We start from the raw sequence: 133,058 nt of genomic DNA on the forward strand, positions 1-133,058 counted from the left end.
TTACCATCCATACAATTGACCACTTTCACCCATTTTGCCCACCCCCAACTGTCTTCTCCTCTAGTAACCACCAATCTTTTCTCTGTATCTATGAGTTTAGTTTCGTTTTGTCTGTTCATTTGTTTTCTTCTTTAGATTCCACATGTAAGTGAAATCATATGGTATTTGTCTTTTTCTGACTTATATCACTTATCATGATACCCTCAAGTTCCATCCATGTTGTCACAAATGGCAAGATTTCCTTGTTTTTTTATGGCTAAGTAGTATTCCACTGTATATACATACACCACATCTTCTTTATCCATTCACCTATCAAGGGACACTTAGGTTGCTTCCATATCTTGGCTATTTTGTAAATAATGTTGCAATTCAAATGCATACATCTTTTCAAATTAGTGTTTTTGTGTTCAGCAAATACCAACAAGTGGAAGAGCTGGACCATATAGTAGTTCTATTTTTAATTTTTTGAGGAACCTCCATAATGTTTTCCATAGTGGCTGCACAAATTTACACTCCCCCCAACAATGTACAAGTGTTCTCTTTTCTCCACATCCTTTCCAACACTTGTTAAATTTTGTCTTTTTGATAGTAGTCATCCTGATGGGTGTGAGTGCCTATCTCATTGCAGTTTTGATTTGCATTTCCATGATAATTAGTGATGCTGAACACCTTTTCATGTGCCTGTTGGCCATCTGTATGTCTTCCCTAGAAAAATATCTATTTAGATCCTCAGCTCATTTTAAAATCAGATTGTTTGATTTTTTTACTATTTAGTTGTTTGAATTCTTTATACATTTTGGGTATTAACCCCTTAACAGATATGTGATTTGTATTCCCATTCAGTAAGTTGTCTTTTAATTTTGTTGATGGTTTCCTTTGCTATGCAGAAGCTTTTAAGTTTGACATATTCCCACTTATTTTTGCTTTGGTTACCTTTGCTTTCGGAGTCAGTCCAAAATTTCAATGCCAAGACCTATGTCAAGGATCTTACTGCCTATGTTTTCTTCTAGGAGTTTTATGGTTTCAGGTCTTACACTCAAGTCTTTAATCCATTTTGAGTTAATTTTTGCCTATGGTACAAGATAGTAGTCTAGTTTCATTCTTTTGATGTAGGTATCCAGTTTCCCACTGTATATTCTTGGCTCCCTTGTTGTTAGTTAATTGACCATATATTTGTGGGTCTATTTCTGGGCTCTCTATTCTGTTCCACTTATCTGTGTGCCTATTTTTATGACAATATCATACTGTTTTGATACTATAGCTTTGCAGTATAGTTTGAAATCATGGACTGTGATACCTCCAGTTTTGTTCTTCTTTCTCAGGATTGCTTTGGCCATTTGTGGTCTTTTGTGGTTTCATACAAATTTTAGTATTGTTTGTTCTAGTCCTCGAAAAATGGCATTGTAATTTTTTTTTTTTTTTTTTTTTTTTTTTATGCGTTACGCGGGCCTCTCACTGTTGTGGCCTCTCCCGTTGCGGAGGACAGGCTCCGGACGCGCAGGCTCAGCGGCCATGGCTCACGGGCCCAGCCGCTCCGCGGCATGTGGGATCTTCCCAGACCGGGGCACGAACCCGTGTCCCCTGCATCGGCAGGCGGACTCTCAACCACTGCGCCACCAGGGAAGCCCGGCATTGTAATTTTTGATAGGGATTTCATTGAATCTGTAGAATGCTTTGGGTAATATGGACATTTCAACAATATTAATTCTTCCAATCCAGGAGCATGGAATATTTTTCAGTATTTTGTGTTTTATTTCTTTCACCAATGTCTTATAGTTTTCAGTATACAAGTCTTTCACCTTGTATTAATTTATTCCTAGGTATTTTATTCTTTTGGATACAATTATAAATGGGATTATTTTCTTAATTTCTCCTTCTGATAGTTGGTTATTAGTTTAAAGAAAGCAACAGGTTTCTATACATTGATTTTGTATCCTGCAACTATAGTGAATTCATTTATTAGTTCTAACTATTTTTCCATGGAGTCTTTCTTTATACAGTATTATGTCATCTGTAAATAGTGACAGTTTTACTTCTTTCCTTCCAATTTGGATGCCTTTATATTTAAAGTTAAAAATATCATCCTGATATCTTCATTTGGGAATTTGCCACTCCTGATGAATCCAGTGGTATAATCTTTTTACTGGAATGGTTAGTGCTGATTTTAGTATTTGATATGGCACTTATTGTTATTTCTACTTTTGATGCGTGGTATGGAGTGATTTGTGTTACCTCTTGCATATGTGTGTTTCAACTTCCCTAATTTTTTTCTGATGGTCTGAGCTTATAAATTAGGCCTCATTTTAGCATGTTTATGAATATATACAATTGGGTCGATTCTTCAAGATGTATAATCAAGCTTAACTGGTCCAATTAGTCGAACACAATTTCCTATGATAGGAGGTCCTGAACTACTGCCAACATTGTAGGTCTTATCTTTAGGTTTGCAGATGTTTAATAACCACACTGAGATGATCTAAGAGTGCAGGGCAATTTCTTTCAAGCAGTGGCTTTGGATTTCGAAATTTTTTGTTTTTTTTTCCCCCAAAGATCTACGTTAACATCTGTCACCCAGTACACGTGTGTATGACTGAATAAACAGTGTTACTGCAGAATACTTACTCGACTATCCAAGATGTTCCTGAAATTTTTCACTCTGTTTCAGATATAAGAAAAACTGTACCCTTTCCAGGTGGAAACCAGTTAAGCTGATTTCACAAACTACTAGTGGGTTGTTAAAGGAAGACTGAAATCGCGCCTCTAGCAGTCTCCGCTGCTTCTCCTTCTGTCCCAGCCTTTTGGAAATGCATTGCAGAAGTTACCGAGCCGCAGCTGCGGTTCATTCCCAGAGGGTGGGCAGGTTTTCTTCCTAGGAAGCAGCAAGGCGCCAAACTACAGCCCCAGACTCGGTGGATGATGCGGGGCTCGACCCGTTTCCCTGCCTACCGGCTTCCTCGAAGTCCGTCCCGCCTCCTTTATCTGCTCTCCGCGAATTTAGTGCCTCCCAGGAGAAGTGGGCCGAGCGCCGAGCGATCGATGCCTCCTCCCCGCCCTGGGAGCCGCCATTTTGGGGGGAGGAGAAACACTCGTATGGGCGGCTGCGGGTCAATGGGATGTTGACTGGCTTCTGCTTTTCTTGCCTACGCTGTGGAGCCGGGGCAGAAGCCTGCACCGGGGTCGCTCCTCCGGCTGCCTCTCCGGAATGAGGCCTCAGTTCCCGCGCAGGACGGCTCCCTTTTTCTTCCGAGAGTAAGTGGCGGCGCGGCGCGCCGCCGCGCGCCCTCCGCTGTCAGTTACCCCGCGCGCCCCCGTCCCTCCCCCGCCCCGCTGGGCGCTCGGCTCAGACTCGCTTGTTTATTTCTGCAGGAGCCCAAGGAGAGGCCGAAGCCGAGACGATGCCTGGGAAGCTGAAGGTGAAAATCGTGGCCGGGCGCCATTTGCCGGTGATGGACCGAGCTAGTGACCTGACTGATGCCTTCGTGGAGGTTGGTGCAAGGTCCTGCCCCTCCAAACACAGGGAGCGCCGAGCCCTGTGAAGGATCTTAGTCACCTCGCCCGCAGCCTCTCAGCCTATTCCCCTGTCGACCGCCCTGCTGGGTGCAGTGTTTGTACAGCCGTCCCTGGAGGGCTGACTGCCGAGACTGCAGCCCATGTGATAGGAGCACTGCTCGCGCGGGGAGGCTGTTACTGCTCTGCCTGCAGGGTGACCCTGATGTCAGGACTCCTAACAGGCCACCTGCCAGTCAGGACATCCCAAGGTGTGACCACGCGGCCACTGAAACACACACATACACACACACACACACACCCTTCGTTGGCGGGGGGAGGGTAGCTAGCTTTTAATGCTAGAGTGATGGAGGTGATGTTTAAAAAAAAAAATGTCATGATGAGCCAGAGCATTAGAACGATAATCATTTGGGCTATTAATGTTTGGAGTTGATAGATGCATGATAATATACAGCCTGATTCCATATCAATGTAAAATATTGTTGATATTCCCTAAAGATTCTCTGACCTAATCAGACATTGCCATGGCAATACTTAAGCTCAACTTCATTTTTATGTGAGAAACAGTTACTGGGTGTGTTATTGGGCCAGATGATAGGTGATGGGGATACACAGATTGCCAAAGCCTAGTCTTTGCTTTCCGGTATCTCAGAGACTGACCCACACAGTTTAGGTTAATAAATAATAGCTAATATATATTGAATCTCATTATTGCCAGGTCTGTGCTAAGTTTTTTTCAATTCTTAGTCCTTATAACAGTCCTGCTCTTGTATTATTTTCCCATATTGTAATTGAAGTACCTGAAAGACACAAGTTTTTTGTTTGTTTGTTTTAATATCACATGGACTTTTGTTTCCAAGCAATATATACATGTAATCAATTAAAACATATCTGAAAGGAACTATGAAACCTGAGAACTGCTATGGGGACTTGCTGGTACATAGGAGCCTAGCAAATTCAGGAAACAAGCGAAAATGTTCTGAGATAACATTTGCGTCGTCAACCTCTATTGACTGTTTTTACAATTAAAAATATAACTTAAAAAACCCTAGGAACAGTAAATAATTTGCCCAAGGTGCCTTAACCTTGTAAATCTCCAAAGCCTAGTGGTTTGTTAATACAAGGTGCAAATACTGCCTCTCCAGACAAGATGATGAGTGTTTCTGTAGATTGTGGAAACTTAATTCTGTCTCTGAAGGTTTAGGGAGGCTTCCTAAAAAAAGTGACATTTGAACTGGGCCTTGTAGGGTACCCAGGATTTTACCAGGCAGAGGGAACATCAGAGGCACAGAGTGGCATACATGGTGTGTTAGGAAACGATCTCAGTTTGGGATGTGTCTGGAGTCAAAGTGGATGTGTGCGTAGTGGAGGTTGTGAGGGATAAGGCTGGGAATGTAGGTTGGCACCAGCGCCCTTTTCTGTGTTTTTTGTAAATAGAGGGTAAACGGGGGAAGTTCTTCAAGCAGAAATGAAGTAAGATCATGTATGGATTAGGTTGTTTCTTTGTAGGATGACTTGAATGGTGATGTTATCGATGGACTGGATAGATGAGAGATGAGGCAACATCAGCTAAGAAGGTGGTAAAATTACCCAGACAATATGTGCACGTTTAGAATGGCAATGGGAATGGATTAAAGGAGAAAGATTTGAGGGACATTTCTTAGGTAAAATTCTCAGGCCTTGGTAACAAATGGCTTTTGCTGGTGAGGGAGGGGTTGGATTAAAGGGTGACTCATTAATTCCTTCTTTCAACAAACAGTTACTGAGTGTCTGCTCTTTGCCAAGCCCCATGCTAGTCACCGGTCTAGCTGATGCATATGTGACGGTGAACAAAATAGACTTGGTTCCTGTTTTTATGAAATGTGTATTTTGGTGGGAGAGCCAGACATTAAAAAGTAAAGAAAGAGTACATTTATTTATTTATTTATTTATTTTTTATTTATTGACTGTGTTGTGGCGAGTCGGGGCTACTCTTCATCGTGGCGCGTGGGCTCCTCATTGCAGTGGCTTCTCTTGTTGCGGAGCATGGGCTCTAGGGAGCGCGGGCTTCACTATCAGTAGTTATGGCTCATGGGCTCTATAGAGTGCAGGCTCAGCAGTTGTGGCGCATGGGCTTAGTTGCTCCACAGCACCTGGGATCTTCCTGGACCAGGGATCGAACCTGTTTCCCCTGCATTGGCAGGCGGATTCTTAATCACTGCGCCACCAGGGAAGTCCCAAGAGTACATTTATAATTACAGGTTGTGATGAGTGCCATGAAAGAAAACGATAGAGAATCTGAGGAACTTTAGGTTGAATTATCAGGGGAGGCCTCCGAGGAAGTGCCAGTTAGGCAGAGACCTGTGGATGAGAAGGAGCTAGCTGCTAAAGGTGTGTTTGTGTGTGTGTGTGTGTGTGTGTGTGTGTGTGTGTGTGTGTGTCTGTCTGTGTAGGGGAGGGGCCGGGCAAAAGAGGCTGGAGGATAGGAGAGTCTCAGCAGAGGGAAGATCCTGAGGGTTTGCTTTGTTTTTTTTTATTTTTTTTATTTTTATTTTTTTTTTGGTTTGCTTTGTTTTAAGAAGTGAAGGAAGATGTGTGTGCTGGCATGTAGTAAGTGAAGGGGAGAGTGCTGTAAGGTAACGTTGGAGAGTTAATCAGGGAGCCAGTTGTGCAGGATGAAGGTTGGATTTTATTCTCAGTTCAGAGGGAAGCACTTATTGAAATGAGCACTGTTGTTGCTGTTTGCAGAATGAACTGCAGAGGGGAAAGAGCTGAAGCAGGCACCTAGTTAGGAGATTCCATTATAGTTCAAAAAAGAGGCAGTGAGGGTCAAGGTGATGGTTTTGCTAGTAGAATGGATGGATTCCAGATATGCTTTGAAGATAGACAGTAGGGGATTTGTTGGTAGACTGGAGTAGGGCTCAGGGAAAGGGAGACTGAAAGGTGATTCCTAGCTTTCTGGAGTCACTGGGGCAATTTTCTGACTCTCCATAGGGTTGAGAGAGATTGAATGGGTTGAGACTCAACTTCCATTTGGGCATGTTAAATTTGAGATGTCTTTGGTTCCTTTAATTGGAGTTGTCAAGGAGAAAGTTGGATTTGTGAGTGTGGTGTTTCGAAGAGAGGTGTGAGTTAAAAATAAGCTCACACAGGCCAGTGCTTCTCAACTTTGTGAGGCCCGGTCCTGCCTTTATACGGCAGGTGTTTTGAAATCTTCCCTTTACTATCTTGGCATGATATCTATAGCTAATATAACCTATCTATGTCCACAGTTTAAAAATATCAATATAATGCTCTAACTGTAATATGATAGAGAAATAAAAGTATTTTTTAATGTGTTTCAATATGGAAGTGCTTGTTAATGACCACAGAAGACATGAAGTAATCAGGTTGCACCCATGATATTTACTGAGCCTTTGTCTATATCAGATACTATACTGGCTGTTGTGCAGCATGCTGGGGATAGAGCAGTGAGCAAAATGAAAGTTTCTGTAGTCACCGAACTTAGGTTCTAGTGGAGGAAGGAGTTAATCAAAAAAATAGTTAAGTAAGAGATAAAGTATGCTAGATGGTGAGAAGCTCCCCATGTGGAGAAAATAAAGCAGAATTCAGGATAGGAAGTACCTCACCTCCCTGTAAAATCACGTGAACATGAGTGCTCCTCTCACAGAGTGAGACAGTTGTGTAGTTTTGGCATCTCGGATGGGCCTTCACTGCCATTGGTTATCTGATTTCCCAAAATACACTATAGTCAGCTCATGGGAAAAAAAGAGAGTTGTCCATTAATTTTCACAGTGGTTGCATTTCTTGACAGTTAATGTGTATTAAAACCCATCATAATATTCTATCTATAAACCTGAGTTAGGGTCTAGGTAGGTTTTTCACCCATGTGGCTATCTGGTGTGGATATTTGAAAGTCATGACATGAGACAAGTCTTCATTGTTGGGGACTGTCTCTTGAATTGCAGGACACCTAGCATCTCTGGTCTTCCTTACTAAATACTATTATTATTTGTCCCAAAAACGAAATTTTTGAAATTTAGAAATTATTCGTCCCTAAATTTGTAAAGTTTCTTTAGAAGTTGGTTCTGTCCCTTTTGCGAACCATTGACTTAGGGGAGAGAAGAGGGAGCGAGAAGACGGATGGATCCTTGAATGAACATGACATTAAGAATTTATTAGAGGTAGAGGACTAGGGGAAGGAAACTGAGATTGTTAGCCAGTGGGTGGGAGAAAAATCCAGAAAGTAATGTCTCAGAAGGCAAGAGAGGAAGTTTCTAGAAAGAGGAAATCCTCAACTGTCAAATGGCACTGAGAGGTCAGGTAAGGGGACAGAGAAATCACTGGATTGGACAACATAAGGATGTTAAGGGTCCTGGCTTGAGGAGTGTCAAGGACGGAAGCCCATACTGTAGTGATTTAGAGGGTTAAAGTACATGGGAGTAAGGAAGTAGGAGAGGCGTGAATAGGCAATTGTTTCAGGAAATATGGATGTGAAGGGAGAGAAGAAATAGTGTGTTATTCGGGGGGAGTATGCAGTTTTTAGTACTTAAAAAAAAATAAGGTGGAAGATATTAGAACATATTTGTGTGCTAATAGGAATAATCCAGCAGAAAGGGAAAGATTAATGCATGAAAAAGGGGATAATGAAGGATTACAATATAATAAAGGGATACATTTTGTGATATGGGATAAAGGGATAAATATGTGATAAATAAAGGGATAAAATAAAAAATAAAGGGATAAAAAATAAAGGGATAAATTATGTGATATGAAAGATTTCTATCTTTGTGCTGGGCTTGAAAGATGGTGCCATTTCCACAGGCAGAGAGGAAAAGGGGGCATTTTTTGGATGAAGAGGATAAATGATAAAAGCAAAAGGAGGGAATATAGCACATGTAATTGAAGGGAGGGTTCTTGTTAAATAGAAGTGGGAAATAAAATTTGGCTGGGTAGAGAGGATGCGGATTACTAAGTGGTCTGAAAACGATGGAGAGAAGTCTGTACAGCAGATGCTCTCTTAACCAGTTTCTATTAACTGCCTCATTACAGTGCCCAGTGCTCTGCATTTCTGCCATAAACACATTCTTGAATACCCCATACCGTTAGCTTATACTCCAGTGTGTCTGCTTCTCCCATCAGTTGGCTGATAGGCTTTACCAAGAGGCAGTTGCGTTTATTCCCTAACCTATTTATGCCAACAGTATTTGTTATTGTTACTTATTTAAATCTTATACAAATCAGTGAAATAAGTGGGATAATGAAGTTGATAATGCTGTGTAAAGCATTATGGATACAGTTGCTAAAAATTGCTCTTGAATTAGATGAAGATTGTAAAAAATCTAGGATTCTCTATCCATAGTTATTTTACCAGTGATTTTAAGTTTTACCACATTTTAAAGAAACCCAGACTGGCAAACACAGATGATATGTTATGAGAGACTGGCAAACACAGATGATATGTTTTGGTTTATGCAAAAAAGATGACACAGAACTGTCAACGGTGGACCCTTACTCAAAGAAGAAGCTTCAGTCTTACGATAAAAGATAGAGGAGTGAATATTTATTTATATGTTTTATTTGAAAATGTTTACTGTTTGTATCATTTTTAATGATTATCTGATCTAACCAGATTATTTGATTGACTAATCAGATATTGGTCCTGATTGCGTTGGGGTTGAGGGAATTTCTACTATATATGATGTGAGGAGTTTAGGAAGCCAGTGAAGACCAAGTAGTACTTAAGGATGATTATTGTGGGAATCTCCAGGATGAACAGGATGGGATTCTGTACCAGGGGAGTATTAATCAAAATATATCCCAATATTAATGTGCATGTTACAAACTGTTCCGCTAAACTACATTATCGTTTTGTGTTTATCCAGGAGCCTTTGAGGGAACAGGGAGAGGAAAGGAAATTAATATTTAATGAGCATTTTCTACCAGACATTTTGCCAAGTCTCTACATACATTATCCTGCTTAATGCTCACAGCAACTCCCCTTTTCAGAGGAGGAAGCAGCTTTAAATAACAGGTTAAATAACTTTCTCAAGGTAATTTAGCTAATGAGTGGGGAAAGAGAAAGCGTTTACCTTACTAGGGAATCTTGTTAAAATCCCTGATGTTCTTTAACTAAATTGTAAGGCATTCATTTAATTGCTGAGTAATAAAATCTCCTTCGAATTAAATAAGGCCAAATGAACTCTGATTCTTCTTTAGTAGAAGGGGAATCACCACAATGTTGGCAAAACATACACTCTAGCCTTTTTCTTCTTCTAAAATCTTGTCTGTTGCTTGTTTGTTTAGTATAGTGTGGGGACTATCAGATTTTTACTATATCTAGAATGGACAGTTGACCAAAAAAAAAAAAAATCACAGTATAGCACTACATTATAATGGGAAAAAACTGAAGAGGGCTCTGAAATCATAGCTTAAGAAATGATATGCTGTTTTTGGCAGTTGAGCCAAACTCCTTAAGTACATTTGGCTTTTGAATGGTTTTGAATGCTTTTATGAATCCTAATGACATTTTACTTCAAATAAAGCAGTTTTTAGGTAAATTAAACAATAAGTATTTCTTTGATATTTTGAATATTGAAATGTAATGAAAACTAGATAAGTAAGATTTCTTAAGTATGAGCAGATTTCTTCCCAGGTTTCTTTTTCCTTGTTTCATTTCTTTAACATTTGTGATTTAAAAGTAAAAAAAAAAAAATTATGCAAGTAATACATTTGGCCCTTCGTATCCCTGGGTTCCACTTCCTCGGATTCAACCAACCGCAGGTAGGAAATATTTGGAAAAAAATTCCAGAAAGTTCCAAAAAGCAAAACTGGAATTTGTTGTGTGTGATCGCTGTTTACATAGTATTCACATGGTATTTACAACTATTTACATAGCATTTACATTGTGTTAGGTACTAAAGAGATGATTTAAAGTGTATGGGAGGTTGTGTATAGGTTATGTGCAGGTACTGTGCCATTTTATATGAGGGACTTGAGCATCCACAGATTTGGGTATCTGTGGGGTGGGGGGATGGGTGGGAGGAGTCCTGGAACCAATACCCGTGGGTACTGAGGGATGACCGTACATGAATAGCTCCTGTTCGAAAAGATTCAAATACTCAAGTAAAACTTAAAAGCCCCTTATTTCTTACTTACAACACTATACTGTGTTGTCTACACCCTTATCAGTCCCCTCAGAGATAATTGCTGTCACTTCTTTGGCATGTATTCATCTACTCCTTCTCCTTGGCTTTAAAAACAAAAACTTTTACATATCATATTTTTAAAAACAAATGTAATCATACTTTTATATTCTACTACTTGGTTTTTTCAGTTATTATGCCATTGACATAATCCCCTGACAGTACATGTAATCAACTCCATTCTTTAGTAGGGAGCATGTGATTTATTTAGTCATTTTCTTGTTGTCACTAGGTTTTTGTATATCTTTTGGGAAGGGGCCATATGTGAAAGTACTTCAGGAGAAATTCCTGGCAGTGAATCCATAATTTTATAGCTGAATCAAAACAGTTTTTGCCATTTGAATTTTATTTTAATTTTTGATGTTTTTGAATTTTAAATAATCCATTTAAAAAATAGGTAATATATGTGCATGGCTCAAAATTCAAAATGTACAGAATGAGTCAGCCTCTCATGGCCTTTCCTTTAACCGATCTGTCTTGTTTCGTTTAGTGGCCGCTGTTAACATTTGTTGTATATCCTGCCAGAAACAATCTGTGCATATATAGGCATATATCATATGCCTTATAACATTTTGTCATTTTTTTTCCTCCACAAAGAATGCCGTACACACTGCTCTGCAGTAGAGGGATGTATCTTGGACATTGTTCCATACTAGTGCACGGAGAACTGCTTCTGTCTTCTGTATAGCACTGCATTGTGTGGCTTTCCCATACTTAATTTAGCCAGCTCCTGATTGATGGACTTCTAGGTTATTTCCAATCTTTTGCTACTATATGCTGCTTATATATGTCATTGTGCACCTGTGTATGAATTTAAAGGGTAAAGGCATTTACAATTTCGGTAAGTGTTGTCAGACTGCACTTTGTGAAGATTGTTCTAATTTGCATTCACAGCAACAGAGTATGAGAGTGCCTCATTCACACTGTGGTTTCAAACTTTTTGATCTTTGCCAACCTGAGTAGTAAAAATGTCGGTTTAGTTTGATTTCTCTTAGTATGAATGAGGTTTTCAGCTCTTGATATACTTAAAAGACATCTATATTTCCATTTCTTTGAATTTCCTTTTTTTGGTTGGTTTGTTGATCTTTTTCTTATTGCTTTGTAGGAACTTGTTAGAAATTGAAGAAATTAGCTGTTTGTGACATATTTGGCAAATCCTTTTTCTCACTTTCTTGTTTATCTTTGACTTTATCATATTCCTTACCATGCAGGAACTCATTATTTTTATGTAATTTCTTAAACCTTTTCAACCCTCTGACCAAACTGCCTAGGTACCAAATGGTTGGTATCATTCCTTGATAATTCAAATTGCATGATAAAATAACTAGAAAAATGTACAGAAGATAATAACTATAGGTTTGGGTATTTTGCTTTTAGAACATTTTCTGGACTGATTAAACATTAATATCTACAAGTATTATAATACCCATAGTAGGGTTGTAGGTCAAGAAGGAAAGGAGATTTCATAGATTATCTGATTAAACCAGCATTTCCTAAGTATCTACAACATGCAAAACTCTTGACTGGGTATTGGGATAAACCTTTAATGAATTTTGAGGTTAGAAAAGATACTTAATGGTGATAACTGATAGAATTAGGGAAGAGCTTAGAGAGATCAAGTTTAGGAAAAGTGAAACAATCTAGGGAGTAGTTTCTTAACTGTTTTGCTCTTAAGCTTCCTGACCGCTTCTCAAGTCCAGCCTGAGGTTTCACAATCTCCATTCTTTCTTAGAAGAAAGTCCCAGGGATTTAGCCTCCTTTCTGCCGCCTTCCTTTTTTTCTTATTTACTTTTGCATTTTGATTTAGTATCTGCCAAGACTGGCTGTGAAACAGGGTAGTCTCCCCATTCCAACCCCTTTTATTGTCCCTGAAGATAGAAACATAAAACCCTTAATGACCATAGTTTATTGCTGATCACTGTGTATGCACAGGTAAGGATTTAAAAAGTAACAAATACTGAGGAAGTGAGAAAATACGAGGATATGTTACTAAGTTCTTATAATAATGGGCTGTAGTTCTGGATTCCCTTGATGAGATGGTAAGAGTCAGTTGTCCTTTCTACCTTCTGATTGTATTTTGCTGGTCCTCCACCCTTAAGACTTTCCCCTTTTGTCTGAGCTCCTGTTTAGTGAAGGCCATGTGAGTACTTTCTCCACACTGACATAATGGTCTGATTTTAATTTCCCTGTAGAGCTAGTCAGGCAGAACAGTGGGTGATTCCTTGTTCCAGGTGTAGTTTATAAACTTGCCTGGACCCATCTATACTTTCTTGCCTTTTGTCTCAGGGCATAGTTGTCTTTTATCCCCTTCATGGTTAATCCTCCTATTGTTTAGCTGATGTTAAATTTTAATTTTATTCACATTTTTAATATTTTTATTTGAACTGTTCTTACTTGTTTTTAGGTAAAATTTGGTAATACCACCTTTAAAACAGATGTGTATCTCAAGTCCCTCAACCCTCAGTGGAACTCAGAATGGTTTAAATTTGAGGTAAGTTTTTAAATGTCAGCATTTTTGCGTGTGCATTTTTGAGGTGACCCTTTTTTCGCAGGAATGATTGGACTACGTTTTATTTCAGGTATAGTAGTTTTCCTACACCATAAAAATATTTCCTAAGAATATTGAGTTTTCAAAAAATTATGTTACAGTTCAGAAAATATCATATATGAATAGGAGAACCCAGATTAAAAAGGTATTATATTATTATATAGTAATTTTCTCTGGATTTTAGCATATACCAAAAATCACTTAAGAATAATGTACAGATTAAACATCTTTTTGAATTGTGATAAAAATACGTATCATAAATATTGTCATTTTAGCCATTTTTAAGTGTACAATACAGTAGCATTAATTGCATTCACATACATACAATGTTGTGCAACCATCACCACTATTTCCAAAATTTTTTCATCACTCCAAAGAGAAAATACTCATTCAGCAATGACTCCCCATGCCCTCCTCTCTCCAGCCCCTCGTAACCTCTAATCTACTTTCTGACTCTGAATTTGCCTATATAAGCATTTCATATAAGTAGAATCATAAGTATTTGTCCTCTTGTGTATGGCGTCTTTCACTTAGCATAATGTTTTCAAGGTTCATCCATGTTGTGTAGCATGTATCAGAATTTCATTCCTTTTTATGGCTGAATGATAGTCCATTGTATGAGTATACCATATTTTGTTAATCCTCTATCTGTTGATGCACACTTGGGTTTGTTTCTGCCTTTTGGCTATGGTGAATAATGCTGCAGTGAACTTTGGTGTACCAGTATCTGTTCGACTCCCTGTTTTCAGTTCTTTTGGGTCTATACCTAGAAGTGGAATGGCTGAGTCACACGGTAATTTCTGTGTTAAGCTTTTTAAGGAACTGCCAAACTTTTCCACAGTGGTTGCATCATCTTACATTCCTACCAGCATGTGTGAGAGTTTTGGTTTTTCCATATCCTTGTCAATACTTGTTATTTTATTTTATTTTATTTTTAAAATGTAAGCCATCCTAGTAGGTCTGAAGTGGTATTCACAGTATAATTTTAATGTGTATTTTTATTATGAATGAGGTGAGTTTGATTTCCTATGGCTAAGGACCATCTGCATTCTTTTACTTTGAACTGTCTCATATTTAAACCACCTGAAGAAGGTATTTAGGTTTCAGAGGTTGACTTCACCAGACTTGATGACCAGTTTAATACAAAGAATGTAGATGTGAGGTGTTATCTAATTGGTTTTGATTTGCATTTCCCTAATGACTTATCTCTCTACCTACCTTTGCTTAGAGATAAATCTATAAGATTTCTTTTCCTGGAAATAAGTAATCTTTTACATTTGGTATATGTATACATTTATGGTAATGAAGATTTTTAAATTATAAGATTTAATTTTTAAGATATACTTCTTTAGGTGGATGATGAAGATTTACAAGATGAACCTCTCCAGATCACAGTTCTTGACCATGATACATATAGTGCAAATGATGCCATTGGTAAAGTGTACATTGACATTGATCCTTTACTCTACAGTGAGGCTGCAACAGTCATCTCAGGATGGTTTCCAATTTATGATACCATTCATGGTAAGCAATACATTTTAAGAAAATAAGTCACAGTCTTTTAATTTATCCTTAAAGACTTTTGTGTTGTGCCTGGTATTTTTAAAATACATATCTTCAAAAGATGTCTTCTCTTTTAATAGACGTGGTAGTCTGTATTGTTGGTAGAATTGTAACTTTTCTGACCATAATTTGAAATAATACCTGCTAAATTTGTACAATATAGTAAGCAAATGTATCATTTGAAAATCATCTAATATTGCTACTCTGTTTCTAAAACACATTTTAAAATGAATAATCTTGAAACTTTTCTACTTAAAAATTCTTGAAAGGAAAAAAAATTCTTCAAAAGCTTTTTGTTGCCTAAAGCAAAGTTCTCAAAGTATGGTCTGGTCTGGGGACATCTGTGGGTCCATGAGATACTTTCACAGGCTCTGTGAAGTGAGATGAGAACTGTTTTCAGGATAATACTTATATGACATTTGCCATTTTTAGTCTCACTTTCTTACAAGTTGTACAGTGGAGTTTTCAGAGGTTTCATGATGTATGATGTTACCACACACTGAATGTAGAGCAGAAATTAGAATCTAACTATTTCATTAAGCTACACACTATAGAGATTGGCAAAAATGTAATGTAATGCCACCCTTATCACTAAAATTTCTTTTGTTTTTCAAAATAGTTATTTTTATAAAAGTGTTTATTTTGACATAAATCGATTTACTGCTACTTTAAATGAAGTAATAAGTAAATATTTGTCTAAATTCTCAATTTAAATTTATAGTATGGTAAATATTGAAGGTTTTGACCCGCATAGACAAAGATTCTTTGAGATCTTCAGTAATTTTTGAGATTGTAGAAGGGTCCTGCAATCAAAAAGTCTGAGAGCCACTAGCCTAAAAATATGTCATCTCTTTAAAATGGCAGAGGGACCATTATGGGCATAAGGAACTGGCAGATGCTCCTGCCTACAGCCTTGCATTTTTCTGTCTATTTTACATTTTTGACCTGGCAATTCCATTGGTAGTAGTTTATTATAAGAAGATAAGATGTTTGATGAGATTTATGTGTATTGTAACATTCATATTCTATATTATTCATTGATGTTTAAAATGGTAAAATAAATTGGAGAACAGGATTTACTTAAATAAATTAGAGCATCTATAGAATGAAAATAATTAGGAAACAAAGTTAGCATTGCTGTTATGATTGATACATTATTTTTAAATCATTATTTGCCTGATTATTTAATTATACTTTATTTTCTTAAGGTAGAAACTTGTTTTTCCTTTTGAAATTATAGGTATCCGTGGGGAAATCAATGTAGTTGTCAAAGTAGACCTCTTCAATGATTTAAATCGATTTAGGCAGTCGTCATGTGGAGTCAAATTCTTTTGCAGTAAGTAAATATATTTTATTACTCATTTGACAGGAAATTTAATAATTGTTAAATATGAGAAATCAAATTAATGTTTCAGAAGTCTAATGGAAAACGTATTATACCTTGGTCTTAATGCCAGAGAGAAAATTGTGAATTTTTCAGAAGTAATTACTGTAGCTCTAGGAACTGTTTATCTGATTTTAAAGTAAATGATATCTAATTTTTCACAAGTTCATAGAAAGTTTTTTTTAGAAAAATCTAGTGGGGCATGTTTGTGCATGCGGTCATCATGACAGTGACACTGTGGCCCACAGGGAGGCTGCCTCTGGCTGTTCCCCACATCCCCCCTTCTCTAGTCTCTGTGCCAGCCTCTGCCCACAAGCGTGTGATTAGAAGGAATCACATTAATCATTGCTGGTTACAGTCACTTAACTCCAGTAGAAAGGGTAACAGGTGAAGATTTTTGGATCTTTTTCAGAATTTTTAAAGAAGAATCCATATATTAATGAGACAATATTTACATAAACCTTTAGTGATATTGAGTCTGAGGTGGAGAATTAATTGTTAAAGCACTACATAAGATTACAGCTCTGAAATACTTAAGAAGGACTGGAAACAAGATTGAAAATAAAGGTGGAATGTTTTTTCCTGCAATGCAACAATTTAATTCATCCTTAGAGAAATTAGATATGGGAATGCAAAGTGTGCATTTGTAGGTGAACTGTGCATTTGCTACAGTCCTAACTCAAAACCCAACAATTAAGGGAATAAACCCAAACGGACCTATACAGAAAGAGTCCACAATTCATTTAGGCCACATGTTGAAAGAAAATCACTGCATTGTTAAACTAGGTATGTGTCTGCATAATATAAAACATTGTGATATGAAACAGATGATACACTGTATCTGAACAGTAGCCTTTGCTACTTTGATGTCAGCGGGTTGTCAGAGGTTAGCGACAACATAGGGGGAGAGGACTTGTCACACTTTCTCAGCCAATGAAAACAAATCCCATTAATGCCTACATTTGGGAAACAAATTTGATGAGGCTACACGTGTGGCATATTCAGACTTAATTCAAATGGGCTCTTCGAAATCGGGCCATACAGACGTGGAGCCATTTGTGGTGAATGGACGTGTATATCTTGCAGAAGCCTCAAATGGCTTTAAAAAGCAGAATTATTTAAAAAGCATAATTACTGGACACTAATTTATAGAGAAGATTGCAAGCTAATCATCTAACGTAGAATTTACTCTTGTACCAGTAAGTCAACAAAGGTTAAAATAATTTTCACGTATTTGTCTTACTTTATAAAGGTTAATATTTTATTGCCCATTACATTTCTTTCAAAAGTTAGAACAAATTACTTTTGTCAAATGTGTAAAAGATCTGACTATAATTAAGCTTTGAATAACTGTCAAAAAAAGAAAAAGCCGGTGGCTTTTTATGCTGGTATAGTATGCTGAAAGATAGGAGTGGAGCACTAGAGGTGGCACTGTGGTACTATCCATAGTGACATAAGCATCTACAGGTACGGAGCCCTGCGGATGCCATGAAATATGGGTCACAATTAAACAGATCTGGGCAATTCATAGCCAGCCTGGACTAATAGGGTTGAAAACTCCTATGTAGTGGAGTTAGTTTCAAGGCATGCATATAGTTTGGTATAGATGTTCTCACATTCTCCCCTTTTTAATAAATCCAGTGACGTTTGTTGTTCTATGTATTGAATGAGTCTATTAAGTAGTATAGTGACTACTGAACCAATTGGCCTTATAACCATGGATTATTAGAAACTACAGGCCTGTATGACTTCTCAGATTATGTCAGAAAGTTAATGGCTTGGTTTTTAAGGCTGCAGTATGTGGTGTGCAGAACTTTTTCAAAGGACTTCCGATGATTAGAGTGTTTTGGTATTCATTATCTGCTTTCTGATTTTTTATATAATATCAGCTCACTTTAATTTTGACTTTTTTACACTTCGTATTGAACGCTATTTAAGATGGTCTGTAGCTGTTTTCTGAATTATAAAAATACAGTTTATATCTTACTATGCTTACTTGAGAAAGGCAAGAGGCCTCATGAAGGAAAATGATTATTTCTAAGAATAAAATGGAACTTAGAAGACTGTTTGATTGAAAGTATTATTATGATTGCATTGAGGTTATCACAGTAAAAGATGTTCTTGTACTATGTATCCAAAAGGTAAGAACTTAGTTGTACATTTTTAAAAAGTTAAATTTAGCCTTGTGATAAAGAGAAGCATAATAGATAATTTTTTTTAACAGCGACATCTATTCCAAAGTGCTATAGAGCTGTAATAATTCATGGATTTGTAGAAGAACTTGTGGTCAACGAAGACCCAGAATATCAATGGATTGATCGAATTCGCACACCAAGGGCATCAAACGAGGCCAGACAGAGACTCATTTCTTTAATGTCAGGTATTTTAAAAAAAAAACAAAAAACTTCATGGCTGATTGACTTAATCCTCCAAAATTCTTCACTTCCTTTTGACATGCTACTAAAACTTTACAATGAAGACTATGAATTGTTAACTGACTGATTCCCTATCCCTGGCCCCATCCTCCTGAACACATGTGCATTGCCATCTTATAATAAGACGAAATCTGAATCAGAAGCTTATAGTTACTTCTTAACTAGGTAGTAAAAGGAAATTGGGCTTATGAAGTGGCATGGTAGAAAATGCCCTGAGCAAGGAGGTAGGAAACTGCGTTCTAGTTTTCCTCCTTGGAGTGTTTATTTGTTGTCAGAGCTTAGGTAATCTCTCTAAGGTGTTTTGTTTAAATGTTGCCTTTTCATAGTCCTTCTCTGACAACTTGTACCTCCTTTTACCCCTACTCCCCCGCCACTCTTACCCCATTACTTTTCTTTATTTTCCTTTGAAGAACTTATTTCCATCTAAAGTTTGTATTTATTATGTACATATGCGTGAGTGTATATATACACTCGCGCATGCATACATACACACACACACTCTCACACAGATATATCAGATAATAAATATGTTATATTTAATAAGTACAAATGTTATGTTTATAATAAAATTATGTATTTAAATAGAAAATAGAAATATACTTATATTAACATGTTAATTATATTTAATATTTATAAATACATACAAATGTTATATTTAACATAATGTTACACTTAATATATTAAATAATCTATGATTTTCTGGACTCTTTCCTATTACCACCATGTCCAGCTTTGTATTATGCAACATGCAGATAAGAGGCCGACTGTGTTTTCTTTCTTTTTTCGTAGGTGAACTGCAGAGGAAGATTGGCTTGAAAGTACTTGAAATGAGAGGAAATGCAGTTGTCGGGTACTTACAGTGCTTTGATCTGGAAGGCGAATCTGGGTTAGTGGTACGAGCCATAGGAACAGCGTGTACACTGGATAAATTAAGTAGCCCAGCAGCATTCCTTCCTGCATGTAATTCCCCGTCCAAAGAAATGAAGGAGTAAGTATGAATCGATGATTTGTTCTTATGGAGCTTTTTATCTTTTGTACATATTTTCATTTGATTTGAAAAATTTTTTTTTTTTTTGCGGTACGTGGGCCTCTCCCGCTGTGGAGCACAGGCTCCAGACGCGCAGGCTCAGTGGCCATGGCTCATGGGCCCAGCCGCTCCGCGGCATGTGGGATCTTCCCAGACCAGGGCACGAACCCGTGTCCCCTGCATCTGCAGGCGGACTCTCAACCACTGCGCCACCAGGGAAGCCCTGATTTGAAACATTTTAGTAGAGTTGTTCAACATACATTTTTTCCTGCAGCAGTTTTCTTATCAGAGATGACTATCAAAATTTGAAGCTTAAAACTATTTAGATATTCCTAATATTTTATTTATACTGTCATGAAATTCAAATTAAGTAATGTAAAATTAAACTTGTTCCACATCTTTAGACACTGTATATCTAAAGCTTATGCATTCTGAAGAATTTTACTTGTTGTCTGGGGAATGCTTAATACCCTATATCTAATAATCCAATTATGCCTATTATTAGCAACATAGTATAGAAAGCAGGAAAGATTGACCTGTGCAGGGGTCTCAAACTCCAGTGTCTACAGAGGCCAAGCAGTTTATATAAATAAAATAATTGGGTATAATGGAGAATACTGGGTACTGCATAAAGCAGATGTTGGCAGACTTTTTCTGTAAAAGGCCAGATAGTTAATATTTCAAGCACTGGCCATATAGTTTTTATGTTTGTTTACCAAAAAAAAAAAAAAAGGAGTTTGACAATCTTGATCTAAAGGAATTTAAACTCTTACATTTTTTTAAAAAAGTATTTGTGATCCAACAGAACATTTCTGTTGGCTCCATTTGGCTAATGTGTCATCGTTTGTGCCTAAGGCAGAGATTCTGAACATGGTGTTGGTGGTGCTATCAACAAAGAATGCTTGAAATGAAAATTTTCTGTCGTAATGCTTGGGGTGAGCAGGATGATTCTATTGGGGACCAGAAATGCTGACTGTCCCGCACAGCTAGGGACAACTCTGTACAACAAAGACTTGTTCCATACTAAATGCCAATGGTACTTCCATTGAGAACCATTGCTCTAGAGATTCTTCTAGATCAAGGGTCAACAAACTTCTTTGGTAAATTACCGGAATGGAAATAGCAAGGACTCAGCTCTGCAGATGTTGCATGAAAGCAGCCGTCAATAGTATGCAAATAAATGAGTGTGTCTTTGTTCCAATAAAACTTAATTATTTTCGAAACAGATGGCAGTATGGATTTTGGCCTGTACTATATGGTGTGCTGACCTCTGTCTTTTATCATCAGGAGGTCAGAGTTCTGTAGTCAGAAAACCCAAAATGTTTCCCAGTTCAGCAGTAGTCAAGAGAGGTTGCCTAGAAAGCAATCACAATTTTTTTTTTCAAACAGTCTATGTAAAAGTGAGATTCTTTATCAACTTTTTCTTTTTGTTTACTTGTTCCATTCTGCTGGCCTTTAGTTATTTGGGTTAAATTTTAGTCACAAGAGGGAGCACAGTATTACATATATTGCCTAATTTTATTTGGAAATATATTGATAAGTGAAATGTTTTAAATGATTTATTGAGTGAATTTGCTTTATCTTCCATTTAAAATCTGTCTTAAAAAAGATATGAACTGCCTTCTGCTACAGGTAAAGTCAGATTGCAGGTATAACTTTTTGAGGGATTTAGGTTTTTTTTCTCTTTCCATAGCAAATTTAAGTAAAGAGCTGGGTCCCTCTTCCTTCTGCCACCCTCCAGCTTTATCTGTACGGCCTGAAGGGGCCTGGCCTTTGCAATTGTGATGTCTGAAGTTTTCCTCTTTTCACTGAATTACTTAGTGGAAAGAAAGCTGCAGTACCTGTTGGTGCCTTAAAGTGACATATGGATGGTAGGGGAATACATTTCGCCTTCATTCAGGAAGAGCTCCATTAATGTAAATCTGAGCTTGTCTAAGTTTTCTTTTTCTAATTTTGTTGTAGCCATTTGCCTTAAATTGTCAGCTATTCACACCATGAAGAATTTAAGTGGCTTCATTAAGATTTCCTAATGGCATATTACTGCATAAGTCATGTTATTTAAAAAAACAAAACCAAAACCTCAGGCTGCTTTATTTCAACCAGCTTCTTTGTATTTTTGTTAATGAATCAATTTGGGCACTAGTTTAAAATTGTTTTATGAGTCACCTGATTCTAATTATTTTGGTTTTGAATTTTAACATTGTTGATTCTAGACAGGGATTTGATAAGGTAGTTTGGATTATGTTCCTGCCTGAATAGATTTAATGTTAGAAATACCACTAGGGTATTCTTGTAAGGCAACCTTTCATGCAAGGAGATTGGTAAGAATTAGGACTCAAAGAATACATTATGGTGATGCTCTCTCCATTGTACTTGGATTTTAATTTGATGTCATAATTTGAACACTTAATGATGTTCGTTTTATTTTACTTTTATTAATGGTGTGTTCTGCTCCATCAGTTTGTGTTTTCCTTTTAGATATTTAGTGTATTATGGAGTATAAAGCTCTTTGGTGTTTCCAAGCTGAACTATCTTGATGGTAGAAAGTGCATTTAAATATGGTTTATTGATTCTCTAATTTAAAAAAAATGTACTTTCTAGGAGACATTAGTCATAGTTTCTCCTCTGTACGGCGCCGATTCTTAGACTTTTTAACTCCATTAGCCACTTACTTCAACAGAGAAAGAAAAAACAAAAATAAAACCTCACCCAGTTGCTTGTGTAGAAATTAGTCACCTGTGAGATATTTGATTTTTACCAGTTAAACACTTTAAAAAATTAAATTAGCAACAAAAGCAGAAACATTTGTCCTATAGTAAAAGCAGTGATATTTTCAGAAAGTAGATGGTCTTTAAAAGACCATTATTGCCAGTTAACGAAAACTCATGTTTGGATCTCGATAAATTGTGATTATTGGAAATGTTCACTGGGCAGCGGAAAAGGAAATAAGGCCAGGAAAAGTTGGGCTCTCGATTACTTTTAATTTGAATTCTAAAAAATGGGAGTATGGTAGTTTTTCAGAGTGTAGTGACTTAATTCATTTCCCTTCATTGTGCATAAGGGAAGGCATTGCACAATGAAATAGTTGCTAATATGAAGTCTAGGATTCTTAATTATATAATATACCTTTTTTTCCCCATCCACTATAACTATGCTCTTTCAGCTAAATTTCTTTGTGAAAATTTAAGTGCCGTAGATGTATGTTTCTGGTCTAAGTGTATCTGGTCTGAGTATCCTTTACATGTGCATAGATGTGATCTATTGCAGGATGTTAGTTGATATCTTACACAATTTCAATTTAGAATGTAGTTTAAATTCTGTTTAAGTTTAATAATCTATTCTGTTTGAAAGCTACACAAAAGTCATTATATTGCTTAATGTTTTTTTTTTTTAAAGTGGTGTCCCTTTGCTTTGTTTTGTTCCCAGTGTAACCTGGTTTTAAGCTATATACTTGGGGTGCTGAAATATGGAATAATTGGATCTACTTATATTAATTCAATTCACTCCTTTCTCTTTATGCTGTCATTTTCATATTCTTATATAGCTCTGTCTTGATATGCTAGACAGAAACAGTTCTGTTAGTTAAACTTCCTTTGTAGAAAAACATATCAGCAGTTATTCATATCTCAGTTTCAAAGTAGTATAAGAACATCGTATTTGGCTTTTCATTTTTATGTGTGTTTTCTTCCTGAAATATTGTTTAGTAAGCTCTGTGGTGATCAAAATAATAGCAAACATTTTAAAGTAACTGAAAATCCAAATTTTAATCTTTTTCTTATTTAATTCCACTGGCAGTTCTGCTTGCTATTTTTCTTATTCACAATTCTAATTTATTAACCTGATTCTTTGTAACTATTTCTTAACAAATTAATATTTAGCTCTTCTTTTTTTATCTCAACTTGTTTTGTGCATGCTAGGGATTAAAAAATAATTCCTGTCCCCTAACTACAAGCTCCTTTGAAATTATTTTAACATAACTTTGCTATCTCTTGTATGTATTGTTTTCTTTTCTTCCACTTTGACCACAAATTCCCTCAGGTCTCCGCTGGTTCATCCTCCAAGCCATGGATGCCGCTCGACTCACAACAGCCCAATTCACACTGCTACTGGCTCACGACTTACTCAGAACTTCTCTGTGTCTGTTCCCACTCTCATCTATACTGGTACGAGACTGCTCAGACTCCAGAGCTGGGGAAGCAGGCCACGGGCAGAGTGGCTGCAGAGGGCAGGCAGGCAGGTAGCGTAGGCAGGTACCACAAGTCTTTGCTTCCTCCTTTTCTCACTCGTAGTCCAGTGGCACTGAAGAAATCCTGTATTTAGCCGCCGCAGAGGCTCTAACTACATGGAAGTGAAAGTGTTCTTCCAGCTTCCAAAGTCTCTTCCATAGATCCTCTAAGAACCCTATCTTGTATATGTATACTGTGAGTTTTTAGGAGAATCCTCCAGTATGTATTTTTGCCATTATTTCTGCATTTGGTTAGAAATAAAATTGATGATTGGACTCTAAGTGAAATAGCTGCCAAAGCTTCTGATTTGCTTATTTTCTTTATATACAAAACTTGTAACAGTAGGGTCTGTTTCATTCTGTGGAAGAGAGCTGTTGGAAAACAGGTAAGCGACTCTTCTGCATAAAATGCAATGTTTCTGTGTAGCCTATATTCATTTTCCACTCTGCTGTGTTTTTAGCTGTGGCACTCTTGATGCTATAGGATAAGGAAACATGTTTTTCTTTTCAAGATATCTGTGTGTGCAAATATAAAAAATATTGTGAATATTTACACACACCATTTGCAGTCATCATTTTTTCTTTTGTAACTTAAAAAAGCATTGTTTGTTTGAAAATATTTTTATTCATGTATTTATTCTTTTTGTTTATTTCTTCTTTTAATGTTTTTTTACCCCCTTAGTCTGCCATTTCATGCTGTTTTGCTTTTTTACTTGGCTTATTAACTGTTTCAAGGCAGATAATTACTTATCTGGAGAATGATGAATGGTTAAACAGCAATTGGATGTCTTTGGCCTCATACCCAGCTCCACACTTAAGAAATGACTGCTGGCCCTGCCCCAATACTTTCCTGGTGTTTAGATCATGCTGCCTCCGTCAAGTCCTTTGGCACATGATTACTTAATATTTCTCCACCTTCTTCTGGCAGGATTCCCTTCAATGAAGATCCCAATCCCAATACTCACTCATCAGGACCCTCAACCCCTCTGAAAAACCAAACTTATTCCTTTTCACCTTCCAAGTCCTACAGTCGACAGTCCTCTTCTTCTGATACAGATTTGAGTTTGACACCCAAAACTGGTAAGGCACTTCCGCTCACTTTTTCTCTTTTTTTTCCAAATTTGTTTATGTTCCTTATTAGCTTTCCATCCAAGCCTTTCTTCCTGTTTTTGGCATTTAAGTTAAAAGATAATGTGAATACTGATCATTTTCAGTTACTACAATTAAAATGTGAAAATTTTGTGTAGTTCAGAAGTTACCTTGTTCAGAGAGTGACATTCTGTTGATTTAATCATAGCGTAGATAAGAAGGCCAGAATTTATTTTTGCATGTAGTCATTTTCCATTTCATGCTCAAATTAAGAGGAATAACATCGTAAAGCATTTGGATAGAAAGTAACGCTAGTAGCTTGCAATCCAGTTCCTCATGCAGTATGAGCATTTTTGAATTCATTGTTTCTATTTTGGAATTTAATTCTAAGATTTTTATTAAGAAAAAAATCTTACAACTGATTTGGTTATTTTGGAGTACATATATCTGTTTATTAGCTTATTATTTAAAATATTTGGTTTTGCTAGTCTTACTCTCTAGGTTAGAAAATAGCATTTTTGCTTTACTTATTCTTGCATATTTGCCAGGGTATGAAATTTATAATTTTTCCCTCTCCTATTTGTATTTTGTTAATCTCTGAGTTTTTGTGAATATGTTTTATGATAAAAACTGATTAAAAAAATCAAATTAGTTTCTTACTCCTTAAAATAGAATTAGCTTATTTAAGTCATTGAATTATTATTCTTAAGAAAAATAAAAAATAAATAAAACATTTAAAAGTTAATCGTTTGCAATTTTTGCAAATAGCATTTTTGTCTGGGAGTTTCCTTGCCAGATTGATGAAAACATTTTGCCTAGTTTATTTGCATTATTTTTAATTTATCATCTTTAATAACTTTATTTTTGTGTTAGACAAGAGATTTAGAAAATGACCCCAGATTTTACGAAAACAATGAAAAGAACCAGCACTACTTCCAAAGTAAAGAAAGGGCATTTTAAAAAATCCTATAGACATAATATCTATTTTTATAAATGTAGTCACAAAATGTAAAGAAGATAATTATTAACACCTAATTCTTTGAAAATAATTGCTTTATTTTTACATGTATAGTTATAAATAACAACTTAAAATAATGTGATATTTGATAGTAATGGATGCTTTGGAATATGGCATCTTCACCATATTTGTGTCATAAAAACTGAACCATTGAAATTGTAGTGAAGTGGGTTTTTTGTTTTGTTTTGTTTTTAAGTAAAGGCTGAGGTTCTGGCCTTGAAATTCATAACAATGAAAACAATAAAGACCTAGGATAGCATTTGAAGAGTAAGTTTTCTTAAACATATTTTTGAGGCTTTGTCCACTGGTTGTTTATTTGTGTATTCCAGGTCACTTTTCAGTATTTCTTACCTTCCTTTTTTTTGCCATACTACAGACACATTTTTGAAAGTGTTTCCTTGGTCTTTCTGTTTCTTTTTTTTCATTCACCAGAAAAGCCAAGTCTAAAGAAGATTGTCAAGTAATAAATTAACTGAAAGAGACTTCTCTTCCCTTAGCTTTCTAGTAGGCAATCAATTGTACTATCAATGAAAACTTTTTTGCATTTTATTTTCTAGCTCCAAATTTTTAGTTTTTAAAAATTAACTTACAAAAGAGCTATTACTCTCATGTATTTCTACATTTATAAGCTGTCACTAAATTAATCATTTTGTTTTACTATAACTATTCAATACCTCAACCGCATATTTATAGGATATTAACAATTTTTAGTTGTTTGGCCTTATCATGGGTCCCAAAAATATCTTTGAATACTCCTGAGGAGCATTGCTATTTCTCATGGAGATTTAAAGTGGCAAAATTATGAATGTTCTAAAGTTCCTAGAGCTGTAGTTCAGCATGTATTTCATGATAGATTAGTTGTTTATGATTGATTTATTATAGGTAAATTGGAGAGCCAAAAAAATAGAATAAAGTTAATAAAACTTAGACTGAGAAAGTTGTTTTTCTGTTTGTAGTTAAAGCTATCACCCACCTTCAGATGGATCTTCAGATGGGTTTTTAAAAAATTTCATATTGATTTAAATATTTTTATAGAGTCTAATTTTTGACATTTTACAAGGTTTTATTTTCATTTTTTTTGCAAGTATTCAACTAGTAGGAGTGGAATTTTAGAATTCTAGTGTTAGGATATTGATGTGACACCTGACTAAGCCAGTTTTTACTTTTTTTGGTCAGGCTTTTTGCCATGTATGTTTTTTGTGATCCAGAGGGTGTTTCTTTGGCTCTTAGGTACTCAAATCTTTGTAAATATAAACAGTACTGTGATAGGATTTGCGTATTTAAAATTTTAGAGGAAAAAGAAAATCATTAATGTACATCTCAAAGATGGACAGAAAGAAGTTAATATTTTATTTATTTAAACTTAATGGCGACTATCTGCCTAATGTGGTAGCAAGTGTTGATTTTTTCTGAATGGTATTCAATTAAAATACTCATAAGTGGTATGTTTTAGTTAATAACATTTGAAGAACTATACTTTTACCACTTTGAATAAGTTTTTATATTTGAGACAACAAATTTCTGGCTTTAAAAAATGTGGTACATTTTAGCTTTACACAGCCTTAAGCAAAAAATGGCAGGAAAGTCAGCTAAAAGTAATTAGAATGGCATAAAATCCTATGTTAGTGATTTAAAAATTTTTAATGAGTGCAGAGTTTGTAAAGGTTTTGTTGAATTTTAGACTCTGCCTTTTATTTATATTATGTCGAATAGATGATCTTGCTGAATGACTTCATATGCTTACTTGATTGGTGTATGCATTTTACAGTTCATTTCTACTGTTATGTTTTGCTTCATCATTGCTTTCCTTATCCTGCATTTTCTGGTCATCTTCTGAATCTGCAACTTTTCTCTGCTACTTTCCTCCACAGCACCTTACCCACAGGGGGCTAGGATTTACCTGTGTCCCAGCTCCCCCTCTCTCTCTTGTGGTTCCCTTCATCTTAAAAAGTCCTGTCTTCTCCTCTCGGAATCTAGCCTTCCCCCTCATCCTTCTAGCCTTGTCAGCCCAGTTCTGAGGAAAAGTGTTTCTTTCAGTGAAGAGCTGTTCCTGGCTGCTTCTGGTAGGATCATATTATGTCAGCTTTTTAATCCCTTTATTTTAAATCATCTTTGAAAAAAATTAATTATTTCATACCATATAGAAGTATTGGGTATTTTACACAGGATGTACTCTTATTTTTCTTATTGGCAGACAGAGTTTAATGGTTAGAATTATTATGAGGACATGATTGAGGATTACTTGATGGATAATTATGAATATTCTGCTAAAAGAATTTTATGTATTAAAAATTATATGTCTAAGGACACGTAGATCTACATACTTCCAATAATTTTTAGATTCTCATTACCAGAGTTTCTGTTCTGGATGCTTTACTTTCTTTCCCTTCACACCAACTCCATTCATGTTGGACCTATACCATCATGTTGCTAAACCATATGGTTACATTAGTAAATTATTCTGTTTGAATCAGTTTAAGTCTCATTTTGGTGATATTCTTTCATTATCCATTTTTTTTCTGTCCATTGCATTAAGTTTCAAGTTATTCTGCTCTATTTTCTGATATTTCATTTATCTCTACAAAATTACGTTTTATTTTATGGCTTTCAATATGCTTCATATAAAAATCTTAGTTTCATTTCTGTGTTTAGTATTGTATAGTCTCTAAAAATTACATTTAGGTTACTACAAGAAAAATACATTTCATTTTATTTTTAAAGAACAGAATGGGACTATACACATGCTAACTTTTGTTTCCTTATCCAAGAACAGCTAAAAATGTAAAAGTAAATTAGTTCCTTTTTTAAGTCATCGTACGTAGTAAATCTGCCTGCATGTATCTTCAGTTTTAAAAGGTGGGACTAAACTATAAACTCTAGTTTGTAGAGTACTGGCTTCTCACCTGTCCCCTGCTTTCTATAATTCTTTGACCATAATTGGTCTATTAGTATTATCAAAAGAATAAACTAAGATAGGGAAAGAAATTTAAAATTAAGCCTTTAAAAAAATACATCTAAGAGCTTGGGAAATGTAATTCTTTCATCCATGACTGTGTACATTTGTGAAGTGTCTATTATATGCCTCTGGTTTTTTAAAAAAACTCTTTATGTTAATTTTTGCAAACGACTGTTGAAAACTATGATATGACTATTAATACTGTTTTGTCATGAATGTTATGTTTAGGAATGGGAAATTATCAGAAAATAGATGTGACTATATTTCAGAATTGCCTGAAATTATTCATGCTCTTTAGAGAATTTTAGAATATTTTAGATAAGCCCAATTAGTGCTTTTTCTCTCTATATATTTACTTTTAAGTAAACATTTAATTTTCTCATTTCTTTTAGCACTCTTAAATTGTTAGCATGGTATAAATAATTGGTATTATATTGATTATTTTTTATTAGAAGATTTTAAAATTGAATATTATATAAAAATTTATCACCTTAATATAATTTTATAAATGATTTTTAGAACAAATTAAGTCCAAAGCTTGCTGTGATCAGTAGGACTTTGGCATCTTGCTTCTAAAGAAAACGTTGTGAATAAAAACAGTAAAATATGTGCTTAGTTGCCATCACAAATACTTTAAATGTTTGGATTGTTTTTAACAGATTTTGACTCATGATATTTATGAAGATGAATGCAATTAAACTGTCTGTTTCTCTAGTTGTTTTTTGGTTGTTATTTATGTACTGATGTTCTGTAGGAATGGGAAGTGGTAGTGCTGGAAAAGAAGGGGGGCCCTTTAAAGCTCTATTAAGACAGCAGACTCAGTCAGCATTGGAACAGAGGGTAAGAGTCACTCAACATTCCTTATTCTTACACTGTTAATATGATTTCATTATCATGCTTCCATGTACTTATAACTTATTTTTATAATTTTATAATAAGTTTATTTTATAAACTTATTTTTATAAACTAGTTTTGGTCATGTATCTATAATACTGTAATTTCAATCCAAAATATATTTAAGGTATCAGAGTAATTCATTTATGAATAATTACTTTTAATTTGGAATAATTCTATAAATATTTTTGTTTTGTCTTCCAATATTATATTAGAAATAATCTATTTGGAAATATCCACTGAATGATGAAATCATTTCTGATTTTACATTAAAGTTATAGTATGTAAAAGAAAATTTTCTAGAAAAAATTTTATTGATGTTATATTAAAAATAATTCTTTAGTATATTAATATATTTATTTTCTGAGATGATTTTTATCACTGGCCAATGTCCTTGGGTTTAAGAAATGCAGATTCCATATTTCTACAGATTAACATAGATAATGTGGTTGTTCAGTATGTGAATACATCACTTTTAATTACTATAAATTTGTTTTATTAAATATGTTGTATGGAACAATGAATAGTTAAACTTTTGGGATGATTTTCTCTTTTTATTTTTTTGTATAAACTTCATTGCTAAGGGAGGAACACCTCATAGGTTCTGTAGGAGGCGGGTATGTTTCTGAACCTGTGTGAGAACCTATTTCATGTATTGGTAGCTTTTGTAGTTTGAATCTTGATCATTTAAATTTTATTTAAGCTGTTAACAAATGTTGCCAGCTTTTTTTCTTTTCATAATGCAAAGTTTCTTTTTTTAATTTAATAGCACTATGAGGCTCATTTTTTTTCTACTTAACTAATACAGTGCATGATTTTATATGTCATGTCAGTTATTTTAAGGCACAGTTCCATAGCTTTCATTATGTCCGATTTGGAAGTTATGAGCGTTTACAGAATTTTCTTTTACATGTTCCATTTTATACTAGCATTAAATTAAAAAAAAAAGGAAACATAGTGAATGGCTGTAAAAGGATGTATTTTATAAACCAAAGGTATTTCTTTTCTAGAGGTTGACTTTTGAGAAGAGTGTTTTTCAGATCCTGTTATTATAAACAGTACAATAAGTAATTTTTTTAGACTTTCTTTCCTAGTGCTGAAAGTATCTGTGTACGCACTGTTTGCCTTTTAGACAAGGCTCCAGAGAACAGAGCTGAACAAACAGACCGATGGGACTTTAGCAATACCTAGTTCTTTGCCTTATGCTCTGTCAGGCAGCAGTTGCCTTTCAGCTACTCTCACATCTCTCAGGCATACCAACCAGGCCATCAAGTAGCCCACCTAAACATTCAGACTGTACATTGAAACCAAACATAGACTAACAGCATGGGGAAGAAGGTCAAATAAAGGTGTGTGTCACTTACAGTTTTTAGGCCAGAGAGCTCTTACCGCCTCCCTACTCCCAGTTTTACACTCTCTCGAGTCCTGTACACTAGGAATATTTCCTGTAATCTAGTTATCATTCTAGAATTCACAGGAACAGAAAAACTTGAGTTGCCTTGACATTTGCTATAATGAGATTTTGCTTGTATGTTAAGCCCATGACTTTACTCTCTGTACTAAGAAGTTTGAAGAGCACCTAGCTTTAAAAGAAAAAAAAATACTAATCAGTGAAAATTGTTTTGGATTTAGTTTGGATAATATTTATGTTTTCAAATATGCTTTCAAAAATTCTTAAAATTTTGGACACATTAACACATTGGGCATACATTACTAGATAATCCTCGTGGCATTAACAGCAAAGGTGTGGAGAACTACAGTTTTCATTTACAACTTTATAAAGCCTCAATTGGCAATATATTTACATTACCGAACCTTGCAGTGGCAGTTACTTGAATTTGTGAGCCTCCCTCTCTACCCTGTGTACGTAATAAATAGAAAAAGCATTATCTTGTTTGGCTTTCCCATTTACCTGTGGTTGCCATTAGTATGGGAAAAATATGTACAGAAGTATGAAGAATTCTCCCTGTATGTGTACAGATATGCCTTAACTCTGCCAAGTTGAACACTCGATCAAATTGAACACATGATCTACTTATCATTTTATATATTCATTTTAAAATACTCATTTCTATCCCTTGCTACCTTTAATAAATTATATGGCTTTTTTTTCTTATGGAAAAGAGAAGCTTTATTTGTCCATCATTTTTTATTTTATGAGTTATTCAAGTAGCAGTTCTCAAAAATAAAAGTGTTATTATTTTTTTTCTCTCACAAAAGCATTAAAAAATAAGTTGACAAGATCTTGGTAACAGGTATCAGATTATTGGGAGATGAGAAATAGAGATAAAACTTTTATTTAGATTTAGGTTCTGCCTATAAACTGTTTGCTGTAAAGCAAATAGATTTATTTTTTCAATATGATTTTTTTTTTCACTTGTAAGAAAAATGAAGTTACTTTTTAGATTCCGGGATGTATATTTTTCTTCAATAAAGAAACCTAATTGACTTAGTTTAACCTAGTATTTCCCAAATATATTTTACCATGGAGTCTTCCATTTAAAGAAAGAAACTTTCTTTAACTTTGGGAAACTTAGATATATAAAGCAAAGTCTTTTGACAAATTATCATTTTAGAAGTGGGGATAAAATTATATAATAAATCATAGTAGGAACCTGGCATGGAGTTTTATATCTAGAAAGTTTACTGTGGTGTCTTGAGATAATAAAAAGAATCTCTGATTTCAAAAATAATTGCTTAACTATCTTCTAAGAAAGATCCTATTTAAATCTTAAAAAAAAATCCATTTTGTTCTCAGAATTTTCAACTAGCCTGTCTTTGAGCACATGCTATTAAATGATTTATGCTGCATGTACTTGGCTTATGTCAAAGTATCAACATATGAAGTCTTATCTAGGCTCCACAGGGCAAGATTTTTAAAAAAAATGTATGTATGTATGTATGTATGTATTTATTTATGGCTGTGTTGGGTCTTCGTTGCTGCACACGGGCTTTCTCTAGTTGCAGTGAGCAGGGGCTACTCTTTTTTTTTTTTTAAATATTTATTGGGGTGTAATTGATTTACAATGTTGTATTAGTTTCTGCTGTACAGCAAAGTGAATCAGTTATCCATATACCTATATCCACTCTTAGATTCTTTTCCCATATAAGCCATTACAGAGTATTGAGTAGAGTTCCCTGTGCTATACAGTAGCTCCTTATTAGTTATCTAATTTATATACAGTAGTGTGTATCTGTCAATCCCAATCTCCCAATTTAAACCTCCTCCCTCCCTTACCGCCCGGTAAACCATGTTTATTTTATACATCTGTAACTCTATTTCGGTTTTGTAGATAAGTTCATTTGTAGCCTTTTTTTAGATTCCATGTATAAGCAATATCATATGATATTTGCCTTTCTCTGTCTGACTTATTTCACCCAGTATAACAATCTCTAGGTCCATCCATGTTGCTGCAAATGGCATTATTTTATTCTTTTCTATGGTGGAGTAATATTTCATTGTATATATATACCACATCTTCTTTATCCATTCCTCTATCAATGGACATTTAGGTCGCTTCCATGTCTTGGCTATTGTAAATACCACTGCAATTACCACTGGGTTGCATGTAGCTTTTCGAATTATGGTTTTCTCTGGGTATATGCCCAGGAGTGGGATTGCTGGATCATATGGTACTTCTATATTTAGTTTTTTAAGGGACCTCCATACTATTCTCCATAGTGGCTGTATCAGTTTACATTCCCACCAACAGTGCAAGAGGGTTCCCTTTTCCCCACACCTTCTCCAACATTTATTGTTTGTAGATTTTTTGATGATGGTCGTTCTGACCTGTGTGAGGTGACACCTCATTATAGTTTTGATTTGCATTTCTCTAATAACTAGTGATGTTGAGCATCTTTTCATGTGCTTTTTAACCATCTGTATGTCTTCTTTGGAGAAATGTCTATTTAGGTCTTCCACCCATTTTTTCATTGGGTTTTTTGTTTTTGTTTTTTTAATATTGAGCTACATGAGCTGTTTGTATATTTTGGAGGTTAATCCCTTGTCGGTTGCTTCATTTGCAAATATTTTCTCCCATTCTGAGGGCTGTCTTTTTGTTTTGTTTATGGTTTCCTTTGCTCTGCAAAAGCTTTTAAGTTTCATTAGGTCCCATTTCTTTATTTTTGTTTTTATTTCCATTTCTCAAGGAGGTGGATTGAAAAAGATCTTGCTGTGATTTATGTCATAGCGTATTATGCCTACGTTTTCCTCTAAGAGTGGTGTAGTATCCAGCCTTACATTTAGGTCTTTAATCCATTTTGAGTTTATTTTTGTGTATGGTGTTAGCGAATGTTCTCATTTCCTTCTTTTGCATGTAGGTGTCCGGTTTTCCCAGCATCACTTATTGAAGAGACTGAGGGGCTACTCTTGGTTGCGGTGTGTGGGCTTCTCATTGCGGTGGCTTCTCTTGTTGTGCAGCACAGGCTCTAGGCGCGCGGGCTTCAGTAGTTGTGGCACGCAGGCTTAGTAGTTGTGGCTCGCGGGCTCTAGAGCACAGGCTCAGTAGTTGTGGCACAGGGGCTTAGTTGCTCTGTGGCATGTGGGATCTTCCTGGACCAGGGCTCGAACCTGTGTCCCTTGCATTGGCAGGCGGATTCTTAACCACCAGGATACTTTTTTTTTTTTTTTTTTTTTTTTTTGCGTTACGCGGGCCTCTCAATGCTGTGGCCTCTCCCGCCGCGGAGCACAGGCTCCGGACGCGCAGGCCCAGCGGCCATGGCTCACGGGCCCAGCCGCTCCGCGGCATGTGGGATCTTCCCGGACCGGGGCACGAACCCGCGTCCCCTGCATCGGCAGGCGGACTCTCAACCACTGCGCCACCAGGGAAGCCCCAGGATACTTTTAATATAAGGGCTTTCCAGAGAAAATGTCTTCTGTAGTCCCTGGCATTCCCATCTGGACATTGAAAGCAGGGTGTGCTTGGGCTGATCTTAAGGAGGCTGTCCTTTTCAGTGAAAGAGAACCTATAGATTCATCAGGTATAGTAACGGACTAGAGATTAAAATCAATTCTTTAACTCAGTGTTTTAACCAGAAATGGCAGGAAGCCAAGTGATAAAGTCTGTGGTTCAGAGAGAACCTAAGCCCTCTTCATCTCAGTTTTTGACCTGAAACACAGAGATGATGGTACCTCTGTCTCAGGGTGTGGGAAAGATTGTGAAGCATAGTTTTAAGCTACTGTGCGTAGGACTGGCACGCTGTAAGTGCTCCATAGTAGTCATTGGTGATGGTAGTGGGAGGATAGGTATTTAACAGTCAGCTGAGATACTGGCAGTAGCTCTTCTGAGAGAATTGTCTGAAGATGCTAGTTTGGGTTGATTAACGATGTCATTTTAATTGTAGGTTAAATTTTGTGTGTTAAACTGAGGGAGTGTGCTGGATGAACTGGGGACAGTTAGGACAGAGTTTAAGTTGTTAGCGTGGGTCTCCGCCTCTTTGGGCAGCCATTCCCCTACATTTTCTGCTGTGACCGGCTCTAGAGTGATGCTTTTCCTCCTGTCCCTTTATCCCATCTTCTGAAATCTGGGGAGAAGAGTCAAAGAATCCTGAATAGAGAAATCATTTAGGTTCATTTTTTTCATACTTATCTGAAATCTTATATGCAGATGGTTTCCAGCATGGAATTTACCTAATTTATTTCTCAATTTTTGGTGGAAGTACTGTTTTCCATTTAGCTTACAAAATTTTCATTTTCAGTGTCTCTTACCCAGAATATTTAAAATGTTAACTATCAAGATTAAGTGTAAAGTGTTTTTTTATACTTGGCCACAGTAGTTTGAGGAAATTTAAAAACTTCCGTATTCTTAAAATTGAAAAACCTTAGAGATCTAACTTATTAGGTAAAATACTAAAGTTTCCAGTAACATAAGCTTACCTGTACATTCCTCATTTAAAACTTACATTTTAAAAAATTTAGATGGAAATAAGGAGCTATCTTGACTAACCATTTTATAATACTTTTAAGTAAAATTCTCCTCCCGTCATCTCCCTTCTCTTCCTTTTCCTCTTCCTATCAGCTGGACCACACCTGTCCACTTCCATTGACTGTTTTTTTACTCCTTTTTGTATAGCCTAGGTTTTTCTTGCCCTTGTTAAAGATTACTTTTAAATTTGAATGAATTTATTTCTAAATATGTATGTGTGTGTATGTATACACACACATATTTTTTAATACTGTATCTCATGAGTTATTGAGGTGTGCAGGACTGTTTGCCTCCGTGGTAAATGGCTCCAAGTTGCTATGCTGTGTGAATTATGCTTTGGTCAGTTCGTATTCTCCATGCTTTAAGCAGACAATCAGTAATCTTGCTGTTTTTAATGTGCCTGCTTCTAGTAATATTCTTTATCTCCCAGCTTTTATTTGCTGCATTTAATCTGCTGTGGGTCCAGAAAAAAAGATACCAATAGATTTTAGAATATGTTCCTAACATTATACATTTATAATTACCATATATCATCATATGAAAATGGTCTGTGGGGATCTCTTATGAATGAAGTACCTGAAGTTTAGTACTTGGAACTATAACAGTTCCTTTGACTGTTGAGGGCCCTGTTTTGTTTATTTTCCAGTTCTCAGTTATGTTCTGAATAGCTGAGGCTACTGGTAAGTGACTTCTGGTTAAGTGAGCTACATTAATCTTGCAGCTAGACAGGTTGGATATTAAGTTTCCCTTACTTGCTACCAATTTGTACAACGGGAGAGGCTTCTGTATTTGGGCAACCACAGGAACTCCCCTTTCTTTCTGGGTGTTGTTTCAATGAATTTCCTTTCTCTGCTTTACCATTTCTCTCTCGCATGCTTCTCTTTGTCTCTAAATTGACAAGTTTGATATCCTTGAGAGAGAAGGGGAGAATAAAGCCTAAAAGAACTTGTAGAATTTTATTGCTCGCCTTACTGTCATCTGCATACCTCTCCCCTTTCTCAATACGCATTTATGTTTTTACATTTTTTTCCTGCTGCCCCCATGTTAATAGAGTAAATAATCTCACACAATGATTCTCTGCCCACCTGAACTTGACATTGGCTCTTCTCTTCACCTTTCTATGTAGCTCTTAACCTGATCTGCTCATCTCTGTCTCCTCCTCCCTGAGTCCCACATTCTTTTCCATCTCCTGCCCCAGACCTTCAGAGTCTTTACTGGTAGCCCGGGATAGGGTATGTGTGTTGAGGGATAGTCTACGCCCACTGAGAAGTAGATGTGGGGTAGTGGGGCAGGCAAATTCCCCCCCACCGCCCTCCTGTCTCATTGCCACCTTGCATCAGAATAGGAGATTGCGAGGAAGGAAGAGTGTGTTCAAATACCTTTTTTTTTTGGCCACGCCGTGTGGCTTGTGGGATCTTAGTTCCCCAACGAGGGATTGAACCCGGGCCCTCAGCAGTGAGAGCGAGGAGTCCCACCCACTGGGCCGCCACGGAAGCCCCCTGTTCAAATATCTTAATTTGGAACTCTGAGAACATTTTTTTCTCATTTAGAATTGATAAAAAGAGTGTTCGGACTTTGTATAACATGTGGGAAAATGGATTTAGAGCTCTAACATCCAAGAAAACTTTTAATTACAAAGCATCTGTAATGCATAATTGGTAGCCTTTTGTAAGGGGTAGAATTCATTTCCTTATGACAAGCTTTTTAATAAGCACATTTTTTGTACTTCACACATGGTCAGTTGTTTTCTTCCCCCGTTCTTTCTACTAGGAATTTCCATTTTTTACCTTGACGGCGTTTCCTCCTGGATTCCTCGTGCATGTCGGGGGAGTTGTTAGTGCACGCTCTGTGAAGCTTTTGGATCGTATCCACAATCCTGGTATGTTCTTTAGAAGTTTATTTTCGATGTTTCATTTACTTACATTGTGATTATTAACATTGATTTTTATAATTTTTTAAGCCAAATCTATCCAGAAAGAAGAATGACAAAGAAAGTATGAACTGACTCACGTTGCTCTAAAATATTTGCAGTAATCTTAATTAAAAATAATTAAACTAAGTAGAAGTATATATTTTAGTTACGTTTGTATACAGAACAAATCTTGATTCATCTTTGGCCAAGGTGTATCACTTTGAGGGAATCCTTAAGTCACTTTTGAGTCAGCTATTATTTTCTTTGACCCATGCAGATAACAAATTTTACAATTTGAACATTGTGGCCATTGGCTTAAGATGTTAATTCTTTTCACTAGCAATAATTCTTTATGGATTTTGAGTAATTTCCTTATTCATAAAAGAAGTATTCTTTTAAAATGTAATTGTAAACATTGTGTAGAGTACCTTAAGAGTTTAAAAAAGGCAACTATTCTCTTTGGGTCCTTGGTTTCTTTTATGTAGCTATTTGTTCCATATAAGTGAACAAGAAAAAATAACAGCTCAGTTCTTTAAAACACAGGGTCTTGATTATAAAAGAGAAGAGGCATGGAAGTCCTAGTAATTTCAAGCCCTTGGACTAAAAATGCTTTGATGATTTTTCTAAACCTAAAATAAGCATGATAAGTATGGTAGGAACTTTCCTATGGACTCTGTTCTCACATCTCACATTGACTAGATGCCCAATAACTTGCTCAAATCACTTATTATTTTGATGACATACCTTAAACCTGAAGTTATATTAATATTCTTACTTGGCACATATCAGATATGTTTTTGAAAATTTTAAATTGTCACTTCCAGTAACCTCTCCTGGGGCTTGTACCGACAGCTATATAAAAGAGAAAAATGCTTTGAAATTATTGTATGCAAAACACAAATAGTGATTTTGAGGATACAGAGCATTACCATTCTTTTAGATTTTTAAGAAATTTAATCTGTGTCCTATGGTTTGATGTCATTTGAGTTAAGCAGAATGGAATTTTTCTAGACCCTGAACAGGATTTCAGAAAAGCAAGGCTAGCTAGGATTATTTAACTCTAAAGCTGAGCAAATACATCTTTTAAGCACCAGTCTTCTCTTTTTCTTCTCTGGTTTATTTTTTTTTCCCTGTTCCTTACTTTTTGAGTCAATCTAAGGTCTTATCTTCATGTAGTATTTGCGTATTCTGCAGTAATTAAAAGGCATGTTTAGACTGAGGCCAGTTTACTGGATTGAGACCTTGAGGACTATGCCAAGTTTCATATCTATGTGTTTAGGAACTTGAATTATTTGGAAAGTGCAAGGAAATACTGAGTTAATACTTGACATTAACTGGGTGACCCAAGGCCAAGTTACCTGTGTTTCTGTGGACCCTTGACTCAAATATTTTGATAGATGGCACCCACCCATGGATCTAATAGCTCCAAAAATTCAGGAATATATTCAGTTGTTGTTGATGTCTTCTGTTTATTGAAAACATTTTGATGTCATCATTGCTTCCACATACTCTGAGTAAGCTGTAGAGTCTGGGAGAACAAATGAAGGTTACTTAACTAAGTTTAAGTAGAGAGCCATATTTTACATGCCATTACTTAAAAACAACAACAACTGCTTTTGGGGGTTTTCCATACTTGCCAGTTTATTCTAGCTGTGTAAGAAATGTAAGAATCCAGACCCAGGGAAGAAAACACACATCCTTCCTTATTACAGAATATATTTTGTGTATTGTAACTACAGCTCATCCATTCTCTTCCTTTCCTTCTCTGTCAGAATATTTTTTCAATTCACATGGAGAAATTCTCAGTTACTAATGTTTTATTTCCCAGAAGATTGTGGGCATATACATATAAATACTTTAATGTTATATAAGTTGTATTTCAGTTTTGTTTTATTTTCAGTTAAACACAAATCAGTTACATAGTCTAATGGTCGAGTTATTATATTATTTTGGTATAGTTATCACATTCTTTGCATTGTTTTTTGTATGTGTATTATGCATTAAAAAGGAACATTTGCTTAACATTTTCTTAATCTCCAGGCCCCTTAAATAATTATTTATGAAAAAAATTTTAATTTTGAAAAGAGCTGAATGTTAAAACAAAACTCAGTTAACATCTACCATAATGATGATGTATTAATTTTATGACACTGAGTTACTCTGCCGAGAGAAAATTATGATGGATGAGGTGCATGTGCTAATGTTAAAAGTGCTGTATTGGACTCTCAGATGAATCTTGCAGCTATTTTTTGACTAGTGAATATAGGAAATTTTCTTTTCACACTGAGTGTAAAAGGAAAAGTCTTATTTTAAAATCACAACCACCTACTAACTCTATGGGTTGTATTTTGGAGTTATTTCTTTTAGAACTTCCTCTTTTTAAATATTAAGCAAACAGGGTCATACAATAAGGGAAAGAGTGGGGTGGTTTTGAAAAGGTAATTATCTTTAATTAGACTTTAGTTAATGTTAGATTATGATAGCGTGTTCCTTCTTCTCTATCTATTTCTACTTCTTATTAACTCTGCTGTCTGTGTCTTTCTAGTTCCTGTCAAGTGGTGTTGTCAATTGTGTTCTTATTTGTAGTGTTTTTTGTTTTTTTCTTACTATTCTGCACCTAAAACTGATCTACTAATTTGCTGTTTTGAACTCAGCCTTTGTCGGAATTATGGGTAACACAAGATCTTACAAACTGCTAGACTGGAATAGTTTCAATTCAGGTATTTTAATGGTCATTCAGTACTACATATGCTGACAAAAATTATGGCAGCTCAGTGAAGTTTTTAGAAATGTTCTAGATTAAATAGGCTTAATGTCAATTCAGTTATACAGATAACATTTTGCAATACATATGTGATAACTTTTGTAATCTCCATGGAAATGGCAAACATAAAAATGTGTTAACTAAAATGAATTAATCAAAACCATAGAAATACCATAAATTATGAATGACTTCTGTTAGGTGATTAACTTTCAGAATGATAACTTTAAATTATATTTATTACATTTTGGACAGTTTTTTCATATCAGGTAAATGACACTGGCATTAGCTTTGTGATTAAGGAAATATTAATTGTTAAATAAATAAGTATTAAATGACTAGTTTAATAATTGTAAAGTATATTTAAACTTCAATTGAGATTTGATTATAATATATTTAGTGTTCTATAAATATTATAAAAGCATAGCTTAGCATTTTTATTTATAATTCTAGAGTGTTCCAAAATTTAGTAAGTAAGAGCAGATTTTGGGGGGATTAACAGCTTTCATAAGCTTTCCTCCTTCCCCTTCGACATGAGAATATTTCTTTTTAAGTAATTTTACATATGAATATAGTTTGTAGCTTTTAAAGAAACTAAACTAAGATAGCTTTACAGCTGATGATGTGGTTTAGAGTCAAAGGCAATTTTTCTTTTTGTTAAAAGCATGTTCTGTTAATATAAATATCTATATTTTTATGTTATTTTTATTTTAGATTTAAATTACATACTAGAGCCATTTTGATTTAGTATCAGAAACTGGTATTTTCCTATAGAACTTTTTCAGTTAATTGTGTCAGAAAGTACATCTGTTTACAGAAAAACAAAAACAGAAACACCAGGAGGCTTAGCATTTGAGATAATATCCCATAATCTTTTCAATATTGTAAACTTTTTTTGTTCTTAGGAGTCCAGGATGTAAGTTCTGATGTAAGTAGTGCATGTTTGACTATGAAGTAACTCATGTTCATCATGTAGATTTACCTAAAGTCAGTCTAGTACACAATCTGATCAAGTCCAACCTTTGCAGATTTAGACCGACATCAATTGGTAAATCTTTGGGGAAATTACCTCTTTTTTCTATCCAAGTTTTTGCCAGCATGTTATCACATTGATTAGAAGTAATCATTTGTAATGTCATGCTTTATACTTAATTTTTAGTGAGAAATTAAAAATACCCTGCTGGATTCATTTAATAAAAATAAGAATATATTTTTAAAACATAGGCAGATTAGGGTAGTGGGCAGAGAAAAAGGCTAATTACATGAGAACGGGACATTGAGGGCGTAAATCATTAATAATTTAAGGAGCCTGAAACCTTGTGAGGGCAAATATGTTTAGAATGAGAGATGTATTAAATGATAGAACAGTTTTGGAAAAGTGGAAAAGGCAAAAGTTAAATCTTGTAGACATAATAAAGACTTTGTCCCACGTAAGCAGAATTACAGAATCTGGCGAGGAAAAACATGGTTGAGGAAGCAGTATATCTTGCCATCATTTAAAATAAAGTTCAGTAGTAAGTATAAGAAAGAAAAGGTGGATATGTTATAGCGTATTAAAAGATGACACTTTTAGTTTAATGTGCTCATAGTTGTATGCTTTTGATTGAGGTGTTAGAATCTTTTGATTCCAGTAGTTGGCACATATTCAGAAACCAGGTTTTTTCGGCTACTAGTTTCAGAAAAATAACTTGATAATTCTGAAAAAAAGTGATTTATTTGGTAAATATATTCAAATCATTTATATATTTTTCTCCATCATTAGGGAATATTTAGCCACTCCTGTCCTGTATTACCATGGAAAATCAAGAATTGACCACATCAGTAAGAAAAGTAGTTGTTGATACAGTTTCTATTAATGCTAGAAACTGTTCCATCAATATTGTATTTTCTGGACCCTCTGAATACCAGGTGTTAGATGCCTTCCAAGAGAAAAGAGAAGGGAACACATGGTAGTCAAACATACTTACTAATTATTAGACATTCCTATTTCAGAAACTTTAAAATGTGGAAAAATATAGGAGAACATTTTATATCACACAATAGTATTTCATGAAACACGATATATCATGCACACATTTATTAGAATTTATTTTGTGCCATACAGTTCACTAGATAATAGGTGTGCAAAGGTGCCAGTCCTCCTATTTTCAGAAAGCTCATATTCTGGGAGGATAGAAGAATATGTAAATGGATTACTGTGTGTTATGGAGTGATACAAGATACAGAGTTAAAGAGGAAGGCAGGATTAACGCTATGTGGCAGGGAAGCTTATAGAGGTGGTAATTCTTGAGCTCAGTGTTGGATGGTATATGGGAGATTCACGCAGATTTATATTTCAGACAGTGTATTTGGAGCCATGTTAATACATTCTTTGAATGTAGTTCTGAAACTTCAAGCATGTGCAAAACAATATCCTAGCCATTACTCATTCGATGATGTTTATTACATAGCTACTTCATACTTATTTTAAGTTTTTTGCCATTAATTTAGAATGTCTTTGTTAGTTTACCTTTTTTTTCCTGCCCCCTTTTCTCCTGCTTTGTTGTCTTAGTTTGTGTTAACTACAAGTGATAGAAAATATTTTTATAGAGCAGGAAGAAGGGAACTCGTTATCTGAGAATTTATTTAAAAATTATTACCTTTTCTTACCTTGCTTCTTATTTTCTTGGCCTGGTAACAGACTTTGAGAAAGACAAGATGAATCTTGCTGCTAGGAAGGAGGATGTAACATTTGCGGATCTGTATGTGACATGCCAGGAGCAGGAGGTGCATAGGAATAAGACAGGGTAGCCCATGACCACATTTGCATTAAATCATTGACTAGAGGTTGGAGAATGGATTTAAAAGCAGCAAGACTAGAGACAGGGAGCCCAGTTAGTAGACTGCAGTGGTACTGGCCAGATAAGTGACCTAGGATTTGGTGGTCATAGGAGAGCTAAAGGTTTATAGTGCACTTACTATGTACTACATACTCTTCTAAGTGCTTTATGGTAGTAGATCATTTAATCCTCAAAACACAACCCTGACATAGGCATTATTCCTATTTTGTAGATGAGCAATATGAAATGTAGCAGTTTCCCCAAAGTAAAACAGAAAGTGGCTGAGCCAGAGTTTCAACCTTACTACTTTGGCTTCAGGACTTAAACTCGTAACCATAAATTTACGAACTATTTATAATGTAAAATCCACAGGACTTGGTGATTAGTAGGATGTGGTGAGTGAAACAGGCTCTTGGCAACTTTCAGCTGAGAGAGGAAGATAGATTAAGGTTATTCCACATGTCTAGAAGTCTGACATCCCGGGGGGCATGTGGAAACTCAAGTCTATTTGAAAGTTCAGTTGTAAACTTTTAAGAGTAAATTTTAATAGCCCGAGCTTATTGTTTCTCAGATGGCTATGATCTTTTTTTTTCTTCTGAGTTTACCACTAAAATTATTTCTGAATAGCTCAGACATACATGTTTCTTAATTAGTAATAGTCTCAGTGAGTTGAGTAAAATTTGTTATTTTTTCTTGTGTAGGATGCCTGTCAGCTTAGATAATTTTTTCAGGAAGTGACAAGAGGAAATATAAAGTAGTTATATAATGTGGTTTGAAAAGTACTAGTTTGAAATAGCTTATAAACTTAGACAGTATTTTTAAGAGTGCTTTTAAGTCCTGAGTTAGTAAAACAAGGTGTTTGAAGCTAACTTTTCTTTTGTTTCTGAGCATATTCTAAAAAGTTTTCTTTTTTTTTAAGTTTTAGACAGATTGTAGATTTTAAGACATTAGGCTGAAGATTTTCTCAATCTTATAGTAAATGAACTTTGGCTAGTGATAATGCAAGCTCTAGATTAGTCGTCTGAATTTAGAAAATATTACTCTTTTTTGTTAGTTTTTAGAACTGTAGTTGTTTAGAAATTTCACTCTATTTTGGGGGCAAAAATTAATAGTTAAAACCTAAGAAATGTATAGTTACTGCTTTAAAAATATTTAATTTTAACAAAATATGAGTCAGCTGATATATAAGGAAATATTTATAGAATATACATATCAGTCTGATCATGCAAATATTTCTTCAGTGGTGGTTTGTGGAGTGCCCACCATGTCTTGAGCACAATGCTGGGGATTGGGAACACCAGTGTTCATCCAGTGTAAATCCTCATCCTTTTTACATACCTGGTCGAAGCTTTTTGTTATACTGTTTTGCTCTGTGAGTGTGTGTGTGTATGTGTGTGTGTGTGTTAGTTAAATGGAGATAGGCTTTCTTGGAACTTGAATTCTGCTGATAATCTCAGCAATTATTATTTTTCTATGTCTGAGAGACACTCATGAGCAGCTGTGCAAACTAAGCCTAAAGTAGTTAAGCAGCTTTTGGTTTTCAGTATTTTAATAAGGTTTTCAGGAAATAGATATATAGAGTTCAAGAAGGCATAAATATAGCATGCGTGACATGTGAGCTTTTCTTTATAATGTGACATATAACTGTAATACATAATTTTCCCTCTGTACATAATGTAACGATATTCATTACTTTTCATTCTTTACTGTTAAAAAAAAGTCAGATGGGTAATCTCCTTAAGTGTGAAATTTCACTCTTTTCATATATATGTATATGTAAAGTGTAACTGGATATTCTGTTACATTATTTTAATGTAACATGTAAATGTAATATATCATTCTCTCTCTGTATAAAATAATGTAACTGGTCGCCAGTTACATTATGTATAAAGAGTGAAATTTCGCAATCAAGGAGTAGATTACATATTTGACTTTTTTTTTTTTTTTTTACAAATAGTAAAGACTCCAGTTTGATCCAACATGGATTGTATCCCAGCCACCATCCTAACATTCTAAATTACTATGTCTTGAAGTTTTCTCTGACTTTGCACATCACTTCTTCTATAATGAGACTCTTCTTTTTAGTCTTTACTGAATCACCATCCAGTTTAAGGTTGTATACTCCCTTGAACCTGAACTCTCTAATTTCTATTTCATTAGGGGAAATATATCTTCTTCAAAAGGTTGTTTTGGGTTGGAATATTAATTTCAGGTATTTGAGAATGTAGCTTTTTGTGCTGTCCGTTAACAAGATACACTATCATTGTACTGAAAATCCTACCTAACACTTCATCTTTCTTGCTTATTTAAAAATTAGATTGAATAACTATCCATTTCCTGTTTTTCTTTCAACTAGATTAAAAGATTCCCAAGGACAGAGTTATTCTCTTCTAGAGCTGTATAAAAATAGAACTAAATTGAACACTTTAGGTAGTCACCGTTTCTTAGTTGCAAGTGTGTAATTGCCTAAAATCTCAAAGGGATTCAGTTTTATAAAAGCATGTTATGTTGAGTTGTTCATTTCTTTACTTTTTGAGGTGTAAACTATTACTGTCATTTTAGGAATCTTTACCAGTGTCACCTGTACTTCAAAAACAAGATAAAATGCTAAAACGATGGCAAGATATCAAGCTATGGCCATGCTCTAGACAAGTAACAGTAGTAAAATGAATTGACTGTGGTGTCAACCCAGGCATGAAGACATTACCCCTAAAAAAGGCATCAGTGAGGTCTAGAGCTCAGTTCATGCCTACAATTAAAAGGATATAGTAAAAGATTTGTGATATTAGCAATGAAGAGTTTTGATCCGTAGAAGAAAAACATAAAATAGTATGAAATATAGTTTGTATAAATATATAACTTTTAATATCTCCTAAAATGATAATCTTTTTATAATTATAAGTAATTCTATAGATTATTGGGAGGAGCATGGTATTTAAAGTGAAAATATTTTTTTCTTGACATCTCTGAAATGTTTATTTGCAACCCTCGCATCTCAGCTGTATATACTTCAAGTGACCAGATTGTATCCAGTTTCATATATGGCATGTATAGTTGCCAGCAAATTTTTAAGCTGGACTCTTCGTTTTGCCTTTTATATTAGTATGGTAAATCCTTAGTTTTTACTTTTGTAGGGTGAGTAAAACACTTCAAATTCACTAGTGTGTTTCCTGTAAGAAATGTAATTAGCTGTTTCTAAGCTTTAAAAATTCCATTAATAGGGATTAAATACTATGATATTTCTGAATTTTCAGTGGTAATAAGTTAGGCAACTATGATATTTCTGAATTTTCAGTGGTAATAAGTTAGGCTGAGTTATGATTACTACTTGAATTTTCTCTGGCTCATCTCTGGCATTAAGTATAAAATAGGCTTTGAAGATAAATTTAATTTTTCTGTAATATTAAATAAATTGATTTATCCTAATTTTATCTTAATTAACCCCTAAATTTAATAGCCAAAACGTTCCTTTGACTTCTTGCTTACAGTTGTAGGTAATTATTGTTAATCCAATTACTAGTTTGTGATTAAGTGCTCCCTACTGTATGCTTGCCTTGCTTTCACCTAGAATCTAGGGCCATTACTTTCTGTAACCATTTCAGTGAGCTGCCATAGTTTTCAGTCTGTACTGTCACCTGATCCAAGCATGCGCCAAAACATCCACTGTTTCTGGCTCTTGTCTGCTGAATCTGCTTTGCAAAACCCTTCGTTCTTTGAGCTTTTGCTTTAGCCAAAAACCAAATTTAACAAATTCTTTGGAGTGTGGACATATGCCATTTGCTTCCTTAGCCCCCTGTTATGTAACTTTTTAGCTTTTATTAAGCTTGTAAATACTTTATTAAGTACAGCAGTGGCATCCCCATGTGTAATTGTGTGGCTCATGTGTCAAAAATAAAGGCTGCTTGTGAACTTGTCAGAAGAGAATGAATGCTCTACTTGCGCTGCATTCAGCATTTTTTCTTGTTTTTTTTTTTTTTTAATCAGCCACTTATTCTTTCATAGTGTTTGGTTTAATTATCTGATTATTTTATGTATTATACCAAGGTAAGTTTGATGTAAAAAAACTTTGTATTCTCTGTGGTTACATGTATCTCATAGTAATTATTATTACATATTTTTCCATTTAGGCATGCTGGCCTTTCTAAATAAATAGATCTTGAACTTAAAATAAGTAACTTCCTCCATTTTTCATTAATTTAAACAACAATATTGTGGATTAATTCCTGTAAAATTCATTTTTAAAACAGAAAAGCTACCGTGTATTACTTGGCAGCAATATGTAGGCAAACCTAATGCGAGAAATCTAAAAATGTAGTGTACGATTATTTGGTTTAGCAAGTAGTATTGTAAATACTGGGATGATGTAAAAAGTAAATAGCATGTTCTACTATTAAATTTTAGAAAAGTTAGACTTTTTGTTTTACACAGTTTTTCAGGAAAATAATTGTTTTCTAAACTGAGATATGTTTCTCTTATTTGTGATATCTATTTTCAAAGAATCATAAGTACTTTGATAGATTGAGCAACTACTTGAATAATAGTTCATCTTAGTGATATAAAATTTCCCTAATAGGAAAGGATGATGTTAAATAGATATCCAAATTGGTCTGAAAACACGTATGTCCTAAAAAGAATGGATTTGAAAGTGTATTTGTGCTGTTGACGTCTACATGTCAGTTAGGAATATGAAGAAGTTCTTTAACATAGTAGTGTATGTGCAAAATAGGGCCGCCTAATTGTCTCACACATTTCTTAATTCATAATATTGATTGCTAACACCATATTGTAGTAGTTTCTGTTTCTTTTCCTTCTTTATTTTATCTCGTACTCTGATCTTTTCCTGAGCTTCCTGGAGTTTGCCTTTCTTTCTTTTCTTCTGAAAGAAAGTTTTAAGGTAGCTCTGTATTGGATCCAAAACTTTAAATCAAGAACTGGCTGGCATCATTTGTAGTTCTGGCTTTTATCTCCTCATTTCTCCCCTTTGCTGATCTCCTCCCTGCGGAGGAGATCATAGGAATGTGAGCTATACCAAGCCTTTTAACCTTTCTTTACTTTGCTGTCTTCAGTATTTCACTAGTGAGTATGATTCTACTTATTCTACTTATTTTGAAAAACGTATTTGAAAACTGCATAAGTAGTGAAATTCAAAAAGAAGGCTTGTGGATTGTTTGATTTTCAGTCTTAATAGTGCCTTTTATGTGGAAAATTTACAGTAAGAACTTAGCGTATTATTTAGAGTTGTTTTTTCTATTCCAAGTTGTTCCCAAACGGAATTGCCACAAAAAGAAACAAATTAGGATATGCTGATTATAGACCGTTTCTTTTTTAAACATCTTTGCACTTAAAAAGTTACTATATATGCAGCTGCTGTTCATCAGTAGTTTGCAGCTAAATGCAAGTGATTAGGAAGTATGTATCTCCACTTTTTGAGAAGTAGCATTAAATTAAAATGTTAATAAGCTTTTTGAGAAGTAGCATTTTAAAGATGTGAAGTTTTAAAAACTGTTGTAGAATAGTACTTCTTTGCCTTCCAGAGTATGCTTATTTTAACCATTTCTTGTTCAAATAGACAATGTGCTATTGAGTAGTGAACTGATTTAAAATTTATTTTTCAGATGAACCAGAAACTCGAGATGCGTGGTGGGCAGAAATCAGACAAGAAATAAAATCACATGCCAAAGCATTAGGCTGTCATGCTGTAGTGGGCTACAGTGAATCAACTAGCATCTGGTAAATGAAAACAACTTGATTTTCTAGATGCTGTAAGTTACAGATTGTCATCTGAAAGGGGGAAAGCTTTATGCAGATACAGGGAAAAGAAGAATAGTGGAGTGGTCCAGGAGCATGGGCTTTTTTAGAGTATATCACACCGAGGTTCATACGCCATTTTTGCTACTTAATTAATGTGAAACTTTGGGAAAGTTACTCTACTCCTGTGAGCCTCAGTTTGTACACTGAAGTGGAGATAATAACTGCCTATCAGTTAAGGTTATTGAGGGATTAAATGAGAATATAATACTGGCACATAGCAAGTATTAACTCTAGGCCTACTTTACTCCAGTTTGTGACTCCACTAACTCCTTCCTCTGGGATTTTGGAACCCTTGATCTATTGTAAATGAACTTGCCATGTGTCTTTAAAGTTCATTGTAAACTCTTTCTGCCTTTTTTTTACTAACTGTAACTTAACTTTCTCCTGCCAACAAATCATCCTTTCTAACTCTACCCAGTTAGGAGGGGACTTCCATACTCCTAGTTCTCAATCCACTTTTCTCCTACCTTTCATTTGGATAGCCTCTCCTCCTTAACATCCATGACATTCCACAGTTTAGAATTTTTTACCTCCAAAGCTTTCTTCTGCCTTGTTCATTACTGCTTGGCCAATCTCCTCCAGTTAAACAAGGTTATCTCTCTTCTAACAGCCTGGCATTGTACTTTCTCATTCTCAAATCCTCTATCCCCACGTGACTTTCAGCCTTATTTTGGACCTCATTGTCGCTTGAAACTGCTTCTCTTTAAAAATTTGAAACCATAGGGCTTCCCTGGTGGTGCAGTGGTTGAGAATCTGCCTGCCAATGCAGGGGACACGGGTTCGAGCCCTGGTCTGGGAAGATCCCACGTGCCGCGGAGCAACTGGGCCCGTGAGCCACAACTACTGAGCCTGTGCGACTGGAGCCTGTGCTCCGCAACAAGAAAGGCCGCGACAGTGAGAGGCCTGCGCACCGCGATGAAGAGTGGCCCCCCCCATGCCACAACTGGAGAAAGCCCTCGCACAGAAATGAAGACCCAACACAACAAAAATAAATAAATTAATTAATAAACTCCTACCCCCAACATCTTCAAAAAAACAAACAAAAAATTGAAACCATAAAATTTCCCTCTTGGATCACAACTTAATATTTTTCCATCCATCCCATTTGCTCATTTACACCTAGTTTGTTTTGACCCTTATCCTAACCAAGAGTTTTCCCAGTTCCTTACATAGGTTCTGACTTTACTTGCTATCTGCCATCCTTGAACCCTACTTTCCACTCGTTCAGAAGTTTGTATTGGATATCATCTAGAAACTGTGTGACCTTCTGCTGTCTTATTTTTCCACCTTGTGTTGGATAATTCTTACTGCCAGCTATTACATGGATAACTCTCTTGTGGTGGTGGCGATCATTTTTGTTGGAGAAAAAAATGATTAGACTGTAGTAAATGAGGATGTTACAGAGCCATGCTATTTCATCTTCTGAGGACCCTTTCTTTTCCTTTGCAGACCACGTATGATACCCTTGAACTGCTGTATTCCCATAGTAGCTGTTCTCCTTTTGTTAAACGACTAACTTTGTTACGCTTATCCTGCCTTACTCCCCAGGTAGTCTTGCTTATTCATGGATTTCGTGTCATGCACTCTCTGGTCTTAGGGATGTGGTTTTAAAAGACATAGTTCTTGCCATCAGATTCACATTCTCCTGGAGAATTATGACAAGTATAATATATTTTATGATAGAGACATCCTAGGATGCTTTAGGATCTCAGAAGGCTGGAGGTTAGAAGTAGGATTGGAAGAAAGTGTTAAGGAAGTAACTGAAGCTTGAACTGAATCTTGGGAGCTGAGCATGAGTTATATCAGTGAAGAGAAAAGGCATAGGGAGGGTTTTCAAGGCGAAAAGACTAGCATGTGGAGAAGGCCAGAGGTGTAGATCAGTGGCTGGAGATAAATTACAGTTGCAGGAGTCTGTAGAAAAGAGTTCAATTAAGTTACTTAGAAGTTTGCATTCACCTGATACAAATTTCTCTTTTCCCTCTAGACCTCAAAATGTGTTTGTCTTTAAATCCTGTCTTTACTAGTTTTTTCTGTTCTAACCCGTCCTACTTACTATTATTGGATTCAGTTCCCTGAGACGCATACCTTGAAATGCACACCTGCTCTTGTAGCTCCTTGATTTGGCGCCTTCTGTGGCTCCCCGTTACTTTTTTGACGTTCTCAGTGCCCACTTAAACGTTGTAAGCCTGGCCTCTTACAGACCATTTCTTTTATATCCTTTCTTCTGGTCCATTTACTCTTTGTTTCCAGCATTTCGTCCCTAGGCTGCTACTTTTCTCACTAGCTTTGGGTGATCTCATTCAATAATTATGTTGATTGTTTAATTTTTTTGGCTTTCAAGCTGGGTGGTATGTAATCAAGAGTTTCAAAGAATTCTTTTGAAAATCAGTTTTTATCATACATATAATGATGTACCAAAAGCTCTGTTTAGTTTATTTTGTATTTTATTTGTTTCAGATATCTTTTTATTATTAAGTTTGAATTAAGCTATAACAATATAGATATTTACATAGTTGTGCCTTTAGAATAATTTTAATAAAATTCAGTATACATTTAAAGAGTATTTTAATACAGTTTGATGGGTTATTGCTGGATTCAGCAATATAGTTTATTACTACCTATATTTTGAAACATTCCAGTCTTTATCAGCTTTACCATGTTTTAAAGGAGTCACACTGCTATATTAGAAATAAAATGCCTTTCCATGGAAAAATAAAAAAACAAACAAAATAAAGGAATCAGTTGGCATTAATTTTATCTTTTACAATTTTTAAATAAGAAAGAATTCTTATCCTTTCCATTTTAACAACATTATTTCTGTTTTCTATTCTAGGTTTAGGAGGTAATCCTGTGATATTAATATTTAGTAGAGTCTAACTTTAAATTTAAATTGTCACCCTTGTATCACTTTGATAGTTAACATTTTCCAAAGTTAGATTCCCTGAAAATGTTAACTTGTTTATGTTTTTTTCTTTTGTAGTGAAGAGGTCTGTATTTTATCTGCATCCGGCACAGCAGCTGTACTGAACCCTAGATTTCTGCAGGATGGCACCGTGGAGGGCTGTTTGGAACAGAGGTTGTCATGACAGCCTGGCTTATTTTCCTTAAGGGCAGAGAAGGGAGAGGTTGACTTTCTTCCTCTCAGAGCTGGGCTAGTCCTTCTCTATGAGGGTGGGTTATAGGTGTGCAATTTTGAAATCAGGACCAGGCACTTTACTGATTTTTACTTAATCCATAGCAACAAAGAAGTGTTGGGTTCTGCACTGTATGACACACCATTATTTCTGTTATCTTGATAAATTACACATATGATTACCAATCGAAGGATTTAAGTATACATTTTTTTGTTTGCTACAGTGTAGAAATAATTTATTTTATTTGAGTTTTCTCTTCCTTTCCTTTTCCTTTCTCTTACCTCCAAAACAGGAAAAGGTCATGAAACAATTTTCATAAAATTCTTAATTTACAAAACACTCAAAATACTATGTTATCCGAAAATTATGTATAAAAGCTTCAATTATGTTATAAAAGCTTCATGAAATATAACTTTAATATATGTGAAAGAGAAAGCAAAAATGAAAGCATTAGGTAAAATGAGATTACTTTTTGGTTTATTTGATTATTGGTCCCTTTATTCTGTTAGCTTCCATAAATGTCATAAGTATTTTCCATAAAATGATGAAGTTATCAAATATATGTACAAAAAACTATTAGTTTGGCACCAGAGTTTGCCCAAATAATATAAATTTTAAATACCCCTTGCTCTACACTATGCATATTTATTTCCCCTCGGTATTAATGTATTAGTGTATATTAAGGAAAAAAGCAAAAAAAATTCTGTATGTGATCAAATTTAGAATAAATTTGCAAGTCTCTGTATAGCAAAGAAAGATATGCTAGCTCTGGTAAGCACACAGAAGACCTTGGTCAGTTTCTTCTTTTGTCAGTATTAAAAATGGGTTTTGACCATAATATATTTCTGAGCATTAAAAGTCATGGTAAATAGGAAAGTGGAGGTGGGACATTTTGAAGTATATTGAACAATTGGAATATTCCTTTGAGAAAACTGACTTTGCCAATGAGTTGTCCCAGTCCTGTCATATAGTTCTCACCTGTGTTATTAGATTCCATTCTTCACTAGATAGAAGCCTAATTAAACAAACAACCTTTCCCATCCAGCTTGGTTGTTTCGGTATTGTGGCTTGGATGGACACAGTGAGCTCTCTTGAATGGCAGACTGATGCAACAGATACCATCCCTACTTGTAAAAGTGGAAAATGTCTTTTTCTTTCTGCTATGAAATTACTAGTGCTTACTAGAGAAAATTTGAAAAATGTAGGAGAGTAGAAGGAAGAAAAAAATTCCCTAGGGTATGAGTATTCAAAGATAATGCCTTTTGTACATTTCATATTTCAAATGCTTTCATAAATTTTAGCACTTTTATTTTTTATGCCTTATGATGTTACACCACTTATGTTCAAATTTCTGTGAGGTGTTTAGTTAAAAATTGCCCCAGTTTTCATCTTTCTGTGTCCCCTTGTAACACATGGGCTTTGGATTCAAACAAACTGGCATAAAAATCTGAGGTCTGCTACTTAGTACTTAGTGTGACTGAGCAAGCTACTTAATATCTCAGCTTGGTTTCAGGCCAAGTGGAACTAGTTTTTGTTGCCCTCTGTTGGGTGTGAGTATTTAGCTATAGTTTTCTTACTTAATCTTCAAAAAAAACCAAAAAAGACCCTTTCTAGGTAGATATTGTTGTTGCACTTTTATAGAGGAGGCTCTGAGAGGTTAAATGACTTGCTCAGAGTCACACGGCCCTGCCCAGATCTGTCTGATTCCCCTGTTACTTCTAATAGGCAAGAATGCCATCTCACCAATAAAAGAATAATATCTGGGAGAAACTTAATTTGATTTAGAGGGTTATTGTGAAAATTCAGTAAAATAATGTATACAAAGAATACAGAAAGTCTGACTCCTGGTAGGTGTTGTATGAGTTTTCTTTTCCCTTTTTAATGTGTCTACTTGCCAAATTTCAACTTTTAAAGGGTTGCTTTAGATGAAAGGGATTTGAGAACCCACATCTTACCAGAGCCATAGAAGATGTGGCTGTGTGAAAGCTAGGATTTCTCCATGGAGCTTCCCTCTGTTTCCCTTCCTGTTCTCCTCATTTCCTCATATTTAATGACTGAATAAATACTTAATCATTCTAAAATGATTTCATAAACAGCACAATACAACAGACATTTTACAATGAATGGGGAGGTTGTGGGTTGTACATTTGTGCTTTATGTATGATGGATATTCATTTCTGAAACACAGGTGTTTTGGTTTCACAGAAATGCTAAAACAGACATCATAAATTAGAAACTTTAGAATATGCCTAGCATTAACTTACATTTTTTCCTCTTAAATAGATTTGTTTTTAACCATAGATTTTTTTCAAATTGTTAGGTTGGTTAAAAAGCATTTTTTCTTAGGAATTATTTTGTGATTTTATTTGTGTTATCTTTGTCACACAGTAAAAAAATGTCACGCTTATTTGTTTTTATGTTGTATCCCAAAGGAAAAACCATTGGAATGATAGTGGTTTTTGTCAGGTGATAAGTCATCAAACATAAGAATTGATGCAAAATGACTCTACTTGTATAAGCCTCTTCTTTCATAGCACAGTGCATGGTTCTGATTTCCTGGTCATTTCTTATCAGTCATAGTGGTACTTAACTATGGTCGAAGTTGTGGTGTAGTTTGTATACAAGTACTGGATGTGTAATATATGTTTTTGAAAAAATGCATAGAATTTTCAAGAATAACTTTTTTTTCTTAATGTATTCTTAATAGGCTAGAAGAAAATTTGCCTGCAGGCTGTGGATTTTGCCATATACCGTATGATGAACTGAATATGCCATTTCCAGCTCATCTCACATATTGCTATAACTGCAGGAAACAAAAAGTTCCCGATGTTCTCTTTACAACTATAGACCTCCCAATGGATGCAGCAGTTATTGGAAAAGGTTGTCTCATTCAAGCAAGGTATGTTTGTAAAGACGGTATTTGGGGTCCTTGAAGGAGTATAGGGTATGGAGTCAAATAGACATATTTTCAAATATCTGCTCCTTCCTACTTGTGTGATCCTGGGCAGGCTTGGCAATTCTATCTGAACCTCTTATTTTACTGTATGGAAAATATGGAGGAAAAATATCCTCTTTATGAAACTCAGATAAGTTTATATGCAAAAGCAGTTTTAAACATTTAAATTCTGTACAAATGTGTATTATTATGAGGATTATTAATTAACCTGTTGCAGGCTGGGGGTGTGACTCAGTATGCTTTAATGACATTAAATATCTAATACATTGTGGAAATTGACTTTTTCGTCTTTTTAAGAACAGTGCTATGTGGTGTTTCCTTTACAACTTCAGTTAGCTGTTAAGAATTCCTTTTAAAGTGTACTGGAATAGGAAATGCTAAATTGTGGTTGGCACACAGGAAACAGCTGCAGCTATCTAGGTCACCAACAGCTGCCAGGCTACCAAATCCATTGAGCATTTCTGTCCTCATTTTACTTAACATCTCAGCAATAATCACACACTTGATCATTTTCTCCTTCTTGAAACTTTTGACTTCACAATGCCACACACCTCCTCCTTTTTCCTACCTTTATGTATAGTCTTCAGTCTCCTTGTTGATTCCTCCTCATTTCTTGTTCCTTGAGAGCCGTGAGTTTGGACCCCCTTTCAAAGCTTTCTCCCTAGTTGAACTCGTCAACCCCTATAAGTCTGTATGCTGTCTGTAAGTTTAGGACTCCCAAATTTATAGCTCTAGTCCAGAACTTTCTTCTGAGTTTCAGACCCATATACTTTCCTCTCTGCTTTACACATCATTTTCTTAGGCATCTCATACTTATTCCAAATTGAACTGCTGATTTTCTCCATTTCTTTCTTTGGTCTTTTCTGTTTTAATAAGTGATACTTGCTGTATCCAGTTCTTTCTTCCAGATATGGTATTCTACCTCTCCATATCAAAGTTATTACAAAGACATGTTACATCTTCTTCTAAAGTATGTTTCTAATCCATTTCCTTTTGCTTTCATTCCCTGTTGCATCTTAGACCTTCTATTTAGGGTTGTTTTTCTTTTGCTTGAGTTATCTCCTTGAGTATTTTTTTTGATGGATCTGCTGGTGGTGAACTATCTTTACATGTCTGAAAATGAGTCTCTTTTATCTTTAAAAGATATTTTGGGCTGGCAGTTATTTTCTTTAAGCACACTGAAGATACCCTACCACTGCCTTCTGGCTTTCATTGCGACTGTTGAGAAATAACCTATTAGACTAAATGTTGTTCCTTTGAACTTTGTCTATTTTTTCCCCTCAGGCTGTGTGTGAGCTATTTTATTTGTCTTTGGTTTCTGCAGTTTCCCTATGAAGTGTTAGGTATGGAGTTCTCTTTATCCGAATTGTTATACCTTGGGCTTCTTGAATCTGTAGATTGGTGTCTTTCATGAATTTAAAAAAAATTTTAGATTAGTTCTGTGTTTCATCTGTTCTCTCTTCTTGATACTCCAATTAAAAGTATGTTAGACTTTCTCACTGCCTCCTCTATGTCTGTTATTTTCTTGTCTTATGTTTTTAAATCTTTTTGTTTCTTTATGTTATATTTTGGATATTTTCTTATTTATCTTTCAATTCTTTAATTTTCTCTTCAGCTGTCTTTAATGTGCTATTACACCTAATAATTGTGTTTTTAAATTTTTGATTATCTATTTTTATTCCCAGAAGTTTTATTTTGTACTTTTTCAAATATATCATATACTATAGTCTTTGATTGATTCCGTAACTGATGATTTTAATATCTAAAATCTTTTTTTTCTGTTGTTTCTGCTGGTTATTGTTCATTGTGTTTTACTTGCTTTGACTCACAGAAAGTTGCAAAAATTGTACAGAGTCCTGTGTACCCTTCAGTGAGCTTCCCCCATTGGTGACATCTCATACAGCTGTAGTATAGTATCAACTAGGAAATTGACATTGTTATAATACTGTTAACTATGCTACAGACCTTATTCAGTTTTACACTTCTTTAAACTTGCATTCATTTATGTATTTGTATATATATGTATAGGTCTATGCAGTTTTATCCCACAAATAGATTTGTGTAAACCACCCCCGCAGTCAAGATACAGAAGTGTCCCACCACCACAAAAGAATTTCCTTATGCTACCTCCTTAAGTTTGTACCTGGCATTGCTCCTTGCCCTGGTCCTGTGATGCTTTTAGGAAGATTTTTAAAGATATAGTTTATTCAGTTTTTATTTTTTTTTCTGTTTTAGGTAAGAGGGGATTAGTCTTCATCAGCAGTTCTCAGAGTGTGGTACCTAGACCAATAGCATCACCATCTTTGGGGGACCGTATAGAAATGCAAATTCTCAGTTCACATGCCAGACCTGTTGAATTGGAAACTCTGGGGATGGTAATTGTTTTTTAACAAGCCCTCCAGGTGGTTCTGATGCAGGGCAGAGTTTGAGAACTATTGGCCTAAATAGCCTGGCTTGCCAGTTTGGGGATCTTTCCTTCATCTTCACAGCTACCTGTTTTAGTCCAAGCTCTCATTGTCTCTTACCTAAATTTAAGCCTTTTGTCTGCCATCCCCACATCAGTTCTCTTATCTTTACTCCATTCTCTGTGTAGCAGTATAAACGATGTCCTAAAATATACATTGGATTGTGTTACTACGTAAAGCCTATGTGGGGGTTCCCATTGCTGGCAGAATAAAATCAAACTCCTCACCATGACCCGAAGCCCCTAACATGCTCATGCCCATGCTTAACTGTACCCTCATCTGTGCTGCCCTCACCCTTGATTCCTTCACTTGACCTACAGTGGTCTCCTTTTGGTTCTTCTAATATGCCAGCTCCATTCCGTCATTGTCTTTTTCCAGCACTCTCAATTCCATCGTGCTTTTAAGATCCCAGTTCAGGTGTCGTCTCTGCTGTGAGGCCTTATGTCGAGTTATACTCACTTTTCTTCACCTGGTTTATTTTCTGCACAGACTGGATTCTTAAGCATTATCTGTGGTTGCCTTGTTTCTTTGTTTATTCCTACTCCCCCCCCTCTGCCCCCACTGGAATATAAGCATGAACAGGGACTTTGTGTTTTGTTCATTGATCAGTGCTCACCACCTACAACAGTGCCTGGCACATGGTGTACACTCAAGTAGGCTTTGTATTCTTTTAATGAGTAAATTAAGTTTTTTCCTTTGCTATCCACCCATTATATGATCACAGGGAGTTATGAAACCTAAGATGCAAAATTATATTCTCTAGTGATTTTGATCAGTATTTATTTCATTTCTAGAGATTTTGAGATTTTTTTCCTTTTTATTCAAATAGGACTTTTAGCAAAAGTATATACAGTGAAAAAAGTGACAGAAAAGATTATTGATTAAACTTAAGAAGTCCGTTTGAAACAAGTAAATGTTTTATCAAGCACACTTTTAGAAACTTTAAAAAAATTGGACATTTCTTAAGATTGTACCAAGAACACTCTCCACTGACTAAATTATTTTCCTTAACAGGTTGTGTCGCTTAAAAAAGAAGGCACAAGCAGAAGCAAATGCCACAGCTATCAGTAATCTGTTGCCATTTATGGAATATGAAGTGCATACTCAGCTAATGAATAAACTAAAACTCAAAGGAATGAACGCTTTATTTGGACTGAGAATTCAGATCTCAGTGGGTGAAAATATGTTGATGGGCTTAGCGGTGAGTTTCGATGTATTGGTTTTGTTTTGTGATTCCTGTAGTTGTAGATTCTGTTTTATGTGATTCAAAGAGTCTCCTAAAAAGACTTATCTAAAGATCTGGCATTAAGGCTTTTAAGGCTTTAGGGACATTATAAGAAGTAAAAAAAAGCCTACTGATAGGCTTTCAAATGTTTTTATATTTATAAGATTATTATTTGAAATTAAATTAATAAACTATTATATAAATTTATTTATATTTTATACTATTATTATATTTTTGTATTCTGATCATAATTCCTATGGTCAGATTTCTAAGAATTGCCATGTATAGCTTGTTTTGTAAGTTGGCCACCACTGTTCTGAACTTTATTATTGTTTGTACATTGCTAAAACAGGGTTTCCCCTTCTTGGCACTATTGACAATTGGGGCTGGATAACTCCGTTATATGGAGCCGTCTTGTTCATTGTAGGATGTTTAGCAGCATCCCTGGCCTCTGTCCACTAGATGCTAACAGCTTCCCCACAGTGTGACAACCGAAACTGTCCCCAGACGTTACCAGATGTCCTTTGGGGGACAAAATCACTCCTGAGTGGGGAGGACCACTGTGCCAAGATAATCTTTAGTTTTAATGGAGAAAATCAGTACATGAGAGACATGTGCACCAGCGCTCAGCAGTGGATTGTGCAATAAAACACATGCGCTTCTGAAGTGCTAGTAAATTGTGAGGCAGTGAAAAGCTCTTTATCTCACCTTCATGTTCACCTCGGCTTATTAGAAAATAAGTTCAGACTAGAAAGTTATCAGTGGGGAAAGTGAGAACTGCCTTTTTAAGTAGCCAGAGAACTAGATACCTGCAAAATATTTACGGAAATTCTCTCATATTCTCCGCACTTTGCCAGCCAGAATTTTTGTCTGTGTCACCAGTACTTTTCAAATTGGAATTCTCTGTCATCTTTCTGAGACACGCATAGAAATTTAATTTTAAGAAATTTATGGGGGACTTCCGTGGTGCTTCAGTGGGTAAGACTCCGCACTCCCAATGCACAGGGCCCAGGTTTGATCCCTGGTTGGGGAACTAGATGCCACATGCCACAACTAAGAAGTCAGCATGCCGCAAGGAAGACCCAGTGCGGCCAAAATAAATAAATAAAAGAAATTTATGGAATTTGGTTTCTTTTTCTCAGTATGCATTTGTAGATAAAATGCTAAATCGTTTCCTGCTTCATCTGTTCTTTCTATAAAAGCAAATATGCAAATTTATGTATGTAGGGGATAATTGTGTGTTGATGATTAATTAGGAAATCTCACTTTTTTAACAAGATGAATTTGCAGTGATTAATAAAGGTAATCTGATTCATATTAAAATACTTGATATTTGGATTAACTTGGGGAAAAGAGTGTTAGTTATAATTCACCCATCTAAAAACTAACAAGCTTAGCGAGGGCATAACATAAATGTGTAGTCAGGCTGAATACAGAACTGTAGCTCTTGGTGGGTGTCTTGGGAACTAAGAGCTTGGTTTAGATTCAGAAGTTTAAAGAACATTGTGCCAATTGTAGCAAACACTTTTGATGGTTGAGCCCCAGGAAACTAGTTTGTGACCCTGGTGTAATTCTTCAATGCCTGCCTCAAACACTACCTTTTCTGATTCTTACTAACCTTTTCTTCTGGATCACTAGTGGCACTCATTATAACTGTTTGAGCTTTTGGTCTTTGTGCTGTTTTAGCCTGTGCAGTTAAATCTCATGGTCCTCCTGAGCTACTAAATCTCAAGTGGCCTCCATGATAGCTAATCTCCGACGACTGCCTCCTGCGTGTCTGGCACTGGGCTGCTCCGGAAAGAATGTAATATTATCTTCACTTTATAAGACGAGGAAACGGATGCTGTGATAGCTTGAGACTTGTCCAAAGTGATATGGTTACATGTACCGGAACTCAGTTTCAAACCCAGGCCTGTCTAGTTCCGGAGTTTGTGTTCTCAGCCATTCTGGGCTGTTGCCTCATTAGTGAATGCAGTTAAGAAAGTGTTAGAGATGGGGCACTATGGCGCAGAAGGTGTTCTGAGCTTGAGCATCGGAGACTGGGTGGTGAGTGCAGTCATGGACACATGAACAACCCAGGAGAAAGAGCTTCTGGGGATCAATTTCATCTGGTGCACAGACTTCATCATAGAGTACTATAACCTTTCTAGGAAAGACTTTTACAAGATTGGCAATTGTGTAATAACAATAACAACAACAACAACTCTAACAATTCAAAATACACAAATATCCAGAGTTAAAAGAATTGTCTTCTCTTTTCTCCAGTCTACTCCTTTGATGTTAACAATTTGATGTTTGTGCTTTTATACATTTTTTTTTTGCTTTGCTTTCCTTACAGACGCATATTTAAACATAAATGTACATAGGTGTGTGTGTGTGTGTGTGTGTGTGTGTGTGTTTTATCTTGTTTTGTATTGCCCCTAATAGTTTTTCAGTACTAATGGCATGTAGTACTTTTACAAAGTCACAATTTAGTGGTTATTTAATTAAATATTTAAAATAAGTCTGTATCAAGTTTTCTCTCTTGGTGATTATGGAGGCAGGATGGTATAGTGAAAAGTTCTTGGTATTTGGAGTCGGAAACAGATTCAAGTCTCTTCCCCACATTTATTGACAGTGTGATCTTGATTAAGTTTCCTATCCTTTCTGAACTCGGTTTCTTTACTTGCTTTGCATGTTTCCCTTTTACTTTTGCCACTTTAAATGTAAGCTACTCATTCATGAAAAATTTACTTTTCAACAACTTTCAATCATTTTTTTTTTTTTTTGCGGTACGAGGGCCTCTCACTGTTGTGGCCTCTCCCGTTGTGGAGCACAGGCTCCGGACGCGCAGGCTCAGCGGCCATGGCTCACGGGCCCAGCCGCTCCGCGGAATGTGGGATCTTCCCAGACCGGGGCACGAACCCGTATCCCCTGCATCGGCAGGCGGACTCTCAACCACTGCGCCACCAGGGAAGCCCTTCATATTTTTATAAGCTGTTTTTTTCAGTGCAGATTTTTACAATCATAACAAAAAACTTTAAAGTCCAGTTGGGTATGCAGTGAAAAGTAAATCATCCTTTCACTGCTGTCCCCGACCTACCCAGAGTTCTTGCTGAAGTAACCAACCCCTGTTACCAGTTCTGATTTTCTGTGCCCTTCCACATATGTCCTATGTAAGCACTGATGCTAATTATCTTTTTCCTTCAGGGCAAGGACCACATTCCTGAATATGAAAACTTAAGGACTATTATTCTTTAGGTATTTTTTTCTGATTATTTCCCCATTTATTTACCAGTCAGCTACAGGTGTGTATTTAGCAGCTTTACCAACGCCTGGTGGTATTCAGATTGCTGGGAAGACTCCTAATGATGGCTCATACGAGCAGCATATATCTCATATGCAGAAGAAGATAAATGACACGATTGCTAAGAATAAAGAATTATATGAAATCAGTCCTCCGGTAAGTGAAATACATCTCCACTGTGAATATATAAGTTGCTGTTTAGATTTTAGTATATTTTTAGGTTCTCTTAAAGATTTTTCCGCCACTGTCTAGATTTGCTCTCCTCATTGCTCATTCTTTCACCTCCCTTTACATCCATGCTCAAATGTCTTATTTTTTAGGGAGGCTGACTTTGACCACCCTATTTGAAAAATTAACTCTCCTGTCAATTTTTGGTACTTCCTATCCTCCTTCTGTGTTTTATTGTTTTCTGTTTCTCTTACCTCTGTGTATCTTTGTGTGTGAAATATGTTTTTGATTTTTGTCTACTGCTTGATACTCCCAATAGAATGAAGCTCCATCAGGGCTGTGTTCCTAATGGCTAGACCAGTTCCTCCTGGTAGTAGCCACCTGATAAATACTTGTTGAATGCCTAAAGAAATGGCCTAAAATGTTCTTTTTTAGTAAAAAGAAAGATTGCTTATCTGTGGTAAATATGTTCAAGACTAGAGTCTTTTCTTTCTCATTTTGTAGCCACTGTAATAGGTACCCTGTCAGATTTATCTAGGGCAGGTTAATGTGGAGTGTAAGTAAGATAAATGGATGTGAAGGTGCTGCAGAGGTAGCTGTGTTATGAAACTGTGTGGTTGCAGTCTTATGCAAGGTATGCCCTAGCCATGAACATTGAAAACATTTTTGAAAAACCTTTTTTAAAATAATCCTCTTTTTTTTTTTTGAAGATAGTTCTGTTACACCAACAACAGGCTGTGTCTCTTACATTTGTGCTTACATACCCACATTCTCTTGGTATTCCTTGTGGCCAACAGATATTTAGAACCTCTGATTAGCTGTGACCTTTGGCTAAAAAATGGGTGAAAGCTTACTAACCCATACAAGATTGTAGCCTGCACTGACCTCAAAAAGATCATTATTATAGCTATCAAAGTTTATTTAGCTAAATAAGTTGCATAGCAAATACATGTATGTGTATTATATAAATATACACATACATAGATACATATATCATATTCCACATTTTACTATGTGAGGCTTTGAAAAATTACCACTGCATAAGATATAAAAGATTAGAATCTTATTTGGGTACACAAATCTTTAATTCTTCATAGGTTATTAGGACTTTTAAATGCTGAGTAGAAAATACCTTCTGAGCTGGAAGGACCGCCAATTCCCTACTAATTGTTGTGTCCTCTTTTTACACTAGATGTCAGTGTTGTCTTGCTGTGTCTGTGACAGTTTCTGGATTAGTGTATGAAGGTTGCTATTATCAATTAAAGGAAATAGCTATGTACTCTATAAAGGGTTAATTAGTCATAAAGGTGATAATTAAATATGGACTATGAATGCATTTTACATACTCCCCTCCCCCCCAGTAGTTTTCTGTTAATATAAAAATGTAAAACCAGACTGAAGCATACAATATCAAATCATTATGTTGAACACCTGAAACTAATAGGTTACATGTCAGTTGTACCTCAATAAAAAAAGACTGCAGTTTACAAAAAACCCCAAAACAGAAAAAGACAGTCATATGATATAAAGCAATTATATTTCTTTTAGGAGATATGTGAAGAGATTATAGGATCACCTATTCCAGAACCTAGACAACGCTCAAGACTTTTGAGATCTCAGTCAGAAAGCTCTGATGAAGTTACAGAATTGGACCTTTCACATGGGAAAAAAGACGCATTTGTTTTGGAGGTATTACTGCATTGGACTAATTTCTTAAAGTTTTTGGAAGATAAGATATATATTTTTACAGTCAGGTCCTAAATTGGTGTAATATTTTTGTATCATTACAACTGTTAAAAATATCAAAAGAATATTTTATTATAGAAATTACAACAGACTTGGTAACATATCTTTTGTTTAACAAAAGTTAGAAAAGTTTTGGAAAACTTTGTTTTGGAAAATTAGTTTTGGAAAAATTAGTGTTTGGGTTGAAATATAATTAAAATATTAAACTGTTGGAGCTTTTTTGGTAAACTTGGATTAATTTCAATAAGGTTCTCTTCTTTCACTTACTATAATTATTACCTGCTTTATATGTCATAACATGTTACTATAATTATAACATTTTTACATGTAACACAATAATATAAGCACTCTGAATTCTGAGTGTAGTGTTTTTTTTACTGAATTCAGAGGGTGTAATTGAACTTTCATTGTAAAAACGCATCCAGAATGAACTAATAACTTTCTTGGAGAATAAATGTGACATCATCTTCCCATGCACTCCCCTGTAGAATGGTTAGCTTTGAAAGGATAGACGATCTTCCTTTGATATTGAAGGAAAGGAAAATAAATGAGGATACTTAGAAATGTTTTCTGGTAAGGTGCCAGTTAAGAGAAAAAATCAGATGCCTGGATCTCAGTAAAGCAGGAAGGTGACAGTAGAGTTGTATTGGGATGGGATTGGAGGTTTGAAGCGTCTAGAATATTGCCCTTGAATGTGATCAGGATGTCAGCTGTGGGAGATGCTCAAGGCTTAACTGAGGTGAGACTGTTACCTTGTAGAAAACTCAAACCATATGAATTTGTGCCTCTTTCTCATAATATCTACAGTCTGAGAATGGAGGAAAAAAATGGAGGTTGGTAAAAGGTTAAGGAGTAAAAAGTTCCAGGGTACAGTTTAGAGCAGTTGTACTCAAAGTGCCCTGTGATGGTGGCATCAGCAACAGCTGGGAGCTTGTAAGAAATGCCAACTCTGGGGCCCCGACTTCAGACCTAGTAAATGAAATTTTCAAAGTGGGGCCCAGGAATCTGCTTAACAAACCCTCCAGATGAGGGTTACTTTCACTTCGATCCAGAGCATTTTTCATATTTTCTGATCCAGGGATCCTGGCTAAGTAGAGAACAGAAGTGCTTGGAGTATGGGCAGAAGAGGGCAAGGTGTAGATTCAGTAAGAGAGATGGGGGTTATAGTTGGAGAATGCTGGAGATCTGAGTGTAGAATGTTTTGGGGAATACCACAATCGAGTTATGGCCATGACTGTGAATGGCTAAAGCAAAGTGGAAGTGAAAGTGGTTCTTGACATCTCGGGTGTAAGTCAGGACTTAGATCCCCAATGTACAGATGAATGTCAATATATGTCCAGTTGGATATGTTCATTACTTATAATTCACAACAGAATATTGTGATGTAGGAAAAATGAAATTTGTACTTATTCTTTTAAGACATGCCTTTAAATTTACCCCTATGTAATTTTATTTTAAAGCAGTTCTATATTTCGTCAAAAGATTTTTTGAAATTGCACTTTATTAATTTAAACAAATAGAGATAATGACTGCTTGTTATCTTTGTAAATCTTTTGGAACATGCCCAAAAGACTTGAGAAAAGACTTGAGAAAAGGCTCGATTTTTTTTAAACTCAATATACTTTATAATGTAAAATATTTCATTTTGAAGTATTTATAATTATTGTGGAAAAATTTATAGCTACTACAAAAATTTTTTCAAGTTTTATATTTTAACTTAGGGAAAAATGGCCCTACTTTTCCTTGACTCTTATGTTTTCTATTTAATAAATAATAAAAACGATTTTTTAAAATTTGAAACAATTATATATTTACTACTTATGTGATAGGTTCAATCTTTCATTTTCAGATCGATGACACAGATGCTATGGAAGACGTACATTCTCTACTCACTGATGTTCCGCCTCCTGCAGGTGAACAGAGAAAAATTACCTGGAGATGAGACTAGTTTTGCATATCAGTATTTCAGTTCATAATTATTGTAGCACTAACTTTATTTTAACAGCTTTATCAGTGTTACTTTGTGTCACGTTCTTTGCTGCTCCAAGATTGAAAACATCGTTTAAAAATATTTACATTAGAACTTAGGTGAACTGATTTTTAATCTTTTTGTTTATGCATTACAAAAAAACCATGGTAATTTATTAACATGGTCTGAAATTTCCCAGAGGTATAGAGTTTTAGAAAAAAAGAATGAATGGATCTTAGTTAGAACTTCATGTAATAATTGAAAAATGTTATTCTTTTTTAAAAACTTTATTTATTTATTATTCATTTTTGGCTGCATTGGGTCTTCGTTGCTGCACGTGGCTTTCCCTAGTTGCAGCGAGTGGGGGCTGCTTGTCGTTGCAGTGCATGGGGTTCTCATTGCGGTGGCTTCTCTTGTTGCGGAGCTCGGGCTCTAGGCACGTGGGCTTCAGTAGTTGTGGCACGTGGGCTCAGTAGTTGTGGCTCACGGCTCTAGAGTGCAGGCTCAGTACTTGTGGTGCACGGGCTTAGTTGCTCCACAGCATGTAGGATCTTCCCAGACCAGGGCTTGAACCCGTGTCCCCTGCATTGGCAGGCAGACTCTTAACCACTGTGTCATCAGGGGAGCCCCCAAAAATGTTATTCTTTAACACAAAAATAAATGAAATGTTATCATATGTTTTCCCTATAATTTATTTTGACAGGCTTTTATAGTTGTAATACAGAAATTATGCCTGGTATAAATAATTGGACATCTGAAATACAGGTAAACCTTTTATTCTTTATTTTAAGCAAATATAGCATATGTGATTTTAGCAAGTTTTTTCTTAATATATGTTTTCTTTTCGGCCTCTTTACTGCAGTTAAAATCTTATCTTTAAAAAAAATGCCACAGTAGTTATGATTGTTTATATTCTGTTACAGTATTTAGTTCAAAATAATGAAATGACATGCCATTATATCTCCCCATATTTAGATGTTCACATCAGTAAGAGTAATCCGATTAAGCAGCCTTAATCTAACTAATCAAGCCCTCAATAAGAATTTTAATGATCTCTGTGAAAACTTGCTCAAGGTAGGAACCTTTTGACTAACTATACTTTAGCTAAAACTCCTCAGGATCATGAAATTAAAGAAGAAAAGTATTTATATTGTCTGGAATACCTTACACAGTGCAGGCCGAATTATTTTAATTTACTTATCAGTCTTAACCTGCCATCAAGTAAAATGCTAAAGATGTCCTCTCCATCTTAATATGCCACACTATAAAAGGAATATATTTTAAGTTATTTCATAGCGTTAAACTTCATAAAAATCTATATTTGTAAATTTAAAAAACGCCTTATTTTTTTATGACTTAGAAATATGATTAAATCTTATTGTCTGCTTAGATATTAAAAATGTATTCTTAATGAAAGAATAGATGAAACAGAAGTGTTTTAATCTTCTCAACTTTATTTGCCATAGTATAATATACATTAAAAGATCAGTTTTTGTAAATTTTTAAATTAAAAGAAATGATATTACTAATATTTTCTTTTGTGTAGAGCCTGTATTTTAAACTACGGTCTATGATCCCCTGCTGCCTTTGCCATGTAAATTTTACAGTATCTCTCCCTGAAGATGAATTAATTCAGGTAACTGAGGTTCAGTCTGTTATTAAAGAAGATTTCTAACTTTGGTCTGTTTTAATATTATACATTTGCCATAATTAAAGAAGTATAAGCTGCTTTACTTCAAAATATTTTTAAATGTACTAGTATGAGGCAGACCTTGTCTGTCTGTTTCACTTTTGTGAACTCTAGTTATCTGAAGGTGTACTCATATGTGTATTCCAGCGTATGTACACTAGAAGGTGTGCTTCTGTGCGACTTCTCTAGACCCCATCTTTTAGAGAAGGTTTTTGAGCTCTTTCTGGAATACCTACATTTAGGTATACATGTTGGGCTTAGTTGTAGTCTGAATGTCTGAGTTTATGTGCAGTTCTGGTTGAGAATCTTAACCAGGAAAGGCAAATTAGCCAGTTTGCATAAGTTGTTCCATGGTACTGAAAAAGAATTATAAGAAACTTTTTTGGGGAATGATTGTTTTGCTAATCATATTGTTTCTGTGATTCTAGGTTACAGTCACAGCAGTTGCAATAACTTTTGACAAAAATCAGGCTTTACAGACCACAAAAACACATGCTGAGAAGTCATTGCAAAGAGGTAAACCTGTGGTAGATGGGAGCACAGTTCATGTTTGTCTGTGTTATAATTCAGTGATAAAATATAGAGGATAGGTAGAATAAATAAATGACGTGTTTCTTGACAAGATACTGTCACTTCTTCTGTTTTCTTTATCAAGATAGCTGTGTGGATAAGCATATGGCTGACGATATTTTTCACACCTGAATAGGTGGTTGGCTGCTATTTATGTAGAAAATGCTGCTGTTTTTTAGAGTTAGCTTATAACATTAGTTCTGCAGTAATTTAGAGGCTCCTATCCTAGGAACTCTGGGGAGGTCCTCAAGGCATCTGAGAACCAACTGATGTAGTAAGCACCATGGATTTTTCTCAGGAAAGGTCCCCTAGTGTTCAGCAGATTTTCAGAGTTGTTCTTTATCCAGTAAAATTTAGGAAGTACCGTGCTTAATATATTCCAAAGAAATGCAAAATCTTAGAAGCCATTTGTGTGTTCTGAAAAAAAAGAAGAGGGAAATAGTATACTTTCTAAAGTTTAATGACTTACTGGCTAAATAAATATTCATGATTAATATTTTTTAAGTTGAATATATCCTACATATAGCATTGAATTAATGTCAGATAGATGTATTAAATGATTATGTGTTCAGATATTTATCAAAAAATATAGATAATAACTGGTTTAAGTGTCACAGAACTAGTATAGTACAAAAAGTAGGATAATAATAATCATTAGTGAGTGCTTATTCTTTGCCAGGCACTGTGCTAAGAGATTTATATACATTACCCTTGCTAAATCTCACAACAGCCCCACCAGAGAAGATAGCAACCACTCTCAATGTCTGCAGGTGAAGGACCCCCATGGAAGAAAGCAAGGACAAAACAACCAGAATTAACTGAGTTGGGGGGAAATTTATATGTTATCCCAGAGTAATTTTTTAAAAATTAGTAAGAGATCATTACTAATTAACTTGTGTTTTTCCTGCCTCTCAAGCCTCTACAGATAATGAAGAACTTCTGCAGTTTCCCCTCGAACTCTGTTCAGATTCACTTCCTTCTCATCCTTTTCCACCGGCTAAAGGTTGGTTAAGTAAGGGAAATGCAAGCACAAATACTAGTTTCTAGATCCTTTTACTTGCCTCTTCACTGTAGGTAATCTTAACTTAATTTTGAGATGGAGATTTATTCTTCATTTCCTCACTGTATGTTTCTTCATGTTCATAAAGGCGAGAGAGTAATGTTCCTTTTATTTTAATTTCTCAAGTAATCTCATCATGACTTATTAAGGTAATTTTTTGTGTGATATTCCATTCTTGTAACTCAAATGTATTAAAGTTTTATTTTCAGAGATTTGGATTTCCCAAAGTAACTATTCACATATGGTATATTTTGATATTTATATTATATCTGGTAAATTTTTTTCTAGCAACACTAACCTTCTGCAAAAATTTTTAGATTTTCATACACAAACAGAATACTTATTTTCTTCAGAAGCTATGTGGAGAGGTTTTGGGTGGAGGTTAGTACAAGTGAGAAAGGGATGAGCTTTCTGTCTTTCGGGTGTCTTGGTTATATTTGAGGAACATTTTTTCAAATGCAAAATGATTGTCCCTTAATTCAGTAGCAGTAGATCTACTTAGATCTGTACAATCTTTGGAGAAAAGTGGGAGGAGGTTTTTTCCATTTCTCTTCTGATTTCAGTGTAATTTTTATTATAAAAATTTCAGAATTACTGTACCTTATCTTGTAGCATTACATACACAATAAATGTAGTTTGTGTTTTTTCCTAAGTTCTTTATTCTTAGAAATGATGCTTTTGTTATTTAAAACCAAATTGGCATTTCTAATTTTTCTGTTTTATAATACAAGTGACATTATTTTATGGTTTCTACTTATCAGTTACTTTATCTGATACCGTATTAGTTATAATACAGCATAGTTTTATATTCACATTGCCTATATGTCAATAGAGTACTAAATCAGTGCAAGGCCTGTGTAGATAAATAGATCTTATCTCATATTTTGAAGCTGAAAAGAAACTACTTTCAGATTCTGAACTTTCTAACATGGTAACTGTGGTTCTTTTTCCTTTTTGTCTAAATTAAAATTCTAATGTAGAACTCCATAGAGAATTTCTTGAAAGAATAGAGAGGAAAAATCAAATCCAAAGACAATCTGAGTTCAGATTTATAACTTAAACATAGCTTTCAGAACAAAACGCAGAACAATCTAGAATCTTCCTTGAACTGACTAGATAGGATTTTTTTTTAAACACGTATTTTCTACAGAAACTTATATTTAACACAGGGTTAGTTCCAAACCACTTTTAGGTATCACTTCATTTATCCTTACCCAGCAGTGGTGGCTAGGGGGAAACCAAAACCAAAAACCCAGTCAGCAATGACGAAAAGGTTTGATCAATTGCTAACCTATACAGATACTTATTTGTGGATTTGGGGTCCCTGTTAGCCCAACTCTACCATGTTGTTAATAGCTACTGAATTCTGCAGAAGATTAGATTTAAACTCTGTAAATTGGCCGTATCTATATTGATAACTTACAGTTTCTGCGATAGCTTTCAAAATATTTTCAAAGGTAGTGAGAACTAGTGCTTTTTGAAGTCATTAGTATATTTTGTACAAATGATACTCTGAACTTAAAAACAAGGAAAGAAGAATTTGAGTAGAATAAGTCATATCTGAACAGTCCCTAAAATATTTGCAATTTATTTTAAGGAGCATGGAGAGGGGCCATAGGTGGAGTAATAAACCAAGAGACCTGGCTTTTCTTCTCAGTTCTGCTACTGATAAAGTGTGAGAACTTGGGCCAGGTAACCTCTAATTAAGCCACTTTTAGTTCCTCATTTGTAAAATGTGAAAGGATTAAGATTCTCTCTAGCCTTTAAATTTCTCTGATTTCTTGAGTTTCTATAGTTTATGGTTCTTCAATTATTAACATGTCCCTATTATTAAAAACGTAAAAGCTAAATTATGCCTGAGGTCTCACTGAGCTTCTGTTAATTAATTTTCCAGATAACTTCAAATCAGTTAAACCAATGATTTTTAAACTCTGTTCCTCCAGACCATAGAGTTTCTTCAGAGGTGCCTCATGGCCTTCCAGGAGGCAAGGTGCCGGCGGGGTGAGAAGATAGGTCTCTAGACCCCCTACTTCTGAACTAGAGCAGCTTCAATGCACTACGCTTTATGTATCAGCTTTCTATATATGATTTTGTTGGAAGAAAGGGTTTCAAAAAGTTTGAAAATCACTGAATCAGATCATGCCACCCTTATCATCATCATCATCATTGTCACCATTGTCAGCTTCATAATGATCAATATCATCACATCTAATACTAATATATATAAAACTTTAATACTAAGTGCTTAACTATAAAACCTATGTGCCTTTCCTTGAATGTTACATTTTAAAATCATCAATGAACACTAAAAAGTTTATCTGTTTACTTTTTTTAAAGTCGTGTAAATTGTGGTTTACGTTGCACCCTTATGTATTGTCTTTGCGTCCTCATGTCTTGCCAGGAGAACATGGGCTATGATGTATATATTAGAAAAAGTTATCTCAAAGTGTTTTGGAAAATTTGAGGATAGGATGGGTTTTGAAAAGGTCTGAAAAGTGTAATAATAGAGTGTTATATCATGAATGTAGTAATTGAACATTGTAACATGAAGGAAGGCTTTGAATAGAGAATAGAAATATCTGGGAAAAGTTAAGCTTAGCAGTTTAGAGGAAATAGGTGGGAGAGAAAGGTGAGGGTGAGGAATAAATGCTCAGAGAACTTCTCTACTTTCTTACCTGCAACCACAAGAGGTTTAAAAGTTAACTACTAATACTGATAAGTAAATAAATATATAGTTTTTATAGTTTTGTTAGGTTAGTTAGCTAAGCTGATCGAGATTTATCTTTTTTAATTCTGAAAACTTTGAATACTAATTTATTTTTCATGTTCTTATCACAAATGGGATAATTTATTAAAATTTTTTATTTCCTTTTATGTTGACAGAGTAGCTCAGGAGCTATGCACAGTATGTTTATTAACACTTCCATCTTTTCACTTGTAGATAAACCTTTCCTTATCTTTTTGTGTTACTGAAAATGAGTGAGTATTATGTGAAGAAAAGATGCTTCAATAACATGTTTCCTAATTGACAGTGTAGAGTAAGCTTGGGCCTGAATTGTCCATCCATGCTTAATTTTTTTTCCTTCCATCTTTTGTTACATTTGTTACATATTTTGTTTCTCAAGGTAACAGAATAGTTTGATGTATGTCTCAAATTTGGGGTTGATTTGGTGTTACCTTGATAGTTACCATGATTTTTCCGATTTGAAATATTAAAACGTGCTGAGCCTAAGTAATTTCTTAAAGGACATTATCATGTGAAGGTCATCAAAATTCTTTGATGAATACTGTGAGGAACAGAGATGATGTGGCATCACTATAAATTCCTTTTTTAAATGAAACTGTGTTAAGAAAAAAGAGGACTATAGCAAATTTTTTATACCACTTTCATAATGTTTTTTCCTCCTCATTAATATCTACATGTCAGCTTTCTGAATATCTGTCACTTCACTCTGAAATGGTTTTTTAAGAGGCTTTAAAAATGATATATATTTTTATGAAATGAAAAAAGATGGAGCAAATATAGTAAAAATAGGGAATCTGAGTGAATGTAATCTGGGTGAAAATTTTTTTAAAAATCAATAAGATATTTCTCATGGACTGTAATTAATCTTAAAAATTTTATGCATGTAATTTTTATAAAAGGTTGGCATGTTACTTTAGATACATGTCTAAAGACCTGAATCTTGAGATATTTGAAACCATATTGAGGGACTTAAGAACTTACATTAGACAAAAGTGTTTGAATTATATACCACTATAAATAGATCTCAAATACTTTATAAATCTAATCTATAATAGGATAATTGCTTTCATTAAAATTCTGAGAGTTTAAGGCTATAAAAGGGTTTAATTAAGTCAGTTTTAGTGTTTATATACTGTTGGATGGAACTGTATAGAGGAAAAGTTTTTTATATCACCCTTGTTTCTGTGTCCATTTTGCTTTATGCTGGGGTGGTATCCTCATGTTCAGTGGCATTAGCTATAGCCTGGGAGAAGTTCTTTTTTCACTGAGCAGTTGCTGATGAATAAGACAAATATAGGTCAAATTCTGGATTTCAGTAAAAAAGAAAACAAGTTTGCTTACACCCTCAATATATTATACTCCATAATTAGGTATCCACAGTTGAAGCTTTTTTCTTTATTTTTATGGTAGGCTATCAGAATTACTTTTTGTTAAACCAAATTTGATTTTAAAAGATAGTTTAATTTTTTAAACTTAAATGACTTGCCTCACATTATTTTAACTTGTAATTAGAAATATAAATCTATAAGACCTACAAAAGTTAGCTTTTCCTTTTTCCTGCCAACTAATGGTTCTGAATTCTTACAAGTATATATAATTCTTTATGCTAACTAAAAATGTTTTTATGTATTAAGAGTTCATTCCATGTCTGTTTTCTCTCTTATTTTTTTTAAGATATATTTTGTCACTGTGACCAAATGGTAGCAACTATATAAAATGCTAAAGTTCTTCATGTTATCTGTGGCCACAGCAGTGAGTGAGGGCTCCTGAAAGGAGAAAAATGCTGAGGGGAAGGAGAATGAGAGGAAAACAGAAACTAAAGAGTGGAAAATGTGAAAACCTCATCCAAGAAGTGGGAAGGAGAGAAAGAGTTGATGGAGGAGTAGAGATAAGGAATCTTAGCTTCTCCAAGAGCTCGAGGGCAGTGAAATCCAGAGTCAGAGGAAGAGGGAGTGAAAAGCAAAGCAAATTGAATTGGGTTACTGACCCAAAACAAGGATTATTTGGAAAAAAGGATACAAAGGATGGGAGTGAGAGGAAGAGTGAATGATGGGGATTGAAGAAGAAAAGCAAGTGAGTTAGAATGTTGCATACCCGGGGTTGGAAGCTTTAATGACTCAAATAGGGCAGCTAATTGTCCTTTGTCATCTGCTGTATGTATTACCTGTGTAGCTGTGTAGTTGAATTTTTTTTTTTTTTACTAGTGGAATATCCAGATCGAAGCAATTTGTGTCTTTCTGTATGCCTTAGTAATTTTTAACTATAACATGGCAATTTCATTATCAATCCACCAATATTTAAAGACCATTATGGACCAGATTTATACTGAATGTTTATGTACATCATTTGTTTAACTCAGTCATTAAGCCAGATTTTATAGTTATAAGACATAGCTGATCCATGCATTATAGATTGATGGAAGTGCTTAAAGGGACATAAAACCAAATTTTGATCATAATCATTTAAAACTAAGAATGGTTAAACAGGAAAATAAAACATACAGTTTAGAGACTCCAGATTGCATATATTTTAATCTGCCAGAGAACCTTTTCAGAATTTGCAGGAGGTTTTTCAAATTTTGTAATTTTCTTAGGGTGACTGGAAAAGATTATCTCAAATACTTTTTAGTTATTCAAAGCAAAGGTGATCTGTAAATTTTAATGGTAGAAAGTAAGTTGTTAGAAGAGTAGTCAGTGTAAAACTTTATCATAGCTAACCCATACCTTTGTCATTGGTTATTTAGGAGAATGGAAGCATCTCAAACTTCGGAAGCACTGGCAGGTGTATAATTGAGGGAGGAGGAATTCTTGCAACATTTTTTTTTCTGTTTTTCATCTATATGCTCATTTCCACTAAACTGCTTTAATCTAGGTTAATCCCCCTCCCCACTCCGCTAAGGCCTGTTAAAAATTGCTCAAGTGTAGTAAGAAAATAGTCAATCTGCATGTTCTGTTTGCCTCAGTAACTTTCTATGGTTGTTTTTTGAGGGATAGCGGGATTATCAGTAACTGGTGACTTTTTAAAAAAGCAAAATTGTATTCAGTGGGGAAGGACATGCTAAGAGAAGTGGGCTGCTGGGTGGCTTGCTGTAGACTGTCTTTGCAGCTACAGTGGGGCCTCGCATACGAAGTATTTGTGTCAAACTCTTCCACAGAGATGTGCAAATAGCCAGAACTGGGTGCCAGCCCCTCAACAAAGCCCAAAGGACTTTAAATAAGGTTTTTACCCCTGAGTATGAAATATGTTGTCTTTTTTTAAGTATTGGCTTAGAGATTGCATACGGATTTATTTATTCTTAAGCAGAATTACTGCTTTGTCAGTGAGCCAGACAGCTAATATCTGCAGTTCCTTCTCTTGTGAAAAGCCTGTTATTACCTGGGAAGCCAAACTGTAATTGGAAGGAGCAGGGTGACCGAGAGTCTGAGGTCATTAGATATTTGAGGTGTTCAGACCAGTCCGAGTTGCTGACGTCCAGCTGCTGCCAGGACCAGCTCCTCTTGGGCCTTTTCTCTGAGAGAAAACATGAGCATCCTGGCAAGCATGTTAGGAGACGAACCTGCTCTCCTTCAATGAGGTCAAAAATCTTGTCGCTCAGCCATGTCTCTAATTTAAAAGTTTTGTTCTTTTAAAATTTTAATTCAAACACATTCATATTTGAGGGCAGGGAATAAATATTTTCCCTCACTTGTTTCTCCTCTTCCCTACCTTTCATAAAATTTTTTTTGGAAAAGTAGTAAGTGTACTAAGTGGACATGGTGAAAAATTCAAATACTACAAAAAAAATCACATTTTCCAAAATAAAGCTTCCTTCTCCCTTCGTTTTCCTTCCCAAGAGGCAGATACTCTTTAACAGGTTACTGTCTGTCTTTACAAAGATACTCTATCCTTTTTTAAAAACACAAATATTCTACAGATCATTGTATACCTTTGTTTTTTTCCACCTGACATATTTAGAGATGGGAACAGATACCTTCTACATGTTTAAGCTCTTTTCATGGGTACTTGCCGTTAAATTATATACAGTTGCTACTGGAGAATGCCGTATTACCAAGATAATATCAAGGTATAGAGGACAATTTTAGTAATTTTCACTTTTTCTTTTAGTTTCCTTCCCATCCGCACATTTTAAAAACTTTCACAGAATACCTAATGCCGACTATATTTTCTGTGTCTATACTTACCGAGGGTATACTGCACAGGACATACGAGAGCTCTGGGACACTCCTGGGATGTATGAGCCTGGGGTGGGCTATTTACTGTCCCAGCTTCTGCACTGGGTCTGTTTCCAGGCTGAGCTGTCCCTAGAGATCTGGTAAGCCTCTGAATGTCAGTTCTGTTCTGGTCTTCCTCCTGTAGGTCCCATCGCTTCCTGGGCTTCCATTGCCCCTCAGGATCCTGAATCAGGAGGATACTCCCTCTAGAACTACAGTCTGAGGGCATGATGGTCAGGGCGCATCCAGCGTGATCTCCTCATAGCCATTGTATGGACCTCACCTAGTGATCCCTTTTATCGGACAGTTCTGTATTGTAAGAGGATTGTCAGCCACTGTACACTCTCCAGTATTAGCTTGTGGTCGTTGCCTTAAAAACTGGGGGGTGGGGTGGGTGCGGGAGATACTTCCATTGCACCCAATTAACAGAAACATTCTATAAATCCAATTTTTGAAAAGTATAACTTTTGCTAATTTAAGAATATTACCAGAAGGTCAACACATTAAGCAGAGACAAGAATACATATATTTACTTAGTTTATAATTAAAAAAAAGACTGGCTGACCCAAATTATTCTTACTGTCTTTATGTGTTATTTCTATCTTGGCCACACTGTATTCTCAGTTCTGAAATTCTTTGAAACAAAAATTCAAATAATGCCAGTGTGGATAGAGCCTGAACATTAGAAATGGATTATGAAGTTTTCTTTTTTTTATAGTACTGTTTAAATCTGTACAATGACTTAAATATCTATAGTAAAAATATAAACTATCAGGGAGAATGCAGGATGCTGCTTTTATGAGCTTACTGTAAAGGGGATTCTAGTTTGGGATTTCCGTGGAGAGCGGTCACCTTTTAGTTCCACAAAGTCTTGATAGCTCCAGAAGGAGCTGTTGAAAGCGAAGGCCTTGAATGAAGGGGTTGGTGGTGAGGGGGCAGGTCAGGCTGAGGTTTATGTTTATCTGTGAGACATAGGTCATTACCTTGTCTGTAATTTTTAATCTTACTGGCTCTTCCGCCACAAACATTTCCCTTCTGTTTTTCATTTCAGATTTTCTTCCCAGTAGGTTGACCCTTTTCTCTGTTCAGTTTTCTCACGTCCCGCTTCCATCCCACTAACATTGTTACTGTGTTGATATTTTGTGTGTAGAGTTTCTGAAACCTTTTTTGTGTTATAGTAACAAGTAATCTTTCTTGGCATGGTATTTATTAATGAAGCTAGTTTTCATATATCAGTAGAAACTGTGTTTTAAACCTAAATACTTCTGTTTGGTTTACTTTTATAATGAAGCCATAAAGATTCCCTCCTATTCATCTGGCTTTTAGAGAGTATTAACCAAGAGCAAAGAAGAGATACTGGCTTATACTTAGCACCCAAGCTAATGTTGTTCATATTGTCTTATTAGAACACCTGGAGAGTGCAAGTTCTAACTCAGGTATACCAGCTGCACAGAGAGGTGAGTTTGTCTAATCAAGCAAATAGTCTCCAAAGGTGTGAAATTCTAGTGTGGTGATTCATGAGCATACAGACATCAGAGAAATGCACTCCATGGACGATGGGATAGACACCAAAATGTGGCTTTATTGTAGTTAGAATGTGTCTTACAAAATAGCAATTAAACAAATATCTACATTTTTAGTATTTTAATAGTGTCCCACTTTCTAAAACTAAAGCTTTAGCTTTTTAACATTGTTTTTTAGCTCTGCAGTAGTAAAAGTTATTCTTTTTAAAATGAGGACTTGTTAGGCTCACACTTGCCCCTCACCCCATGTTATCAGAAGCTTTGTCGCCAAAATCAGACATGGAAATAGAATATTGACAAAAATGACCCTTTGGCTTTCCTGTTACTATTGGTAGAAAGAAGATATTTTAATAAAAGATAAGTTAACTAGTGATTTTTTTTCATGTATTCTTCACCATTTGATTCTCATTATTTTTATTTTTGATTTCAGGGTAAAATTAGGGCAAGGAATTATTCACAAAGTTCTGATTGTAAATTAAAGCCCTGACTATAAACAGCTAAAGTATATAAACAGTGTGAAGTAAAAAGAATGGGAAATGAAGTTAGTTGAAACACAGCGTATGGTCCTTTCCCTGATCTCTCTGTTAGACCCACTTCCATTCCCCCAAGAGACCACACAGCTGTGACATCACCAAAGATGCTCAGCCAGCCAAGAACTTGGTTTTGGACAAATCAGTGTCTAAAGCTTGACTCTTTACTATCTCTCTTACCTGACTTGAAAAGGACCACTTTTTCCCCTAAGTTACAGTTAAATTACGTCATCGGAAGGAGTGTTATGACGAGTAAGAGACGTCATCCATATTTTTTCTTTGTTTTTTCTTTTGTTTTCTGTCTGTGTTTTCAGCAACGTCAGTTGATTACAGTTCCTTTGCAGACAGATGCAGCAGCTGGATAGAGCTCATTAAACTGAAAGCTCAGACCATAAGGCGTGGATCAATTAAGACAAGTAGGCGGATGTTTCTACCATGTTCCAATCTGAGAAGCATATCCTTGATTTCCCAGTGGTGAAGGCTAGACCTGACTGCTCAGTAATAACATTGCCAATCAGTCATGCATTGGAGTGTGAAAGCTGCAGACTCTAAAGGTCATTTAGCAAAAGCTATTGGAGGGCCTTTAGATTTTTTTAACTTTAACTGTAGGGTTGTGTTTTTAGTATTTTATTTTTGTGAAGGTATTCTTGAAAGTATATAGATATTATATCATCTAGTGTAAGGAAATGATGAACTCTCTTATTGAAGAGACACTCTTCCAGGACCCAAGGTACTAGGTAGTGTATGGTATTTGTCAGTTTACTAAGAGCGATAAAAGAATGAGGTATTTCCAGAGAGAAAGTGGTCAACTCTTATCTCACTGCTAGACTCAGGATCAGTACTTACATGTTCTTTATCTATACTCCATGTGTTTTGGTAGACTTTGAGGTATTTGAGTGAAAGATTTTACATTAAAGGGAAGGAACTGTGTTTTAGGGGGAAGATCACAAGATAAGGAACCAGCCAGATCTGGTTTTGAATCCTAGTAGTGCCATTTTAATAGCTGTGTGACCTTGGGCAAGTTATTTAAGTTTTGTGAACCTCGGTTTCCTCACGTGTAAAATGGAGATAACACCTACGTTGCTGGGTTGTTGTAAGGATTATATATATACATATATGTGTGTGTGTGTATATATATGTATATATGTCTGGTTTATAGTAGTTATTTGATAAGTGGTAGCTATTATTTGTTATTTTATGAACAAACAACTTTAGACAGCCAAGGTCATTTGTTGAATTTTTTAAATTATGAGTTTGATCGAGAAGGTTTGGAAAAGAAACCTACTACAACTAGTTAAGATATGGTTTATCTACAAGTTGACAATGATGAAGTTGTCTGAAAAAAAGATGGAAAAAGCTGCACTGGGAAATGTAACAACTTTCACACTCTCCTTGTAATAATTTGTTCCTACAGCAGATAATTTTTAATGCTCTACCGCTTTTTCTTCACTTTATAACGATCGTTGTGTGTGTAGCTCCACCTCATCAACATTTTCTTTTGCAGGAATGCCATTTTTCTTCCAAAAGATTCCATTCCAGCATTTCCTCTCATGTTTTTCTTTCTATTTTTAATTGCATGCAGTGCATGATAATTTCTTTCCTTTCATGACATGGCTTAGCCTCACAGACGGCTGAATGTTGTCACCACTTATTTGGAAACCTTAGGGAATAGTTGAGTCACCAGCATATGATCTTGATGCTTTCTCTTCTTTCTCCAATTTTAGCTGTGACCGTCGAAAAAGCAAGTCCAGTGGGTGAAGGAAATTTCCGGAATCGTTCTTCTCCACCTTGTGCAAATTCTACAGTTGGCGTGGTTAAGATGACACCTCTTTCCTTCATTCCTGGAGCAAAAATAACGAAATATCTTGGGATAATTAACATGTTTTTTATTCGGGAAACCACTTCTCTTCGTGAGGTAATTTTATAGTTGTTATTTAATTGTTTTTGTGCGTTTTCTGTGGTTGACGATATTAGTATCAAAACCAAACAAGTTTCAAATTGGTTGTTTATTTGCCAGAAGTAACGCACACACACACACACACACACACACACACACACACACACACACACACCCTTTTTTTCATAACCTGTCTGGATTGCCTCTAGCAGCTAGTATTATCACAAGAGTTGTGTTGTGTTTAATCCCATTTGTTATTAGAAACTCCAGGTCCTTATCATGTGGTAACTAAAACAAATAAATGTATCCGTGTTTGATTAGAGGTTTAAAACAGCCCTGAAAGAACAGCTTAGTCTTCTCAGTAGGTATTTGCCTGAAATATATTTAAATAGCAATTTTTAAGGGTTTACATTTAGAAATAGTAAGGGACTGTATCATGGAGAGATGTCTTGGGGATTGTTTATGTCATTTAGCTCTATCGTTTTCTTCCTCTGAAAAAAACTGAGGCCGCTTGTTTTCTTCCCCTCTCGCCGTCAGTGTGTAAAAATGTTCAAGTTCTTACCTCACAGTGGCTGGGTATCATTAAACTTTAATTTGTTTTTTTAAGTAACAGCAGTTCTAATCTTCTACTCGATGTAGTCAAAGTTAAGAATCAGAGTCAGCCTATTATATTTTGCATTACAGAGGAATTTAAACTCAAGAGAAGATTATATTTCTATTTGTCTTATGTTTTGGAGCAGGACTGCTAAGCAAATTACTGTGGATGGGGAAAATTTTTAATTATTTAGGTGTGAAACCCAATAAACTCTTCAAAATTTACTTCAGCGGTAGTTTGTATTTTTAAAAAGTGTGTTCATTATAAACATGACTTAACTGTGCTTTTTCCCCATTGCTTCACTAGCAGTGTTTCTGTACTTTCTTGGAAATAACAGCTTGCTTATTAATTTTTGATATCATGCTCACCCTCCTGCACCTAGCACAGTGCCTGGTGCAGAGTAAACATAAGTTGTTTCTGTGTAAGTGAGGGAGTGACTTCTGACAGATTAATTAGATAGATGTTTCCTTTAAGATAAATTACTTCTAAAATCATATTCTGATTGTGTTGAGATGGGAAAGAAACTATCTTAAGATGCTCTCAAAAACCTTTTAGTGTAGAATTAAAATAGGAGACACTTTTGTTAAGTTTGACGAAGAAATTTGGGTGTGAGAAGCTGGCATAGATGGGTGAATTGGCCTTTTCCGGTTGCTCTTACTAGCACATGGATATTGTACTATTGAATCCATACACTTTTATTTCCTAAGTGCCTTCTCTGCTGCTTAAGCAACCATACCCCAAAATGTTACTTCACAGTAGATTTCCTTTCAACAGAGATTTGTAATATTAACTGTATGGTATAATATCCCAAATTTATTCATTGCTTGATGAATTATTTGCTTACAATTATATAATCTTTTAAAAATTACCCCTCTGTAGTCTCTGTTACTCTGCTATCAGAATTTCTTGATTTGAGATGGAGGAGGAAAACTGATTAAAGTAAAAGAAAAAACTGTCCCGGGTGATGATTGAGTCAGAGGCAGGCTGACACAACTCACTTAATTCCTTAATTACAAAGAGAGATACCTGTACAAAACTTTATGTAGCATCCTGTGACTTTTCAGAAAGATGTGACCTGGATGAGTGGTTCTTCTAACAGTGTGTTAAATTTTGCCCTTTAACCTCCAGTTTAAAGTTGGAAATTTCTTCCTAGACTATAAATAACATCCAGTAAAATTTGTGGAAAACTTAGGTTGAGAAGCATTTTAAGCTCTCGTTTAGCCTTTGGTTTCTGTTTTGTTTGTTTTTGAACACTGAAAAAGTTCCCCAAACTATTGGATTTCATTCCCTAACTAATATGTACGGACCACTTAGTACGTGCATCTGTTGAAGTAGGTGTTAGCGTATGTAGTTGTGAGCACGGCAGAGTCAGTTCCCCACCTGATGGGATTTAGTCTAGTGGAACTTGGGCATGGTGGACAGTAAATAAATACTCATGTGATTCATAGGTAACTCCTAGTAATAGTAAGTCATATAAAGAAATAAAACAGGGCCTGTCAGAGAATATAATGGGAGAACTTAATTTAGATCTGATAAGGAAGGTTTCTCTGAGGAAGTCACATGTAAACCAGGACCTGAAGAATTGAGTAAAAGTTACCCTGGTGGAAAATTGGGTGTGGAACCTACATGTGCAATGACCCCGAGGCAGGAAAAGATGTCACACCTTTGAGAAACTGAAAAAGACAAGTGCGACTGGAACCTGGTTCATTTTCAGAATAGGAGATATGGATAGCGGGGAAGTCTCATTGTTTTTATTTACCATCAATTTATTTGAATGATGATGGGAATGACTTGCTAGAGGGAGGTGCTGAAGATGGAGGGACAGTTAGAGCTCTTGCTCTGCCATCTGTCCACTAGCTCTGTGGTCCTGGCTCGTCATGGACACATCACACATTCTCTGAGCTTCAGTTTCATCATCTGTAAAATGAAGATAGTAACCCCTGTCATAGACATGTGCTCAGTAAAGGTTTGTTTGTTCATTCATGCAACAAATCCCCATTATGGAGGGAATTAAAATGATTGTCCTTTATATTAAGATCACTTAAGATGTTTTAATATGTATTCTTTGATGTTTTATGTACATTAGTTTACACATGTATCCAGTTTGGTTTTTTGCGCGTCATCATTTAGGAAGGAGGTGTCAGTGGTTTTCTCCATGCTTTTATTGCTGAAGTGTTTGCGATGGTGAGAGCTCACGTGGCTGCACTGGGAGGGAATGCTGTTGTCTCCTACATAATGAAGCAGTGTGTCTTCATGGAGAATCCAAATAAAAACCAGGTGAGATGGGGTTAAAAACCTCTGATGGCGGGAACCTGTGAATGTATCCCATGGCCTTTTCACCTCCCACCCTCCCCCGAAAAAGAGAATTGCTCTTCAAAGCTCTTTGATTCTAGAGGCTTAAAACATGTTTTAATGAATATGTTGGTAACCATGGTCCTGCATAGGTCAGATGCTGTCTTCACATCCCCAGTGACTAGTTATTATTCTTAAATACCTCTGGAAGTTTTGCTCCTAAATTACTGTTTCCTCCACCTTCTTGGTGGGTCTTTGGGATCCAGTGATGGCTAACGGAGGACAGTTAAAGACGCCCTCTGGTTTGGAATGGGATGCTGTCCAGTTCTAACCGCCCTGCTGGTGAAGAGTACATCATGATGGGGCCACACTGTTTGTTTATTTCTAATAAGTAATATAATTCTGTTAATGGGGACAAGGGAATGTTGCTTAGGTTAAATCTTAGAATAAATTTCTTTTATCAGTTTTTTAATAACTCACAATTGTTAAAAATCCCTTTAAAAATTAAATATATTAATGAGTTTGTTTGTTTCCTGTGAATTGCCTTCTTATCCTTTGCTCATTTTTCTCTTGGGTTGTACGCTTCTTCAGCTCTACGGCACCGCCCCCAGGGTAGCCAGCAGAGTATGCGCGTGTTGTTGAGTTTGTGACTGAACATGTCCTGTTGTTCTTATAGGCACAGTGTCTTATAAACGTAAGTGGTGATGCAGTGGTTTTTGTTCGTGAATCTGAATTAGAAGTGGTGTCAACTCAGCAACCTGCTGCCACCTGCCAGCCCTCATGTACTGGAGGAGAAGTTACAACCTGAAGTCAGTTAGAAAGAATGAGCTTCACTAAATGACGTTCATGGGTCTCCTTTGTTTTGTCATTCATTTATCTTACTAGATGTAAAAAATGGACTTGAGAGAATTGAGGAAGAATTGATACATTATGAGTATATTGGATTTGTCTGGGATCACTTGGAGGCCTGAGAATGTTCAAATCTTGACATTTTAGTTTGGCCAGCCTAGACGGACAGGCCCCATGGAGCCTTGACCGCACCTCCCCCCGCCCCCAGGAAGTTCAGATAAACTTCTCTGAGAACTGTAGTAAAGATGGAAGCTATGTATAATTTATGTTGATTTTAATAAAATCATAATTTAGAAAATGAAATGGTAGGATTATCAGGAAATTAGGATAGCTCTCCTAGTGTAATTTAGAGAAACTAAGCAAGAAATGAACAAATTGTTAATAAGTAAGTCATCTGATTCGAGGAATGTATGGGGAAAATGGAGAAAAGTTTTCAGAAAACTATGTGGGTTTCTTAGTATGTTATTTTGATGAGGAATTTGGTAACAACTGAAAGGGAAAATTGCTTCAGCCATCTTTGAAAAAGAAGTTAAAATTCTGCAACTTGTATCCATAATATGTCCTAACTACTGGAAAAGAAAAGTAATTTATCAGAGCCAGTGTCCTTCCTTTGGAAGTTTAAATAAGGAAGGAGGAAAAACATTACTATATAACTTCGTTTCTAGCCAAGTTTCAATTTGTGTTTAATTTGTCTGGAAGAGGCTTGGCTTCAACTGGGAAGAAAAGGCCAGTGAATTTTGTTGAAGTAGTTAAAATATAATTGATCTAGAAGGAACATAAAATTATTTTCTAATAAGTCATACTGCACTCCCACCAAATAAACAGAATTTTAGTAATATCTTAGGGATTTTTGATGGTGAGTTAGAGTGTATTTGGCATAGAGTTTGGAACTGTAACTTGAATGTAAATATGCTGCAGAATGTTGAATATATGGATAGAAATACTTTTTTTGTCAATGCCAAATACCTATTACAAGTGAACCTTTAAAAGTACATTCCTCCTTTGCACAACAAAATTTCTTTATAAAACTCATGATTTTGTTCTTCCAGGATAACAACTGCCCTAAAGATTAGGAGTCATTTCCTTGTTATCACAGGTGTCAATATTTTTCTGTACCTTGTTTATAATTTTATTTTTTAAATAAAAAGTTTATAAACTGGAATATTCCTAAATCTCTTTTTTTGCCTCTTTGATGTAGTACTGTCAGTGGTCAGAAATCACTTTCCATCTGATCATCTCCATTCATTTCTTTAGTCAACAGTCATCTGTTGTGCATATACTATATGCAAGGTCCTGTTCTTAATTTGGGGGAAAAATACATATGTAATTGTGCTACTCTCATTGCCTTTGGTAGGAAACCTACACTATTAAGTGAGAAAATGTGTGTAGCTTGGGGTGAAGGTAGCTTCCCCAAGGAAATGATACTTAAGCTCAGTCTAGAAAAATAGGCAGGTCCCTGGAATTGACTGACTTATTCATAGTTTTATTTATCCATCCATCCATCCAGCAGCTATTTTGGGATTCCTGAGTATGTTTCTGAGTCCTTTCTTGGCAGGGGATTCATAATGTAATTATCACTAATTGAGTACCTGTTTTGTGCCACATCCTGTGCATATGCATTGTTACTAATTCTTAAAACATAAAACTAGCTGGGTGACGTTATCTCCATTTTGGTCTGAATATTTGGATACTCAACAGAGGCACAGGCTGATTTCTAGAAAAGCCAGTTACAGAACTCAGGCTTGCTGTCTGTAGACCCAGGCCGTTTGCTCAGTGTGGGTTACCTGTGAAGTACAGTCAGCCCATGCCAAGATTGGCTCCTTCCAGAAAAGCTGATGTTACCTGATGCCCCAAGAGTTGCTGCTGTTCCCTGTGTGTGGATTCCCTCAGAAACATCATTTTAGACGTGCTGGGACTTAATCTTTTGGAAATATTGAGGCCAGTTATGGGATCTAACAGCACACCTCACAGTATCTCTTTCATTCTTTATTCTTTATTTCGTTCTTTATTCTTTATTCTCGTTCATTCTTTATTACAAAGCTTAACTACACAATTTAACCAATACTTTGTTAGTTTGCTAGACTCACTGTCCCACTTCCTCCACCTCCTACTCTGCTGTAATCCATCACCATCTGGCTTCCATCACCTGATCTACCCCTAAATTTGAACATGCCAAGGATGCAAGTGTTGCATTTCAATATTGCAGCATCAGATAGCTGACAGGCTTCTTCATGCATACATATAATTTTTCATAAATGCATAAATTGGATCATGTACATAATTTTTAAAAAGTGGTTTTATTTTTTACCTTTACACCTAGCTTTCTCTTCCCCCATATCATCCCTCCCAATCCATGTTAATAACCTAGTATGTATCCTTCTTACGTATTAAAGTATGCTAATAAGGTATAATTTACATTCAATAAAATTTAAGTGTACAAGTTTTGACAAATAGGTTCAGTTGCGTAACGAAGATAAAGAACATTTCGTCCCCCGAAGAGCACACCCTGTTCCATTTTGCAGTCAGTTCACTTCCCCTTCCATGTAAATAGGATCTTGTGCTTTACACTAAATTTCACTTAGTATAATGCTTTCTAGATGCATCCCCATTTGGACATTTTTGCCTATTATGAATAAAACCTTTTTATTTAAGTTCACACTTTCCTGTGAAAATAGGATTTCTGTTCTATGGGGTTGACTTCTTATTGATAGATAATCTGCCATATGTGTGACAAAACTTCCCCTGATTTTGCTGTCCATCCATGTAGCTTATGGCAACTTTGATCATATCCAAACTTGTAATTTTATTATAGATAGTATGACTTTCGTTCCTTAGATTCCCTGAGTTAAGATGACCTCCCCTCGAGTTTTTGGCTGTCTTGCAGGTTCATGCAACTTGTCCTGAATTGCTTTCGTCTTGGTGGCTCCCCATCAGACTTGCTACCTTCATTGTTTGTTATTAGATAAATGCCATCACCACTTGACCAGTTTTAGCTTGAGTCAGACGCCTGAGAGATTCACAGTCTTCCCACGATAGCCCCCAGCCACACTGAACAAGATGCAGAAAAATGTGGAAGCATGAAAATGTACGTTATGCGAAAGCAACATATTTATTGTCAAACACTTTTGTAGCTTTTTCTTTTTTCAGGGGGAGGGTCTTTCAACGAGTACTTTGAGAATCTGATCTAAGCTCTGTACCTTGTCTCCAGAAGAATAAGCATACACGTAAAATTTTGCACACTACTTCAGGAGGTTTATCAAAAACCCTTCGTTGACCTCAAGTTAAATCTAGTATAGGCTGAATGGAGGGGAATAAGGAACCAGGCTGAAGGAAATATTGGGAAGGATTGGGTAAATCCTATCCTAAAAAGTTTTGACTTTTCTCCAGTAGAAATGTCAAGACATTTTTAAGATTAGACTTTTAAACTTTAAAAAATACATATTTATAGTAGGCAGAATATTGGCCCTCCTGCCACCCTCTGCAAAGCTGAATCTCCAGGGCCTGTGAATCTATTACCTTACATGACAAAAGGGACTTTGAAGTTAGGATCAAAGCTAAAGACCTTAAGATGGGGAAATTATCCAAGGTTATCTTCGAGGGTCCTCGAATCTAATCAGTTGAATCCTTAAAAGTGGAAAGGAGGAGTAGAAGAGTAGGTCAGAGAGATTCGATGAGAGGTGAACTCAACCTGCTGGCTTTCAAGAAGGAAGAAGGGAGCTACAAACCAAGGAATGTGGGTGGCATCTGGATGCTGACAGCCAGCAAGGAAACGGGGTTCTCAGTTCTACAACTGCAAGGAACTGAATTTTGCCAACAACTTAAATGGGTGAGGAAACAGATTCTCCCCTCGAGCCTCTAGAAAGGAACAGGGCTGAAGCCAACAGCTTGGTTTTAGCCTGGTGAGACCCACGTCAGACTTATGACCTGTGGAACTGTAAGATAAACTTAAGTCACTCGCTTTGTGATCATTTGTTATGGTAGCAATGGAAAACTAATACAAGTTCTCATAAGTTTAAATTGTAGAGATACAGTTCAAGTTACCATAGTTATGCCACTTATGGTAACATCTAATGTGAAATGCTTTGCAGACTCAAGGTACAATTGTAACTTTTATTTTCCAATTAATTTTTTAATTGGAATACACATCTGAATAATTAGCGGAAATCCATAATCTCCAGTCTTTGAAGTCATCGTCAGTTCTGGGGGCTTGACACAGTCCCCCAGATATTCAATCAGCTTCCAGAACCTCTTTGGTTTGCATTTGCTTCTCACTGCCACATGGTGTCGCTGTTGGAATGGGTTCCACACAGTAGAAGATGGTCTTCTGCAGCAAGGGTGCCAAACCGGCCAAGACTCCCATACAGGTTTCCAGGATTCTTTAGCAGGTAATTTCCTCCATGCCTACTCCATTCGAGGAAGGCTGCCAAGTTTCAGTTCCTGGTGCTCAGCAGCTGTCAATTGAGTTGTGAGAGCTATATATTCTAGATGTCAGGTTTTTTAAAAAAATATGTATTTTGCAAATATTTCCCCTCAGTCTGTGGCTTATTTTGTGTTCCTTAAACATTATCTTTTGAGGAAAAGAAGTGTTTAATTTTGATGAAGTCTAATTCTTTTTTTTTCTTTTTTGGTTTGTGCTGTGTTCTATCTAAGAAATTTTAGCCTGATGAACCTCACAAACATTTTCTAGAAATTTCACAGTTTTTGGCTTTACATTTGGGTACATGATCATTTCAAGTTACATTTTTATATGGTGTGAGGTAGGGGTCAAGGATTCATTCATTCATTTGCTTGCATATGGATGTCCAATTTCTCCAGCAATGGACAATGTTGACTAGCTTTTCTACATTGGATTGACATGGCATCTTTGTTGAAAATTGATTTTTAGTATATACAAGTATAATTGATTTTTTACATTGATCTTGCATCCTAGTAGATTTTTCCGTGTTTCCTTGGAGTTTTCATGTAGACAATCATGTTATAATTGTACATGGGGACAGTTTTATTTATTCCTTTGAATCTAAATAGCTTATATTTATTTTTCTTGTTCCTTACTAAATTGGCCTTATTAATTATTACCTTATTAAATTATTAAGTAAATATAATTTAGAGTGATAAGGGTGGATATCCTAGCCTGTTCCAGACCTCAGGGGGAAGGCATTCACTATTAAGTATGATGTTATCTGTGGGTTTTTCCAACATGCTCTGAATATTATCAAGTGCTTACTCTCCATCTACTGAGATGATCAGATGAATTTTCTTCTTCAGTTTGCTGATATGGTGAATTACACTTATTGATTTTCAAATGTTAAAACCAAATTTTCAAATGTTAAACAAAATGTTCCCTCCCTTTTTATTTTCCAGAAATTTGTCTAAAATTGATGCTATTTTTTTCCATAAATGTGTGATAGAATTTGCCTATGAAGCCATCTAAGTCTTGAGTTTTCTTTGTTCAAATATCTTTAACTATAAATTGATTTTATTGAATTTATTAATAGATATGGGGCTGTTCAGGTTATCTTTTTCTTCTTGTGTAAGCATTGGTAGTTTGTGTCTAAGTAATTTGTTTTTTCTGATTTGTGGTTTATTGCTATAAAGTTATTAATACTAGCTCCTTATTTATCTTTGTAATATTTGTGGGAACTGTAGTGATGTATCCTCTTTAATTCCTGATATCAGTAATTTGCGGCTCCTCACTTCTTTTCTTGATAAGCTTGGCTGGAAGTTTATGTCATTAATTGAATTTTTCAAAGAACCTGCTTTTGGTTTTATTGATTTTTCTCTATTGTTTTTTCCTCTGTTGTCAATACTATTTGAGTCTGCTCTTATCTTTATATTTCCTTCCTGACACTTGTTTTGGTTTAATTTGCTCTTATTTTTCTAGTTTCTTCTGAGGTGGAAGCTTAGATCATTGATTTGAGGCCTTTCTTCTTTTCTAATATATAAAAGTGAATGTGGGGCTTCCCTGGTGGCGCAGTGGTTGACAGTCCGCCTGCCGATGCAGGGGACACGGGTTCGTGCCCCAGTCTGGGAAGATCCCACATGCCGCGGAGCGGCTGGGCCCGTGAGCCATGGCTGCTGAGCCTGTGCGTCCAGAGCCTGTGCTTTGCAACGGGAGAGGCCACAACAGTGAGAGGCCCGCGTAACCGCAAAAAAAAAAAAGTGAATGTGACACATTTCTCTATATACACTACTTTAAGAGGCTCCCCAAATTTTGAGATGTTGTTTTCATTAAATTCAAAGTATTTTACAATTTTCCATTTTATTTCCTTCCGGACTAATGGGTTATTTATAAGAGTGTTGTTTAGGGATTTTTCCAGTTATATTTTTGTGGTGATAACAAGATCTAGTCTCTTAGCAACTTTGAAGCTTGTAATACAGTATTGTTGACCATAGTCACCATGCTGTGCGTTAGAGCTCTAAGACTTACATATCTACTCTTTGCAAGTTTGTACCCTTAAAAAACATCCCGCCAGTGCCCACCCCATCTTCATCCCAAGCCCTGGTAACCACCATTCTGCTCCCTGTTTTTTACGAGTTTGGCTTTTTAAATTTTAAAATATTTATTATTTGTTTATTTATTTATTTAATTTATTGATATAATTGACATGTAACCTTGTGTAACTTCAAGGTGTACAACATGTTGATTTGATACATCTATATATTGCAATAGGACATAGCACCATACTGTTAACTAACACCATTTCTTTTTTGTGGTGGGAATAATTAAGATCTTTGTTAATTACAAAATTTTTACAGTTTCTGAGCAATCAATTATTTATTATAAAAGAATTAATATCAACTGAGAAACATTTCCAAATGCTGATTTAAATCTATATCCACTTATTGAGCTTGATAATGTCTCTTGCAAATGATTCAGAAGTTTTGATAAGGTTGGTTTATTTTTCATCGCTAAACAAGAGAATCATTTTATTATGTCTCTCAGATGTAACTTTTACCTGTGAGATTTAATTACCTCAATTAGCAAAAAGTATACTGCCACAGCAAAAAATATTATATAGTTGAAGATTCTCCTCCAGTATATCAGTGTAGCGCTTTCATTGTGATGGTTTTTGAAGTAACTTTACATATACAAGGTTAATTGGAAAACTTGATACTCCTAGCAGTAATGTTTTCTTGACAGGAGATTATTTATCTGAGATGAAGGGAATTGATTAGCTCTGTAGAGAAGATGACAGATGAAGCTTAGAATGAATGATGACCCAGACAGTGGTTAGAACACTTTTTCTCCACTTACATTGCAGTCAGTCACACATAGCATTTTATTCTCACAGGTAAGATTTTCAAGGAAACTGCTAGGCTTCAGATCGAGGGAACAAGAAGGATTCTTTTTGGCATAAGGATGAAGGTAACTATTTCATACCTTATAAGACAGAGGCACACATATATGTTTTAACAACAGAGTCATCTAGTTGAATTATTCTTGTCTGCCTTGGGTGTTATTTGCTAGGTGTATTTAGAGAAACGGATCTATTTACAGACACTCCCATCTCTTTCTCACTCTGAAATCGAGGAAATTGAGGAAGAATCCTTTCTGTGTTTGCTTGGACACAGTTATGTTTGATGGGCCTTCATCAGAATATAATTGATCAGTTTCCTAATCCTCCACTTTGAAATAAAGTACTCAGCCATTATTGGCTCCCAGAAAGATTTATTGGCCCGTAAGGTTGTCCTCCACACATTGGCACAAATATCTCATTCACCAAAGTGGTTATAATGATGGAAATAAAAGCTGAAGCATCAATTTGTAATGGGTGGAAGGAGGTGGGGAGCAGCTGTGTTCAGTGGATTGATTGCCGTTTGTACCCTTGGGCATTTTCCAGAAAGCCCTTTCATATTTATTCTTATCATGTTTCAGAGGCATGAACCTAAGGGACTGCCACTTAATGTCTGTAGTTGGGAAACTTGAGACCAATTTTCTTGCATGCTCAATGGGAAGGACATAGGTACCAGTTTATCCCTCAGATTTTAGGTCTTAAATTATTAATAACCTGTTTGCAATTGCTTTTATTTTGTGTCAGCTGAACTTGGCATATTACAATGAGTTCTACAACCAACCAAGAGTTAGTTCTTGGCATATTACAAAGAGTTCTTAGTACATAATAAAGACAGAGTAAATATTTATTACAGGTAAAATGAATGAAACTTTTGTTTTTTCTTTAAAAAAATTGAAATGCCATTGTTTAGGGTTCAAGATAAACTTTTAAGCATAAAGCTATTTAAGATAAAAACCAGTTAATTCTCTTAGTGCTTACGTATCTCTAATAGCTTTTACCATTTTAGTGTCATGCTGTCTGAATTTTAATCTATCCTAGGAGTTACCTTGTTTGTCTTTTTTATTAACATTTTATTATTTTTTAATCCCAATGTTTCAGGAGCTTTTATTTTATCACTTTTTTTTTGTAGGCTTGTTTTTGGGATTTCAGTTTTTGGAATCTCTGATATTTTAAAACTAAATTACTGACCAAGAACCTTTCAGTCATTCTTTTATAAACATTCTGGTTTTAAATAGCTACCATCTAAACAGCAATCAATCAAGAAAAGAATAAAAAGCCGATGAGGTCAATTATTCTTCTTTCCAAACTCCAAATTGATAGTCTTCAATTCTGATATCAGTTTTGTCTAATTATTTAAAGCTTTGGCAAATGTTTTGACAGGACATTTGATGTTAAGTGTGTTATTCTCCCTTCCTCCCTCCCTCCCTCTTTTTCTTTCCTTCTCTTTCTCTCTCCATCTCCTACCATTCTTCCTTCCTTCTTTCCTTCCCTCCTTTCTTCTTGCATCTCACAGGGATTTTCAAGATTCATTCTCCTAAGGTCACTTATTACATAAAAAGTTCAATGTGTTTATTTTATTATTATTTTAAAAATATTTATTTATTTATTTATTTGGCTGTGCCAGGTCTTAGTTGTGGCATGCGGCTCCTTTAGTTGTGGCACGCATGTGGGATCTAGTTCCCCGACCAGGAATCGAACCTGGGCCCCCTGCATTGGGAGTACGGAGGCTTAACCACTGGACCACGAGGGAAGTTCCCAGTGTATTTTAATGCATAAAACACCAGCCATCTAAGACAGCTCCATTTAAAATGACGAGAAGAAGGAGTAGTTTGCGCTAAAGTCCACATACACTTTGAAATAAGAATTGTGCCTCCAAAGTGAAAAAGAACTGTGAATGGGCCTTGTCACTGTAATTATACTGTCAGCCTGCGGAGGTATGTTGGCAAAGGTGCTGGTGTTCAGGAGACTCTTCTAGTCCTGGATCTTCCACCCACCTGGTATCATTACTTCTTGCGCTTAAAGTCACCTCCATGGGGTGAGAAACTTGATCACTTAAAGAAGCCACCCAATCTCTCTCTTGAACATCACCTAATGCTAATTCCCCACACAGCCCTTACTACTCACTACTTGATCTTTTCCTTGTTTGTTTCTTTTGATTATCCTCCTGGAATTTAAGCTTCAGAAGCTTTATGTCTTTTTTTCTTTGCTGAATATCTGGCATCTAGAAGAGAGCCAGGAATATACCATATCTCATTGACTAGCATGACATCAACTGTAAGATACACCATCATTTTACGTACGTATGAAAAAAAATGCCACCATTTATGCTATGGGACGATGCCTTCTTGTCACTTTCGGCTTTTAATCTTAATATATAGAAGAGCTCTTTTAGATTTATCATACATAGCAAAAATAAATCGGTTGAGCTATTCCTGAAACAACTTCTCACTCAGAATCCAAATCTCCAGTATAAATTTCCAGTGAAAGTTGCCAGTACATACATTTTTCCACACACTATCATGGTCTGTGTCATCAAGTGCATCAGTGAAGCAGTATTTCTTAAAAGACTGCTCCATTATTGTCTTCGTGATTTTTTTCTCAGATGGTGACACTCGCTCTGCAAGTTTTGATGCTTGTGGAAAGTCAATGCCCGGCGCACAGCAACTCTAAGACTCAGCCAGATTTCAGAGAGGTCAAAATGTGAGAAACTGTACATCCATGCATTGCAAGAATAGGGTTGTAGATACTCAATCAATAAATGATTTTTGAATACTTAAAGAAATGACTCTTGTCAACTCTCTCTGTCCTTGGGCAAGCTAGTTTATTCCTTGAGCCTTATTTTTCTCATTTAGAAAATTAAGGTGTTAGACTAGAAGCCCCCTAAGATCATTTTTGCTAAAAGAAAAATTGTTAAGTGCTTTGTAAGGGGCTGTAGTTGTATAAGACAGTATAGTGTTGGTGAACCATTAAAAAATACTCTGTCCAACATGGTCTTCAAAGGTTCGAGGTTTCAGTTCAAACAGTAAGAATCCCACCTATCTGTCCTTTCAGATAATTGATGGGAGATGCAAGACCTCAGCTCAGAAGGTATAAGGTATGTGGAGTGTGGGCATTCTCACCACACTTAGCTGGCCCCTTTCTTTTTTTTTTTCTTTCTTCCTTCCCTGTGGTATGCGGGCCTCTCACTGCTACCACCTCTCCCGTTGCGGAGCACAGGCTCCGGACGCGCAGGCTCAGTGGCCATGGCTCACGGGCCCAGCCGCTCCGCGGCATGTGGGATCTTCCTGGACCGGGACACGAACCCGTGTCCCCTGCATCGGCAGGCGGACCCCCAACCACTGCGCCACCAGGGAAGCCCTGGCCCGTTCCTTTATGTGCCTGGTTGTGGCTGGTGAGTGAGTATACAGCACACAGAGTACTGCCATTAGAGAGAAAAACTAATCATTGAGAGGATTTACAGACAGGAAGAAATGTATGCTTAACCTCTACATGGCCTAAGATGTAAGGAAGGGATGACCTCTGGACCCTTTGCCAAGGTTAGAAAGTACTTGGAGGGGCCAAGCAGAGAGCAGGACTCAGGTTGCAGCTGTGGTAAGAGGACTATCTGGCCCGACTGCAGGTGACCCAATTGGGCAGAATTTTAAAAATCTTGGTTGTCAAGTTTTGTCTTGGTTCTCTCTATACACAGCCCTCAGAGTCTTGTATCTCCAGATGTGGCTGAATGGACACTTTGTGGATACAGAATTGTTCCTTTATAAGCTTGAAGTCAGGGCTTCCCTGGTGGCGCAGTGGTTGAGAGTCCGCCTGCCGATGCAGGGGACACGGGTTCGTGCCCCGGCCCGGGAAGATCCCACATGCCGTGGAGCGGTTGGGCCCGTGAGCCATGGCTGCTGAGCCTGCGCGTCCAGAGCCTGTGCTACACAACGGGAGAGACCGCAGCAGTGAGAGGCCTGCGTACTGCAAAAAAAAAAAAAAAAAAAAAAAAAAAATTCTCTGTAAGCCTGAAGTCAATGCCTACAGATTGGGGGAGCAACTCCATGAACCACCAGATAACCCATGTAGGTATGCACAACATCCAGCTAAAAATGTCTATAGGCGCTGCCCGGCATGACTACCTACACCAATTAATCTCTATGGCCTTGAACTTGCTGTATACCTCGCTATGTTTCAGGAGGCCCTATCTTAGACACAGTGACCTCCTGCACATCAGTGAGAGGATTGAAACTAGAATAAGGAAAGCTAGGATTGGTTTCTCCTTTGTTTCTTCTATTACTGAAAGTATCCGACTATTGTAATTAATTGCTTCCTGCCTGTTTCTTTCCCTAGGTTATGAGATACTCCCCAGAGAACTGAGGAACAACAAAGAAGTACATTATTAACTAAAATCAGCACATTCCTTTTTTTTTAAATTTTTTTACCATCCTGGAATAGATAATTTATCATAGTTTGATGCCTCAGGAAACATTCCATTTTGGTGACAAGACACAGAAAGAGGCTGTCTTAAACTTGCCTCACAGACACCTTCATATACTTGGCGTGGTGCTAATGCCTCCTACTGCCGTGGGATTTGTTCCTTCTCAGCGTAACTGGAAATTCCCCTTCCAGGTCAGAATCAAAGAAGGATTAGAAAGAAGTCCATTTCAACATTTAAAGACCACTTCAAGAATACGTATAATATCCTGCCAGTTATGAATATATTACACTTACTAAAATTTTTTAAGTACCCTGCCAAATTTTTTCTTAATATTATAATCAAACGTATTTAGTTATTGGTACTTCTGTAGCCACTGAAAATGCCAAGTAATTATATACAGAATATATTTTCTCCTTTGAAACTGCAAAGCCCCAGACGTTCAGACTATAATGGCCACACTCTTCCAGATATATTATTCAGTATAGACTAGCTCTCAAGAATCCTACATTATAGAAAACTAATTACCTGCTACATTTTAAACCACACGTATGCTAATTTACATTATGAGCATTTTGAACAATCTTTTGAACAATAAATAGGTCAACTATTTATTTATTTATTTTTTTAATAATAAAGGCACTGAACATTTTTTGGTAAGGCTTAAAAAAATTAGGGAAATTTGACTAGTGAAGAATTTGACAGAATTCATTATTAGATGCATGATAAACAAGTATAATGGAAGATGGGTAAGAAATTTATGTTCTGGGCCAACTGTTTAAATATAAGTCTTTATTGCTTTATGATTCTGTACAGATGCTAAGGCCTGAAATGGAGGTGATAAGAGATGTGTCTACCTATTGAGGATGTGAAAGACACCACTTGTCCGTTTGCAGGCAACACCTCGGAGAGGATGAGGTAGGATGCTTTTTCTAGGTGCCCTGCTGCCCGTACAAGGAAGCTTCCCAAAGGATAGTATATGGAATTATATGCATGGTAAATTTGGGTTTACAGTAAGTCCCCTACATACGCACCTTCAAGTTTCGAAATTTCAAAGATGCGAACGTGCGTTCAACATGTCCAATCACGCTAAGTTAGCTCACGTGTCTGGCGTGCATTTTCACATGCGTGCATCCTCTACAAATGGTTGTGCTTTTGTGTACTTTACTGTACAGTACTGTATAGAGCACAGTAGTACAGGGTCTTTATTTCAAGGCCAGGATGTCTGGAAGCAAACGTAAAAGCAGCCGTGATGTAGCTGGTGCTGCTAAGAAGCACCAAGCGCTAACAATGGAAACAAAAGTGGAAATAATCGAGAGAGTGGGGCGAGGCTGAAAGAGGTAGACGTTGCTTATAGCAAGAATTGTTCAACCATCAGCACGATTCTAAAGACAAAATCACGGAACATGTGAAGTCTCCTGTGCCAGTGATGTCGACAGTAATATTGAAGAAGCATGGGAAAGTGATGGAGGAGATGGAGAAACTTCTCAGTGTGTGGATGCAGGGTCAGCATCAGCATCGAGTCCTGCTCAGCTTAATGCTGATTCAAGAGAAAGCTAAAAGCCTTTATGAAGACTTGAAGAAGGAACATGGCAAAGAATCAGAGGGCTCATCTTTTAATGCCAGCCATGACTGGTTTCATTGCTTCAAGGCTAGAGCCAACCTTCACAATGTAAAAGTGAGTGGTGAGGCAGAGACTGCAGATACGGTAGCTGCCTGGGAATTTCCTGAAATGCTTTGAGAGATTATTGGTGAAGGCACGTATTTACCTGAGCAGGTTTTTTTTTTTTTTTTTTCGGTACGCGGGCCTCTCACTGCTGTGGCCTCTCCCGTTGCGGAGCACAGGCTCCGGACGCGCAGGCTCAGCGGCCATGGATCACGGGCCCAGCCGCTCCGCGGCATGTGGGATCTTCCCGGACCGGGGCACGAACCCGTGTCCCCTGCATCGGCAGGTGGACTCTCAACCACTGCGCCACCAGGGAAGCCCCTAAGCAGGTTTTTAATGTGGTTGAGACAGGACTATACTGGAAGAGGATGCCAAACCGAAGTTACATCAGTAAGGAGGAAAAGTTGATGCCAGGCTATAAAGCAACAAAGGATAGGCTAACTCTTGCTTGGTGGCAATGCTTCCGGCGATATGAAGCTGAAGCCTCTCTTAGTTTTTCAGAGAACACAAGGACCCTTAAAATCATAGCCAAGGGCTCTCTTCCTGTTGAGTGGAAGAGTAACCCCAAAACCTGAGTTACACAGACCAGTTTCCAGTACTGGTTTTTCCACCACTTTATCCCAGAGGTAGAGAAATATTGCTTGGAGAATGACATCCCATTCAACATTCTTTTGATGCTTGACAGTGCTCTGGACCACTCCCCGCTCCAGGACGACTTTCATCCCAATATCAAAGTAGTGCGTCTGCCACCGAATACTATGTCCCTCATCCAATCTGTGGACCAGGGAATTATAGCGACTTGCAAGAAATATTTATGTCACACTTTTCATCAGGCAGTAAACGCAAGTGATGAATCAGGAACAACATTTTGACAGTTTTGGAAGGACTATAACATCTACAATGCCATAAAAAACATTGACTTTGCTTGGCATGAGGTTACGGCCATCACCATGAATGGGGTTTGGAAGAACCTTTCCTTGCTGTTTGTTCACGATTTTTGTGGATTTGAGAAGGTGGATGAGGAGTCCAAAGAGGTCTTCAGCAATTCAGTGACCCTCAGCGAGTAGCTGGAGCTAGATCTGCAAGAGGACGACTTCACTGAACTCCTTGAGTGCAACACGAGGAGATAACTAATGAAGACCTGATAGAACTGGAGGCCCAGAGAAAGGACGAAGAGAGACAAGAGGAAGAAGTAACTGAAGAACTGAAGAGATTCACAGTGCAGGAAATGGCAAGGGGATTTTCTTTATTTGAGGAGGCACTGTTAGTATTTGAGGCTTAGGACCGGAACACAGAACTGTACATGAAGGTTGCAGCAGCCGTTCAGAATGCAATCCATTGCTACCATGTCATCTATGACGAGAAAAAAAGAGCTACTACCCAGACATCACTGGATCATTTTTTCACGAGGGTAGATAGAATTCAATCCAGTGAGGAACCAGACCCTGTGCCATCAACGTCAGACGCGAGTGAAATTGCAGCCTGCCCTCCATCTCCTGTTGCTGATGATCCTTCAGCTCTACCATCTCCCACCTCCTCTCCCTCCTCCAGTCAGTAACTCTTCCTGCCTGTTCACTCGATGCCAGCCCCTGTATGCCAGCTGTTGGACTGTACTGCTGTACTTTTCAAGGTACTGTACTGTAAGATTAAAAATGTTTTCTTTATTTTTTGTGTTTGTTTGTTTTTTATGTATTATTTGTGTGAAAAGTATTATAAACCTACTACGGTACAGTACTATATAGCTGACTGTGTTAGTTGGGTATCTAGGCTAACTTTGTTGGACTTAACAAACAAATTGGACTTACGAACCTGCTCTCAGAATGGGACTTGTTCCTATGTAGGGGACTTACTATACCCAGACCAGTCTGCTGTCCATTAAGTTTATTCTTTGCTACAGCTTTTAGGGAAGGATATTCAAAACTCATCTCATGTATAAGTGTTCAAAAACCCTGGGAAGGCCTGACATGTTATCACATACAGAACAACCATAGAGAAAACTTCAACAATAATAGCAAACCAGGCACGACTGTATTAGTGACACCTAGAACACAGAGCATTTCAAGTCAAGCTCTCTCCATTAACCCCATCACTCTGCATTGAAGTCTCATTCATTTAGAATGCAATTAAATTCCTGCAAGATTCTTTATGAATTGTCCCCTTCCACCCTCTCAGATGGCAGTTCTTACCGCTGTCTCCCAGACATCCCAGCTTCCTCTGTTTTAAGGTGGCTACAATATCTCTTGTTCAGTGTTTCATAAGTATTTATACAGGTCTACAAAATATATATATATAGGTGTACATATATATATAATTATTTAAATAGCAGTGCTTTATAGTTTTCAAACTATAAAGTTGCAGTGCTTGGGCTTAGTTGCCCCGTGGCATGTGGGATCTTAGTTTCCTCACCTTTTTTTTTTTGATTTCTATCTTGTTTCCAGAAACTTTCTATCAGTTTCTACCAGTTTTCTAAAAACTCTCCTATACTTAATATTAGATTATTAAGATATTGATATATAAAGTATATCAATTACTTTCAGTAGAATTAATTGATAATGTAAATGAGTGAATCAGTATGGCATGTTGGTGCCACTGAAAAAGTACAGCAAAAGATGGGAAAAGCGTGTTTATTTGCTGTCAGGAAATACATGAAAAAGTCAGTGGCACTTCAGATCCAGGGACACATACAGAATGAAAGTGAGGGGATGGAAAATGATATTCCATGCAAATGGAAATCAAAAGAAAGCTGGAGTAGTAGCAATACTCATATCAGACAAAATAGACTTTAAAATAAAGACTGTCATAAGTGACAAGGAAGGACACTATATAGTGATCAAGGGATCAATCCAAGAAGAAGATATAACAATTGTAAATATATATGCACCCAACATAGGAGCACCTCAATACATAAGGCAAATGCTAACAGTCATAAAAGGGGAAATTGACAGTAACACAATAATAGTGGGGGACCTTAGCACTCCACTTACACCAATGGACAGGTCATCTGGGCAGAAAATGAATTAGGAGACACAAGCCTTAAATGATACATTAGAGCAGATAGACTTAAATGATATTTATAGGACATTCGATCTGAAAGCAGCAGAATACATTTTCTTCTCAAGTGCACATGGAACATTCTCCAGGATAGATCACATCTTGGGTCACAAATCAAGCCTTGGTAAATTTAAGAAAATTGAAATAGTATCAAACATTTTTTCCAACCACAATGCTGTGAGATTAGAAATCAATTACAGGAAAAAAACTGTAAAAAACACAAACACATGGAGACTAAACAATATACTACTAAATAACCAAGAGATCACCGAAGAAATCAAAGAGGCAAAAAGGCACATGAACCCCAATGCTCATTGCAGCACTGTTTACAATAACCAGGACATGGAAGCAACCTAAATGTTCATCAAGAGGAATGGATAAGGAAGATGTGGTACATATATACAATGGAATATTACTCAGCCATAAAAAGAAATGAAATTTGGTCATTTGTAGAGATATGGATGGACCTAGAGACTGTCATACAGAGTGAAGTAAATCGGAAAGAGAAAAGCAAATATCATATATTAATGAATATATGTGGAATTTGAAAAAAATTGGTATAGGCAATCTTATTTACAAAGCAGAAAGAGAGACACAGTATGGATACCAAGGGGGAAAGGGGTGGGTGAGATGAATTGGGAGATTGAGATTGACATATATACACTATTGATACTATGTATAAAATAGATAACTGGGACTTCCCTGGTGGTCTAGTGGTTAAGAATCCGTCTTCCAATGAAAGGGATGTGGGTTTGATCCCTGGTGGGGAAACTAAGATCCCACATGCCACGGGGCAACTAAGCCCGAGCACTGCAACTATTGAGCCTGCACACCACAAATAGAGAGCCCATACACCACAACTACTGAGCCCACGCACTCTGGAGCCCATGTGCCACAACCAGAGAGAAGCCCATGTGCTGCAACAAAGAGCCCATGTGCTACAATGAAAGATCCCACGTGCTGCAACTAAGACCCAATGCAAACAAATAAATAAATATTAAAAAATTAAATTAAAAAATAAAATAGATAACTAATGAAAACCTGCTGTATAGCACAGAGAACTCTACTCAGTGCTCTGTGGTGACCTAAATGAGAAGGGGATATATGTATACATATAGCTGATTCACTTTGCTGTACAGTATAAAGTAACACAATATTGTAAAGCAACTATACTCCAACGAAAATTTTTTAAAGTCAGTGGCTGCAGTGAGAGAAGGCAGATTGGAAGAAAGAATTTTATCCCAGTCCTTCTGGAATCAAGGTAGCATAAGGTGTACAGATGTAGAACAGAGTGACTCAGTGAGCTAGGATTCAATTAGTGGAAGGTAAAGAAGCTGCTTTTAGGAGAAAACTTGTGAATCATTAGACAACAGCATCAAACCAGAGTGAAAAGTCACGCATCCTTAGATTGGAAAATCTGTCCTGTTTTTATGCCTCTCTTGTATGAAGGTGATAATGGCTCGCTCCATCATGGTGCCACTTAATGAGAGTAGAAAACCTGGGCTCACATGCTCTCAACAGCAAGAATAATTAATATGTGTGTTCAGATTCTATTTATGCTTCTGCCGTGAATGGAAGTCATCTTCTAGGTTGAATGAAAACAATATTTTTTAAAAATTGGAGTATAGTTGCTCTGCAATATTATCCAAGTTACAGGTGTACAATATAGTGATTCACTATTTTCAAAGGTTATACTCCATTTATAGTTATTATAAAATATTTGCTACATCCCCTGTGTTGTACAATATATCCTTGTAACTTATTTTTATACCTAATAGTTTGTACCTCTTCCTCCCCTAACCCTATATTGCCCTTCCCTCTCCCCACTGGTAACTACTAGTTTTTTCTCTATATCTGTGAGTCTGCTTCTTTTTCCTTATAGTCATTAGTTTGTTGTATTTTTTAGATTCCATGTGCGGGTTATATCATATGGTATTTGTCTTTCTTGTCTGACTTACTTCACATAGCATAATGCCCTCCAAGTCCATCCATGTTGCTGCAAATAGCAAAATGTCATTCGTTTTTATGACTGAGTACTATTCCATTGTGTATATGTACCACATCTTTATCCATTCATCTGTTGATGAACATTTAGGTTGGTTCCATATCTTGGCAACTGTAAATGATGCTGCTAAGAACATTGGGGTGCATGTATCTTTTTGAATTAGTGTTTTTGTTTTTTCCATTTGAATGAAAACACTCTTACCTGCCTCATCGTAGCTCCAATTCCAGCCGCTGAGAACTGGGTATTGACGGAATGGGCTGTGCTCACTTGCTCAGCTCTCAGCTTTCTGCTCCTTTATTCAGGATATGACAAAACATCGACAGAAACTACTCATGTGTATTTGACAGATCTCCGAGGTTTTGAGGTGTGAAGCTAAATGGTTTGGTTTAAAAGCCAGACCACTGAAGAATGTTGAATAAAGGCGCTGTAAGCAAAAGGGAGGGTGAGGGCTTCCCTGGTGGCGCAGTGGTTGAGAGTCCGCCTGCCGGTGCAGGGGATACAGGTTTGTCCCTCGGTCCGGGAAGATCCCACATGCCGCGGAGTGGCTGTGCCCGTAAGCCATGGCCGCTGAGCCTGTGCATCCGGAGCCTATGCTCCGCAATGGGAGAGGCCACAACGGTGAGAGGCCCACGTACCGCAAAAAAAGAAAAAAAAAAAAGGGTGATACACCCTTCTCCCTCCCCCAGTAAGCTTTTCAAAGAGACACTGGCCTGGCTCACAATGGGAGCCTCCTGCCATGAGCTATTGTATGGCAGACTGTATCTCCAGTTCCACATGCTTTTCAGAACTTTGCCTTTCCCCACCAAGAAATGGGGTAATTCTTTTCCGCTTGAAATTGGAAATAGAATCCAAGGAATAAAGTAGAAGAGATGTTGGCCAACATCTGAAGCTACATTATAAAAAGGTGATACAGTCAGTCCTTCCCGTCCCCACCCCATCTCTCTCTCAATACTAGGCCTTGGAATCTAGCCACCATGTTTTTTTTTAATTGAAGTGTAGTTGATTTACAATGTTGTGTTAATTTCTGCTGTACAGAAAAGTGACTCAGTTATAAATACATACACACAAGGTTTATCTCAGGATATTGAATATAGTTCCCTGTGCTATACAGTAGGACCTTATTGTTTATTCATTTTGTAAATATTAGTTTGCATCTACTAACCCCAAACTCACATCTATGCCTTTCCCCCCCACCCTTGGCAACCACAAGTCTGTTCTCTATGTCTGTGAGTCTGTTTCTATTTTGTAGATAGGTTCATTTTTTAGATTCTACATATAAGTGATATCATGGTATTTGTCTTTCTCTTTCTGACTTATTTCACTGGTAAACTCTAGTTGCATCCATGTTGCTGCAAATGGCATTATTTCGTTCTTTTTTGTGGCTGAGTAGTATTCCATTGTATACATGTACCACATCTTCTTTTTTTTTTTTTTGGTACGTGGGCCTCTCACTGTTGTGGCCTCTCCCGCTGTGGAGCACAGGCTCTGGATGCGCAGGCTCAGTGGCCATGGCTCACGGGACCAGCCACTCCGCGGTATGTGGGATCTTCCCAGACCGGGGCACGAACCCGTGTCCCCTGCATCAGCAGGCGGACTCTCAACCACTGTGCCACCAGGGAAGCCCCCACATCTTCTTTATCCGTTCATCTGTCAACCTAGCCACCATAGTTTGAAGATTAAATGTGAGGAGACCACATAAAGAAGCCATCAACCCCAACAGCCAGCATTACTGCCAGACATATGAGTGAGTTTTAAGCTGATTCCAGCCCTCACTTTGTTATGCAGCAACTGATAAGGAATAACAGATTTCAAGTTCTTTGCTCACTGACTTTCATTTTGGAGGCTCACCATGTTCAAATTCTGCGTGGTTTTCTTTGGCTTCTGCACATGTCATACATTTCACTTGGAGTGCTCTTCTTCTGAGGAAATATGCATTCTTCATTTTTGTTCCCTAACATAACTCAAAATCTCTTTTGAGACTATAGGGACTATTGCTATTCTCTTTGTTCTGCATATCCCTACACACAATGATCTCCTATAGACTGTATTTTCATTCATGTTTGTTTGGTTTTTCTTTCTCTGCTTTCTCCCACAGAGTCAAGTCCCGAATATTGTGAATATTCAATTAGACTGCTAACGACTGGAATTTACCAGAGGGGCTGTGTGGTGTTGTAGGTTAAGAGCATTGGTTCCAGACCCAAACCACCCAGGTCAGGATAGTGGCTCTACCACTTGCCAGCAGTGTGCCTAGAATAAGCTACCTACTGTCTGTATCAGTCAGGGTTCTACTAGAGAAACAGAACCACTAGGAGATACACTCCCACACCCCCACACACAGAGATTTCTTTCAAGGAATTACACGACTGTGTGGCTTTGGCCGGGCAAGCCCAAAGTCTGTTTTCTCGCCACACCAGCTGACCAGATCCCAATCCTAGGCCACTCTAGCCATGTACCCTTTTCTTGCAAATTGGTGCTGGAACAATCTCTCTTTGACAGTAAACCATGTGTAGGAGGCCTCATCCAGTCTCGGGTCTGCTCTCTCTCCCCTTCCTCCAAGTAGCTATTTTCAACCTTGTCTCCTCCTCTCTACTTTGTCAGAGGAAGGGAAATCGCGTCTCTTTTTCTCAGGCTAGTTTCTGTAACTCAGTTTTAAGTCACTTCTGTGCAGTTTCCCCCTAAGACTTCTCCAAATTCTAGTCCATCTCTTATTTTCAAGCTTTTCACTCTTCTTGTTCTTGATCTTAAAATATAAACGTGTTCCTACTCTTCCCTACATCGGGCTTTAGCTACTGGGCCTTCCTTTGTCAAACAAATTTCTTTTTTCTCCCAGCTTTATTGAGCTACAACTGACATATAACCTTAACATTAGGTAAGTTTAAGGTATACACATGTTGACTTGATACATTGCAAAATGATTACCACCAGGGGTTAGCCTACACTTTCATCATGTTACCTAATTACTATTCTTTCTTCAAGTGAGAACATTTAAGATTTCCTCTCTTAGCAGCTTTCAAGTATTTAATACAGTATTGACTTTAATCACTATGCTGTACTTCAATCCCCAGAAATTATTCATCTTATAATTCAAAGTTCTTGAGAAAGGCATATGATTTGCTCTTTTTACATCCTCACTTGTCATTCACTCTTCCATGCACTAAAATCTGACTTCTACCTCAACCTTTCCGTTGAAACTGCAGTCACAAGGTTGATGGCCTAAAGCGTGGCTCCAAGAGATGACTAGAAAGCACCTTCAGCAACCTTGTTCAAATCTCTGTAGCTCTAGACAGTGCTCACCACTCTACTCTGCTCAAACCCCTCTCTTCTCTTGGCGTCCATGACACTCTTCTTACAATGCATATCCCGTTAATATTTATAATTTCTCAGTCATCCGTTTGCTCACATCAATAAGACTTTATGTATTTTTCTCATATTCTCCAATCAAATGTGGAAGAACCTGCACTTAGTCCAAAGGGGCCAGTCCCATGACGTTTCAGGTGAAAAAGGAACTAAAGACTCTGATCAACCCATTGGGAAACCAGTTTTTCAGCTGCTATCATGTCTGTCACTGCCTCTCAGCGTTAGTGTGGAAAACCCATGAGACGTGGAGCCTTCAGTTCTCTCCTGTGAACAAAGAAAATGCTGACCTAGTTGAAAAGGTGGGTTTACCTAGACATAAAAGAGGTTGGGAACTTATGTATGGCCAATTAAAAAAAAAAATCTTGCCTAACTGGGCATCGTCACATTTCATGTAGAAGTTATTTTTCAATTACATGAAACTATAAATATTTCTCAGAATTTAGTCACTTCATGTAGGTTGGACATATAAAATCTATGTTATTTTATATATTTGGGGGGGCAAACTAATTCTATTAGCATTAACTCCTTTGTTGATTATTTATTGACTGTGATGTCAACAGTTCCTGGCTTATACAGTGTTATTGGTGTTAAATTTGTGGGCTGTAAGCTTAGGGGATACATTTTGTAATCCAGCATCTGCTATGAAAATGTATGATAGTTTAGGGATGTCAAACTATCAAGTATAGAGGAAGCTAAGGGGCTATATAACCACTGCCTCAACTGGCTAATGGGTAGCTGTAAAGAAAATGCGATCAACAAAAGGGGGTGTGAATGCCTCGAGGTAAATAGGATGAGCCAGTAGATTTCCTGAAGACCAAACAGGAAGAAATACACTGAAATCATAAGCGAAGGTAGGACACCAGCTCCATCTGTGTTGTTCTTCATTTCCACTTGAACAAACCACAATAAAAACAGCTGACATTTCTATCGTGCTTCTTATATACAGATACTACTTCGAAAGCTTTACATCTATTAACTTTTTAATCTTCATGCAACAATCCTGTGAAGGACAAATTTTACTCTCCTAATTTTTTATTTTGTGGACTCCATGAAACACAGAGTAATGAACTCTTTTCCCCAAAGTCACACAGCTAGCAGTGGCAAAACTGTCATTTCAATTTAAACTCTCTGAGCACAACATTGCAATAAACCTGGACAAAACTCTCTGAATCCATTTCCCCAATATGAGCGATGACCGCTGTTTCTGTTTTTCTTTTAATACATTTTTTATATCACTTCCTCTTTTGCCACAAGAGAAGAACGAAAAGGGCGAGTGATACTCTAGAACAAAGAAGTGCTTCTCCCCTGGGTACTTCTTATGATCCCCAAAGACAATAAAAACAAGAAATTACTGCTGCTACTCCAGGGGCATCAGGGAGGTGCTGGAGGGCAGCGGAATGGCGGGCCTGGGAGCCAGGGGAGGGGCATGTGAGAGGGTCGGAGTGTTTTGAGGGCTTCTCCCAAGTCAGCGGTATTTTGGGTATTTATAATCCTTAGAAAAAGAAAGATGCACGTCTTCTTCTATTCCACTCTAGATTATTGGAAGCTGCTAAAATAGAAATAACTGCAAATGCTCAGCAAATGTGGAAAAAGAATCTTCTGACGGCCTTTTACTGGGTACATATAAAGTCATGTCTTGCTGATACTCCTTGTGGAGACTGAGGTGCTTTGATATTTATGTTGTTGAGGTTATAAAAATAAAGAAGTGGAAGAACTGTAGAAGTGAATCAACAAGACCACTTCCTAATATGGAACATATTCCCATTCTTACGGACAAAACTGTTTTTTTTTTTTTTGGTACGCGGGCCTCTCACTGTTGTGGCCTCTCCCCTTACGGAGCACAGGCTCCAGACGCACAGGCTCAGCGGCCATGGCTCACGGGCCCAGCCGCTCCGCGGCATGTGAGATCTTCCCAGACCGGGGCAGGAACCCGTGTCCCCTGCATCGGCAGGCGGACTGTCAACCACTGCGCCACCAGGGAAGCCCCCAAACTGTTTTTTGAATGACATGATTTTTCTTCCGCAGATCCAAAAGACTTATTTTTGTCTTTTTGCTCTTTGGACTGTAGATCTTGGAAAAGGGGAATCTATTTTCACATTTCAATAATAAGCCTCAACAGCCTCTGTTTAAATACTTCCTGTGACAAGAATGGTACTACTCACAAGACAGCTTATTCTATTTTAAGGAATACAACTCAAAGTATGAGAACATTGATACTGACAATCGGTAATTGTCTGAAAATGTTTTCATGATGTGTAAGTACAAAATATTCCTCATGGTCTGTGGCTGAGAAAAAGCCCATCTGACAGAGGTGTAGTCAGAACATTGTTTGGGGTCTTTACCAGTTTAAAGGATTCCTCAACTCTTCCTTATCTCCCCAATCCATGTCTGGCCCCGTGGTTGCCCCTGAATGCTAGTGTTCATTCTCCATGCTCACCCCAAACTGGGACCTGAATCTAGGGACACGTTTTACTGCAGTCCCGTACTCGGCGACACCACCCTGCTGAGTTCTGGCATAGAGCAATCCTCCCAGTAGAATTTTTAGAATAGCAAACCTCTGCGATTCTATTTCCTAATTTTCAACTTGAGACAGCTTTTAATTTTTCTGACTTGAAGAGCCAGATCTCTAGCACAAAGAGCAACGTTGTTTCCAAATAGCATTGAAAAACTGTACTGGTAAACAAGAAAATTTCCCCTTTTAATTATATACTGACATGAACAAGTTAAACCTCGAATGAGACAAGAGTTATCTTTTTAAAAATAAAATAGCCACATTGAAGTTCCCAGTGTGGCTCCATGACAATGGATACTACTCAACACTCGTCTGGGAAAAAGAGTCGGAGAAGTAATTACTAGAAGTTGATTGTGTAATATTGGATTTGAAAATCATCCAAGATGTGAGTGTTGTCCTGGAATGGAAAGTTATGATAGCCCCAAACACCACAAGGTAATATTTGTTACAAGTGGTCTTGAGAGAATATGTATTGGAAGGAAACAATATCAATATTTTTAGCTGTTTTCCTTCAAGAGTGAGAGTGTAACAGATACACACTTGAAACAGTAAAGTGATGTATTTTTCTTCCCTTTAAATTGTGGTGTCCTGGGACTTTCCACCCAATGAACCAGTGGGTTTCAGTGCTTTGAGAAAGGACAGAACACACTATTTATTGCTCAGATGCATTTAGGACTCAGGATCTTTAGAAGCAAGTTTTGAAGAGAGAGAGAGAGACAGAGAGAGAGCCTTTCTACATTTGCAAACTCCTTAAAGCTTGGTCGTCTGAACTTCAACTTTTACTAGGAATTGCAGGAAGAGGGAGCAGACAGACTGTGATATAGGAAGGATGTTGATCTCATAGGGAAGAATGGGAGATCTCCAGGGGTGAATGGAGAAGAGGAAACAAAGAGGACATGGTCAGATCTATAACTTCTTCCTCCCTGCTTCACGTCAAGGCTTGAGAGTGAGGCGTTAAAAACAACCAGACAAGGTTTGGGCATATGGGAGGAGGGAGGCTTTCTCTCCATTTTCCTGGGCACAGGCTGGAATTTCAAGTCCCCTTACAGGAGAGCAACTAGAAAGGTACATCCAGGTGACAGGTTAGAACAGTTGAGGGGAGCTCTGTTGACTTCTCTTCTGTCCAACCAAGGCCAAGTTCAGTCATCGTGGAGACACCAGCACAAGGATCTGGTCAGGAAAAAGAAAAGACTGCAAGTTTTCCTCCCTGTGACTTTTAACAGAAGATACCAGAAAAATGCCCAGTGTCCAGGCAGGATGAGAAACAGCCTCACAGAAGTCAAAGAGGGCCAGGGGCACAGTGCAGGACCCACTCCCAGACCCCAGGATCCTTTTCTCCTCACCTCCACACCCATGCATCCTCTGATAGGGGAGACACACTGAATGCCTGAGCAATTACCTGAAATAAAAGAAGTTAAACCCAAGTAGACTTTTAAAAATTAGGGGAGCCCAAGTTATCTTTAACTGGCAAGTTTAATTGTCCTTTGGTTTCAAGGCTTTGCAGATCAAGATGGGAAAGCCTTCTTCATTCTCTAGAAAAATAGTGAATGCTACACCTTTTTTGTTTCTTTCCCTCATTTGACAGTAATGTAGAAATGCTGATTCCTCCACACACACACACACACACACACACACACACACAAAAAGCTCTAGGTGTAATTGTTAACCTTATTTGGTCCAGGCAGTAACTCCAATTGAGTAAATTCTAAAATTCCAAAAATGATTTCTATTTTTCATTATCACACCAGCCTGGTGGACTCTGACAAGCAGATCCCTATATCCTTTCCAAGACCTGTTTCATTTTTCTCCTGAGCACACAAATAATTCTCAGCTTCCTGTTAGTAAGGTGGGGTCATACGACTACACTTGAGTCAATGGAATGTGGATGGAAGTGATTTATGCTGCTTCCAGGCCTGGGCCCTAGAACCTCCTATGCAGTCCCTCTTGGTCCTTCCCTCACCTGTCAGTTAGATGCTGAATAGGTGGGTGAGGACTCTGGCTAGAAGAGCTAATAGCTAGTATATGCCTGGATCCCTGAATGATTGAGTGGAACAGAGCCCCAACTTCCACCTGTCAAGAATTATGAAGGATCTGGGATTTTACTCTACTCATAAGATAACATGTGTACCTGTTACTGTTTCATGGATCTTGGAAGAAGACACAAAACTCCTGAGTCAGAAACAGAAGACTTTATTATTCCTGACAAAAGTGGTAGCCAGAGCTTCATGTTGGTTTGCATCTATTCGTCTTGTCTCCCAAGTTCCATTCAGTCAACTCAGGACACAGGAGAGATGTCTCCACAGGCAGTGGGCTATATTACAGGAGAGGACCACTGAGCTTGGGGAATTCACCACTTTTATTGTAAGCAGAAGCAAGCCTGTCCTTGCCCATGGAGAAGACGTTACTTCATCCTTCAAGGCTGATCACAGTAACTATAACCCTGGGAATGGCCCTGGTAAAGAATGTCAGGGTCTTGACATGACTAGCTGAAACTTGCAATTATTCTCACAGTCCAGGCAGGACTGGGTAGTAAACAAACTTCTGCAAGGTTAAGCCACTGAGATCTTGGGTTGCTGGTGCAGCTAGCCTATTCTACTTGATACATGGATTCACCTGGAAGGAACCTTCCTTGTTCATCCCAGAAATTTAGCAGTAATTCCTCTTTTTCTGCCTCTTTCCATATGCTTCATTTTCTCTATCTACATTTGATAAGCAGCCAGGGGCTACATTTTTTAGACTGAAGAAAGTATCCATTTTTTCTAAGGTAATTTTTTTTTCTCAAAAATTATGACTAGAATACAAGTATCAAGGTCTCAGTTTAATTAGATTCAGTGTTCATTTTTTTATTTAAACATCTACATTTGAAAAATTTGATTAGTAACAATTTGGACAAATTGGCAAAGGTCTTCAAGGTATCCCAGTTAATGAGCCATCACTAAAGATAATAAATAAATATTATTACTTTTATTATACTGATATTTATATACTAGTGGTAGTAGTATTTACACTATTATTATTAAATTTTTTGTTATTAACTTTTTAATAGTTATTTCTTTAACTCACAAAGGAAAAGTCAAATGCTAAAAGTATTGTAATGACAGGAGTTATGGAAAAGTACTGACAGAATGACATTTTGTAATATCGAGGGCAAAATCATTAGAATATATTTCTTCTCCATGAACTACTATGGTGAGTTCTATTAACGTTTAATGTTGAGCTAGGGAAATTCCAAAGAATACACAGTTTTCGGTGTGAGTTAAGTTGTTACTAGTTTCCACATGACATATTGGGTTGGCCAAAGCCTTCAATCGTTTTTTTCCCCCATAACATGGCTCTAGTAGCACTTAATTGTCTTTAACCTCATTTGAAACAATTTTGTTAGATTGTATTGTGACAGTTGTCATATCAGCGTTAATTTTAAAAAAACATCAAAATTGGTGAATTTTTGTGTAGCCATTTTAATATTGAAGATAGAAGAAAAAAGCAACATTTTCAGCATATTATGCTTTATTATTTCAAGAAAGGTAAAACCCCAAATGAAATGCAAAAGATTTGTTCAGTGTATGGAGAAGGTGCTGTGACTGATCAAATGTGACAAAAGTGGATTGCGAAGTTTTGTGGTGGAGATTTCTTGCTGGACGATGCTCCACAATTGGGTAGACCAGTTCAAGTTGATAGTGATCAAACTGACACATTAACTGAGAACAGTCAATGTTACATCACACAAGAGATAGCCGACATACTCAAAATATCCAAATCAAGTGTTGAAAATCATTTGCACCTGCTTGATTATGTTAATCGCTTTGATGTTTAGGTTCCACATAAGTTAAGCAAAAAAAACCTTCTTGACCATGTTTCCACATGAGGTTCTCTACTTAAACATAACAAAAATGTTCCATTTTTAAAACAAATTGTGACGGGCGATGAAAAGTGGATACTGTACAATAATGTGGAATGAAAGAGATCACGGGACAAGTAAAATGAACCACCACCAACTACACAAAAAGCCAGTCTTTATCCAAAGAACGTGATGTTGTGTAAATGGTGGGATTGGAAAGGAGTCCTCTATTATGAGCTCCTTCCGGAAAACCAAATTATTCATTCCAACAAGTACTGCTCCCAATTAGACCAACTGAAACAGCACTAGACAAAAAGCATCTGGAATTAGTCAACTGAAAATGCATAATCTTCCATTGGGAAAATGCAAGACTGCATGTTTCTTTGATGACCAGGCAAAAAATGTGACAGCTTGGCTGGGAAGTTCTGATTCATCCACCGTATTCACCAGACATTGTACCTTCGGATTTCCATTGATTTCGGTCTTGACAAAATTATCTTAATGGAAAAATTTTCAATTCCCTGGAAGACTGTAAAAGGCACCTGGAACAGTTCTTGCTCAAAAAGATAAAAGGTTTTGGGAAGATGGAATTATGAAGTTGCCTGAAAGATGGCAGAAGGTAGTGGAACAAAATGGTAAATACGTTGTTCAATAAAGATCTTGGTGAAAATGAAAAATGTGTCTTTCATTTTTACTTAAAAACTGAAGGAACGTTTTCGCCAACCCAATAAAAGTACCTTATCTCATATCAAAAGTAAAAGTTATATTTCTTGAAATAATATTTAACATTTTCCAACACTTATATGAGTTACAAGTATCTGCTGTGTTCATGATTGGTTCTCTCTTGTTTTTTTTTTTTTTTTATGCGTTACGCGGGCCTCTCACTGTCGTGGCCTCTCCCGTTGCGGAGGACAGGCTCCGGACGCGCAGGCTCAGCGGCCATGGCTCACGGGCCCAGCCGCTCCGCGGCATGTGGGATCCTCCCAGACCGGGGCACGAACCCGCGTCCCCTGCATCGGCAGGCGGACTCTCAACCACTGCGCCACCAGGGAAGCCCTTCTCTCTTGTTTTAAAAGTGAGTCTGCAGACCTGCCACCTGCAGAGTAAGCCATTTGAATAGATTTCCAGGAATAGAGATAGATTCTTACATTCCCAGTGCTCTCCCTTTTTGGTCCTATTTAAGGGCAAATTGCACAATGTAGACTGAAAACAAAGAAAATTGGCCCACCAGGGATTGAACACAGAACTTTGACCTCAATGCTGGTACATTACCACCATTTTCTACTCAAAAGTGCAACCCTTGTCACAGATTCAAGGTCCCTGCCACTGTAACAAGTATATTCTTTATCAATTTTCTGTTTCCACAGGGTTCCATGAAGGCTGCACTATGACTCTATCACACTGAGTTATATTTCTGTTCACATATAGAGGCATAATATATATATATATATATTTTCTCCTAGAATTGATCATTCTGGGACTTGATGTTTTATGAAGATAGGAATTTCCTACCTGTATTTCTGGATGACTTAATTTATGATGATCTAACCAACTTCCATGGCGGATAAGTGCTGTGGCAAAACTAGTGACTGTCTGTACTGATGTATGGATGGATGCTATTTCCTGAAGTTATTGGTTGATGTTTGTTTCCCCAGAAGATTTATGTTGTCTATTAAGTCTTCCACCACCATCTGGTATAATTAACGATTTGTGAAATTTGCCTTTTTTAGCACAAAATCCATTGCTTGGCAGATAAGGCAGGTGGGCATTCCATGAGATGAGCCAAGGTTTTGAACATAAAGTCTTCCTCAGCTAGCTGAGAGCAGATATATGAAGAGCCCTTGACACCTGGAATTTATTCTTCTCCATTCATTGTCCTGGAACACGGGGCAACAGCTAGAATTTGACTATAACTGAAACTGAAACTTAGCAACAGTATAAGCCCAGCCCAACCTATGTCATCATCCAAATGTTGACGTCAGACTTTATTGTTATTTGGTAGAACCTTTGTTTTCTTGTCCTTTATTCATAGCTCTTTCCATTGCTCTGTGCTCTATTCCTTTTATCTCTTCCCTGACCTGACAAATCACCATTTTCTTCTTTCCATCTCATTTTTTTTCAGAAATAATACATGCTTATGATAAAAAACATTCAAACATTAGAAAAGTATTATAAAGCAAAAGCCTGATATTATGCAAAAGAAGTAAATATTGATAATAAGTTCTTTTGTTTCCTTGGATAAATTTTCTATGCATATTACAGTGTAAATAATACATATGTGTTTTGTTTTCTACAAATAGAATCATACTCTATATACTATTTTGTATTATTTCCCTACTTAAAATATGTTTCATGATCTTTTTTAATTAATATATATAATATTACCCCATTTTTATACAATGAGGGACGTTTATTATGTTAGGCAAACCAGAAATCCTGAGATAAGAAATCTCCAAGGCTTTACTCAGCTATCACTGGCAAGTTGGCTTTCCCCTCCAGGTTACACAATGGCAGTAGTAGTAGCTGGAAATGTATTCTGATATAGCAAAGCAGAGAATTAGAAGAGGGACTGTCTTTTCTTGTCTTTTTAAGAGTGAAGAAATTACCTGTACTTCAGTTTAAAAAAAAAAGAGTGAAGAAACTTTTCACCCAAAGCCTGTAGTAGGTTCCCCCTCATACATCTTTGTCCAGATCACACCAAATGCTCACATCTAAGCAAAGAGAGTGGGACCACAGTGATTGCCTAAGACCATTTACAATGTGCCCTAGGAATGACATGAGAATGGGGCATTCCTTCAGTCACATAGAAGGAGGTGAACACAATTGGAGCTCTGCTAATAAGAAAGAATGGGGAAATGGCTGCTGTGTAGGCAACTAAATATGTCAGTTATATTTTTACCCTCCTTTTTTCAAAATTGTGTCAGTTATCCTTAAACGTTTATTCCTTCACTTAAATTTGAGAATCTGTTTGTCATATTTTCTCAAAGTCCACCTGGATTTTGTTTGGGACCACGAGGAATTTATGGATTATTTTTCTTTATGTGTTTGTGTGTAAGGAAAATTATCTTTGCAATCTCATGTTTTTCAAGATGAACTTGGTTATCTCTTCATTTATTTAGTTCCTTTTCTAAGTCCTTAATAGAGTTTAAAGTTGTTCTTCATGTAATTCTATATATTCTTTGTTAGATTTATTCTTTGCTAGACATCTTATAGTTTTATTGTTATTGTTTAGGGTATATTTCCTCGTACATTTTCTAGTTGTTTATTGCTGCTGTAGAGGAATGTTGTTGATTCTTATTTGTTGACCTTGTATTGAGCAAACTGGCTTCCTTATTCTAATGAGATTCTCTGTATCAATATTGGTTATTTTGTCTCTTTCCTTCCAATTCTTATACCTACTATTTATTTTTCTTGTCTCATTATGTTGGCCAGGACTTCTAATACCATTTTAATGAATAGATGAGATAGTAGATGGTGTCTTAGTCACAATATTAAACAGAATGTATCTAAAGTTTCTTCATGAAATCACATGATTGCTGTGGCCTTGCAGTAGGCAGATTCTGTTAAATTAAGGAAGTTCCTTTTCTTAGTTTTCTAAGAGAAGCACACTTATTAATGGCTGCATACTATTCTTTTGCAAAAATACATCATAATCCATTTAAGCAATCTCTTACTGAGAAACGTTTGGATTATTTTCAGAATTTTATTTTTTCTATTACAAAAAAAAAGCCACATCAAAAATATTTGTACATATTTCTTTCCAGAATTGTATATGTGTAGAAAAAATTTCTAGAGGCATAATTGCTGAGTAGAAAGATATGTTTCTTAAACTTTTTTTTTTTTTTTTTTTTTTTTTTGCGGTATGTGGGCCTCTCACTGTTGTGGCCTCTCCCGTCGTGGAGCACAGGCTCCGGATGCGCAGGCTCAGCGGCCATGGCTCACGGGGCCCAGCCACTCCACGGCATGTGGGATCTTCCCACACCGGGGCACGAACCCACGTCCCCTGCATCGGCAGGTGGACTCTCAACCACTGCGCCACCAGGGAAGCCCCTTCCTTAAACTTTTTGATAAATGTTATCAAAGAGAGAAAGAGTTAAGCATTTATTCATCTTGTTCTGTGTACCATTTCAAGCTAACTAAAGAGCCTTAGTTGATGAGAGTGTAACAGAGAAAAACAAACCTGACTCATATTGTATCTATTCCTTTACCTCTAACCTTTGAGCTCTGCTGCCTGCTCTTAGTCATGCTGGCTTTGCACCTTCTGCAAAAGAATGTTGCCTATAGCCTGAAATATACATAATAGCCCATTCTCAAGACTCTGACATTTAAATGTAAACACTTTTCCATTCATACAGTGATAAAAAGTTGCAGAACAGAAAATAACAATTATCTTGTTGGAGGTTTACAGGAACATTGTGACCAAACCTACATGGACAGCTGCAAGAACAACACCAAAGAGTTCGCAGCAACCAGCCACACCCACTCCCTCTTTAGTATAAAAGATGCCTGAATTCTAACTTGGGTAAGATGGATATTTGGGACGCTAGTCCATCATCTTCTCAGTCTGCTGGCTTTCCAAATAAAGTCACTATTCCTTGCCCCAACAACTCGTCTCTCGATTTATTGGCTTGTTGTGCAGTGAGCAGTACAAGTTTGGACTCGGTAACAAAAGTAGTTGGTTTTACAGAAGAATTCCAGATGAAAACATAGGAAGGATGATAGCATTATAAATGCACCATTATATGACTTCTAAAGTAATAACTGATTCAAGCAGTAATCATTAATGGATGTCAAAACATCAAAAGGAATGTTGATGATTATAATAGAAGGATCAGACAGCCACTCTTGAATGTACTTGTTAGTCTTAACAGCAACACAGCTAAGCAAGCAGACATTATGAAGTATTGTACACAGCCCAAAATATGAAGTATTCTTGCAAAAAAGCTTGAACCTGACTGTAACCGAGGTTATCAATCTAACTTCCAGTTTAATGGGAGGAGAGGAATAGGGGAAAAGTTAAATGGCACCAGGGGAAAGCAATTAGGCACATTCAGAAGGGGGGCATTCTACAGAAGAACCATCTTATTTCATCCATAAGTCAATGACATGAATATAAAAGGGAGGGGTGACTGTTCTAAACTAACAGAGACCTAAGAAATGTAATGTAACCATCAAATGCCATGTGTGGACTTTGTTTTGTTCCTGTTTCAAATGAATCTGCAAAAGATATTTTTAAGAAAATTGAGGAAATATTATTGCAAACAAGGTATTAGATAATACCAAAGAAATATTATTAATTCTGTTACGAAAGAAAATAGGATTGTGGTTATGTAAGACAATGCTCCTATTTTTTAGTGACACCTGTGGAAGTACCTGTGATTTTAAATAAAATAATACCAGGGATTTTCTCAAAAATACTATAGCACCAACTCCATCCCCCCCACCCCCTGGCCAAACCAAAACAAAACAAAATGTTTGGTTTGGCCAAACCAAACCAAAACAAAACAAAGAGGAAGAAAAGAAAGATCAGTTGAAAAGAATATCTTTTAAAATGTTGATAATTGTTTAGTCTGAGGAATATGCAGGTCAGTTATACTATTATCTGTATTTTGTGTATGCTTGAGAACTTTCATCTTAACAGGTTTTTCTTTTAATTGTTGCAAATTACTTAAGTGCAAGGGATTTAAAATCTGAAACCAAATTATTTTGCTTTTGTGAGTTATAAATAAAAAAAATTAAGTCCTAATCAAATTTTCTTGATCTTTGAAAGCCCAAAGAAATTATAATCCAAATTTCTTAAATTAAACCCCCAAATTTCCTAGTCGTTTTTCCGCTTAGTCTCAGCCAGGTGAATCTCACTCCAATTGCTTAAGTAGATATAGCATTTTTTTGTTTTTTTTAATACAGTGGTCCTTAATCCGATGTTCAGGTTTCTCCTCCAGAATTTCTAATTTCATTTGCTTGAGATGAGCTAGGGCAGTGGTTCTCAAACCTTTGTGTGCCTTAGAATCCCCTGGAAGGCTTAGTAAAACAGAGATTGCTGCACCCTACCCCCTGGTTTGCTTTTCTAGCAAGTTCCCAGGTGATGTTGATGATTCTGGTAGTGGTCTGGGAACCACACTCTGATAATCACTGGGCTGCAGAACTAGCAGTTTTTAAAAGCTCTGAGTTGATTTTAATGCCAGCCAAGGCTGAGAACCACTGAAAAATCTTCAGCAGGTACTGTCTTTAGCGGATATGGGTGTGGTTCTTTCAGGATCTCAGAAAGTTACATATGCCTCATGTTTAAATAACAGGCTACATAAGATAATCACAGTTTCAGGCCCCGACACTTACCACACCATAAAATTTTTTAAAAATCCCAAGTTCCTAGATAAGAGCTATCCCAAGCAAAATGATGTTCCCCAAACCTAGTACTTGGTAAACTCCCAAAATGGGACCTCTGTGGTAACTGAACGACAGACATCAATGGAGAAGAGAAAACCTTGATTTCGGGCTCGTCAGGATGCCAGTCCATCCAAGTAAGTTGTTTGTATTCCATGGTTTGTCAATGTCAAGTCACCAGAGGTTATTATGCTACTCTGTGTTTGCGCCTGAGAGGAAAAAAATCTACCTGTGTATATTACGTTCTCTCTCAAGAATGCAGGCATTTCAATGGTTGCAATCCCAGTTACCAGGTCTTTTGTGGATCTCTATTTTTGCCTAAACAAGAATATCTAAACCTCTTCGTTTCCACTAACCCTTTGAATGTGGGCATTTCCCACTGCCTGGGCTTTTTAGGCCTACCCTCAAGGATGTGATTTCCAGGAGCTTAACTATCCTAAATTATTTGTTTGGAGCTAGTAATTATTAGTTTCTTGTTTTGCAAGTCTAAATAGCACATGTCTGCAGATAGAGTAACATTACATAAGGTTTAAGTGGTCTCATCTCTAAGCCTCATCCTATCAATTTCAGGAAGGGCCACTTTGTCTTTCTAGGTGAATGAGGAAGACCCCTGGTCTTACTGTCCATCTACCTGCAGGAGAGATGATCTGTTTTTCCATGAGGCTGATCACAATTACTCATTCTAGCCTGCATCTGCCTCTCTCATTCTAACCTGCATCTGCCTCTCTCACTCTTGGGCACTGCTTTGTTTCTTCCGTTTTCCTCTGACGCTCTCTTTTTAAATTGGTTCTGCCAGCTTGGCTGTGTACAGGCTCTGTATGTGCAGGGATGTGGGAACCTCACAGTCTTACTGGAGTTTGGGTATCACGCATCAACTTTCAGTTTGAAGATCACTCTCTCACCCCTCACTTCTTCCAGACTCCTGGTATCTGAGCTTCTGATGCATGTTGACTAACTCTGAAAATATATATTTTTCTTTGATTAGTATCACTCATTTAATATCCCTCTCTCCTTTTATGAAAGAATGTAGGAGAGGAGAATTCAAACTTCAATTTTTTGCTAAACAATTCAGAAGCTACAGAAGCTGTGGCCTCAAGCCAAACTACCTAAGCCATATTATTTTTCCTCATTGCTTGAAATGTCAGTGAGGTCTGGGTATGATGCCAGATTATTTCTGTTTTTTAATTTTTAATTTAATTTTTATTTTATATTGGAGTATAGATGATTTACAATGTTGTGTTAGTTTCAGGTATACAGCAAATGGATTCAATTACACATATACATATATCCATTCTTTTTCAGATTCTTTTCCTGTATAGATTATTACAGAATATTGAGTAGAGTTCCCTGTGCTATATGGTACATCCTTGTTGATTACCTATTTTATATATAGTAGTGTGTATGTGTTAATCCCAAACTCCTAATTAATCCCCCCCCCTCACCTTTCCCCTTTGGTAACCATAAATTTGTTTTCGAAGTCTGAGTCTGTTTTTGTTTTGTAAATAAGTTCATTCAGATGGTTTCTGTTATAGTTTATGAAGACCATCCTTACATAACCAGATTTATACCTGAAATAGAAAAGCAATAAAATAGAAATATTTGAAATAATAAAAGAGTAAAATAATAGAAAATTTTAACACTTTAGTGTCTCGGTATCATTTTTTAATTTAGTAAGATGGATCTCCCTGCAAATGATGAAGCTTATAAATGTCTCAAAGACATTTAATCAGATAATATACTATTTTGCTTGGCCCAGATAATGTAAAAACAAAGTATTAAAAGGAAATGATGTTCTGTACACGATGGCAATGAAAGTTTCAGGGATCTATTTAATATCTAGTTCAAAGAGAGAAATATTTCTAAGACTCTGTGTTTAAGCAACAGATTTGTCTTTGAATCTAATTTGGTTGTATAAATCTTAGTGACTCAAGCCAGGATTGCCAGTAAGGAGAACAATTTTAGTACACATTTGAAAGGAGTTAGTTGAAAATATGAATTTATGAACCAGCATTTGAACTAAACTATTTTCCCCATAATTAGCCTTTTTTCATTATTTTCAGATATATGATATGTATTTATCATTTAACATTTTAAAGTAGAAAGACTACTTTTTTCATAGTAAGAGGCAGTGTTCCTCTTGGAGGCAGATTTCTGGTGTGACCTGACCCTTTTCCTCTCCCTGACATGTATACACCTTGGGAAGTCACTTAGCTTTCTTTGTGCCTGGGTTTCCTCATCTACAAATTGGGTTAAATAACAGTAATCCATTTCCTAGTGTTGTGAATGCTGAGAGAGCTAACATATGTAAAGCATTTGGAACAGCTCTTGGTATAGTAAGCATTGTGTTACCTGCTGCAATTATTAACATAAAAAAGCATTTTATTAACCTTATTGTTTCATATAAGCAAGTTATTATTACTGTAATAAAAGTAGTTTTAAAAATGTTATATTCTATGGCTACCACAGGGGATAGTGAGGTGAGGTGAGGAGATAAATTAGGAGTTTGGGATTAACATATACACACTACTATACATAAAACAGATAACCAACAAGGACCTCCTGTATAGCACAGGGAACTATATTCAATAACTTGTAATAAACTGTAATGGAAATGAATCTGAAAAAAGAATATATATATGTATAACTGAATCACTTTGCTGTATACTTGAAACTAACACAACATTGTAAATTAACTGTACTTTAATAAAAAATATATGTTATACACTCAGAGCCACAGGTCTCAGCCTTTTTGGTGACGTCTCTGTCACTGTCCTGGGAAAGCTTCTCAACTTCCCAGTGTGTAGCTTCTTCATTCACAAAAATGGAAATCACACTAGTGCCCAGTTACAAGGATGTTCTGAGGACCAGTTGAGTGAACATGAGTGAACAAATACCCAAAAGAGGGTGTGGTGTACAGTAAGCATCCAACGAATGAGAACCATCCCCACATCTTTGTCATCATCACTGTGAAGGTCCGTATGTCTCCTTTCATTCTAAATTTTATCTCATTCTGATCCAGTCAGTTATTAAACAGAACTCATTGATATATCTTATGTTCTATTTTCAACCCTGTACATTTTGTATTTGTGAAATGCACTATTAGAACAGTTTACTAAAAGTAACAGTGTGTTTCTTTCACAGTTTGGTGAAGTTAAATAAATATTTTGAAAATTTTTTGGCCAGTTTCCCTTCTGATTTTTGGGATTGGGTCTCAAATGTAAAAATAATCAAACAACAACAGCAACAACAAACCCCTGCCAATTCTAGGAGGCAGGGAGAAAGGTTACAGTGTTTCGAGTAATATAATAATGCTATCCATCTTTCATGTATTATGCCCAGTCCTTAAAAATGTTATCTCATTCTATCCTCATAGCAACCCTATAGGGTAGCTTCTATTGTCATTTCCATTTACAAATGAATAAACTGAGTCAGAGAATGGTTGAATAAGTTAAATAATTTGTCCAAGGTGACACCGCTGTTAAATGGCTGAGGCACAGGAGTTGAATCCATGAAGTCTGGTTCTCAAACATGGACTCTTAAACATACTGTTATGATTTGGAGGAGGGATTTTTATAATGGGGTAATTTAATCTTTCCTGACAGGTGCTTTCTCTCAGTGGGTTTTCTCTTCTTATGACATTATAATCAGAAAGACCTAAAGTAAGGGCAGACAGATACCAAGTGATAATTTGGGAAGTGAGCAGTTTTCGGGAGGGCTTTTCATGTATGTAGAGGAAACTTCACTTTTATTTGTATGTCATTTAATGTTTGTTTAATCCTTAACACAAAAATTTCCAAATATTCACAAACTTTTTTTACAACCAAAAATAGAAACTTATTTATGTAGTCAATTAAAATTTCCAAATACTTAAACGTAGATTGTAATTATGTTTTCATAAGTCTAACACAGCAAATTTTCTTAAATCTTTTAAAGTCTTTTAAAAATGCACTTAAAACAACAAAATGTTTACAAATTTTTTTCTTTGTTTTCATACCCAAATCAGTTTTTAAATATCAATATCGTGGCTCAAAATGTAGCTTTATCTTTTGACTCTTACAGAGAGGATTTGCTACATGCAAACTAGAGAATTTTTCAGCTTTAACTCCCTCCCCCATACTGTAGCTCTTTTGTTAGAGTAAAAGTTTTATTTATTTAGACTTTCTCAGTTTAAAAAATTGAAGATTTTTCTCTGATTTGTTTCATATATAAATCATCTGTCCACTTGTCAGGGTGAACCTAAGTTTTGTACTTTCAGTGCCTCTCAGAGATGAACAGTATTACCTGAGTCTGAAGATCCATTTAAGAGTAAATTGAATTTGCTAACTTACTATCATTCCTGGTAGAGAAGTACCCATTTTCCAAGCATTTGAAAATATGCTGGTATTTCACACCTAAAGCTAGTGTCTATTTTTTCTCCCTTTTGCTATTATTTTTAAGAAGTGCCACAGGAATATTATTACTTCCCGAGTGGAGGCCAGCTGCGCAGTCTTCAGAACTGTGGGAGTTTCCATTCCCAGCCACAGGATCTGTTCCTATTCAGAATTTATGTGGCTACATAAATCAGGGCTCTGCCGCTCGAGTCAGAAACTGACTGCCAGTGGTCAATATTACTGAAAACATCTCTTCTTAAGGTCTCTGAAAAGTCTGCTAATGGATCCTGTGGTCTCTGACCCAGAACAAGCGATGCTTATCAGAAAACCCCAAACATCCAAAGCTACAAAAGCCACCAGAAACCCAAACAAGTACTCGGTCTAAAAATAGATACAGATAAGGATGTAGATGTTGATAGATATAGACGAGAGTTTTCCAACCTTGGAACTCTTGATATTTTGGACTGGATAATTTTTTATTGTGGAAGGTGGTCTTGTGCATTGTAGAATATTTAGCAGCGTCCCTGTTCCTGGCCTCCACCACTAGATGTTAGTAGCCCCCTTCTCTCAATTATCATAGCCAAAAATGTCTCCATCCAGACATCGCCCAGTGTCACCTGGAGAATAAAATCTCCTTGGTTGAAGACTACTGATATACATATGTCATAATCCAATGTAGGCTGCTGAAGGGAGAATCAGATCCAAGTAGAAGCTTTTTAAAAATCTTCTCTCGGCTTGATATTGCTGATTGGAGGTGAGGAACAGAGGCTCTCCATACTCTTCTTTTCTCTTTCCCTACTCACTTTTGCAATTAGCTGCCCTATCTACTGGCCCTTCACTCTTCCTGCTGGTTTTACTGGTTGGTTTTTGTTTGTTTGTTTTTTCAGGAATTTGAATGATAAATGGAGAGAAAGACTAGTTTATAAACTTTATTAGCCTGGGTGCTTTCCATGAGACTTGGCAGATCCTTAACTCAAATGGTCTAATAAACATAGTACATTTATTCTCTCAAAAACTGAAAGGTTCAAAGGTAGAGCTACAGAAATAGATCCAGAGCCATATGTGATACCGTCAGGGCCTCAGTTTCCACATATTATATATCTGGAATCTCTGCTTTCTCTGTGTTGGCTTCTCTCTCAACCCTCTCCATATGGTAGTAAGATGGATACCAATATCTTAAGATGTATACTCTACTAGTTCCACTTTAGTAGAAAAAGAGCTTCACTTTCCCAACAATTTTTTTTTAAGTCCTAAAATACAGTCTTGTTGGCTCTGGTTGGCCCGGGCTGGGTCAGGTGCCCATTCTTGAACCAATCCCCACAGTAAGGGGAGCCTCAGAGTTGCCACTGTCCATACTTACTTCACAAGCCTAATCCTGAACCCGGGAGAGTCAGCTTCACTGCAGTTACATGGACAGATATTAAAGAATGTTTGGCTCTCACTGTGCTAGGACCAGAAGAAGGGGAATTAGAGGCTGGCAAGGCAAAAAACCTAAGATGTCCATTCTAATTGTGCTCATTGGAAATGCCAGGAAGAAAGTTCTGATGTGTTTGGGTCCAAGGTTCAAGACTTTTAATAATTCATCCTGATAGACAATGTATTTAGTAGAACTTCTCAGAATTTGATATATTTCTTCTCTTAGCTTTAATTTATAGTGCTCTTGGCAGTCTCTCTGTATACATTTTCACTGGCATTTTAATGAATGAATACAATTTGATTGCTTTGTAAGGGTTTGATGTTTTATTTTAAGGAAAGGGGTTATTCCCTTATGCCATGAAGATATCCATGCCACATTGCACTACTGTAAATGCTAAAACACCACATAGTTTATTGATAACATTGGCAGTCTTATAAGTTGATTTTAATGTTGTTTTCAACTTAACATCTATGGAGAAAGCAGTTTTCCTATGTTTAAAGAATATGAGAACTGGCAACAGAGATACTCATAAGAGAACAGTAAGACAATTTCATTTTCTGAGAAACACAGTGATATTTTATACACCAACTCTAAGGCAGAATAATTGACAATATTTTTATAAAAAAGAAGACTTTTAGCAATTTCTTTTAGTGTGTGAGAAGCTTAATTCAAAGCCAAAAATCGGTAACACTTTGTACCCAATTGATGTTTTTGCTTTTGTACCTACATTATGGGAAATGTATTCTGCATAAGAAAGATATAAAGATCTCATACACTCCCTATTCCATTTTATTTTCCTCCCTTATCTTGTCTTCCCTTTCCAACTCTACCTCTTCTCCCTTTTTACACTGTATTCTCCTTTTACCCTGCCTTGTACTTTTCATTTCCTTTCTGCCTATTTCCTTTGGCTTAGTTTCTTCATCTCTTCATAGTTTATTGAACAGCCTGCAATGGCTTTACTGAGTTTCTATATGGATGAGAGAAATGCAGCAATTGTTCAATTCTACTGTCTGCAAATTTTTAATCCTCTCATCATTTCTTTTTAGGGTCTGTACAAAAAGGTTTTTCACTAGCGAAGAATTCCATGCAGAATTAAACTTTCTATGGTGGACACTACTGATTGTGCACAGAAGTCTGTTCTCCCCTTATAACAATTATTGCTAGAAACAAGCACCCAGGCATAATAAAAAATACTTGGAGATGGGATCTAACAAGGTTTTCTTTTAAAATTTATTTTTATTGTAATGTTTTGATTTTACATACAGCAAAATTTACACTTCTTCGTGTACAGTTCTATGCGTTGTGAAACATGCACGAAGTTGTATAATCACCACCATCACAATCAAGAAACATAACAGTTTCATCACCTAAAAAAAGGTTTCTCATGCTACCCCTTTGTAATCAAGCACTCTCCAGTCCCCAAACCAGCAGCCACTGATTTGTTCTCTACCCCTACGGCTCTGTCTTTCCTACAATATCATATATTTGGCATTGTACAGTGTGCAGCCTCTTGAGTATGGTGTTTTAAACCTAGCGTGATGCATTTGAGGTTCACTCCTGTTTTTGTGTATCAATAGCCCTTTCTAAAAAATTGCTGAGTAATATTCCTTTTTATAGATGTAACAGAGTTTATCACTCACCAGTTAAAGGACTTCTGGATTCTTTCCAGCTCTTGGCAGTTATAAATTAAACTGCTATAAACATACTGTACAGATTTTGAGTGAACATAAGTTTTTATATTTCTTGGATAAATATCTAGGAATGGGATTGCTGAATCATACAGTTAGTATATATTTAGCATTATAAGAAACTGCAAGCTGTTTTCCCAAGGAACAGTATCATTTTGCATTCCCATCAGTCATGTATGAAACTCTTCATTGCTGTGCATCCTCAAAAGCATTTAGTATGGTTAATGGCTATTAATTAAATTTTATTAGTTAATTAATCAATTAACATATTTTAATAGATGTGTAGTGATATTTACAATAGTTTAAAATAGTTACTCATTATTCATAATACATGACAGACACCTATTCACGTGTTTATTGTCCATTTGTATATTTATTTTTCTTCTTAATATTTTATGGGAGTATACTTGCTTTACAATGTTGTGTTAACGTCTGCTGTATAACAAAGTGAATCAGCTATACGTATACATATATCACCATATCCCCTCCCTCTTGCGTCTCCCTCCCACCCTCCCTATCCCACCCCACTAGGTCGCCGCAAAGCACCGAGCTCATCTCCCTGTGCTGTGCAGCTGCTTCTCACTAGCTATCTACTTTACATTTTGTAGTGTATATATTTCCACGCCACTCTCTCACTTCATCCCAGCTTACCCTTCCCCCTGCCCATGTCCTCAAGTCCATTCTCTACATCTGCGTCTTTATTCCTGTCCTGAATCTACTTTGTTAGAAGCTTTTTTAAAATTTTAGATTCCATATATATGTGCTAGCATATGGTATTTGTTTTTCTCTTTCTGACTTACTTCACTCTGTATGACAGACTCTAGGTCCATCAGCCTCACTGCAAATAACTCAGTTTCACTTCTTTACGCAGCTGAGTAGTATTCCATTGTATATATGGGCCACATCTTCTTTATCCATTCATCTGTCCATGGACACTTTAGGTTGCTTCCATGTCCTGGTTATTGTAAACAGTGCTGCAATGAACATTGTGGTGGTACATGTCTCTTTTAGAATTATGGTTTTCTCAGGGTATATGCCCAGTAGTGGGATTGCTGGGTCATATGGTAGTTCTATTTTTACTTTTTAAAGGCACATCCATAATGTCCTCCATAGTGGCTGTATTAATTTACATTCCCACCAACAGTGCAGGGGGGTTCTTTTTTTCTCCACACCCTCTCCAGCATTTATTGTTTGTAGATTGTTTGATGATGGCCATTCTGACTGGTGTGAGGTGATACCTCATTGTGGTTTTGATTTGCACTTCTCTAATGATTAGTGATGTTGAGCATCCTTTCATGTGTTTGTAGGCAATCTGTATATCTTCTTTGGAGAAATGTCTATTTAGGTCTTCTGCCCATTTTGGGATTGGATTGTTTGTTTTTTTGATATTGAGCTGTATGAGCTGCGTGTATATTTTGGAGATTAATCCTTTCTCTGTTGCTTCGCTTCCAAATATTTTCTCCCATTCTGAGGTTGTCTTTTCATCTTGTTTATGGTTTCCTTTGCTGTGCAAAAGCTTTTAAGTTTCATTTGGTCCCATTTGTTTATTTTTGTTTTTAGTTCCATTTCTGTAGGAGGTGGGTCAAAAAGGATCTTGCTGTGACTTATGTCATAGAGTGTTCTGCCTATGTTCTGGAGCTGTCCAGTTTTCCCAGCACAACTTATTGAAGAGGCTGTCTTTTCTCCATTGTATATTCTTGCCTCCTTTATCAAAGGTAAGGTGACCATAGATGCATGGGTTTATCTCTGGGCTTTCTATCCTGTTCCATTGATCTATATTTCTGTTTTTGTGCAAGTGCTATACTGTCTTGATTACTGTAGCTTTGTAGTATAGTCTGAAATACGGGAGCCTGATTCCTCCAGCTCCATTTTTCTTTCTCAAGATTGCTTTGGCCATTCGGGGTCTTTTGTGTTTCCATACAAATTGTGAAATCTTTTGTTCTAGTTCTGTGAAAAATGCCAGTGGTAGTTTGATGAGGATTGCATTGAATCTGTAGATTGCTTTGGGTAGTATAGTCATTTTCACAATGTTGATCCTCCCAGTCCAAGAACATGGTATATCTCTCCACCTCTTTGTATCATCTTTCATTTCTTTCATCAGTGTCTTAAAGTTTTCTGCATACAGGTTTTTTGTCTCCTTAAGTAGGTTTATTCCTAGGTGTATTATTCTTTTTTGTGGCAATGGTAAATGGGACAGTTTCCTTAATTTCTCTTTCAGATTTTTCATCATTAGTGTATAGGAAGGCAAGAGATTTCTGTACATTAATTTTTTATCCTGCTACTTTACCAGATTCATTGATTAGCTCTAGTAGTTTTCTGGTAGCATCTTTAGGATTCTCTGTGTATAGTCTCATGTCATCTGCAAACAGTAACAGCTTTAGTTCTTCTTTTCTGATTTAGATTCCTTTCATTTCTTTTTCTTCTCTGATTGCCATGATTAAAACTTCCAAAACTATGTTGAATAATGGTGGTGAGAGTGGGCAACCTGTCTTGTTCCTGATCTTAGAGGAAATGGTTTCAGTTTTTCACCATTGAGAACGAAGTTGGCTGTGGGTTTGTCATATATGGCCTTTATTATGTTGAGGTAGGTTCCCTCTATGCCTACTTTCTGGAGAGTTTTTTTTTTTTTTTTTATCATAAATAGGTGTTGAATTTTGTCAAAAGCTTTTTTTGCATCTATTGAGATGATCATATGGTTTTTCTCCTTCAATTTGTTAATATAGTGTATCACATTGATTGATTTGTGTATATTGATGAATCCTTGCATTCCTGGGATGAAACCCACTTGGTCATGGTTTATGATCCTTTTAATGTGCTGTTGGATTCTGTTTGCTAGTATTTTGTTGAGGATTTTTGCATCTCTGTTTATCAGAGATATTGGCCTGTACTTTTCTTTCTTTGTGACATCTTTGGTTTTGGCATCAGGGTGATGGTGGCCTCATAGAATGCATTTGAGAGTGTTCCTCCCTCTGCTATATTTTGGAAGAGTTTGAGAAGGATAGGTGTTAGCTTTTCTCTAAATGTTTGATAGAATTCGCCTGTGAAGCCATCTGGTCCTGGGCTTTTGTTTGTTGGAAGATTTTAAATCACAGAGTCAATTTCAGTGCTTGTGATTGGTCGGTTCATATTTTATATTTCTTCCTGGTTCAGTCTAGGAAGGTTGTGTTTTTCTAAGAATTTGTCCATTTCTTCCAGGTTGTCCATTTTATTGGCATATAATTGCTTACAGTAATCTCTCATGATCCTTTGTGTTTCTGCAGTGTCAGTTGTTACTTCTTTTTCATTTCTAATTCTCTTGATTTGAGTCTTCTCCCTTTTTTTCTTGATGAGTCTGGCTAATGGTTTATCAATTTTATTCATCTTCTCAAAGAACTAGCTTTTAGTTGTATTGATGTTTGCTATCATTTCCTTCATTTCTTTTTCATTTATTTCTGATCTGATCTTTATGATTTCTTTCCTTCTGCTAGCTTTGGAGTTTTTCTTCATCTTTCTCTAATTGCTTTTGGTGTAAGGTTAGGTCGTTTATTTGAGATTTTTCTTGTTTCCTGACATAGGATAGTATTGTTTTAAACTTCCCTCTTAGAACTGCTTTTGTTGCATCCCATAGATTTTGGGTCATCGTGTTTTCATTGTCATTTGTTTCTAGATTTTTAAAATTTCCCCTTTGATTTATTCAGTGATGTCTTGGTTTTTAAGTAGTGTATTGTTTAGCCTCCATGTGATTGTATTTTTTACAGTTTTTTTTTTCCTGCAATTGATATCTAGTCTCATAGCATTGTGGTTGGAGAAGATACTTGATATGATTTCAATTTTCTTAAATTTACCAAGGCTTGATTTTTGACTCAAGCTATGATCTATCCTGGAGAATGTTCCATGGGCACTTGAGAAGAAAGTGTATACTGTTGTTTATGGTTGGAATGTCCTATAAATATCAATTAAGTCCATCTTGTTTAATATGTCATTTAAAGCTTGTGTTTCCGTATTTATTTTCATTTTGGATGAACTGTCCATTGGTGAAAGCAGGGTGTTTAAGTCCCCTACTATTATTGTGTTACTGTAGATTTTCCCTTTTATGGCTCTTAGCATTTGCCTTGTGTATTGAGGTGTTCCTATGCTGGGTGTGTAATTATTTACAATTATTATATCTTCTTCTTGGATTGATTCCTTGATCATTATGTAGTGTCCTTCTTTGTCTCTTGTTATAGTTTTTATTTTAAAGTCTATTTTGTCTGATATAAGAATTGCTATTCCAGCTTTCTTTTGATTTCCATTTGCATGGAATACCTTTTTTCATCTCCTCACTTTCAGTCTGTATGTGTCCCTAGGTCTGAAATGGGTCTCTTGGACACAGCATATATACAGGTCTTGTTTTTGTATCCATTCAGCCAGTCTATCTTTTGGTTGGAGCATTTAATCCATTTACATTTAAGGTAGTTATCGATATTATGTTCCTATTGCCTTTTTCTTGATTGTTTAGGGTTTGTTATTGTAGGTCTTTTCCTTCTTTTATGTTTCCTGTCTAGAGAAGTTCTTTTAGCATTTGTTGTAAAGCTGGTTTGGTGGTGCTGAATTCTGTTAGTTTTTGCTTGTCTCTAAAATTTTTAATTTCTCCATCGAATATGAATGAGATCCTCGCTGGGTAGAGTAATGTTGGTTGTAGTTTTTTCCCTTTCATCACTTTAAATATGTCTTGCCACTCCCTTCTGGCTTGCAGAGTTTCTGCTGAAGGATCAGCTGTTAACCTTAAGGGGATTCCCTTGTATGTTATTTGTTGTTTTTCCCTTGCTGCTTTTAATATTTTTTCTTTGTATTTAATTTTTGATAGTTTGATTAACATGTGTCTTGGCGTGTTTCTCCTTGGAGTTATCCTGTATGGTACTCTCTTCACTTCCTGGACTTGATTGACTATTTCCTTTCCCATGTTAGGGAAGTTTTCAAGTATAATCTCTTCAAATATTTTCTCAGTTCCTTTCTTTTTCTCTACTTCTTCTGGGATCCCTATAATTCGAATGTTGGTGCATTTAATGTTGTCCCAGAGGCCTCTGAGACTGTCCTCAATTCTTTCATTCTTTTTTTTGTATTCTGCTCTGTGGCAGTTAATTCCACTATTTTATCTTCCAGGTCACTTATCCGTTCTTCTGCCTCAGTTGTTCTGCTATTGATTTCTCCTAGATAATTTTTAATTTCATTTATGGTGTTGCTCATCATGGTTTGTTTGCTCTGTAGTTTTTCTAGGTCCTTATTAAACGTATCTTGTATTTTCTCCATTCTGTTTCCGAGATTTTGGATCATACTTACTATCATTACTCTGAATTATTTTTCAGGCAGACTGCCTATTTCCTCTTCATTTGTTTGGTCTGGTGGGTTTTTGCCTTTCTCCTTAATCTGCTGTGTGTTTCTCTGTCTTCTCATTTTGCTTAACTTACTGTGTTTAGGGTCTCCTTTTTGCAGGCTGCAGGTTTGTAGTTCCTGTTGTTTTTGGTGTCTGCAACCAGTGGCTAAGTTTGGTCCAGTGGGTTGTGTAGTCCTCCTGGTGCAGGGGACTGGTACCTGAGTTCTGGTGGTTGAGGCTGTATCTTGTCTTTCTGGTGAGCAGGACCATGTCCAGTGGTGTGTTTTGGGGTGTCTGTGACCTCATTATGACTTTAGGCAGCCTCTCTACTAATGGCTGGGGCTATGTTCCTGTATTGCTATTTGCTTGACATAGGGTGTCTAGGACTGTAGCTTACTGGTCATTGAGTGGAGCTGGGTCTTAGCGTTGAGATGGAGATCTCCTGGAGAGCTTTCCCTTTTGATTGTATGTGGCGTCGGAAGGTCTCTAGTGGACCAATGTCCTGAACTTGGCTCTCCCACCTCAGAGGCACAGGGCTGATACCCGGCTGGAGCACCAAGACCCTGTCAGCCACATGGCTCAGAAGAAAAGGGAGAGAAAAAGAAAGAAAGAAAGAAAGAATAAAATAAAATTATTAAAATAAAAAATTATTAAAAATAAAAAAAAATTTTAAGTAATAAAAAAAGAAAGAAAGAAGAGAGCAACCAAACCAAAAAACAAATCTACCAATGATAACAAGTGCTAAATCTCTACTAAAAAAAAAAAAAAAGAGACAGAACCCTGGGACAAATGCTAAAAGCAAAGCTATACAGACAAAATCACATGAAGAAGCATACACATACATGCTCACAAAAAGAGAAAAAGAAAAAGATATATGTCTATCTATATATAAATAAAAAAGGAAGAGAGCAACCAAATCACTGAACAAATCTACCAATGATAATAAACTCTAAATACTAAACTAAGATAAACATAAGACCATAAACAAATTAGATGTAGAGAGCAAACTCAGAGTCTACAGTTGCTCCCAACGTCCACCACCTCAATTTTGGGATGATTCATTGTCTATTCAGGTATTCCAGAGATGCAGGGTACATCAAGTTGATTGTGGAGATTTAATCTGCTGCTCCTGAGGCTGCTAGGAAAAAATTCCCTTTCTCTTCTTTGTTCACAAATCTCCTGGGGTTCATCTTTGGATATGGCCTTGCCTTTGTGTGTAGGTCGCCTGAAGGCATCTGTTCCCCATCCAGACAGGACGGGGTTAAAGTAGCAGCTGATTGGGGGCTCTGGCTCACTCAGGCTTGGGGGAGGGAGGGGTATGGAATGTGGGGCGAGTCTGCGGTGGCAGAGGCTGGTGTGACGTTGCAACAGCTTGAGGCACACCGTGTGTTGTCCCAGGGAAGTTGTCTCTGGATCATGGGACCCCAGAAGTGGCGGGCTGCACAGGCTCCCGGGAGGGGAGGTGTGGATAGTGACCTGTGCTTACACACAGGCGTCTCGGTGGCTGCAGCAGCAGCCTTAGCATTTCATGCCCATCTCTGGTGTCTGCGCTGATAGCCATGGCTCACGTCCATTGCTTCAGCTTGTTTAGACAGTGCTCTGAATCCCCTTTCCTGTGCACCCCAAAACAGTGGTACCTTACCTCTTAGGCAGTTCCAGACTTTTTCCTGGACTCTTTCCCAGCTAGCTGGGGCGCAGAAGACCCCTTCAGTCTGTGTTCACGCAGCCAGCCCCAGTCCTCTCCCTGGAATCTGACCTCCAAA

General features: G+C 36.6%; 1 protein-coding gene and 1 pseudogene across 17 annotated transcripts; both read left to right on the forward strand.

Moving 5' to 3' along the window:
* The first annotated feature begins 3,077 nt into the window (after positions 1-3,077).
* C2CD5 (C2 calcium dependent domain containing 5) lies at positions 3,078-85,131 on the forward strand. 17 transcript variants are annotated; one of them, XM_065887353.1, is made up of 27 exons: positions 3,078-3,249; positions 3,367-3,485; positions 13,096-13,182; positions 14,592-14,763; positions 16,043-16,138; positions 18,411-18,566; positions 19,411-19,609; positions 24,802-24,953; positions 29,691-29,776; positions 37,525-37,633; positions 48,862-48,976; positions 52,038-52,133; positions 54,899-55,090; positions 58,627-58,813; positions 62,115-62,279; positions 63,840-63,980; positions 65,887-65,950; positions 66,710-66,771; positions 66,982-67,080; positions 67,553-67,642; positions 68,125-68,212; positions 69,183-69,269; positions 77,690-77,740; positions 78,651-78,752; positions 80,061-80,251; positions 82,959-83,105; positions 83,797-85,131. In XM_065887353.1, the coding sequence occupies exons 2-27, from the start codon at positions 3,396-3,398 to the stop codon at positions 83,926-83,928; spliced, it is 3,156 nt and encodes a 1,051-aa protein (XP_065743425.1). In that variant the 5' UTR covers positions 3,078-3,249; positions 3,367-3,395; the 3' UTR covers positions 83,929-85,131. The 17 variants fall into 17 exon arrangements, with proteins under 17 accessions (XP_065743425.1, XP_065743423.1, XP_065743421.1 ...); XM_065887351.1 differs by lacking the exons at positions 3,078-3,249; positions 24,802-24,953 and adding exons at positions 23,687-23,811; positions 30,415-30,447 and having other exon boundaries at positions 3,396-3,485; positions 83,797-83,928; XM_065887349.1 differs by lacking the exons at positions 3,078-3,249; positions 24,802-24,953 and adding exons at positions 23,687-23,811; positions 40,321-40,386 and having other exon boundaries at positions 3,396-3,485; positions 83,797-83,928.
* LOC136130675 (leucine-rich repeat-containing protein 34-like) lies at positions 16,209-17,331 on the forward strand (annotated as a pseudogene).
* Positions 85,132-133,058: the final 47,927 nt, after the last annotated feature.

Source organism: Phocoena phocoena, chromosome 11, assembly GCF_963924675.1.
Source record: "Phocoena phocoena chromosome 11, mPhoPho1.1, whole genome shotgun sequence".
NCBI classification, from domain to species: Eukaryota; Metazoa; Chordata; class Mammalia; order Artiodactyla; family Phocoenidae; genus Phocoena; species Phocoena phocoena.

Coding starts and splice junctions, on each gene's coding strand:
- C2CD5 (XM_065887348.1), top strand. CDS start 3,396: ATGCCTGGGAAGCTGAAGGTGAAAATCGTGGCCGGGCGCCATTTGCCG. Junction 18,567..19,410: donor ACTCATTTCTTTAATGTCAG/GTATTTTAAAAA, acceptor CTTTTTTCGTAG/GTGAACTGCAGAGGAAGATT. Junction 28,044..29,690: donor GCTGTTCCTGGCTGCTTCTG/GTAGGATCATAT, acceptor GATGTTCTGTAG/GAATGGGAAGTGGTAGTGCT.